Raw genomic sequence first — 122,500 nt, 5'->3', positions numbered from 1 at the left:
CTGAAAAAAATTATTCACTGAATTAGCGTTAAACAAGCATAATATGGCTATAAAAAAGTTCAGAAAGCACGTAAACCGGAAATTGATTGATATTATACTGATACTAAAAGAAAAACAAAGCCGTGCCAATAATTTTGAACAAGGGTTTTTTGCAATTATGTTTGTTGTTCCTTTGTTATTTATTTTTTCTAAAATCCGATTGCTGCATCGGAAAGGCCAGTTAAAAATACATAATATACTTTGTTATTTTCTTTAATTTAATCCCTTTTTTAGAATTTATTAGACAAAATTTAACTTTTATTTTACCGTGCCAATAAATATGATCATCACTGTATGTATGTATGTGTATATGTATATGTGTGTGTATGTGTGTGTGCGCGCGCACGCGCAGTTCTTAATAATCGCCGTAAATAACGCCGCTGTGTCCATTCTCCTCGTAAGAATTGTGAATCTTATTTTGGCGCTAATGTCAAAGGACAATAATTATTTAGGGGAGGGGATAACTGGCAATTGACTAAGCAAAAATAATCATGCTTTTTGAAAAGATAATTTAAGACTAAAATAATCGAACAATGAAATCATTTTAAGTGAAAAAAATTTTTTAAAAAAATGTCTCCACAAAGGCCAAATAAAATTAGTTTCGGAAATTATCAAAGCAGTTTACGAAAAAAAAAGCACCATTTCATTATTATTTTTAGTAGTAATTTTTACAGTGATGAGAATAACCAAAGACCCCTCTCCTTCCCGATTCTATTGTTTTGTTGTACTTTTCAAGAAAATTTTAAAAAACGACAAAAATATGTAACAAAAGTATGTAACTCAAACCAGTATCTCATCTGACGCAAGTTCCTTATATTTGTGACACGCATGCGCATTAATACTTTCCTGTTGAAAAAAAAATACGTCCAATTAAAACATAATTGATTACATTGGATAATAAGTCTTAATATCCAGAACTACCAGTCTGCTCAAAATTTAAATGTGATATTCGTATTCAGCATACCTCTAAAAGTCGTCATTTTAAAGGTGAGTGATGAAGTGGAAAAAAAGAAGGAAAAAATACATTCTATATTTTAATTGATTACTTTTTTTTTTTTTTTTTTTGTAACTGTGACTTTATCAATCTTAAATGTCGGACAGATAAAAAAATAAAAAGAATAAACAAAATAAATAAATAAAAAAACAGTTCAAAGAATTTTCGGGAAACATGGTTAAGAAACAAATATGTGTTCCCCAAATCTGGCTCATGCTGGTTATATGCATTTTAATTCAATGCTGTCATTTGATTATTATGTACTTGCGTGTCAGGTCGAAATTAGTATAAATTCCAAAAATTACGAAAAAAAAAAAGACCTAGTAGAAGGTGTGCGGGATGTATTTTTAACAAACAAACAAAAAATCATTCACGATTATGTTCTGACATTTTGTTTAAAAATAGCGGATCCTTTATTTAAGTTAATCTTAATTTTTTTTTTTTTTTTTATTTTACGTAGGAGTCACCACCTACCAAGGTCCGGATGCCACTCGAGGATTGGGGTTAATGAGTGTACAGTAGTCGATGTGATAATATCTTAGTAATCGTTAGTAGTGGAAATTTGGTAAATTGGAATACTTAAGGGATCGGTTCAACAAGAATTTGTTTATGCTGGACTTGAAGACGGCCAAATTGTAGTCATCTGCAAGCAAGGAAGACGGAAGAGAGTTCCACAGTTCTCAGAAAGAAGCTTTGTTCGTGGAATCTACGAATAGGTTTAGGCGCAGATAGAGTGGGGGGGGGGGGTTTATTGATAGTGGTTTCAGGTCCGCGAGTGTTTTTGCGTGAAAGTTTGGCGAGCGGGAGAGCCATAGATTGGAGCTCAGACGAGCGCTTGCGATGAAAATAACGATAAAGCAGAGACAGGCTTGCTCAAAGGAGATACATCAGTTTGTCACACTAAATTGGTCGCACAACTCTTCAGATGAAAACGCGATAAAACTCGATAATTCGACTTCCATGAGAAAGATCTGTTCGTCTAAGGGACATAACTACATTTACCAAGAACATGAGAAAAATCTTAGTAAAAGAGTTAGGCCCCTTAGACGAACAGGTCTTTTTTCATAAATGATAATTCAAAAAATTCCATTATTTTACTTGTAGTTATTTTTCAGCTGGACCATTTTTCGTAATTTTTGGAATTTATACCAATTTTAACATGACATGTAAGTACGTAATAATGTTTTCACCTGAAATGCGTTGATTTATCACTAATCTGCACAAAAACCTGATCTCAAGCACGTGGTTTAGTGGGGGAAGACGTGGCTGGTTACCTTTAATGCATCTAAAACCAAACTCCTATCCTTACATCATCAACGCTCTGATCCCCATCTGGCATCAATTGGGATGGATGGCTCTCGTCTGGGAGAGGCCCCGTGTTTTGACAAGCTTCTGGGTTTGACCTTTACTCCTGATCTAAAATGGAACACGTACATCAAGTCTGTTGCCAAGGTCGCTGGAAAGATGGTGGGATCCTTCTACCGCTCCAGAAGATATCTCACTACTGATGCAATTCTCTATCTATATAAAAGCCAAGTACGTCCAATGATGGAATACTGCTGCCATATCTGGGCAGGAGCTACTAAAAACAGCCTATCCTGACTTGACAGAGTACAAAATAGACTTCGTGGCTTAGTGGGGGATGCCCTTTTCTCTTCCCTGCAACCTCTCTCCCACAGAAGAGACGTTGCGAACCTATCCTTGCTTTATCGTTATTTCCATAGCAGGTGCTCGTCTGAACTCCAATCTCTGGTCCCCCCCTCGCCAATCTTTCACGAAAAACACCCGTCTAGCTGAATCCACTGTGAAAAATTTCCCCCACTCTTTATCTGTGCCTAAATCAAAACGTGGATTCCATGGACAAAGCTTCTTTCTTAGAACTGCACGCCTGTGGAACTCTGTTCCGTCTGCCTGCTTCCCACCTGACTACAACTTGGATGTGTTCAAGTCCAACGTTAACAAATTCCTAATGAACCGCCCCCTTAAGTAAACACTTCATCAAATCTCTACACTAACGTAATGTACTTGCAATAACCCTTATCCCTGAGTGGCTTCCGGGCCTTAATATGTGGTGATCACCGTGTAAAAAAAAAAGTCTTCATTTTAAACAATTTATTGTAAGATTTAATAGTCTACATTTTTAATTATATTTGACTCAGAAACAAACTCGGTCGGAGCTTACCTGGCCATAGTGCTGAGATCACAGTGTAGTATCTGTTCTTCAGATGCTGCACTTCAATTTCTTGTTCTCTGTCAGTGGAGGAGAAGTCCTTCACGACTGAAACAATTTTTAATTTTTGTTCCTTTTCTCCACGTTAAAAAACGACCCTGGTGTCTAACAGAACTCTGTCCCGTGGGGAGGCATTGTAAATAATAGGTACGGATAAAAATAGGGGGACTTAGTTTTGAAAGCCGATTTATCATAATTTTTTTGTAAGTTTCCGACTACTTTTTGATTGTATTTGAAAAATTAAAGACTAAAGTTAATTTCGAAAAGGAAAAAATTATTTGTACACGCGAAAAAAAAGTTATGAAAATGTTTTCACGGCGAGCTAACCAATTCAGCTAAATTTTGAAGTTAAATAAATTCATTGTAAAAATCCTTTTAGAAATAAATATTAGTTTTCTGTGTCTATTTCAAAGATAATTAGTAAAGTCCTAAGATATTGAATTAAATTTAAAAAAAAAAAAAACACGTTTGTACAAAACATAAATTAATTATCCCAAAACCGAATGATTCTGGCGTTCGCAAAACGCAACAAACTAAAATTTTGTAAACACGAAAATTACGAAGGCTCAAAATTTCAGCCAACCGAAAGACTGTGAAAATGACGTCATGTAAGGGAGGAAGTTCTCCCCCCCCCCCAGTCGCGCATCCGTACATTTCTTTTCTGAACGTTTGTATTAATTGTTGCATTTTTTTAATTTAATTATTTTTCTATGTCCCTGTTTTTAAATTAATTTTTTTTAAATTATTGTTCAATATTATATAAAAAAATATGTTACGCCGAAAGTTTCACAGTCTTGCGAGCAAGGAAAGTATTAAAATCTTGCTTATAAAAATTATGCGAAACCCGTAATTTAAAAAAAAAAGTAGAAATATTTTTTGCATTTTTTTGTGTGAAAATATTAAATAAGCAATGCTTAATTCAATGGTAATATCGGTAGTTTGAGAAATTAATTTTTCTTCGAGTTATATCGAATTTATTAATACGGATGTAGGGGCTTTTTTCGTAATGTTCCTATAAAAATTATTTTATTTTATTTTTATTGTTACAAATTACGATGCTTTATTTATATAAAAAAAAAAAAGCAAAAATAAATTCTTGCGTTTTTTATTTACGGATCAAGTAAAGAACAGATACCCTGTAGCAGACGAATTTTTTAAAATTATGTATTTTTAATAGAAAGGACGTCGATTTTTAATGTTTTGTAATTAATATAGCTAATTCTTTTTATTTATTTTATTATAATTATAATAATTATTATTTTAAGTTTTATTACAAAGTTCTGTAAATATATTAAAAACGCACTCGGAAAGACGCCCATTTATTTAAATATATTACTTTTGGATTTTTTTTTTTTTTTTTTTTTTTGTCATTCAATAAATTGATCACGTGAGGGTATCATTATATTAAATCAAAATTTAATATTTAAAAATATATTAATTGTCGCTAAAGTTAATGTTTTAAAGAATAATTAAATTGAATTGTTAAAAAAGGGGGGGGACGCTGTACACAAAAATCAATCTTGGTCGCAAAAATCCGTGAAACAATCCTGAAACATTCACAAAATCCGAACAAGATTTAGATTTGTTTTTGCCATTAATAAGTTTGACTTAAATGTATTTAGTTATTTATTTTATCATAATTATTATTATTCTAAGTTTTATTTAAAAAGTTCTGTAAATATATTAAAAACGGACTCAGAAAGGCACCCATTTATTTAAATATCTTTTATTTAAATATGTTCGTTTTCTTAAAAAAAAAATGTTTTGTAAATATTTTTTTTTCTTTTAAATCTTCAAAGGTTTTGTAAATATATTTTTTTTAATCTTGCTTGCGAATATTCGCTTATATCTGCTATTTGACGTGTTTACAAACAACTAACGCCATGTGCTTGTGTCAATGTCAAGGTCGAATCACCGGTGTCAATTGAAATGTGCGCCAGTTGTCACTAGTCGTCGTCGTCTGCTACAGGGTATCTATTCTTTACCTGATCCTTATTTAATACAGAAAACCATAACTTTAGTAAAGGTATTTTTTGCTTAAACAAAATAATACATTTCCACTAAGATTTAAATAAAAATAATTAGTTCATTATATTCCGCGATCATTATTTGATAAATACTGAAAATTTCATTAAAGTTGGTTAATTTCCTGATTTTTGGTGATTTTTTTAAGTTGTGCGAGCCTTTTCAAGTCTCGTACAAAAACATGCGTTCACATTTCAAGCTATATTACTTGTCGCATGCATACGCGCCCACGTCCACACACGTACATATATTAACGTTCGCGTACATACACTCACATTCACGTGTATATACACACACGCTAACGTACACACATGCACGCGCACACGTACGCACACATGGACGACGTCACTTCCTCTTTCAATGGAAATCCACACATGCACAAAGACCACCAGAAACAAGTATAAAACAAAGAGCAATAAGCGGCTTCTTTCTTTTAGGACCAGCTCTCGACCAGAGAGGTTGGGCTAACCAGCCGCCTCCCTTTCGGGAGGTGCACGCACGCACGCTCGCGTCACGTCCTCTGCGACTATATATGGAGCACGAGCTAACAGACTGTACGTACACATTCTCACTCTTTCTCTCTCTATCTACAACTGGTCCCTGAGAACACCTTCGCGTAGCTGACTACTAACTGATGTCAACTCTCTATCCTCTTCTTTGTCTACACGCTGGACTATCATTCCAATTTCCACTACAACACTCACTTCTCTTCCCATGCGCGACCAAACAAACAATAGTGACCCGAACTTGAGATGAACACACATTTCCTTTTTCTTTCTACAACACTATAACATCTATAAGGCAACCATTCGCCCATGTATGGAGTTTGGAGTACTGTTGTCACATCTGGGCTGGTGCATCTGCTGCTTGTCTCTCGCTCCTGGACAGGGTTCAAAAGAGAGTCGCCTACCTGATAGGTCCTGAACTGTCATCTAGGCTTCAGCCTCTGTCCCATCGACGAGATGTTGCATCCCTCTGCCTATTCTACAAATACTTTAATGGTGAATGCTCTGACGAACTGCAAACACTTGTACCTCCCCGACGTAACTACCCCCGACAAACCCGACAAGCTACTAAGTCTCATCCCTTTACAGTAGAGATTCCTAGATGCAAGAAAGCCTTTTACTCCAATAGTTTCTTCCCCAGAACTGCGGGTCTTTGGAACTCCCTTCCGGGATTCTGCTTTCCCAACTGCAATGATATGCAGAAGTTCAAGTGTAATGTTAACAAACATCTTTCTACTCTTCTCCCTTCATAATGACCCCGCAAATTAAGTCCCTAATAGTAGCCCCCTGCTTCAAAGTGGCACTGTGCCTTGTTTGGGGTGAAAATTGAATAATAAATGAATAAATAAACACCAGTCCCGCAACGAACATTGGTTACACACGCGCGGACATGAACACATGTTATATCTAAAACATTCTTTCAACAGTAAATAAACGACGTTTATCTTATCCATCAATTGAGTCTTTGTTTCCTTCAATTCCATTCGTTTTATTATTTTCTTGTAGCGAGTTAGGGTATTATTATATCCTGGTCCGCTACAAAGTAAAGGGAGGGCTCAAAATGTTTATACATTTTGAGCATCGGCATTCATTTTGCACGTACCTAGTAACTAAGAACTTCTAGGTCGTATCTAAAGGAACATAACCCTTTGTTATCTTACGAGTTACCTCCCTTAACATTGTATCTCGCCCAGGGATTTCCCTTCGGCTCCAAAGCCACAAAACTCGTGCTCAGTGGTTCCCTAGGTGTATCAGAATTTTTGTAGGAATTTTTGACACCCCCTAACACGAAACTGCAAATAATATATAAAAAAAACTCGTAATTTCTCTTTTAAAGGTGGGTTGTTTATTTTCTTTATGGATTATACTTCCAAAATAAACTATTAAAGTTGTATAAAAAGTAATAGAAATATTATTTTAAAAAATAGTAATGAAATTAATTGAATGTTACGAGTTCAGTATTTTTCAATTTTTAAACTTTAAAAATCTATCAAAATTTTTCTATTGATTCTATTTTTACGATATTTTCAGGGTCAATGTGAAATTTTACGCTCTTTCCAATAAACCGAATATAATATTTTAGACAAACGTTTTTATTTTAATTCACGCCCCCCCCCCATTTTCAAATGTCTATTAAAAAGTAAATACTTAATTTATGTACCAAAGTTTTATATATCACAAATTGAAGATAAAAGATCCATAAATAATGTATTCAAATTTAAAACAAAAAAGTAGTGTTTTTTTTTAGAAATTTACCTGTAAAGTCCGAAGTTTAAAACCTTTTTTTTTTTTAAAAAAACACGTTGTTTGTTTTTTGTTTGTTTGTTTTTTTTTTGTTTTTTTTAATGAAACCTTGGTCCTTGCTCCTTTAATTGAAAAAGAATTAGGGCTTGAATTACATTTTTCGAGGAGTTATAAGCTTCGAAAGATAGCGAGTGGAATTATTCAATAGTTTTCACGAAATTTCTGACACTTCCCAACCACCGTGCGACGGCACATCATATCGTCGGGGCTGCCCCAGAATATTTTGCAGGGTCAAAGTGCACCACCTTGGGAGCACCGACTTCTACACCACACTTTCCGACCCTTGGGTTACATTTCTCACTGTGGTAGACATTGGTAAGTATGTGACAACTGTTCATGTACATTTCACTGTTAATCTCCCGACTTTTCAATCACGCTTTCCGACTCTTGTGTCACATTTCTCAATGAATGTTTATGGCAGCACTATCAAGCACATCATCATTAAACTCATCTATAGTCGTTGTAGTCAGGAGTGTTGTCTGAAATTGTACGTCAAGAAAAAAAAAACATCTTAGCTACAGATACAATGTATGTTCGTATTTAAAAAAATCGTTTCTCAAGAGATTACTATATTTTAAAACGCCTAACTTTATAAGAAACAATAATACTAATTATTATTACTGCATATTATAAAGTTAGGCATTTTATTGTTTCATGAATCCGTGATAAATAAGAGAAATTGTCAACGACCTCAGCAAAAATAATATACTCAGTAACAAGCAATTAATTTGGAGCTTATATAAAAAATAAATAAAAAAAGAAAATGGATATAAAAATACAGGCTAACCAAAAAAAACGGGCCCCCAATCTAATTAGGCCCCGTTTCTTAGTGTTTTGTACGAATGAAATGAAACTTTGGTCATAACTAGTTTATTATATTCAAAACATCACATCAAAACACTAGGATCTTTGGCCTTTTTTTTTCTCCGTTCTACAGCGTATGTTCTAGATGGCCTCCAGTCAGCATTTTTTTTTGGGGGGGGGGGGTCACCCTGTATATACCAATATATATCATTTATTCAATAAGAGTGGAAATCAATTAGGGGTCTAGGGTAAGTGGGGACTCTTTATACCATGGTATTTCGAAGGCTACTGCTTCTCATCAGAAGGGGAGAGAAGATGCTAGGTAAGATAATAGAGATGCGATGTCTAGTGATAGTTACATTACGAGCGAAACAAAATATTGATGCCGTTTGATGGGGGACTAAACTGATGTCTGTGATATAGGAGGAGTATAACTTTTATAGGTTTCGAAACACCATGGTATAAAGAGTGTTCACTTACTCTACACCACTAATTGAATATATATATATATATATATATATATATATATATATATATATATATATATATATATACGAGCAAACAGTTAATAAAACATGTTAAAAAACACTTTGAAATGAGTTAAAAACATATTTAATCTAAAAAGGAAACACTAGATAAGTGGATATTCCTTAATCCGTGGAGTTTCGAAGAAATACTTTCCTTCTCATCAGAGGGTAGGAATTGGCAAAATGCGGGGTCGGATTTTGCATGCAAAAGTATTTGATGAAACAACAAGTAAGTCAAAGATCTTAATTGAAAACAAAAAAAGTAAGCTCTATCTCCTATTTGGTTTTATCAAGCTTTTACATCTGGCTGAGATAACTTTATAAATATTAATTCTTTAATATTTATAATATACTTTAATTTTACCATCTTGGATCATTTTGGTAAATTTAATTGTAATTTTCATTTTATATATATATTTTATATATATAAAATGAAAATTACAATTAAATTTACCAAAATGATCCAAGATGATAAAATTAAAGTATATTATAAATATTAAAGAAAATATATATATATATATATATATATATATATATATATATGTTGGATGTGATAACTAATGGCTACACATATGCAAACGTGTTTCAGTGACCACCCTGCCAAGGAAAATCACCTCATCAGGCCAAGAATATCCACGAGAGTATCCGTCAAAAAAATTACCTCTTTTTATAATTAAAACCAATAAATGGGATAATATCATTTCCAAGGTTAAGACAGGGATAACCAGATAAGATAGGTTATCACATTATACAAATCGATGTGGGATATAATTTTATAGTAATGCTTTTTTTTTTTTGATTTTCCCTGGCAGGGTGGTCACTGAAACATGTTTGCATATGTGTAGCCATTAGTTATCACATCCAACATATATATATATATATATTGCTCTGTCTTAACATTGAGCACTCTTTGGTTGACACATTTTGGTTTTGTTTAAATAATACTACCAATAATATAATTATATATAGTTAGTTTAGTAGTAATCCACTTTTTAGAAGCACGGGGAAACGGAATTCGAAATATGAGATTAGAAAGACAACCGCGTGCGTATCTGTATTTTTTTAAATAAACAGTGGATTACTACAGAACTACCCATTCGCGCTTAGACGGTGCTACCCACTGGACTGACAATACACACTCTCTACTTCGACCAACAAACTGCCAAACGACACCATGGCACGTAAGAAAAAAAATATATATATATATACTGTATTGTTTAAAAAGAAAATTCCTGATGAAGGCTTTATAAGCCGAAAATTTGAAACTTTAAATAAATATTTTGTTTATTTAAAAACATACAGATATGCACGCGGTTGTCTAATCTCATATATATATATATATATATGAGTTAATAAATACTTTCCTTCTCATCAGAGGGTAGGAATTAGCAAAATGCGGGATCGGATTTTGCATGCAGAAGTATTTGATGAAACAACAAGTAAGTCAAAGATCTTACTTGAAAACAGAAAAAGTATGGTGAAGAAAAAGGTGATTACACCTGAATGGATAGTCTGCTGGAAGATAAAAAATTACCGTCACTGGATTATTTATCTTCCACCAGATTATCCATTCACGTGTAATCACCTTTTTCTTCACCATATTCCCTCTGCTTCACTTTTTTTGTTTTCAAGTAAGATTTTTTAATTACTTGTTTCATCAAATACTTCTGCATGCAAAATCCGATCCCGCATTTTGCTAATTCCTACCCTCTAATGAGAAGGAAAGTATTTCTTCGAAACTCCGCGGATTAAGGACTATCCACTTATCTAGTGTTTCCTTTTCAGATTAAATGTTTTTAACTCATTTCAAAGTGTTTTTTAACATATTTTATTAACTGTTTGCTCTTATTATAAGCTCTATTTCCTATTTGGTTTTATTGAGCTTTTACATCTGGCTGAGATAACTTTATAAATATTAATTCTTTTATATTTACAATATACTTTAATTTTACCATCTTGGGTCAGTTTGGTAAATTTAATTGTAATTTTTATTTTATATATATATATATATATATATATATATATATATATATGTGTGTGGAAATATTCTTTATTCACTTATATTTCCTTTTTATATATACCCATCCTTATTGAAGAAGCTCAATGTAATTACAGAGCATATAATGAATAAATGTCAAAAGTGTTTTTCCAAAATTCATGATGTTGACGATTTTACAATTTATTCCTTTAATTCAGTTTACACAATTCTTGACAGTATCTGTTTCGTAGCACAAAATCATTCACTTAATAGTTATGTTAATCAGTGAATCTTTTTTCCCTTAACTCATCAGAAGAAATAGCAACAATCACTCCTTCAGAAGGAAATAAAATGCGTTTGGACATGATAAAAAAATATCAAAAAATTGGAAGAGAAGTTGCAAATGCCTTATAGTTTTCTTTCATTACACAGATACTGTCAAGAATTGTAAATGTCAACTGAATTAAAGGAATAAATTGTAAGATAGTGAACATCATGAAATTTGGAATATACACTTCTATCATTTATTCATTATATATATATATATATATATATATATATATATATATATATATATAGTGGAAATATATTTTCTTATAATATATACCAATCCTTATTTAAGCACCTCAATGTAATTACAGAGCAATATAGAGAATAAATGACAAAAGACTATATTCCAAAGTGATTGATTTTGCACTACAGAACAGATACTGTAAAGAATTGTAAATGTCAACTGAATTAAAGGAATAAATGATAAGGTCAACATCATTAACTTTGGAATATAATCTTTTGTCACTGAAGGATCGGTCGAAAATTATGTACTTATAAAAAAGTTTTTTAATTTTTTTTCATAATACTATTTTGTATTCCTGCACGTCAACAATTGAAAACGAATAAAGAAAATTTATAAGCTTTTATACTTTTCGTATTCTTTTTTATACACACACATTATATATATATATATATATATATATATATATATATATATATATACACATTTCTGCACAAATATATTCTTTATTCACTTATATTTCCTTTTTATATATACCAATCCTTATTGAAGGAGTTCAATGTAATTACAGAGCATATAATGAATAAATGACAAAAGTGTTTTTCCAAAATTCATGATGTTGACCATCTTATAATTTATTCCTTTAATTCAGTTGATGATTAGAATTCTTTGTAGTATCTGTTTCATAGCACAAAATCATTCACTATTATATCAATCAGTGAATTATACATTAACTGATTGAGATATATATATATATACATATATATACAGTTAGTTTTATATTATCATTTTCTTTCTTTATTGAGATATATATATGTATATATGTTAGTGTTGGGACGATTAATCGGAATTTGGAACATTTATGCCTATTTTCTGATGTCAGAAACGATTCTTTTACTCATTTTGGCTCTGTTAAAAACTTAATTTTCCATTGTTGGTACCAATGATAAAAATCAATATTTATTGATTTTAACCCCCCCCCCCTTCCAAGTGTATTTATACTTTTGCTAAAATATACACACATATTACACAGGGTTTTTTTTTTTTATAACGATAATCCAAAAATTTAAAAACAACTCTTTAGCTCAATATTTAAACAGAGTTGTAATCGACATTTAAGAACAGACTCGGTAATTGGAATCGTCCCATCACTAATACATAAAAGATATATATATATATATATATATATATATATAGATAGATAGATAGATAGATAGATAGATAGAATAAAGATAAATAAAGAGAGGAAGCATTAAGAAATGTTTATCGTCGTGGATTTATTAATCTCTCTTGCATGTTTTTTTTTTGTTTTTGTTTTTTTGTGATGACAGACAAACACAAGGAAGAGAAGAAAAAAACAGACAAAAAAAATATCCAAACAGTTACACAGAAATAAATACAGGTGCACATCAAAGCAAAACAAAAAAATAAAAAACGGTAAAAATATCCAATAAAAGAAACGATGCCTCTTTTATATGACAGGGACGCACAAGAAAAGAAAAAACCCGTTTCTCCTTTTAATTCCATACAAACAAATGAACCATCATACTTGACTTTTGCATTTTAATCGACAGTTTACGTTTGTGCTTTTCGAGGTTATCATATCTTGACGTTTGGTGGCTATTGTGGTAATGTTGTATCAACTTGTATTTTTCACTAAACTACTTTAAAGTTTGATCACTAAAAAATACATGTGCTACAACTGTAACACATTTTATGTTGGGTTTTTTTTTTTCCATTACAAAGGAGTCACAACTTACCAAGGCCCAAAGACCACTCGAGGATAAGGATTAATAAGTGCCCAGTGGTCAATGGGATAATGATGTAATTGTTAGTCGTGGAAATTTAGTAAATTGGATTACTTAAGGGGAACGACTCATCAAGAACTTGTTTACGTTGGACTTGAAAACGACCATATTATTAGTCAGTTGGAAAGGAGGCAAATGGAAGAGAGTTCCACAGGCGTACAGTTCTAAGAAAAAAAGCTTTGTTCATCGAATCTACGTTTAGGTTTAGGCATGGATAAAGAGTGTGAGAAATTATTGACAGTGGTTTCAGCTAGATGCGTGTTCCTCGTGAAAATTTGGCGAGAGGGGGGGGCATAGATTGGAGCTCAGACGAGCACTTGCCATGAAACCCAGTCAAATGCTAAACCATTTTTTCTCTGTGCCTAAACCTAAACGTAGATTCCATGAACAAAGCTTCTTTCTAAGAACTACACACATGCGGAACTCTCTTCTGATTTCCTGCTGACTATAATATGTCCATCTTCAAGTCCAATGTAAACAAGTTCTTGATGAGCCGTTCCCCTTAAGTAATCCAATTTACCAAATTTACACTTTTAATGATTAATATGATATTCTCCTTTTGACCACTGTACATGCTTTAACCCTTATCCTCGAGTGGCATCTGGGCCTTGATAAGTGGTGATTCCTTTGTAAAAAAAAAATTTTTTTAAATAAAAATAAAAAATAAATTAAAAAAAAAAAAATACATCCTTGGAAAAACGGTAACCTGCATACTGAAGAACTATATTTCGCCAAAGGACGAAATATCACAAAAACGTGGATCAATAATTCCAAGAACAACGGTTTCTTTGTGCGAACTGATATCTATGTCTTGTCCAAGAAGGTGTAAACGTGCTACGGATTATATCAGCTTTGCTTGGTCATTTTTTTCTATTCGGAGGGATGTTCATGCGTTATAAAAGCAGATTTATAATGATGATGTATCGCTATGATAATTTTCGGGCAATAACATGAAAATCTTAAATATGATGTGTGGCAGGGTGACTGTCATTCTGTATTATGGCAGTCCGTTGTGTCTGTAAATAGTAGTGTCAGATATTAAATAAATTATTAAAACTAAATAAATTATTAAAACTAAATAAATAAAAAGTACATGAAAAAATAAAATAAAAATACATGAAAAAATAATTAAAAATATAAAAATGACTGAAAATAAAAAATATAAAAAGTAAATTTAAAAATGTAAAAATAAAATAAGAAAAAATAAAGAAAAATAAAAAATAAAAAAAAATAAAATAGAGAAAAAATAAAATAGAGAAAAAATAAAATAGAGAAAAAATAAAATAGAGAAAAAATAAAATAAAGAAAAATAAAATAAAGAAAAAAGAAAAGAAAAAAGAAAAGAAAAGAAAAAAGAAAAGAAAAGAAAAAAGAAAAGAAAAGAAAAAAAAAAGAAAAGAAAAGAAAGAAAAAAAGAAAAGAAAAAAGAAAAGAAAAGAAAAAAGAAAAGAAAAGAAAAAAGAAAAGAAAAGAAAAAAGAAAAGAAAAGAAAAAAGAAAAGAAAAAAGAAAAAAAAAGAAAAGAAAATAAAAAAATAAAATAAAGAAAAAAATAAAATAAAAATAAAATTTTAAATCTGGGTTACGTTTTTCTTTTTCCATATTAAAATGTTTTTTTTGTTTGTTTTTTTATTTCAGTAATTTTTTTGCACTGATTCATAAGAGGGATTCGCAGGAAGGTTTACATTAGAAGCCGATGCCGTTGCTATAGGTAATAGAGCTAGAAATTGTTAAATAAAAAATTAAAAATTTTTTTTAAAAAGCACACGTTATGAAGAAGAAAAAAGATAAACATTATGCATACACTAGATATTGCGAGATTCTTGAAATAGAAACGAATGCAATTTCTGGAAGAATTGAAGTTTAACGCCAAAAGTCAAGTATTCATAGTGCATACAGAAAATATCGATTTTTTTTTCCTGGTGTGTCTCTGTCATATACAAGATCTGTATAAAAAGAATAACAAACACAAAATCAATACAATCCTCTTAAAATTGATGATGATGACAAGTGATATCTATTGGATTCATTATTTAAAAAAAAAAAAAAAAAAAATTTAGGTGACCCCCCCCCCCCATCCCAGCCTTTTTTTTTCTTTTTTTTTTTTTGCAAATTGTCTTTTTTTTTCTAATGTGTTTTTTTTTTTCTTTCTTCACAGACGGATTTGTTGATCAAAAAATGTTTTTTTTATTTATTTATATTCACACGAAAAAGTTAAAAAAAAAAAAAGTTAAAAAAAAATCACGCACTCTGAGACAAATTATGCACGCACACAGATACTCACTTAAAAAAAAAAAAAATGTCTATATAGTTATATCTGCAGACGGTTTTTTCTTCTTTTTCATTTTTAAGTACAGAAAAAAAAAAAAAATGGAGGATTTTTTTTTTTTTTTTCTTAAATATACATCTTTTTTTTTTTCTCTTGGAGGGTGAAAGGGTATTTATTTTGGAAGTGAATTCTGCTCTGTGGGTTTTCAATCTTTAAAAAAAAAAAAAATTTTTTTAATAAAATTTTAAAAAATAAAAAAAATAATCACAGCAAATAATTAAAAAAAAAAAAAATTTTTTTTAAATGTACACAGCTGACTCAACCATTTTTGTATATCTTCCATGAAATTATATAAAAACCAATTAGCATTCATGAAGTTTGTCCCACCAAAGAAATTAGCCACCACAGTTTAATAGTGGAGACAAATATTTGACATGCACGTTCAAGAAACATTTGCCTTTCAGGCGAAACGTCAGGCGTCCTCGGTCTCGATATTTCACAATTTATACAAGATATTATACAAGCGAGAGTCACGTGCAGAAACGAGCCCCATGAGATCACTTGGATGGTACAGGTAGGTAGAAGAGTAACTTATCTTGCCTTTGGTAACATTTATTTGTTGACCACTTTTTCAAGCTTTGTTGTCTATAATAAAACATGCTCCATTTTATTTTTAATGGAGAAATATTTTTTGAATGTCCGAAATAATATTTTCTGCCAACTTAAAAAATTTCGGAGATTTCAAGACTAATTTCATTTTGCTTGCACATATAACGTTTTTGCGAATGTAACCTCTTTTCAACTATTGAAACGTTCTAGTCAAATAAGAGTAGGTGTACGTCCACCTGGGCAGATTGTTCTCATTCTCTAGGCCATGTCTGAGTTGAGGTGCGGGTTAGGGTTATTTTTACTTATTGCCTTTCACCTCCAGAAGACCCGACGGTCACGAACGTTTTTAGCATTTGGCGATTATCGTCGCAATTGAAACTCGACAACTAATTTGAATATGAGAACCATTTGCTGGAGGGATTTTTTTTTTTTTTTTTTTTGTAATTTCACAAGAATTATTTGAGTCAGTAGTAGCAAAAACAAAAAGGGGAAAGGGGAGGAGAAAGAGGAAAAGGGGAAGGAGAGGAGGAGAGAATGAAGGAAGGAGAGTGAAGGAAAGAAGAGGAAAAGAGGAGGGAGAGAATAGGGAGGAGCGAGAGGAGGAGATGGAAGGGGGTAGAAAGAAGAGGGAGAAGGTGAAGGAGGAGAGGGAAGGGGAGGGAGGAGGAGGGAGAGGGAAGGAAGAAGGCGGAAAAAGAAAGAAGGAAGGTGAAAGAGGAAAAAAGGAGGGAGGAGGTGAAAGAGGAAAAAAGGAGGGAGGAGGTGAAAGAGGAAAAAAGGAGGGAGGAGGTGAAAGAGGAAAAAAGGAGGGAGGAGGAGAAAGAGGAAAAAAGGAGGGAGGAGGAAAAAAGGAGGGAGGAGGAGAAAAGGAGGGAGGAGGAGAAAAGGAGGGAGGAGGAGAAAAGGAGGGAGGAGGAGAAAAGGAAGGAGGAGGAGAAAAGGAGGGAGGAGGAGAAAAGGAGGGAGGAGGAAAAAAGGAGGGAGGAGGAAAAAAGGAGGGAGGAGGAAAAAAGGAGGGAGGAGGAGAAAGAGGAAAAAAGGAGAGGGGGAGAGGGGAGAAAGAATTAGGAAGGAAAATGAGGAGAGAAGAAGGCGACAGGAAGAGGAAAGAAAAAGAGTGCAGATAAACAGAGGAAAAAAGTTTGTAAAAGAAAAAAATGTAAAAAAAATTTCTTGAAAAAAAAAAAAAAAAAAAAAAAATGGTGGATGGATGCAAGAAGGAAACATTAAGGGAGGGTTTTTTTTATCAAACACTTATTCCAGCCATTAGTATTCAGACGATTATCTTCATTCTTGTTGTTTTTGATCACGTTTTTAAGCAACAAGTATAAATGGAAAAGAACAGTCTAAAAACAAACGGGGGGAGGGGGGATTTCTTTACAAATTTCTTTCCTCACCATAAACTTTGCTAACGATAGCATTTATGATTCTATTTTTTTTTAATGAAATTTTGTTAGTGTGTAGAAAAAAAAATATTTACACTTGCAGTGAAAATGAACAAGTCCCCCAACCCTCAATTTTTTTCATCCTTCAGATAATAGTCTGTGAACAACTGCTGTTTTTGAGTGTTTATGTAAGCAAGACAAAATTTATCAGCAAGAGAAGATAACTATCCAATACGAATAGAGTTATCTCCTCTTGCTAACAGCTACTAAATTTGGATTTGTCTGCCTCCATTTACAAACTTTTCTGAAGTATGAAAAAAACATTTCAATTAAAAAATAAAAAAATACAGAAAAATCTTTGATGTACATACGCGTCACAGAATGAAAATGCCATATTCCAAAAATCATAGAAATTAATCAAATATTTTTTTTATGATGTTTGTATATTTTTGAGATGAGGATAGATAATTATTTTTTGCATCATTTGGATTGTTAGGACAATTGTTCTCATCTTGGTTGTTTTTTTTTTTTTTTTTTCATAACGTTTCAGCCGATGTAACGTACGACCATCTTCAGGTGCATTCACACTGGATGTTATAGGTGAATGGTGAAAAATGTGTTGTTTTTTTTTTGTTTTGTTTCCAATGGCTATCTTCGACTGAAACGTGAAAAACAAAAAAAATAAATAAATAAACACAATGAGAGCAAAGCCCACACAATCCAAATAGAAAATTTTTGTTTTTTAATATATATCATTATTTTACGATTTTTAGTGATTTTAATAGTAAACTGTAGCCATTACAAGGCTGAGTATGATCTTGGTTGTTCGATTTGAGTTGTCACACTTTATTATTATACTTTCTCATAAAATTTTATTTTCTTAGTAAAAAAAAAAAAGCCTGCTTGATCAATTCACATGATTTTTGGAATATAACATTTTCAATCCTTGATGGATATATACATCATAAAGGTTCTTCTGTATCTTTCTCCTTTTTATTTATTTTTTTTTAATAAAGTTGAATTCTAAACAAAAACCAAATCTTTTGAATAAAAGAAATAAACTTGTCCATTTGCACTAAAAGTTGAAATACGACTTGCCCACAATGATTAACATCAGAAATTTACTTGTGAACATTGTTACGAAGAAGCGCCATTAACTTTGATTGCAAAACCATCAGAGACTGGTTGCACTGTTGACCAGCATAAAAGGTCACTATTTGGACGTAGCAAATTCTAACAACCACTAGATGCAATGTAACCTCCCCCCCACCTATTTTTAGACATGTTTTCGTACTTCTATGAGAGGATTTTTTTCCCCCCTCTTGGTCAGTCGATCAGTCTATCATGTTTCAGTTTGATCTGATATGATTTAGTATTCTTTTTTTTTTCTTATTCAATAAATTTTAATATTTAAAAAAGTACATTGTCAAGCTTGTTGAAAACCAGTGTGGGTTGACTGTTATAAGAGCCCTGGATATGTGATTACAATTTCGGTTAGATTGGCTCAAAGATTGTGAAGATAGTTGAAATGCTGATTGGATTTGGGCTTTTATTTCTGTACATTTCTCAGATTTTGGCCAAGAGTAGTGTTCTCATTGACCAGCCACGTTTCTTCTTGAAACAGCGTTTGCATCAGCCAGCCACACTTTGCCTTGAAACAGCGTTCACTTCAGCTGGCTATGCTTCGCCTTGAAACAGCGCTCATGTCAGCCAGCGATGATTTGCCTTGAAACAGTGTTCATGTCAGCCGGCGATAATTCTCCTTGAAACAGCGTTTGCATCAGCCAGCCACATTTAGCCTTGAAACAGCGTTCACGTCAGCTGGCTATGCTTCGCCTTGAAACAGCGTTCATGTCAGCCGGCGATAATTTGCCTTGAAACAGTGTTCACTTCAGCTGGCCACATTTCGCCTTGAAACAGTGTTCACGTTGTCCGGCTACGTTTCATCTTAAAACTGTGTTCTGATCATAAATCACCTTGAAACAACATTTTTCTCTATCAGTCAGCTCGAAATAGCATTTTCGTCACTAAAAATCATAGGACGAATATATGCATCAGAAGTATGAATCTATTGTTGCCTTTTTTTTTTTCTTTTTTTTTTGGCAGAATTGAATTGTTGCAATGAAAAAGTTGCTCATTGAAGAAAAAAAAAATGAAAATCGAACGAAGATAACGGTCAAAAGAATAATGTCATTATCTTTTAAGAAAACGATAAAAACTGCTTGTGCATTAGGATTGGATATCTAAAGAACTTTAAGCAAAATGCTATTACTTAATTACGTGTTATGTCGAAATTTGTAAAAAAAAATTTTTTTAAAAACGTGTAAAATGATAGAGTAAAATATCTGCTAGAACTACTTTTTATTAAAAAAAAAAAAAATTGTATATACTTGATCCATCATTTTCCAATTTGAAACAGAAAACGTTAACTAAAAACAAGGGAGATAAATCAGTTTGTCATATGGATTAAACAGTTAAAACTGCATTATGTAATAATTATTTTTCTGCCTGATCATTTTTCATAATTTTTTAATTTTTACTAATTTTGACATGACACGCAAGTGTTTTATTTATTTTTTTTTAAATCTAAAATACATTTTTTAGATATCCAATTATAATACAGAGGCACAAAAAAAAAATTTTTTTTTATTCATATTTTTTTTTTTTTTTTGGAGGGGGAACCCTACAATAATAATAATGTTCATGCCATGATAGGATTTCGCTAGATTAGCAATATGGAGGTGGTAGCGATGGTGGTGGTGGTGGATCACAATGGGTGCAGCCATTACAGTTTTTATAAACTCAAACCATATCATTCACGTACATATACTTAAAAGATACACACAGACGGAGAGAGAGATAGATAATTGGTTGTATATTTGTGCATACACAAAAAAAAAAAAATGTATGTGCGTGTTTGTTTATTTTTCTTGTTTTTCTTTTTCTCCTTTATTCACATAAGCAACTTTATCCCCTCGTCCCCTTTTATGTCGAGACAATTTGCTTAGACTGCTTATATTCCGTAAAAGTCAATTCCCTTCCAAAACCGAATAACGCACACCAAATTTCAGGTCATATAATATCATTCTTCCACTAGTTAAACATGACCTTCATTTTGCAAATATGAAAGTTCTAAAAGGGAGAGAACTCTTCAAAATTCAACCCAATAATAATAGTATAAATACAGCTTTATAAATACAAACAGGAAGCAGACGATAACTTGTTTTTTTTTCTAGTTAATGACAAAAGTTTTTGCTAAAATTAAAACATAAAAGTAAGAAATTAAAATTATTAATATTTTAACTTTTTCCTAAATCATGGCGTTTCAATTAATGGACTCTTCCTCAGGGTATATCATAATGAATGGTGCGACTCAGCAGTGCATCGCTGCTTCATCTAGGCTGGTGCACCGACCCTGCTAACCGCCACTTCTTGGACAGAATGCAAAAAAGAGTTTCTAACTTCATAATTCCCGCACCATCTGCGAAGCTCCAGCCCCGGTCACATCACAGTAGTGCTGCATCCATGGAATGTATTCCAATGAACTTACTTCATTTGTGGCCCCTGAATGAAAATACTCTCGAACACCTAATTAGCAGTTAAAGCGCATCCTTTCCCTGTAGCAGTGCCTTAATGCTGGAAAATTTTCTACTTTAATAGCTTCTTACTTCAGGTCATTTGCCTTTGGAATTCCCTCCCTATTTCCATGCTTAAATTTAAATGTAATGTGAACAAAAGTCTTGCTGCTTAACTTCTCACCCAAGTTGCCCTTCTATGAATTTAACACAACAGACTCCTTTCACTATAGTGATAATATGTCTTGTTTAAAGTGTAAAAATAAATATATTCTATTAAAAATTTTTATAAATTTTTTTTTGTGTGTGTGTGTGAATTGTTATCCTCATCTTCCTAGTTGTTATTTGATGTTTCGACCAACTCGTCCTCTGGCCTTCTCCAGGTGAGTAACTACGATGGAATAAGAGTGCTGAGTCTTGTGATTGTATGCCTTAGATAGAGATGTTCAGTCTCTACAGTTCCAGGTGAGCATTGTCTTAAGGTGGCAGTTTCAATCCTACCCAAACGGTTTCCATCCCATCGTAGTTAATCACCTGAAGATGGTCAGACGATGAGTCGGCCAAAATGTAGTGAAACAACTACTACGAAAATGAGGATAACAGTCGGCAAAAAAAAAAAAAAAAAAAATACACAAATTATAAAGTCTCATCTTAAAAGGATTCCAAAAACAAAAAAAAAAATTATAAAGCATTTTCCGTAATGAAAATGTTTTGTTCGTTTACATATAAAACTAGCTCAGACAACGCATCACAATATACAATGAGGAAGATTGCATCAGCCGAAACACCAAATTATAGATTTAAACCTCATAAAATAATAATGACAAAGCCCATACATGAAAAGCAAGCAAGTCATTACCGAAGTGATAAATTTTACAATGGTCCAAGAGGGAGAAAACAAAAAAAAAACAAAAACACTGACTTTTACATGAACATAAAAGCAGTAATGTTCAATTTATCACAATTTTTTTTTTCAAACAGTAAAATGTGCGTATTTTATAACTGACTTACATTTGTTTTTATTTATTTTTTTTTTTTTAATGTCCACACATTTCTGTTAGAGGTTCTTTCCATGTCGGTCTGTCACAATTTCGCTTGAAATAGCATTTTTATAAGAGGTTTTGTCATAAAGCATTTGGTCTGTCACGCTTAAGCCAGTCTGTCACGCATCTCTAAAAGATTAATCTGCCCATCTATCCATTGGGCTGTCTGTGTTGGGCTTCATTGTCGTCAGTTTATCACATTTTCACTTAAAATAGAATTTTCCTTTATAATTTTGGTGCACGTTGTAAGACATAGACAAGTGAATTATGGCAGTTCAACATAAATTAAGAAAACGTAAAAGTAGACATCTACACACAAAAAAATAAAAAATCAGAAATTTATCCAGTAAAATTTTAATCTTAATAATTAGAAGACACTGTGGCTCAAGATTCCTTGCTTGAATATATATATATATATATATAAGCAAACAATCACCACTTTCTAGTCATAAATGTCCTTTCAATAATCACAAACATAGAAATAGAACATCGCTCACTATGTATTATAAGAATTTAAAAGAGCAAAACCTGACACCAGTTGTGAAATGGGATATGTTGAAGAAAACAAGCACTTGCAAATCTCTCAGCTCACCCTGTTACTTGTGTTTAAGTGAAAAACTTCATTACAAGGTTCAAAGATAGACACAAGCTCCTAAATAAAAAAAATTAAACCTCAATTAACTGTAGACACTACAGATCCCACACCTTGAATACATCTTTATTCTTCCCTTTTGTCTTCTGCCCTTATTTTGAAAGTCTGGAGTATCTATCTCACATGACCCCTCTCCCTCTAAATTTTATAACATTTTATTTTAAGTAAATAGAGTTTTCTTTTTCTTGATTTGAGGACTGGTTTCTTCTGTGGAAAACAACGATTTTTAGGTTGTCTGACGAGGACTTGTGCTTTAACCAACCATCTGTTCAAAACATTAGCATATCTGGTGTTGCAACCATGTAAATTTATATATATATATATATATATATATATATATATATATACACACACACATTGAAACTTAATTTGTCACTATCTCAAATTTTAACATCATAACATCATTTTTAGCAAACTTTCCAACTTAACGACTAAGGTGGAAACGCTATGTTTTGGTTTCGATTCTAGCTGATGGCACCCAAGTCATTTTTTTTTTTTTACTTTTGAAATCACTACCATACATTAAAGACGCAATTTGCATGAATTAAAATATATTTAAGTATATTTTACAACCGAGTCATGCCAGAGAGGGCACTAGTCAATATTGGGTACAATATAATAATCAATACAGAATTTTTTTGTACAATAATACTAAATCTATACACATTAAAATATTATATTTAAGCATATCTTACGACAGGTCGACCGTCTGGTTGAAAATAAAAATCAGTTTTACATTACACATATACTGATTTAGAAGAATTACGTAAAAGGAAGAACAAAGGGAGATAAGTCAATCTATTATTTTAATGAAATGTGCTGATGAACTCATTGCACTTGTGCCCCCTTGGTGTACATAGCCTGGACATAGTGGCCTAGCAACAAAATCTCACCCTTATATTGCTGAGGTTCCTAAATCCAGAAAAGCCTTCTACTCTAATAGTTTCTTCCCTTAGAAATCTAGCCCTTGCAATTCTTACTGCTGCCTGCTTCCCTGACTGTACTAACATGCAGAAGTTTAAATGTAATGTAAACCAACATCTCACCCATCCTTTTTTTTTTTTTTTTACATGAGGGTCACCACTTATCAAGGCCCGAATTGTTTAATTAAGAAACACGGGGACCATGCATGCTTCTCTTAAGTGCACAATGAACGAGACATAAAAAATAACTGTTCAGCATTTGACCCCCTCCCATTAAGCCCCAAAAGTCCCCAGGGGACGTGAAATCCTTGTGAAAATGAATAAACGGTGCAGTTTTAGGCTTTTACATATGTAAATTTGAGTTCTTTTTTTTTTAAATGGAGGTCACCACTTATCAAGGCCCGAAGGCCACTCAGGGATAAGGGTTACTGCGTGTACAGTAATTAATGAGATAGTATTGTAGTAATCATTAGTATTGGGGGTTTTGATAGAGTGTCTTACTTCAGGAGGCGGTTTGTCAGGAGTTTGTTTATGTTGGACTTGAAGACGTCCAAGTTGTAGTCAAGACGAGAGCCATCCATTTCAATTGATGTCAGATGGGGATCAGATCTCCCCTAAATATTGTCCCAAATAGTAGCCCCTTACATCCAAGTGGAGATATCTCTTGTTTGTGAGAGCAAGTAAAAAAAAAACAGAAAATAAAATAAAAAATGAGAATCAAATATTTATGAAAAACTTACTTTTAGTTTAAATTGATATTCTACTAGATAATTTCCCATAACTTTTAGTGTAGATATCTACTTTTGCATAGCACACAAGTGTATCAAAGAATTTTCCTCTCAATTTATTTAGAATTGCCATATTCACTTGAGTATGTCTTGAAACTTGCATCCTTAAATTTTTTTTATCATTCATTTGCATTTCTCCCCAAGAAAAACGACGGCTAAAACTGGGAAGCAAAATTCCCAGCATCAAAGAAACAAGATTTTCTCGGAATCTGTTCTCATGTTTCTAACTTCCGAAATCTTCTGCCTTGCTTTGTCCGCCCCCCCCCCCCGCCCCCATATTCATGGAAAATCAACCTGTTTATTTTTAGAGCTGTTTTATCTATAGATGGTGGTGATGGGGATATTAGCGGTTCATACCTTTGGTTCTTTAAAAAAAAATTTTATGATCTATGTACACGTAATGGAACAGAGGTGTCATATTCCAAAAATTGTGTAAATTAATTAAGTCGTTTTTTTTTTTTTTTCTTAAATAAGAAAATCAGATTTTATGACAAGCAAGACAGAGGCAGGGAGCTGCCATGTTGCTTTAGAATGTGTTAAAATTTAACTCAATTCGACTACCGAGATTTAGTTTTTATTCCAAACTTTAATAACTAAAACTGTAAATTTTGATTTTCTTAATAAAAAAAACAAACATTTGAAGTGTTTGGAATATGAAATCTTCGTTCCATGACACGTACATACATGATAGAGATTTTTCTGTATCTCTATTTACATAGAATCTACATCTCTACAATAAATTAATCAAGTAGTTTTGTTTTTTGTTTCTCAACTAAGAAAACCAAATTGTCAGTGCATAAACGATTTAATAGAATTTGAACATGTCGACGACAGAATTCATTATGCCAATCAGACAATCATACATCACTGTCTTCCCAATATTTGGGAGAAGATAAAAAAGGGAAGAGGATCCATGCAATTTTTTTTTCTGACTCTGAAATAGCAGACAAACAATATCAAATTCCAATAAGTCTATAAAAAAAAGAAATTCACAGAATTATCTCCCTTTTAAATGAACAACCGATTAAACACAAAAAAAATTGTTGCTTGTTTACGTTGGTTATCTTTTCAATGCATTTCAGGTAAAAAAAAAATTACGGCAATCATGAAAAAAGACCTGTTCATCTAAGGGGCGTAACTCTAGGTGTGTCAGAAACTTTGTGAAAAATATTGAATAATTCGACCCCCTGTCTTTCCAAGCTTATAACTACTCGAAAAATGTAATTCAAACCCTAATTTTTTTTTTTTAATTAAAGGAGTAAGGACCAAGGTTTCATTTAAAAGAAAAAAAAAAAAAAACGTCATAAAAAAAAAAAAAAAAAGGTTTTAAACTTCGGACTTTACAGGTAAATTCCTAAAAAACACTTTTTTGTTTTAAATTTGAATATATTTTTTATTGATCTTTTATCTTCAATTTGTGATATATAAAACTTTGGTGAGTAAATTAATTATTTACTTTTTAATAAACATTTCAAAATGGGGGGGGGCGTGAATTTAAAAAAAAATGTTTGTCTAAAATATTATATTCAGTTTATTGGAAAGAGCATAAAATTTCACATTGACCCTGAAAATATCGTAAAAATAGAATCAATAGAAAAATTTTGATAGATTTTAAAATTTTAAAAATTGAAAAATACTGAACTCATAAAATTCAATTAATTTCATTACTGTTTTTTAAAAAAAAATTTTAAAATAATATTTCTATTACTTTTTATACAACTTTAATAGTTTATTTTGGAAGTATAACCCATAAAGAAAATAAACAACCCACTTTTAAAAGAGAAATTACCAGTTTTTTATATTTTATTTGAAGTTTCGTGTTAGGGGGTGTCAAAAATTCCTACAAAAATTCTGATACACCTAGCGTAACTCTACTTTTACTAAGAACATTCACGTAAATGTAAAAACAATGTTAAAACAAAAATTATATAAACTATTTACGTTTTAAAAATTTTTTGTTACATAAAATAACGTAGTTGAAAAACTTTTTTGTTTGAAATAGATATAAAAGAAAATTCTTTTTTACGTTTTTTCTTACATTTACTCGAAAATTCTTTAAAATTTTTGCAAAAGTAGAGTTACGTCTCTTTAGACGGACAGGTCTTTCTCCATAATTACCTACTTAATGTGTTATGTTGAAAATAGTATAAATTGCAAGAATTCACAAAAAATGATCCAGCCGAAAAATAATTACAAGTAAAAGTAAGTTTTATTGAGTTTTATCGTATGTTTTTCAGGTGGAATCAAGTCAGAATCAAGACAAACAAGGGAGATAACCCTCGACTTCAATTAATAAATTAAGGATCCGCCATTTTAAAACAAACACATTTCAGAATGTAATTGCAGCTGATTTTTTTTTATTAATAGAGCTCATCTACTGGATCAATTTTTCATAGTTTACACTAATTTTGCTATGATAAGCATGTAATAAAGTTTTAACCTAAAATCGATGTAAACAAGCCCTATTTTTTTTTTTAGCCCATCTGAGATATGTCCATACAACTCTATAAGAGTGTCCGTCCAGTAAATCATGCTTAAGTTTAAAACTGCATTTGTATGGCAAAATGAACAGACTAAATGAAATCACTCAGACACAACTAAGCAGTTCCTTTGATGTGTCCACGCATCATACCCGTCTGTAATGCTTGTAATTTTTTTAAGGTGTGTGTTTACTCGTCTCTGTATGAGTAACTCGGTCTGTCAAGCTAAAGTTTGAAATCACATCTCTATTAAACTATCTTTTTGTCCGTCTGTTCGACCAGTTGATCAGCTGTTACATACAAGTACGAAGTCATTTCTGTCACTAAATATGCGGAATGAGCGGACACCTCTTAAGACAGGGGATCCATTTCGCATTTATCGCTCTCAGGGAATTTTAGTGCATGCAATTCGACTTTATATTGTTCCGCTAGATTGTTAACTTGCATGATATTATTTGGCAGCAGAGTTTCCTCAACGTTTTATGACCCGATGCATTCATTAGAAAAAAAAAAAAAATGTGCACAAAACCTATTTGCACTGATGCTTGCAGTGTAAAATAATGCAAATAGAAACGTAATATTGAGATTGAAGTTCATACAAAGAAGACTGACAAAACTAATAAAAGGTAGATTGTAATTAGAATTAACAATCGTTCTTGTCCAGAAGTTCTCCAATATTAAAAACAACTAAGAAAAATCTGTATGATGCATGAAAGCGTGATGAAACCAAAACACCGTATTCCAAAAATCACATAAATTAATCAAGTAGCTTTATTGTTATATAGAAAACTATTTCTAAGCGACTGACGGATATCCGTAGGCTTTGAACATAAACTTAGCATGAATTGTCGAGTTATCTCCCTTTGTTTCTTGAAATTCATTTCAAAACAATGGGATATTCATAAAATTTGATTTTCTTGTATAAAAATAAAACTACTCAATCAATTTATGCGCTTTTTAGAATATATTTGTTTCTTTATGTGTATGTACATCAAATTTTTATTCATTTTCGTTTTTTATATAAGGTAAATTTTGGACAAGAACATTTGTGTTTAAAAATGCAAATAGGAATGTAATGTTAAGACTAGTCAATATGACAAAACTAATTGTCGCCTAACAAAATTTACATTTTCTTTAAATTTAGTATTATTAATCTAACTAGACTTTTAGCTCATTAAAAATGGGCAAAAGCTATAGCCTGTTGACTTAGAATGATTACTTTATATCAAATTAATGATTAAATTTGTAGTCATTTTAACATTCAGCGACTGTGCATCAAACGGATATCATAACACTCAGTTCATTGTACCTTATCATAACAAAAGTCCATACAAAATTTCAGCCAGTTTCAGTTTCTGAGAAACAATGGAACAGAGAAACAGACTAAGAGAAATATAATTGATCTGATATTTTCAATTCTGAATTTTTGAGATGAGATGTGAATGCTTGTGTTATGTTGATTAATCTGACTATTATCTCATCTTGGGCGTTATAAGCACAACGTTTCGGTCGCTGCAACCTACAACCTTCTTCGGGTACTGAAAATATGCTTCTTTTTCTCTACTAAGGAAAAGAGAGTTGGCTCTGCATTACAAGAATTCGAACCGTGGGTTTGAGGGTGGGTCATGAAGAAGGTTCAATCTTCAGGGGTCACTAAGATATTTTTTAAAGGATTTCCTATGACTCAATTTTTTGAGATATCTATACTAATTGTTAATATTAATGAAAAAATGTTTTACGAAACAGAGGCTCGATACCCATGCATATTTTTTTTTTTTTATAAAACACAAAGCAGGGAGGGAGGGGGAGGCAACTCTAAGGAAAAAATAGTTTGTTTTTTTTTGTCTTTGTGATTTAATATTTATTTAGATAAACAAACCAGAAAGAATAAAATTTTAATTTCTAATTACTGAAATTTTGGCAACGCCAAATACATAGAGCTCATTAAATAAAAACACTTGTTTGTTTTCACAAATATCACTTTTCTATATGGAATAATAAGTCTGTATGGCATAAAATTAGAGTCATATCTACTGCAGTTACTGAGGATTGTTATGCTGAAGAGAAGTTGCTTGATTTTACATGGAAAAAATTTATTTAACAGAAAAAAAAAAAAAAAAAATTAAATTCTAGCAAAAAAGAATTTTAACTTTCGAAGTTGCCTCCCTTAGTATTAGAATATTTACAGTTAGTATTGAAATAATATTTACTTTAGAACTAAATGCAAGATTTGCAAATTTTATTATAAAGAACATATTTTTTATAATAGAATTTAAATATCTATATATTTTTATAATAGAATTTAAATATCTATATATTTTTTATAATAGAATTCAAATATCTATATATTTTTTATAATAGAATTCAAATATCTATATTTTTTATAATAGCATTTAAATATCTATATTTTTTTATAATAGAATTTAAATATCTGTATTTTTTTTATAATAGAATTTAAATATCTATATATTTTTTATAATAGAATTTAAATATCTGTATTTTTTTTATAATAGAATTTAAATATCTGTATTTTTTTTATAATAGAATTTAAATATCTATATATTTTTTATAATAGAATTTAAATATCTATATATTTTTTATAATAGAATTTAAATATCTATATATTTTTTATAATGCAAGTTAAATATCTATATTTTTTATAATAGAATTTAAATATTTATTTATCTAACCTTAACACTTTTCTAAACAGTCCAACAGGTTTTTATCTTTATATCCAATCTCGTGCATGTATGCGTGCGAGCACAGTTCAAAGAGCTAGAAGATAATTTTGGCACAGCGAAAAATATTTTTGGAAACTATTGCAACGTTAAGATTTGCTCGAATGATGAGAGGGCCTGTGCTCACACGCGCACGCACACGTTTTTCTTGGTGGGTGAAGAAGAAAAAGAACACATCTACACTGCATCAGACTTCTGTGCACATCGGCAACTCTTAAAATGAGAGGGAACACTGTTCACCAGCTTTGACCCCCCCCCCCCGCCACTCCCTACATACACACACATACAAAAAATTTTTTGGACAAGGTCCCCCTCCCCCAAAGAAAATAAAAAAACAAAGCTGATGAGTATAGACATCTGGTAGGTGCTTTTTTTAATCACCTGTATGCAAGAATGAGAGTTGGTACCTGCACGGTTGAAAGGTCATTCTTAACTCGACACAACTTTTTTTTTTTTTTTAATATGAAATTTGGTAAATATGTTTTAACTATATTTTAGTGAATGAAATTGGATTAATGCGTGAGTGTGTGTGTGTGTGTGTGTGCTTATTAAATTTGCCAAAAGGCCAAAGCCAGTCGTATTAATGTATATACATTTGTCTCTGATGAGATGTTTAAAGGTATTCCGCTATTCAAAGGAACATGTGTAAGACATACTTCATAAAAAATAAATATAAAGAGTAAATTAAATACATCTGGTTTTGGAATGATGATTATATATATATATATATATATATATATATATATATATAATATTTAAGCAGTATTCTTTCTTTTAAGCGTATTTACTAAAATAACACAAACTATTCCCGTCTACAAATTCTGGTTTGGATCCTTTCCAACTTTCGAATTAATTTTCTTGCTTCAGGAAAAAACTGGCTGATATAGTTGCCATAGTGTAGGTGCAAGTAATTTCTGATCTGTCTGGATTCATCATCAGGAATAATTAACCAAACTGATTAGGGATTATTTATAGAATACGTTAAATTATCCTTTTGTCAGTATTACAAGCATTCATTTTAAGATGTTACCGAAGCAAGAAAATTAGAAAGTTGGAAAGAATCTAAACCAGACTAGGTAGACATGAACTGTCAGTGTTAAGAAATAATGGTCCATAATCAGAAGCCCCTAAAAAAAAAAAAAACAATGGATATAACTAAAATTCACTTAATTTGATAGAGTAGTTTTTTTTTTTACAGCTGAAAAATACGTTTTTATGACAGCACATTGAAGGTACCCATCTTTGAATTTTTTTAATTTTTTTTTTTAGACCACATCACGGGGAGATAATTTACTCCCTCCCCATTTTTAATACTAGCTTTTCTTCCTAAAAATCGAACCTTTTGCTCGGTATCATAAATAGTTTTTTCGCTGTAAAAAAAAACAAAAAAACTACTTGATGAAATTAAGTAAAATTTTTTTCGGAGAACTTCATTCCATAACGGATTCGTACACTTTAAACTTTTTCGATATTTTAATTTTTTTATGTCTTGATTAAACTGTACAAGTACCGTATTATGTATTAGAAATGTTAAAGTTATGAAAATAAAAGTGGAAAAATTTAGAAAATTTATTAAATCGTCAAATGTCCAAAGAAAAATTTAAAAAAAAAAAAAGGTTCTTAATCCATGAATTTTCAAAGCTAAGCTTTTCTAATCAGAGGAAGAAAGGGACAGTTTTATTTTCCTTGCTTGAAGATTTGATGATTTAATAAATTAAAACTTTTTATATCACATACAAATCTTAATATCTCACAGTTAACAACGAAGCTCGCCTGTCTATTTAATTTGCTCGATTTCGGGAAGATAAATATTCAATATTTGTCGCTCACCGCATGTGGGTTAGTCTTTTTCCTATAACATCTTGGGGGTGGGAAAAAAAAAAAGCGTTCAGCAGTAAATGAATACCATCCTGCAGTTGACCGCATTAACTCATTAAAACGGGCACCTGCTAAATTCAAGTAATTAAATAAATTCAAACGTGTTTCCGTTAGCATGTCGCGGTGGGGCAATGGTTAACGTCGCAGGTTTTTTTTTTCACACTTTAATTTACAACTTTGCCTCAAGGGTTCGGGTTCGCTCCTCATACTTACTTTTTTTTTTAACCCCCCCCACTCCAAACACCCGGGCAACGCCAGGTATCCCTCGCTAGTAATATATAAATAAAAGCTGGCTTATCTCCCCTTATTGAACTGATGATATAATAAAGTTCTATGTAACTTTTATTCCTTATTTTTTATTTTACATATTAACTGCTCCTCTTAACCATGTAGAGTTTTTACTATCTTGATAGCTTTGCTTTTTTAAAGTGAAATTCTTTTTTAGGTTCTTTTATTATATATACTTATTAATATAAACAAATTTACAAGGTCACAACACTGGACATGTTAATTTTTCGGATAAATGGTCGGTTAAAACCAGATGTTCTCGTCAACAGGCAACTTAATAAATGGTTGCTTCCCACAGAAGAAACCAGTCTTCAAATCTTTATTAAGTCGCCTGATGAGGACTTGTGATTTTCACCGACAATCTGTGGCAACTACGTAAATTTGTTTCTATTAATAAAAATATACTTTGCTCTTCTTTTATTGAGCACTCTTAATAACCTCGTTAAATTCATTAGTTATTACTCTTGAATACCTATAATCTGGTATATATATATATAAAGACAGATAGAGAGAGGGAGATATATAAAAAGGAACAAACCAAGTTATATGTCCAACAACATTTTGTCTTTATTGTAAGACTTCTTCACCCAGAAGTCTTACAATAAAGATGAAACATTGATGGACATGTAACTTGGTTTGGTCCCTTTTATCCAGTCAGAATACTATTTCCATTATTCTCACATTTTATATATATATATATATATATATATATATATATATATGAGAGAGAGAGAGAAAGAGATGGGTATTCAGCTGTGCCATTAGCTATATAAAATATATAAAATATCAAAATATCATAAAGGCAATTAATAAGATTTCTCAATCGGATCTGTATTGAAGAGTGCCATCATCATTTCTGGCGATTCGTACACGACAAGAAATTCATGAAGATAGGGAAAAATATTTCTCTTGCACGATTATTGTTTTTGGTTGCCCATTAAGAATGTCCAGGTATCCATAGATTTCTTGCGCCATCCATAAATGAACGGACATTAGAATAGATTTTTCTATACTTTGCTCTGTTGAGTCACATATTCGTTTCAATAGGCCATGGTACAATTTGTACGTTCTTTTGAGGTTTGATTTAGTTGTTTTACGTCATATCAAGCCCTCATGGGTTATTTAATGCCAAATCCAGTAATTTTGATAAAAGGTTTTATGCCTCCAGTCCTTATATCTTCAAATATTTAGTCATGGTGTTTGGTTTGGTTTGGTTTGGTTTGGTTATTTAGTCATGGTGTTTGGTTTGGTTTGGTTATTTTGTCGGAAAAATTGTTGTTTTTATTTTTGCAGAACATGATTGAGTTTTGCAAAGGAAACAAGAAAAAAAAAAAAAAAGCAATATGAATGTTTAGTGCATTTACATTTTAGACCAGAAACCAGTGTCGTCAGACAGCTTGATTTGGTACGCCTTCTCTAGTCCCCATTTCTTAGAAGTTTATTCAAAAATATAACTACTTCATGAATAGGATGCCGGAAACACAAAAATGCAATCAAATTGAAAACGTTTAAAATCCTCATATACAACAGAGCATATTTGATTCAGAGATTTTATCAATTGCCATTATAATTATTTTTTTTTTTAATAATAAAAAAACTTTGTAATAATTTCTTTTTTAATTATAAAGAGACTTTATAATAATTGGGGTTTTTTAATTATAAAAAGACTTTATAATAGTTTTTTATTTAATTATAAAGAGACTTTACAATTGTTTTTTTTTTAATTATAAAGATATTTTTATAATTGTTTTTTTTTAATTATAAAGAGATTTTATAATAATTGTTTTTTTTTAATTATAAAGAGATTTTATAATAATTGTTTTTTTTTTAATGATAAAGAGACTTTATAATTTTTTTTTTTAATTATAAAATCTCTTTATAATAATTTTTTTTTTTAAATTATAAAGAGACTTTATGATCAAACAATTATTACTAAAACAGTTTCATATAGCTATTATCTGTAATTTAAATAACAATTATATTATATGCAATGGAACTGGCCAAGCTTAGCCTAACAATACTTCGAATTTGAGTGAACCTCGTTGCGGTTGAATTTTTTGTTTTGTCGATATATTTAATCTTCAATCTCAAGCAATTATTACTAAAATAGCTTCATACAGATATCTGTAATTTAAATAACAGCTATATTATATGCAACTGAACTGACAAATTTATAAGTACATAATTTAATATCAAACATTATTTCCATTCAGATCGAAATCGAAAATCTTGTATTTATTTTCAAATTAATATTTTAGGTTTATATCCTCTCAGGATACAAATGTCTCGCAACTAAAACTAATCCTGGTGTTATCCGTCATATCGCTTGGCAACAATGTTTGATCTGTAATGACGGATGAGCAATGTGACATATAACAGTCAGCAAATATTACGTTAGGCTTTGTGAAACGTTTGTATCAGGAGATGAGCTAAACTTTTGTAAAAATCAAATATTATGCTCTTATAGAATAATTGAGCACTGTGTTTCTTTCCACCTAATAGAACTATATAAAAATTATTTTGCTTACCCAGAACATGTTTGGACATTATATAGCAGAACGCATTAGTCCAAAGTGTGCTTACACATTTTTACACATCTTATTGACAGAATGAATTGATTGATTGTACATGTGTAAAACTGTGCGCGTGTGTAAAATGAGTACACTATATATGTGTATAGATGTTTATATTTAGGGGGGGGGGAATAAAAACCATCCCAAAAATGATTATCCAAAAAATAACAAAAAAGCCTCATCCTTTTGGCATATTTATTTTGGGACAAACACCCAAAATGCACTTAACTATAAATGTGTGTGTGTAGGTGTATGTGTGAGGAGGAGATAGAAAGAGAGAGAGAGAGAAAGAAACTGTTAGTAGACAATGCATGTTTATATGTAGACATCCATAAAAAAAAAAAATTAAATAAAAATGGATACTGTCCCAAAAAGGATTATCCAAAAAATAACAAAAGAGCCCCATCCTTTTGGCATACTTATTTTGGGACAAACATCCAAAATGCACTTAACTATGTATGCATGTATATATATATATATGTGTGTATGTGTGTATATTTGTCTATTTCTCACACCGCTCTAGTCTGCCCAGTTCTTTTATTTATTTTAGCCATTTTTTTTTTTTATTTGTCGCCCTGCCCACCCTGTGATTTCTATTGGAGACTACAATGGCAACTGGGCCCTGCATCATCGCTGCCACCCCCTGCCCCGCCCGAGGAGCGATGATGTCGGTGGTGACAGTGATGATGATGACAGTGAGGATGATGATGGTGATGGTGGTGGTGGTGGGGGTGGTGAGGATGGGGGTGTCGCCGGTTCGCTTTCCGGCCGTCCACCGCAACAACAGCAGCAGCGTCACTGCGTTCATCATCACCGGTCCCCGAACTGTGCAACGACTCCTTGCTGCACAGGCACGCCTTGTTCGTGCCGTGTCGTCCGCGGAACATCTGCTGGCAACGGATGACATAGTCCTCATACTGTTGGTCCAGCTTGGTGGCGGCCGCGATCTGTTCTTTACGGGCCGGCACTTCCAGGGCCTCAGCACAGTCCACGGAACACGCCCAGTGTTGGAATGGAACGCAAGTATTTCCGAGATACGGATTTTTGAAGGTTATCACTTTATAACCTGAAATGAAAAGAGAACATTTTATTTGAAATAAATTAAAAACTCAAGTCAGATGTGTTTTCCGTGATATAAGCGTTGTTCAACTTTTAAAATAAAATATGTATAAAATGTCCTTTTTTGTTTTTGTTTTTTTCTTTTAGAAAGGTTATCAAGACCTAGAAGCCATTCGAGGATAAGGGTTAATGTGTCTACAGTAGTCAATGGGAAAATGTAGTAATCATTTGTAGTGAAAATTTGGTAAATTGAATTACTTAAAGGGATGGTTCATCACAAATTTGTTTACGTTGGACTTGAAGACGACCACATTGTAGTCAGTTGAAAAGCAGAAGGGTTCCACAGGCGTGCAGTTCTAAGAAAGAAGCTTTGTTCATGGAATTGATGTTTAGGTTTAGGCACAGATAAAGAGTGGGGGAAAAAGTGTTTTTCGTGAAAGTAAGGCTGGGGGGGGGGCATAGATTGTAGCTCAGACTTTATAAGCCAAATTAAAACGCAATATTATGAAAGATAAACAAATATTTGTTTAAAATTAATATTTTGGTGATAGACACCATCCTCAGAATTTTGGTTTTCACAGAAATATGAATTTTAAACAAATAAATATTTGAAATTCTGAATTTTTGAGATGAGGGCTGATTGTTTATATTGTATCGATTGGACTGGAGTGTGATTCGTGCAGCATTTCGATCAGTTTGGCCTTCAACCGTCTTCAGGAATGTTGGTTGTTGGTTCAGCGATGGAAGGGAGATAATCCCCTGTTGATCTTTATTAGAGTTGCATCGTTTTTGTCAACCAATTTTTTCACACATGAACCCATTACTATAAAACAGAGACTAACTCCAATACGAAAATATCTATGAGTCAGTAAATTTTCTCCGTTTTTTTTTGTTTTTTTTTTTTCCAAACAACCAACATGCAGCAGATGATCAAAGATCAAACTGACCGAAACCTTGCACAAATAACACTAAAGATGAGAATAATAGTACAATCGATATAAATAGTTTATTTTACATATTGCATTGTAATTTGGTTTATAAACAAATTTTATAAGTATTTTATTTAAAAAAAATTAAGATTTAGATAATTTCAGAAGCATTGCTTGATTTGAAAAATATGGAAGCATAAAAACTTTTCTTTTAAAAGTTTAGGGACTTACGCAGAGAACGACAAGTTTTTCTGTGAATGTTGTGCCAACATATTGCGATAGTTTACGTAAACTACCGAAATACACCAAGCGGTGATCAAATTTTAAAACATTTTTTAAAAAATGATAGAAAACATTTATTATATAGTAATTTCAATGAAGAAAAATGGAAATACAATTAAAAGAAAATAAACCGACAGTAAAGAAAACAAAGACAGCAGAAAAAAAAAGAAAGAAAAAAAATATATATATACATATATATATATATCTCGGAATCCCGAGATGAATAAGAACACAGATTAATTAATCATGTGGTCTCGAGTTTTATGGAATATTTTTTGCAGGTAATATATATATATATATATATATATATATATATATATATATGAGAATCCTGAGGCAAATAGGAGCACAGATTAATGAATCGTGTGCTGTCAAGTTTTACCAAATATTTTTAGGAGGTAATATTATATAAGATAATCCCAGCCAAAAAGAGAATAGCTCAATATACTTGATAGAGCAAATGGAATTTATAGTTTTTTGGTTTACATTTCATTCAGAAAAAAAAACCATCAATTTTCAGAGTAGAAATTTATTGTTTGAATAAAGAATACATTTTATATTTTTTTTTTCATGGATTTTCGATGTAGGCTCATCTTCTCAGAAGAGAAGTCATCTAATTCGAAATAATATTGTTATTTAGCACATACAAAGACGCATCACGTTAACAAGGCCCAAGTGAAACGCATATGATAGATTTTATAGTCTTACCTGATTATAATTTAAACTTTATCTTATTGTATCCATATTTCAAGTCCACCCTAAAAATAGCTAATTTGAAAAATTCTAAGCTAAAAATGTTAAGCTAAATTAGGTCTTTTAAGGATGGATTTGTAACATGCCTACAATATACCATTCTATACAAGGATTACCACGTCATCTGGATAGCAAATTCATATTTTTTTATTGTATCTACTCTCATTTCACCTATTTTCTTAATCTATGCTCCCCCTCCAAATTAATTTTTAAATATATTTTCTTTGTATGTGCTAAATAACAATATTAAATATTATTTCAAATTAGATCAAATTTGCTAATGACTTTTCCTCTTTTTCAAAAATCCATGGGTTAAAAAAAAAAAAATATATAAAATGTATTCTTTATTCAAACAATAAATTTCTGTTTTTTTATTTAATTGTTTGAACTATAATCCCCATCTTCTAGGTGTTGTTTTCTACAACGTTTCGGCAAATTATTCCTCTGGCCTTCGTCAGGTAAACCGCAATGGGATAGGCATGTTGAATACTCCAACTACGTCCACAGCAATTACTGCTTTTAGTAGTTGTAGCTATCTCACCACGGTTTGGTCAAGTAATACTCTGACCGACTTTGGGTGAGATTGAAACAGCTACCTCCAGACAATATTCACTTGGAATCTTGAATATTCCTGCATCTCTATCCACTACGCTATGGGCCGCAAAGGGCAATCAAGGTTGGATTTTTTTGATCTTAGAAATCCACAATCTTCCAATTGTCGGGTCCGTACAAATTGTTTTATTGAATTAATTTTTTGGAATTATTTTGTAGAAAACAACTAGAAGATGAGAAAAATAGTCCAAATAATTGAATAAAAAAAAAATTTCTTTTTTTTTAAATTTACTCGTCTCCAAAATATTTCCAAAAAATTAATTCTAATAAATTTCTACTCTGAAAATTAATGTTTTTTTTTCTGAATGAAATTTAAAGAAACTATATAGATATATATCTGAAGATAGAATTTCACTACTGGATTCAAATTTAAAAAAAAAAATGCATTATAACAGCTTCTAGGTTTCCTTATTTTTCAAATATATATATTAAAAAAAAAATGAGAAATTAAAGTTACATATAACTTTCATATCATCATTAATTTAAAAAAAAAAAAAAAATTTTTTCAATTTAAAATATTTTTTTCAATTATAAAAAAAAACGAAATTTTTTTAATTCAAAAAAGAAATTTTTTTAGATTTACAAAAAACAAAATTTTTTTAATTAAAAAAAAACTTTTTTAATTCAAAAAAAAAAAAAATTTTAAGCTAAATGCTTCTCATCAGAAGAGAAAGAAAAGCCAGGTTTATATAAAATATAAATAAAAGCTGGACATTTAGAAAACACAAAAATATTAAAATAAAATATATCTATAAAGAAGGAAGGTTAATAGGAGGAAAAATAAAAAATGAAAAAAGAACATGACAGAAAACATTTGTGCATTCATTTTTTTTTGTTTTTTTTTGCAGACTGTTATCCTAAACTTCATAGTTGTTACTGTGTGAAAAAAAAAAAATGAATACGCAAATTATGGAGCTTCATCTCAAAGAATTCTAAAAAATAAAACAAAATTATGGAGCTTCAATAAAAACAAATGAAGCATGTATGTATTTGCCCCCTACCCCTATTAAGCCCCAAAAGTCCCCCAGGGGACGTCAAATTCTGATGAAAATGAACGGTGCAGTTTTAAGCCTTATCATATGTAAATTTGAAAAAAAAAGAAATGACAAAGTCCATCATTTGCCCCCTCCCCATTTAGCCCCCAAGGCCTTAACATATTTAAATTTGAGCTCAGCACCATGCAAAACTGCTAAATAAACATACACAGCCCTAAAAGAGCCCTTGGGGAACACCCAAGAGTTATCGTGAAGTATAGACAAACAAAATTATATAGAAATCAGTTAGTTACAATTTTTCAGAAAGTTTTATCCAAGGCAACAATTTTTTTTAATAAGCACAAAAAAATGTCAATTTTAGCCATTTTAACCCACTCTGTTACATTTTTACTCATATCATGTTTAATGTTTGTGTAAAATTTCAAAAAATTCCTAGGCGCAGTTATTGAGAAAAGTTCGGACAGACATACGGACAAGGGTGAATTTACAGGCCCACCTTCCTTTTGTTGGGCGATCAGAAAATGGAAATACAATAAAAAAAATTAAATAAATAAAAAATAAAAATAATTTATGATCAGTTTCATTCAATTTCAATTCCTGGCAATGTCTTTACTAAAATGATTTATTTATAATGATTTTAATTTTTGGAGGATTAAATATTTTCTTCCAATTTATTTACTGTCGGTTTACGTAAGCTGTCCGAACATATCAAGACAACCTTCATGGAAAAACAGCTCGTTCTCTGCATGAGTATCAAAAAATGAACAGTCTTCTTTCTTACTAGCATTTCAGTCCGGCGTTGCTCGGGTGTTTGGAGGTGTATGTTAAGCAAAAAAAATTTAAAAAAAAAAAAAAAAAAAAAAAAAAGGCGGTCAATTTTTTAAACTTTGACCCCTATTATGACCCCTTAACATTTATTGTTTTATGCTCAAATCAAGTTATTAAGTTAGATCCATGTCCAAGGAACCTACATTTAAAACTTCAAGTATTTAGACCCAAAATTGGCAGAGGAGTTTCGTAGAGTTTTCAAAGGTCAAATCGTTGAACTTTGACCCCCTTAACAGCCAAATTTCTGGCCGATTACAAAGATTTTCCCAAATCTCAGTACTCTGTATATCAAATTTCGAGTCTGTAGACTGAAAATTGACAGAGTTATTGCGTAGGGAAATGTACACAGACACACACACACGGTTTCTGAGAGAAATAAACATTATACCGGTTGTGATAGGAGGCTTAATAAAAAAGAACCTTCAGAAATACTTAGAAGCAATCCCTGGAAGACCAAGCTGTAACGAGATACAAATAGCAGCCATAAAGGGAACAGCATCTATTCTTAAAAGAGCCCTCGGATATAAATTTAAATCATAACAGAATCAAGTATTAGCTCCAGAAGGGATTAGTCCCTTGATATCTTACTGAAGTTAAATAAAAAAAAAAAAAAAAAAACAAGAGAACGCAGACGCTTTCACTTTTATAGATATAAAAAAAAGTGGTAGTAGGAAGGTAGGCTCGAACCCATTCCGCAAAGAAGGAAAAGAACGGAAAAAAACATGATGTCTTTGCTGTTACGACCACCGCCAAACCGGAAGTGACGTAGATTTAAATTAAGGCTAGATAATCGAAAGGAGAGGATGACTCAAAAATATCAGCAAAAAAAGCGCCCCCTCCCCTGTAGAACACTACCCAGTTCAAGGTGAAGATATTAATGTTTTTAGGCAATTTTTCGATATACTGATCTTGGTAAAATCCGGCGCCTCTGATATAAATGTATGTATGTATGTATGTATGTCTGCCTAAAACTTTTGACAGAGGCGACGGATTTTCACAAGATCAGTATCGTTTTGAAGCTCAACCCTTCAGACAACAAATACTGAAAAATTGACTAAAAACATTAATTCCTTCACCCTTAACTGGGCACTTTTTAATAGGGAGGGGTTGCTTTTTTCGAAAGTCATCCCTTCTTTTTGATTGTCTACGTCACTTCCGGTTTGGTGGTGGTCGGAACAGCAAAGATATCATGTTTTTTCCCCGTTCTTTTCCTCCTTCGCGGTACGGGTTCGAGCCTGCCTTTCTACTACAACTTTTTTTTTTTTTTGCTCAAGACACACCTCCAAACACCTGGGCAATGCCAGGCATCCATGCTAGTTAAGTATATAAGTAAATAATAGCAATAAAAATAATAGAATAACTAAAATATAAGAAAAAAAGAAAAGACAGCTAAGAAAGAAGAGATGGTAAAGAAAAAATGAAGAATGGGAATAAGAAATATGGAAATGCTAAAAATTTATAAGAAAATGGACAAAGTGAAGCCCGATGAAAAAGTGGAAACTATTCAAAGGGTAATGTGAGATGACAGTAAAATCCAGGATTTAAAATTTCTAAAAAAATGTATTAAATTAAAAAAAAATAGTCTTTAAAATTAAAATTGTTTTAAAAATTTTTTTAAAAAGTCCAAATTTTTTAAAAATTAGTTGTTTTAAGTTTCAAAAAAGAAAAATCTGTTTTTTCCTTTTACAAAGAAAAAATTTTGTTCAAATTTTAAAAATGGAAAAAAAAATTTTTTAATTTCAAAAAAAAAAAAATTCTTTTTATATAAAAGAACTTGTTTATAATTTTAAAAAATTTTTTTAATTTTCAAAAAGAATTTTTTGTTTCAATTTAAAAAAAAAAAAAATTAAAAAAAAAAACCTTAATTATGAAAATAACAAACAAAACAATGAAAAAAAAAACAAATGTATCCATAAGCCTCTACTCCTGCACAATTGCAAGTCGAGAGGGTGTAGTTACTTACCTGGGAGGTGACGAAGAATGGCCTGGTCACAATGATGACACAAATAAAATTTAGAATAAAGTTCGGAGAGATAATTCTTCAAAATATCAGCAATACTACTGTCGTTATAAAAGTCTAACTTAAGACCAATCACAGATTTTGCGGCCCAAAATTGGAGACTCGCAGGAACTTTGGACGTTGCAACCCCGAAGCCCCCAACAGGGATGATTCGGTAGTTGACATCAGTGTGATACCACATGAATGTGGCCTTGAAATAGTTGTGGTTGCCATGACGATAGACAGTCTCGATGGAGGACATAGAAAGAAGAAAGCCTGGCAGGGCGTCAAGCAGGTTATTGTCGAGGAGAATAGTTTTCAGTTTCGTACAGAATGTCAGCGTGTACGGAATGGCGTTGACCTGCAATTTATTATTGGTCAGCGCTAGATACTCCAGTTTCTTCATGCGACCGATGTCTGCTGGCAAGTGGTCCAAACTGTTATATTTCAAAGATAAGTGCGTTACATTGGCGCATTTGAAGATCTGAAAGAACAAAACACAAGAATATTAGTTTTATTACATATGGGAGGGGGTACCCAGCGTTGCCTGGGTATGTGGAGTTGTAGTAAGGACCCCCCCTCTCCGGGGGGGGGGGGGATAAAAAGTGATGATAGTGGGGGGGGGGAATCAAAGCAATAGTAGGCAATTTCGGTGAAGAGAGGTGTTAAAAAAAATGTAGTAGTAGGCAGAAAACTGCCCAGTTGAGGGTGAATGAATTAATGTTTTTGGCCAATTTTTCGATATTTGTCATCCGAAAGTTTCACATTTAAAACGATACTGGTTTTGTTACGTTCCATGTTTTTGGCAGACATACAAACACAGATTTTTGCCTTTTATATTATAGACTAGCAGGGGGTACCCAGCGTTGCCTGGGTGTTTAGAGGTGTGTGTGCTCGGGCGGGGGGGGGTAATCAAAACAAAAGAATAAGTGAAGTAAATATTTTTAAATATTAAATATTTTTTTATTTGTTTAAATATTATATATAAAAAAAATGTTAAAACTTTAAAAAAATCGAAAAAAACTCAAAAAAAAAAGCTAACGTAATGCAAACAAATGATGTTAAAATTTCTTAAAATCGGAAAAACAAAAACAAAAAAGAAAATGCGAATGTGATGGAAAAAAAAAGAAAAACGAACATCAAAACTTTCTTTAAAAAATCGGAAAAATAAAAACAAAAAAAAAATAGAACGTGAAAAATGGCTTAAATAACCCTGTTTCAATATTAAAATTAAAAAAAAAAAATCGAAAAAAAGAAAAGAAAAAAGACATCTCATACCACGCTTCGAACTTACAACTTTTAGATAATGACGCTGACCTCTAATCAAGTGAGCTAAGACAACGTTGACCAAATTGGGTCGTTTTTTTTTTTAAATATTTAAACTAAATCATGTTCCAACGTCATTTGCGCATGAGTAGAAGCCAACTTGTCATGAGAGGACGGGTTTTGCTACACCCTCCCTGATGATTTTAGGGTGAAGGAATTAATGTTTTTGGCCAATTTTTCGATATTTGTCGGGCGAAAGTTCGAGCTTTAAAATGATACCTATTTGGCGAAAATCTGTGGCCCGTGTTGAAAGTTTTTACAAGACATACAAACACACACACATTTTCGCTTTTATATATATAGACTAGTGGGGGTGCCTGGTGTTGCCAGGCGTGTGTGTGTGTGTAGGGAAAAAAAACAAAGTTTTGGTAGGCAGGTAGGCTCAAATCCGAAGCCTGGAGGCAAAGACGGAAAAAAAATCGTGACATCTTACCGTGACGCTAAGAGGGCAGTAAATTGAGAATGGTTGAAATTAAACACTTAAAAAACACTGGTGGTGAAACGAACGTCTCGTTTTCTAGGTCAAACATTACGTCATAGAGAAATGAAATCACATAGAGCCAGTTAAGCTTTCTGCGTATTTGCTTGTTTCCCCAAGACGTTGAGGAAAGCCAGTTCCCCCATAAAAAGGTGAGTGTCCAAATGAATAGCAATTGTCTGATATGACGGGTTTTCTCACATTGATCAAAGCTCATTGCTTTCTGGACGTCCCTGGCAGGAAAGCCAAGGAACTGACTTCGTTTCACTTTATTTATACTAAAAAGCCAAACATGCGAGAAGACAGAATAATGCGAATTTCATAACATAAAAGTCGCTCAAATAAAAGACAGACACAACCTCCTTTTGTAAAATCGTAAAATATTATAATCTAGGGAGTATATAAAAAGAATTAGTGATCCCTCCCCCGAGCTCTACCCCCAACCCCCACCAAAAAAGTTTTTGCCAGAAAGTGCACACACACACATACATTTTCACGTTTATATAATAGACTAGCAGGGTGCCCAGGTGTAAAAGAAAAAAAAAATTGGGTAGGGAGGTAGGCTCGAACCAGAAGCCTTGAGATGAATAGCCTGACAACTTAGCATGACGCTACACAAGCAGAGAAGTGAGGAGGGGTGAAAGTACACGTTCAAAAAAGCAGCTGATTAAACGAAGGTGAACGTGTGGTTTTCTAGGTCAAACATCACGCCACAGTAGTAGAGAAAATGAAATCACAGCACAAATTGTTTGGTAAATCGGACATATTATAATCTAGACAGTATATAAAAAGTTGTAAAATTTAGTGACCCCCCTCTTCGAGTACCCCGCCTCCACAAATTTATATAATAGATGGGAGGGGGTGATGCTTGGGAGGATTATATCACGACCACAAAACTACCCCCCCCTCCCCAGCAAATTTGAAGATCTGAAAAAAAGTAAAAAAGATAATACTAGTTTTATTATATACTAGCAGGGAGACCCGACATTACCCGAGATTGAATGATGATCACCGAATGTCCCATGCTCACATATTTTTATTGCCATCGAAATCGGGGAAATTGATTGACTGTCTACTCTAGTTGGGGACCCATTGCAGTGCACCAAGATGAAGTTTCACATGTATCTCCACAGTGACAGTCCACAATACATTGTAGTCTACATTGCCCTGTTGAGAACATACTTATTTTTTTATATAATAGTTTAAAATGCAAAAGTCAAGTATTATGATTCAATTGTGCTCTAAATAGAAACATTCATTTTGAACGCGATTCTGTCATATCAAAGAACCTATTGTTGATTTTATAAGTTGGGCCTTTCGGTTTCTGTGATAAAAAACTTCTCAAATGCACTTGTGATGTTAGATTGTGTAAGGTGTTAGTGTAACCCCACACTGATGAAGCTCGGCTAGGACCCCTTTTTGTCTGGAAACTTTTGGCTTGTATCGTCTGGTTCTTCTCTGAGGGTTGTTACATTGAATCCTGTATGCTGAAAGCGAATATCGAAGCCACAGGCAGGAAGAAAAACAGACTCGTGAAATTCTATTCTACAGAATTAATTTCACAAACTTATGCACAAATAATTTTACAAATATCATTCAGTTCTTAGTAAGTTTTTTTTTCAAAGTCTCAATCTCTTCACAGACAGCATCGGGCGGCGGGGGAGGAGGAAGAGTCATGTCTCCATCGAACGGCGGGTTACCTCGAGTTTTGCGCACAACTCTTTCGGAAACTCTTCGAAACTCAATTCGAAACTTCTATACTCGAAAAACTCTAATTTTCGTACGACAGTAGTATATATAGTGAGGTATGTGGATGGGGTGGAAGTTCCCTAGCCAATCAGATCTCGCCATGAAATCGGAAAACCCCAGATTTTTGCGTGTGTGCAATTCCCGAATCTTGGATCTGAGACATACTAATTCCCATGACCTTAAGGTCTTCATGTCAACACTGACATCTGACTTTGAGTTCACCAAGGCCAAACAATATTATGCTCCAAGTTTCTTGTCATCAATTTTAACTGCAAAATATCTTTCTCTGGTTTCAAACAATATCTATTTTGACATTAAATAAAATATATATATTTATATTCTCTATTTTAAATCCTCGGGTTATTCGTCATCACCCAGGAACGATTAGCTATTTAGCATAGTTATTTGGCCCTCCTCGGGCCCCTGGGGGGAATCTAAAGCTCCCCAATGATTGATTACGTCACATTAGCTTTTGTCAAAATCGCATGTTCCTTCTTTCAACGGATCATTTTGATTATTGATACTTATCGAGAACGAGTTATATATACCAGTGTTCCACAAACTCTCCTCTACATGTCTGGCATGGGAAAGTGCTGACCTTCCAAGTTTCGCTTTAGTGATATACTCTTGCTGCTCAAATACCCAACACCACCTCTGCTAAAAAAAAGACAAGCTGGTTGACGTGGAGGTTCTACTCACTTTTATACCTATACTGCATACACCCTTTATCTCCCTGATTAACAAAAAGCACCTCGTCAAGACATGGGACGTCACAGATAACTGTCGCTGTCAGTGAAATAATCTGATGACAGTGATGATCGCAATATGTTCATGGAATATGCTGACAGCAACAATGTAAGTGCAGTAAAACGGTCTTTAACATTATTAAACATTATTAATATGTTTACAGGCAATAATAATAATACATTCCATTGTTACTAAAAAAAAATAATAATCATCCTTACATCACAGCTATCAACATTGTTCAAATGAACATGACACCTTAAAAACAAATGAACCCCTAAACGAATATCAATTAGTTCCTGAGGTACAAGAGTTCCTATTTACAATGCCTCCCCACAGGACAGAGTTAGACACCAGGGTCGTTTTTTAATGTGGAGAAAAGGAACAAAAATAAAAATTGTCTCAGTCCTGAAGGATTTCACCTCCACTGACAGAGAACAAGAAATTGAAGTGCAGCATCTGAAGAACAGATACTACACTTTGATCTTGTCCCGAAGGCCAAGTTACAAAGATGCAAAACTTTGAACACGTTTTCTGATGTTATTTTTTTAATGGTGCTTAATACCGTATGATTCTGGGGATCTCATATATAACGTTAGATATGTTTACATATATGTGCAGGATTAAATCTAACCTAATTAACCAACTATTAAGAATATTCAAAACACAGCTGCTCAGCGTAAAAATTCAAATATTTCAGATTTGCATTAATTTGATCCATAGTCATTAGACACCAATTAAGCAAGATTTTTGTATTAGATGTTATTTTCACAATGTTTCAGCTGATGCAACCTTCGACAACTTTGTTGAACTCTGGAATCTGTATGTAATTTCGAATGGAAGAATTTGAAATTGCATGCAGATTCTTAAGTTTAACAAAATGTTCATAAAAATTTGAATAGCAGCCGAAATAGTCAAGAACAGGTTGGAATAAATTAAAAATAATAAATTTATTTGAATTTAATGAGAGTTCACTTTATAACTTTAACATAAAAGCGATTACTCATTTCTTCATTAAAATGCATTCTTGACCATATAATCTTTGACAGAACAGGTAATTATTTTTGCAAACTTTCTTTTTCGGGAGTGCTACAGATCCCAAGTTTCTATTTCGTATTTACACCCCAGACTGAGGTTTAGTATTAAAAAAAAAAAATTACGAGCTTGGAGACTGCACTTAGATGATGAATGATATCAAACAAGATTATTAAATCACAGAAAAGTTTGGGAGCAGAGAGTTAAACGAGTTTTAATGTACCCTGCTCCTCTAACAATGTCTGGCGAGTGAGGTCACCGAATTTAGCTTTTTTGATCCCAGATGATCTCCTTATGTTCAGTGGGCACGCCTGCGAAGGTCATGAATGCTGAAGGGTCTTGTCTAGCAAATTACCACTTCCCCACATTATCAAAGATCGAAAGGGCAAATTATCCGGCATCAGCAACCAAGGGCTGTATCACTGAGGAGCAAAGGTCATTTAAGCAAGAAAAAAAAAAAAAGAACACTTCAACAATTTTTTTTTTTTTTTTATTACGTTTTCACCCCAAACAAGGCACATTGCCACTTTGGTGTAGGGGGCTACTATCAGGGGCAACAACTACTGAGGTACTATGTAGGGATTTGGGCAGCAAGATGTCAGTTCACGTTGCACTTGAACTTCTGCACGTCAGTACAGTTGGGGAAGCAGGGACCTGGAATGGAATTCTAAAGTCTAGCGGTTCTGGGGAAGAAACTACTGGAATAGAAAGATTTTTTACATCTCGGGATCTCTACAATGTGGGGGTGTGATTTAGCAGCCTGTCGGGTTTGTCGAGGGTATCTATGTCGTGGGGGCACAATTGGTCTTTTTGGATAACGTAACAATAATTATTCGTAAAAAATGTTTGTGTCTGGACAATATCGCTTTGAAAAGTCTGGGCGATTTTCAAGTTCAACTACCAACCCTAAGTCAACAACATGCAATTCAGAAAGCAAAATCAGTTTGAATGATTTCAAAGTTCAGTCACCAGCTCTAATTCAGCAAGTCAAACTTTCAACAACAGACCAGTGGCCAGCAAAGTGGAGTCTCTCAATCCAGTTCAGTCGGGTCTGACTATTTTTGCTTCTCTGACTCTTCTGTTTTACTGTGTCATAACTCTGATCCTCTTACCAATAAATTTTTCCTTTAATTCTCAACATATTATCAGTAATATTTTCCAATTCCCATTTCTGGGGAACACATTATCAGACCATGAACAGCCAACAGACCTTTGTGTCACCTCTTTTTCTTCTGCTACATCAATTTTTTTTCTGCCTCTTCCTGCTACTATGAATAGTTATTTTGTAACGCAATCCCCCATTGAGAAGTGTTAGAACTACGCTGAGGTAGCTTTGTATTCCCGGGTGACGCCAGATAACCCAAGGATTTAAGATAGAGAAGATAAATATACATATTTTATTACATGTCAAAATAGATATTGTTTGAAAATCAGAGAAATGTATTTTTACGGCTAAAAATTGACAACAGGAAATTTCACTTAGAACCTTGTCTGGCCTTGGATGAACCCCAGGGTCGGAGGTCAGAATTGACATCTGTCCTTGAAAATCATACTTAGATTTCAGTGTGGGAATTGTACCCACGCAAAATCCTGGAGATTCATGGCGAAATCTTACTACCCCATCCACTTACCTTACTATAAATACGACTGTCGTGCGAAAATTAATCAGAAGAGTTTCAGAGAAGAGCGAGAAGAGTTGAGTCGAACAGAGTTCAGATCAGAGTAAAGAAGAGACGTGACCCCTCCCCACCTTATCCATCCGTCAGTCGCTGTCTGTGAAGAGAGTTGAGACTTTGAAAAGAACTTACAAAATCTGAATGAGAATTGTAAAAACATTTGTACATATTTTTATAAGAATTAAGCTTTTATAGATAGACTACAATCGTTGTCTTTCTTCCTGCCTGCCGCTTCGATATTCGCTTTCAGCATATCAGATTATGTAACAACCTCCGAGGAGCCTAGACAACCACGTGCCAAGAATCTAGAGTCTTAACCACCTCCTCGAACAAGGAGTTACATTTTCTCCTCCCCTTCTGTTGGCTGGTCCCCAAAACTACAAATGCGCTTTCTGTTTAATCCCTTATAAAAGTTTCATCTAGAGAAAAAAAAGTGGGGGGGGGGGTAATAGCAGCATTTTAATGAACAATTAATGCCAAGGCTTGTGGTGTGTGGTCTTTTCAGCTTTCTTAATAAGCCATTTATCTACTTGACTTGCTTAAGAATTTGGTTAGCCCCAAACCTTGTTCTGCCGATAATCATTTTTTTAATGTTCCTTGTCTGGAAATAGCTCTTGTGACAAGACCACCTTGCCTGAACAAGAGTTATCATTGGTTGTCACAGACCCTTGAAAAGGGATTTTATTATCAAATAATCAACTTTCCCAAATCTTTGGAAAGGGCACGCTATGGCCAAATTCCATTTCCCAAATCTTTGAAAAGTGAATTTATCACTGAATCAATCTTTCTTGTTCTTTTTATTTAATGGGCTTGAATAATAAACAAGGTCACATTGGGAAAGAAACAGGATATCTTGCTAGAAATCTGGGATTTTTATGACTTCTATAAGCAGTTAACACACTTTAAACCCTTTTCTCCCCTTCTTTCTTTCTGCCTTTCACTTTTCTTTCCACTGGTCTGAATTTCAACAGCATATCAACCTTAGTTGTTCTTTTTATTTTTTAACCTGCCATTAAAACGGATGCTTAAATCAGAAATAGTAAGCATTTCATCCATTTCCCAACCCCATCACTGTATCTGTTGTATATAAAACTGCTAATGTCTGCTGAAGGGGGTGTGTAGTTGTTCATGTATATAAAAAAAAAAAAATAATAATCCAAACACAAACTATAACACATTCCATAAGTATCAGTTGGGCTTTGGGTGTGTGTGTGACACCATTACGGAAAACGACCCTCTTAAATGCTGACATCTACATTTTAGTCTTTGTTTGAACCTCTTTGTCGTCAGTTGACAACCTACCATTCAATGTTCCAAACTGGAAACTGTCTCCAATCAATCATCCTTCTTCACGTGTATCTTGTCGAACTCGGGAATATTTCTATCAAACTCGGGAATCTGCACAGAATTTCAAGCAAAACTATTTAATCCACAGAGGCAATATGTTCTCGTTCCATCAGCCATGACTGGGTAGAAGTCGTAAGTAATTCATAACTGTATTTTTGGGTGTCACTCCGCACTGAAGATTAAACCTTCAATTTCCAGAAGATTAACTTTACAACTGAATTTTAGCAAGTACATTATCCACTATGCCATGTGTTCTTGCATAGTAGATAAACTACTTAAACTTCTGGTAATATTTAGTTGTAAAGTTACTCTTCTTGAGGTTGAGGGTTCAATCATAGTTGCTGTAATGATAGCATGCTACCCCTGTAGATTAAATAAAGTGTCCCATTCGAAATTCCATGCAGATTCCAGAGTTCGACAAGAAGATAAGATAAAGCTGAAGATAAACCTGTTCTACAAATATTTTAATGGTGAATGCTCTGACGAACTACAAGCACTTGCATTCCGTCAACGTAAATACCTCCAACAAACCTGACAAGTAGCTAAATCCCACTCCTACGCAGTAGAGATCCCTTGGCGTAAGAAAGCCTTCTACTCCAATAGTTTCTTCCCCAGAACTGCTAGACTTTAGAACACCCTTCTGGGATTCTTCTTTTCCAACTCTACTGACATGCAGAAGTTCAAGTGTAATGTGAACAGACATCTTGATGATTATCTCCCTTCATAATATCCCTGCAATTTATGTCCCCGATAGTAGCCCCCTACTTCAAAGTGGCACTGTGCCTTGTTTGCGGTGAAAATTGAATATATATATAAATATAAAAAATAATATATATAAAAGGTTGCATCAAGCAAAACGTTATGAAAATAATACTCAAGACAAGAAAAGAATATTACGAATAATCAATCCTCATCAAAAAATTCAGAAACGCATCTGCCAATCAATCAGCCATAAAATGCATGTTTCCCCCTCTTACCAAACTTTAACAAAAAACACTCGACTAGCTACAATCACTGAACTTCAATCTATGGTCTCCCTATCAAACTTTCACAAACAGAGCACTCATCTAGCTACAACCACTATCAACAATTTTCCCCACTCCCTGTGCCTAAATCTAAACACAGATTCCATAAACAAAGCTTCTCTCCTAGAACTGCCAGCCGGTGGAACTGTTCTGTTGATTTGCTTTCCAGCTGACTACAACATGGTCGTCTTTAAGTCCAATGTAAACAAATTCTTGCTGAGTCATCCCCTTAAATAATCAAATTATACCCAATTTCGTCCCCTAACAATTACTACGTTGTTGTCCTGGGAGGAACCACCGTACATTCACTGACCCTTAGGACCTTGATAATTGGTAACTCCTCTGTGGAAAAAAAAAAAAAAAAAAGCATCAAGAAGAATAGAAGTTTTATTATGTTTGTTATCTTACCTCTTTTGGTAAGCGGTTGTCATCTCCATACTTGAAAATACTGTCCAAATGAAACTCTGTGAACTGATGATAACTTAGATACAATGAAAGTAGAGTTTCTGAAAATAAAAAGAAAAATAATTCAATCATATTTAACATAAAAAAGTTATCTGGTTGGATTTTCAAATAGAATTTAAGTTGAAAAAGCAATCTTTGATTCTGGCTAACCAATTTTCATTTATTACTGTTGTTAACACAATTTATATACGGCAAAATCATGTTGAGAAACCGGTTCCCGCTAGATCACTAAAGTTAAGCAACGTTGAACCTGGTCAAGTACTAAATGGGTGACCATTTGGGACTCCCATGGTTGGGGATTGTACAACCCTTGCCTTACAATTACACGCACAGTTGCCCCCTACAGGTGGAGTATCATTTGTCTTTCGAAACTGAACAAAGGCGTTGAATGATATGATTTAATGGCAACAGGATAACTTTGCTACAATTTATGTTTTTAAATTATGTATCAGATAACTCGTAAGGGTTTTACTATTTATTTATGACCGAATTAGGCACGACTAATGTACGCCTGGGTATGACAACTGCTCCTACTGCTTCTCAAGGCACGTCATTCGAGTGAACGGTGATGACAGATAACCACTGATTTTAAAAATCTCAAATAAACTCGATTTTTTTTTTTAACTCTGTGAAAAAAAAAAGTTTGTTTTTATAACAATAAAAAATCTGTATAAAATAAACTCGATTTTAATTCAAAACAAACTGACATGATGTTTTCCTTTGTTAAAATCTACAAACATTTTTAAAGATTTTAGCGAAAAAAAAAAACAAAAAAAAACATAACAGACTGTTTAAAAAAAATTTCTTGTTTTCTTTTCACATAAAATAAAATCGATTTTATTTTAGGCAAACTATGTTTTTTTTTATTAAAATCTACAAAGATTATAACGAAAAAAAATAGCAAACATTACATCAGACCATTTTAAAAATATAAACAGTTTTTTTATTTTATTTTTTAGATTTAAGAGGGGAAAAAATATAAATCAAATGTAAGAAAAAAAAATGTTTAATTTTTTTTTAATACTGTTGATTTGATTTGTTTGTTTTAATAGTAAATGTTTGATTTGTTTGTTTTAATAGTAAATGTTTGATTTGTTTGTTTTAATAGTAAATGTTTGATTTGTTTGTTTTAATAGTAAATGTTTGATTTGTTTGTTTTAATAGTAAATGTTTGATTTGTTTGTTTTAATAGTAAATGTTTGATTTGTTTGTTTTAATAGTAAATGTTTGATTTGTTTGTTTTAATAGTAAATGTTTGATTTGTTTGTTTTAATAGTAAATGTTTGATTTGTTTGTTTTAATAGTAAATGTTTGATTTGTTTGTTTTAATAGTAAATGTTTGATTTGTTTGTTTTAATAGTAAATGTTTGATTTGTTTGTTTTAATAGTAAATGTTTGATTTGTTTGTTTTAATAGTAAATGTTTGATTTGTTTGTTTTAATAGTAAATGTTTGATTTGTTTGTTTTAATAGTAAATGTTTGATTTGTTTGTTTTAATAGTAAATGTTTGATTTGTTTGTTTTAATAGTAAATGTTTGATTTGTTTGTTTTAATAGTAAATGTTTGATTTGTTTGTTTTAATAGTAAATGTTTGATTTGTTTGTTTTAATAGTAAATGTTTGATTTGTTTGTTTTAATAGTAAATGTTTGATTTGTTTGTTTTAATAGTAAATGTTTGATTTGTTTGTTTTAATAGTAAATGTTTGATTTGTTTGTTTTAATAGTAAATGTTTGATTTGTTTGTTTTAATAGTAAATGTTTGATTTGTTTGTTTTAATAGTAAATGTTTGATTTGTTTGTTTTAATAGTAAATGTTTGATTTGTTTGTTTTAATAGTAAATGTTTGATTTGTTTGTTTTAATAGTAAATGTTTGATTTGTTTGTTTTAATAGTAAATGTTTGATTTGTTTGTTTTAATAGTAAATGTTTGATTTGTTTGTTTTAATAGTAAATGTTTACAAAAAACAAAAATGTCAATTTACCATGACACAGGTCTACTCTCTCAAGATTTACCTTCCTTCTAAAAAGGATTAGTTTATTGCTAATCACCTAAGGAGCCCCTAATGGGAAAATGCTGACTGGACCGTTCAGGTGTATTTTGTAGGCCAGCATCCTTTTAAATAGAATTTTTTTTACTTTAAAATTTGTCAATTTTAGCAGTTAACAAAACAACAAAAAATCATGCAGCTTTATTATGTTTATATATATATATATATATATATATATATATATATATATTAACATAATAAAGCTGCATGATTTTTTGTTGTTGTTTTGTTAACTGCTAAAATTGACAAATTTTAAAGTAAAAAAATCATGCAGCTTTATTATGTTAATATATATATATATATATATATATATATATATATATATATATAATATAAAGCTGAATGTGTGTGTGTGTGTGTGTGTGTCTGGTCACGAATAGGCTCCTATATGGTTGACTATTTTAAAAAACTGATTACATATAATGATAGAAGATGTATCGAGACACAGGAATGGGTATGTTTGATCTGGCAGAACAGTGGTTCATAAAAATTGTGGCATCTGCGTTCGCGCCTGGGCCATAAAGTATGGAAATAAAAAATTTAAAAATTAAAAAAAAAAAACGTTTACAAGTGTTTTGATATAGATGTACATAAGAATACGTTGATAAGTATGTTTTAACTTAAATAGGGATGGTATAATAAAATTGTGAGGTCTGCGTTCGCGCCTGGCCTCCATAGACTGGAAATAGGCACAAACTTTAATAAAGACTTTTCATATCTATCTGCGTAAGTATATTTTCATAATTATGTTTCAGTTTGAAGAAATATGGTATAAAAAAATTATGGGGTGTTCGTTTGCGCCTGACCTCCATAGGATGGAAATATGTCACAAAGTTTAACAAGGTTTTTTTTAATATAGATCCACAGAATATTGTGATAAGTGTTTCAGTGGAAACAGGTATGGTATAATAAATTATGGGGTTTATCTATTTTATTTTTACTTTCATCATATTTTGCTTTGGTTTTGATACCCCCAAATTCAACCCAAATTTACAAACCTTCCTTTTCATAAATCAGAATCCATTTTCTGTAGGCTGTTTTTGAACCCAGTCAATGACGGGTCCTTTGCTAGTATATATATATATATATATATATATATATATATATATATATATATATATGGAGAGAGGGAGAGAGTTTATCTTGATAATTATAGAACCCTGTAGACCATACCTAGTCTGCATAAACTCTTTCTTTTGACTCTTCTTTTTTTTGAACCCCTGAAATAAAATTTTTTTTAGAATTTTTTTTACTTTAAAATTTTTAACGAAACAAAAAATCATGCAGATTTATTATGCTAAAAAAATTCCATGAACACAGCTTCTTTCTTAGAACAGCACGCCAGTGGAACTCTGTTCTATCTGCCTGTTTCCCACCTGACTACAACTTGGATGTCTTCAAATCCAACGTAAACAAATTCCTGATGAACCGCCCCCTTAAGTAGACACTTTATGAAATCTCAACACTAACGTAAAACGTACTGTACATGCAATAACCCTTATCCCTGAGTGGCTTCCGGGCCTTGATAAGTGGTGACCTCCTTGTAAAAAAAAAAAAATTATATATATATATATATATATATATATATATATATATATATATAGAGAGAGAGAGAGAGAGAGAGAGTTTATCTTAATAATTATAGAACCCTTTAGACCATCCAGACTTGTTTCAATCTTGTCTTCAAGGATCATACAATTCCATCTTTTTAAAAAGGAATGACAAGTGAATATATATATGTGTATATGTGTGTGTATATGTGTGTATATGTGTGTGTGCGTGTGTGTGTGTATGTGTGTGTATGTGTGCATGTGTATATATGTGTGTGTGCATGTGTATATATGTGTGTGTGCATATGTGTGTGTGCATATGTGTGTGTGCATATGTGTGTGTGCATATGTGTGTGTGCACGTGTGTGCATGTGTATATATGTGTGTGTGTGTGTGTGTGTGCGTGTATGTGTGTATTTGTGTGTGTGTATGTGTGTATGTGTGTGTATGTGCGTATGTGTGTGTATATTGTCGTGTCTCAGAGACTAAAGAATGAAGGTGAAGAGTCGTATATTTTGATTGCAATTCTAGCTGATGATAACCAAGTCATATTTTTTTTAGTTTTGATCTCACTACTATATATTAGGTTTAATATAATAATCGATAGAGAATTGTCCCTATAATAATCAAGGCGTAACCATGTCCCTATAATAAGAGCATTACAAACATATGCTGTATTTTCGTGGACATAGGCAATATTACATACCTAATGTGCTTCAACAAGTCATATCTTTTTTATTTGTGGGTCAATTTTTAAAAGAATTATATTGATGAAAAAAGAATAGAATAAGCATTCCAATGATGTTTATTTTTCTTTTATGCGTTCAATATTTTTATGCTTTAAATTAAAATCGAAAACACGATAAAAAATGACGACAGCAAAAAGGGAAACTGTTTTTTCAATGTTTACAGTTTATACGTTATGTTTGGATACATATGCGAGGGGTTAAATTTAATTGGATATGGCCAAAATTTTACAGGCTATATAAAAAAAGAATTCCATCTCTACTGGTGTTTGATTTTTATTTTTACGAGACAGGAAGCAAAGTTACGACCGAGCAAAGTTGACGAAGAATATTTCAAAATTGATAAGAGAAATTGGCATGTATCATCCATTTTCATATAGATAATAGTTTCAGAATTATTTTCATATATAATATGTAAATATTTGATAATTATTAAGTGCACAGAATTTTATTTTAAATGTTATCTTTTATAGAAATCAAATCCGCTTACAGAAAAATGGTCGCTAAGTGCATCATGCGCTGAGCTGACTAAAGCATTCTCTTAAAAATAGAAAACCGTGTTTCTGCTTTCGTCTTATTAGACTAGTCATTTTTTATTCTGAGTTCGTCAATTTAAAAAAATTATTTTCAAATTTGATTTCCAAACAATACTATTTTGTGGGTTTTAACGCTTTTAGTACACATGCACTAAAAGCGTTAACAAACAACAAAATGTACTAAGTATATGCGTTTAACTTCTTATTTGTACTTAAGGTAGAATTGTGTTTTTTAGTGGTCAAAAAAAAACAAAAAAAACAAATACATCTCTATATAAATAAAATTAACTCATTTTTTCCCCTCCAACTTTGACCTTAATAGGATTAAAAATCATGATATTACATGCAAATGTAATGCATACAGGCTGTAGCACATTATCTGAGGTTTGCTATAGGCCTATTACCTCTACAGTTCCTCGACAATGGTACATTCCTATATTTTTTCTGGTGAGAGTCCACTGCCAAAATCGCTTACATTCCATGGAACTTGCAACATCTTTTCTCTCTATTAGATTCGTCCTTTCCCCTCTCCCCATTTACACCGCAGCGGATGCGTTCACAAGGAACACGAGGAAACACACCGGTTTGGAATCGTACAAGGTTACTTATGCCGTTTCTTTTTTTTATTTTTAATCTTTTTTCTCTGATTTATGCTTTCTGTTTTTTCCATAATAAAATAGAAATAAAAAAAAAAAAATTTTAAATCGCGAAAATGCGATTACTATTATTGTTTTCTTTTTGCTTTTTTTTTTGTTAGTGTAAGATGCAATCTGCGAGACTAACCGGATTTTACTTCCGGTTTTAACGACTAACCGTGAAATCTAACTATGACCTTTATTAATACTTTCAGCTCAACATTTATTTTTACACAAAGATTACAACACAACGATATTGTGAATTCACTTGCATTACACGTAAATTAAAATTAAAACAAATTAATTCATTCAGAATTCGAGAAAACAAAAACATTCATTTAGAATTCGAGTGTGATGTGACTACTGAAACTAAACCAAAACAAACTTCACTACGGAATTAATATTTGAGCTAATTCACTTTTTAGTTAATTCATCACGGTTTTTGTTTTTGGTTTTTTTTTTGGCGCTTTCACCTCAATGATTCAAGTTCATGAGAATAGCTTGGATAATAAATAAATGGTGGTGAAATTACCGAATTTCTTGAAATGTTGAGGTCCGTAATTTAGCCCACTTTTTCTAAAGAAAAATGTCCAAGGAAAAGCCTAAATTTTGGCACTTAAAATTCTCATAACTTTTGAACTACTGATGGTATTTGTATAATTCAAACGGTTTTAAGCATCTTTTACATGGTTCTTTTCATAAAAGTTGATAAAATAACAATTATCTAAAAAGAAAAAAAAATCAACTTGTAATGCTAATAATAAAGCATAATAATCTACAGAAATATATATATATATATATATATATATATATATATATATATATAGAGAGACAATCAGAATTGATTCTTATTAACACGAGAAACAGGAGTCTGATAAACAGGGATTGAATAGGTAGCTCATGGTTTGAAGTAAATCGAGATCAGCTGATGTCCACCAACTACAAAGAGGTTTCAACAGACTCCAGCTGACAAAAATATGGCCGTCTTCAAGTCCAATGTAAACAAATTCTTGTTGAGCCGCCCCCTTAAATAATCCATTTCTACTCTATTTCCACCACTAACTGTTAATGCGCTGTTGTCTCAGTGACTACTGTACACTCAGAAACCCTTTTCCTCGAGTGGCTTTTAAGCCTTGACAAGTGGTGCCTCATGGAGTAAAAAAAAAAATTACCTTCATTCCTCTAATATGAAGATGAAGATGTCATGTGGTCTTGTCCTTCAGAGTTTGACTACAAATAGTAAAATAATTTTATTTTTCGAAATACTACCTGAAATTATCCTTGAGTGGCTTTGAAGCACTCCAATGTAGTAAAAAAAATAAAAAATTTATCTCCCTTTCTCTACTATGAAGGTGTCATGCAGTCTTGTCCTTCAGAGTCTGACTTCAAATAGTAAAATAATTTTATTTTTCGAAATTCTACTTTGTTGTACACAAATATATCAAATAATGTTCATGGTATTTGATTTTGAATAGCCACATTTAACTTGTGTATTAATCGAAACCACTAAAATTTGTTTTTGTATGCATGTACATTGTAGCTCTAATGATTGCATACGAGGATGAAATGCGGAGCCTCTGTATAGATTAATTGCCATAAAAATAAATGCTTGGTTTATGAAATCACCAACTGTCACTAGTATATATGGGGCTTCATGATGCGATTGAAACGGTCAAAATTTCCGAGTGATTTTTTCAAGTGGTGACTAGAAATAATAAAAAGGTTATTTTTTGGTTGAGAGTGTTTTTTTCCACCAACAATCTTCCAAAGTTCATTACTGAGTGAAAAATGTTTTTTCAACAATTATTTTCTTTTTTAATTAAATGAGCAAAATCACATTAATCTATATACATCTATAAAAGTGAACGTACGTGTGTGTGTGTGTGTGTGTGTGTGTGTGTGTGTGTGTGTGTGTACGTACGTACACACATTTCCCTACACAATAACTGTCAATTTTAAGTCTACAGACTCGAAATTTGATATACAGGGTATAGATATTTGGGAAAATCTTTGCAATTCATTTCCGCCCAGAAATCTGGCTGTTAAGGGGTCAAAGTTCAACAATTTGATCTTTGAAAACTCTACCAATTTTGGACCTAAACACTTGAAATTTTAGATATAGATTCCTTGGACATGGATCTAACTTAACTTGATTTGAGCCCAAAACAATACATGTTAAGGAGTCATAATAGGGGTCAAAGTTAAAAAAATTGACCACTTTTTTTTTGCTCAACATACACCTCCGAACACCCGGGCAATGCCGGGCTGAAATGCTAGTTAAACAATAAAAGATTAATAGAACAATATACTCCATTTTTTTTTTAACGAAGGCTGTTTAAAAACGTCTGAAAAAATTTAAATGTTTATAACTTCAAGTATCATCATAAAATTTAGTGTATATTTAGAATTACACTTCAAAAAAAAAATTAAATCTTTACGTCATGGAACAAAGATGCATATTCCAAAAATCATGTGAGTTTGGCTAGTGACTTCTCTATTTGGCTAGTAAATGAAAATATTTAGTTGTCAAAGGTCAGCTAAAGATAATTTTGTCCGTAGAGTCCTGGTATAACGCAGAAGTCTTTGTGTAAACACAGGGAGCTTTCGGCATTTGACAATGTTTATCATTTTATGGTTTCGCTTACTGTCAGCAACAGTCAGTTGATGGTCAAGTGGTTAACAGTACTGACTGTGCGGCTAGATGGTAGAGTTTCGATTCTGACTTGAAGTGATGATGATGATGCCTCCACTCAGTTTCCAGAGACAGGATACATCCCTGTAAGGGTAACTGCACGAGTAATTGTGAGATAAGGGTTGCGCAATCTCAACCACCCTACTACTGAATCGGCACTAGTTGAGTCCAGTGGCAAGGAGAAGTGCTAGACAACTGAAAACAATGCTGAGATAAGCGGAGAGCACATACAGCACCTGGAAGTCCCAAATGGTCACCCATTTTAGTACTGACGAGGCTCAACACTGCTTAACTTTTGTGATCTAACAGGAACTGGTGTGTAAACTTGATTATGCTTGAGGCAGTTGCTTGTCTAACCACACTGAAGAGTAGTGATACAGTAAAAGAGAGAGATATATAACCTTTTGCTCCAATCCGGAATATCTTACCTCCTGTTTTTCGGAAACCTCCCCGTTTTTCTGCCTGTACCTCTTCTTTTATCAGCTGCATAATATAACGCTGCCGTTTGATGAGGGCGAACGATAAATACCATAGGCTCTGTGGAATTTCCTGAAATAAAAAGAAAAACCAATGTAAAAACAACCTTATCGAATAGTAATGATAAAAAAAATTTTAATTAAAAAAAATAATTAAATTTTTTCTTAATTTTTTTTTTTAACCATAGATATTTAGTAAAAAATATTGGAAATTTGTATTAACAGAATTTGAACATATCACAAGAAAACAAAACTATAGAATTTCCTTTTTGAAGAAAAAACACACACACACACACACACAATTATATAAATGCAACTTTGTGTGTGTGTGTGTGTGTGTGCTCCTTATAGACTCCAAAACGGCTGAACAGATTTTCTTTAAAATTTACAGAACTTTAGTGTATAAGTCTGGGAATGATCTTAGTTAAGTTTTGTTTCAGAACATCCACGATAATTATAAAGGATCGATAATCAAAATCGTTATTTTAATTTATCTACCATTGGTAAAGCCATTTTTTTATGTTGTTGCTTAGCAACAATGATAGAACAACGGGCTGTGAAAATTATACTGTGGGTAAGTTGATAGCATGTTTTTTTTTTTGCATGACGTGGTCTGTAGGTTCAAACTCTGCACGTAAATTCTTAATGTTTTTTTTTCATTAACTGGAAAAAAGTTTATATAAAATAATTTTATAAAAGAAACAGTAGGTTCTCTAGAATGCAATGTAGAATAACATTTAGGACTAAGTTACTTCATGGAGGCAGATGAAGCTTGCTCTTGGGCAATTTCATGGATTTTGATGACAATAAAAATATAGGAGTGTGAAATATTCGTTGTCATCATTCAATCCCGGGCAACATCGGGTCTCACTGTTAGTATATATATATATATATATTTTTATTTTTTTATTTTTTTTAGAATGTGAGAGATTATATACGTAATGATAATTATAATTTGCAACCATACAAATATAACAAATTCTCCCTAAGGATAACCTCTATATAGTGCTTAAAGCAAATCCTCTGACCTGGTGTGTTAATTATCTAATATGTAAACAGCTATATGTCTGTCTGTCTGTCTCTTTTCAGACTATCTCCTCCAAAACTTTTATGGGTCTTTAAGCCAGTTAAAACTGTTTTTCAGAAGTTAAAAATATGTCAAAATTGAAAAAAAAAAATCATTAAAAATTTTGTACATTCATCTTCGTTTATTTTTAATCAGTTCATATGCACGTCACGTTGGTACAGTGGTAACGTCACCAGCTTTGAATGCTACAATTTTGGTTCTAGCTGATGGCACCTAAATATATATTTTTTTTTTTTTACTTTTGAAATCACAACTATAATAATATATACAAAATCTGGACAAAAAAAACGGGCGCCCCTCCCCACTAGTATATATAATTCCAGGCTAATATTTTCCAGAGGTGAAGCAACCAGTGAAGTTCTAAGTAGGTTAATGCAAGTGCTCGATACTTAAGTAGGGCAAGATATGCTTCTTATTTGTTTTACATAACCGTGTACAGGTCGCTACACATTCATGAGCATGTTTCAGTCAGGCAGTTACAAGTAACTAGAGACCTCTTCAGGCAATATTGCTTATACAAAAGTAGAGTCTGTAATGAAAATTTCACAGGAGTTTCAAGCAAAAAATTTCTCAGGACATATTCAAAATTCTTTTTTATTTATTTCTTCTCTCCTCTCTTTTAACTCACTATGCATAAATTAGAATCGAGCGTAAGAGTGAAATGAAACCAATCATCCAATAAGAAACCATAAAAAATAAGTAATGAATGCGTGTTTATAAAAATAATATGCAAACTTTTTTATAAATATGCAAATTAGTCCACGTTCATGTAGTCGCTGACATATGCATAACTGAGTATATTAATAAGTTTGTTTTAAGAATGTCTAAATAGAAAAAGTAGACTTTTAATATCAATGCCAGGGCGAAACAAGAACTCAGCTTAATAGGTATGTAGATTTAAAGTTTCCTTGCATTGCCCTCTGCCTGTTTTATTTCTTTGTTTACTTTGTTGAATTTTCAGTAAAACAGCAGAATAGAAATGACAAAAATTATGATCAACTGGTGAATATATAGTTGTTGCTTATCAGGATTCCTGGTACTGTGAAAGCTACATCAAGGATCCACATAGAGTATGATTTATGGTTGCATCTCAGAAAATAGGGGGTATATTTTGGGCCAGATAGAGAAGATTTACAAAATTGAAAATTGGACTGGTCCCAAAATGCATAAGTTCTGGTCGACTGTGGGAATTTCCATCTTTTACAGAAATTCAAAATCTACATGAAAAATTTTCTTTGATTTATTTCCGAGATTAATTCATATCTACTCAATTTTTTTTTTTTTTTCTTTGAGGAGAGTAGTAAATACTGGCCACAAATGCTCTTTAGGCATTCAATGGCTACACCACAGATTAAGCTCTCCTTTGGTGAGGAGGCAGGAAAATGCCTGCTATCAATAAAGCTATATTTAAATACCACCATAATACTTAGTTTTGTTCCTGAATAGACACCCACTGTTATGATATCATGCGCCAGTTTTAAAAAAATTGAAATTTCTACATCCGAATTTATAATTCATGGTTTATGGTAAAGAGATACATAAGATTTGACTGCATAATCAAAAAGAGCACACAATTTTAGATAAGAATGCAAAGTTTCATGAGAATAGCTTGAAAAATAAATAAATGGTGGCGAAATTACCAGATTTCTTGAAATGCTGAGGTCTGTAAGCCCACTTTTTCAAAAGAAAAATGTTCATGGAAAAGCATAAATTTTGAACTACTGATAGTATTTGCATAATTCAAACAGTTTTAAACATCTTTTACATAGTTCTTTTCATGCAAGTTGATAAAATAACAATTCTCTAAAAAGAAAAACATCAACTTGTAATGCTAGTCTAAGCTGTAGATAGATGCACCAGCTCAGATGTGATTACAGAGGGAAAAGGAGAGAAAGCGAGAGAGAAGGGAAGGAGAAAAAGAGAAAAATAAGAGTAAGAGAAAGCAAAATAAAATCCAAATTATGATAATAAAATACGGATTTAAATTTCTAACGATTTCAAAGAAATCTTTTTCATATTAAAAAAAAAAAACAAAAAAAAAAAACAAAAAAAAAAAACGTGTATATCAACCAAAACAGAGAAATCGCATCTATAGGAGATTGTCTCTTTCCACTTATCTGTCTATCCTCTCTTTTTTAACGTAAAAAATTCATTGACAACTTACTATACATAATGACTTAACATTTTAATGTTGTAATTTAAGATGTTTTTCATATTGAAACTAAATCAAAGAGATATATACTAGTGATGGGACGATTCCAATATTTTTCTCCGATTCCGATATAATTACTGATTCTGTGCTAAATTCCAGATTCCGATACAATTACCGATTCTGATTCTTTATAAATCTCTAATCATTTAACTATAAGACTTATTTCCCCCGATTTTCGTAAAAACACGTGTTAAATATGCAGATATTTTCCTAAACGTCAAAATACACTTCTTGAAGAATGATCTATCGATTTTAGCTTTACTGGTATTTTAAAATCAATGAATGTTTATTATCTTATTATTATTACCAGCGACGGAAGATTTTGATTTGAAAATAATCAAATAAAAAAGACAATTAAAAGAATCGTTTTGGCATCGGAAAATAGGCATCAATTTTTCCGATTCACCCAAATTTTCCGATTCCAATTAATTGTCCTAATGCTAATATATACACAGGATTTTTTTAGAACTTTAAATTGACAATTTTCTTTAATTGCAGACTAGCAGAGTGGCGACCGACCATGCCGGCTGCAAAATATGCTTAATGTATTTTAATTAATGCAGATTTTGGATTTATTATTACAGAGCCAATTCTCTATATATATATATATATATATATATATATATATATATATATATATATATATATATATATATTCAGCTATGTTCGGAACCATTTGAGCTAACCTGACAGATAAGAAAATTATAAAATAAAATCACTTTTAGCTATAATTAATTTACACATGCACAAACTGATGAAAATATGTTGGCAAGTTGAAATGAACATTTCGCATTTCAACTGGACGCGTTGTTCATCCATCCAAACAAAGATTTTACTCATTATAAACCATTCTTGGTGTATGATTACCGTTTCCTGTTGACCAGTAGTTTCAGAGTTTATCGGTTAAATATTTAGACAGACAGACACACGCATACATCTGTTTTATTTATATAAATTTGGGAACTATCGTTTATTTTGAATTCAGCTTGGTTTGGCAATTAGTTATGAAGAGACTGATATCCAAGCAGGGTTTACAACTTGTGCAAATGATCTTCTTGGAGGAGTCTACACTGATAAACCAGACACAATAGATCACTTGAAAGACAACATTTGGCACGTTATGGTCAAAATACAGCCAAATTCAATGCATAGAGGTTGTGAAAATTAGACCTCTAGATTATGCCATATGTCCGAAATTGTATTTATAAATGCCAAAAAATTATTTGTATGATAAAAATAGATTTTTTATTTTCATATAAAGAGGAAGTTTCACGGGAATATCAATTTCACAAGCAGTACACAGTTTCTTGTCTATTCTTGTTAGAGGAGATGACGTCAGGTTTTTCCAGTTTCTTGCAAGGAGGTGTCAATGTCCTATATGCAACTCCTTGTGTTCCCAAATGGTCACCCATCCAGTCCTAGCCAGACTCAACATTGCTTAACTTTTGAGATCAATGAAACCCAGTGTGTCAATGTGATTTTGTATAAGATTTCTGATTTGGTCCGAATATAAAGTTAGACATTTTAAATTACAATATGAAGATTTTTTTTTTTTTTTTGATATATGGAAATTAGGATCCTGGGCGACGCCGTTACCTTTCTAATTTAAGATATTTATTGCAGATATCCCCCGCTTCCACTTTTCTGCTTCGCAAAACAACCTTGTCTGGAATGGAGAAGAATATAATCCTTATTTAGAGAGGGCGGGGAGAAGATTCATGCTTAAAAGTAGATTTGTCTTCTGCCGAATCTCCTTGTTGGGATTAACAAATATTTATCAACTGAATAAACTGAAGGGATTATCCTTTTATTATAAATTCCCAATGTTTTGCTACAAGTCTTTAATCCCTTATTTTTCTCGCAAACGTTTTAAATAGTGGGGTTTATAGACAGATTTTTTTTTTTTTTTTTTTTTTTTTTTTACATTTTAATATTTCAGACATTTGTGTTCACCAGATGTTGTCATATTCAACTTTTCTACTCTCAAGGATGAGTTCTCCATTTTCTTTTTTTTCTTTTTTTTAGCAGGATTTTGCTCTCCAGAAAAAGCAGATTTCTACTTAAATTACTGTTTTTTTTTTTGTTGTTGTTTTTTTTAATATTCGTTATTTTAGAGGTCAATAGGAGCAGGATTATAATTCAGCTGGAGAGGGAGGGGTCAACATTTAGAATCATTTAAAAATATGACAGGAAAAAAAAAAAGACTAGAAAAAAAAAACTGCAGGAAAAAAAAACTGTAGAAGAAAAAAAAACTATTCAAAAATTTAAAAAAAAAAAAATTTCAATTTAATTTTAATAAATAGATATGTTTATTAAAATTAATTTTGCATTTGTCAGTTTCTTTTTTTTCAACAGTTAAATTTTAAATTCTTAATATCGAGTGTTTCTCAAACAGTGGCTTTCCTACTATTATTTTGGCCCATACACATGACCAATATTCACACTGCCATCGGACATTTAAATCTCATTCAGCCACAATTTCCAACCTCTGAAACTATGCCAGGATTTACCTCTTCCACTATGGCACGAAAAAAATTAAAAAAAAAAGAATTGTCTGTATTTTCCTGAAGAAGAATATTTTACTATTTGAAAAGTTGAAAAAAAAATTTTAATTTAATTTTAATAAATATATGTTTATTAAAATTTATTTTGCACTTGTTTGGTCTTTTCAACCATTAAATTTTAGATATAAAACAGTGTTTTTATTTTTATTTTTTTAGTTAAACAATGGATGGACAGATGAACGAATAAATCTCTCTCTCTCTCTCTGTCTTTCTCTGGAAAGGGAACAAAAGATAGAATACGCCATAATGAGCAAATAAAAATTTTCTTGCCTTCTTTTTCATTGGTGAAAAGAAACAAAAATAAAAATTGTTTCAGTCGTGAAGGATTTCTCCTCCACTGACAGAGAACAAGAAATTGAAGTGCAGCATCTGAAGAACAGATACTACACTTTGATCTTGTTTATATATTTTATTGCTTTTTTAAAATTTTTGAAAATACAATTAAGTAAAAAACAAAAGATTTTTGAACAACAAAATTAGGCACAAGGCCCTACAAGAAATTGGGGAGGGGGAAGGGTTCAGGGTCTTTGTGACTAAAGTGATTAAAAAGTAATAAATGTAGACTTTGGAGTCTTACTCTTGACTGGCAACATTTACCAAAATACCTCATTCACTCTATGGATCTTAAACTAACTAATAAATCCCCAGCGTTTAAGAATCAAAACCATATTTACAATTAATAAACAGTTGTCTGTGTGTTTGTGTATGCATTTTTTTTTTTTTTTTTTTTTTAAGCAACTTTTTCATTGGTGAAGATTTTTTAAATTATTAAATTAGTACCTGGTGATTTGGGTAGCAGTATTAGGGCATTTGACAGTGAGGGGAAGAACTCCTCCACCATGCACATATGGCAAAATTTCTCAACCAAACTTTTGTATTTACGTTTGTTGTATACATATAAAGATCAAGGAAATAATTCTGGTCTAGAAATAATCCCCCACCCCGAAGGGAAATGTCTCCATTCTCTACATATATAATCAAAACTAGAAATATTAATTGAAAGGATCGCACTGTTAAATATGTCATGAGGTAACGTGTTATTTTAATGGGATCTCTAACTTTCGTGGTTCATAAACTAGAGGTTTAATAATAATATTACTAATACGCTAAAGTATCTGTTCCTACCTTGAAAGAGTTCAAAACAGGTTCCATAACCTAGGTGACACCCTTTTCTCTTCTCTGCAACCTCTTTCTCATAGAAGAGACGTTGCGTGCCTGTTGCTGCTCGTTATTTTCACGGCAAGTACTCGTCTGAGCTCCAACCTATGGTCCCCCTTGCCAAACTTTCACTGAAAACACTCACCTAGCTACAACCACTATCAACAATTTCAACCACTCTCAATATATGCCTAAATCTACATGCAGATTCTATGAACAAAGCTTCTTTCCTAGAACTACCCACTCGTGGAACTCTGTTCTGCTGGCCTGCTTCCCAGCTAGCTAGAATATTGTCTTCAAGTCCAATGTAAGCAAGTCCTTACTTAATCAAATAACCCCCAATTTCCGCCACTAATGATTATGTTTTTGTTACAGGGTTTCAGCCGATGTAACTTCCAATTGTAACATAGCATATATGAGAAAATCAGCAGCAGCCATAGGATAGCTGACTAGCAAGAAAATTAACAGCAGCAGCCGTCTTAGCACATATGCAAATTAAGCAAGTGTGCACGTGCTGACATCATAGGAAGGAGGAGAAAAAAGAGCAGTATGTGGTTGAGCAAAAAAAAGAGAAGTTGAATGTCGGGGAAGATGAACATGTGAAAACGAGTGTGAGAACGCACTGGCTATGGCCGGCGTTAGGTGACAGGGAGAGAGACTTTTAAAAAGCACGTTATGACAGATCGTTGTCAAAAAAAAAAAAAAAAATTGGGTGTGCAAAAATATTTTTGAAAGATAATGAAATGTGTTATGTTATTATTTGAAGAACAACAAATATAAATGCTATTCTTTTGCACTTTAAAATAATGCTGAGTCGGATTTTTATTTCTTTTTTTTTCTTTTTTTTTTTTACTAGTGGAAAGAGGGGATGGGCACCTGGCTTTACCCGGGTGTAAAATATGCTTAAATATGATATTTTAACTTGTCCAGATTTCATACATATTATTTTAGTCGTGATTTCAAAAATTTAAAAGAAAAAAATATTTGGATACCATCAGCTAGAATCGAAACGAAAGCATTCGAAGCTAGTGACGTTACCACTGTACCAATGTAACACGCATCTGAACTGATTTTTTTTTTTTTTTTTACATGGGTGTCACCACTTATCAAGGCCCAGAGGCCACTCGAGGATAAGGGTTAATAGGTATACATTAGTCATTGTGATTTTAGCATAGTAAACAGTGGGAATTTTGTAACTTGGATTACTTAGGGGGACGATTCAATTAGAACTTGTTCACATTGGACTTTTTCTTTTTCTTTTTTCATAGGTATCAACACATTATCAAGGCCAAGAGGCCACTCAAGGATAAGGGTTAAAGAGTGTACAGTAGAAATTGGACAATATAATAATCATTAGTAATGAAAATTTGGTAAATTTGATAACTTATATGGAACGGCTCATCAAGAACTTATTTACGTTAGACTTGAGCACAACCATATTGTAGTCAGCCGGAAAGCAGGAAAACGGAAGACAATTCCACAGGCGTGCAGTTCTAAGAAAGAAGCTTTGTTCATGGAATCTACGTTTAGGTTTAGGCACAGATAAAGAGTGGGGGGAATTATTGATAGTGTTTACAGCTAGACGAGTGTTTCTTGTGAAAGTTTTGCGAGGGGGGACCATAGATTGAAGCTCAGTCGAACACTTTCCATGAAAATAACGATACATCAGAGACAATCTCGCAACATCTCTTCTGTGAGATACAGGTTGCAAGGAAGAGAAAAGAACATCTCCTACGAGGCTACGAAGTCTATTTTGAACTCTATCAAGGTAGGCCAAGTCCTTTCTAGCAGCTCCTGCCCAGATAAATTAAAAATAAACTAAGATGAATTTACAAAATGTATAACGATTTTTTCAATTCTGACCCATTTTTGACTCCTTAAAAACTATTTTAACCAGCTAAAGACCCATAAAAGATCGACCAATAAAAAATTTAATCATTTGAGGACGCTAACGTTGCTCTGCAACGTTTAGTTTCGGAAGAGATAGAGTTTGAAAATATGGAGACAGACATATATATTACTAGCGGGGGGGGGGTACCTGGGGTTGCCCGGGTGTTTGGAGGTGTGTGTGGTTTTGGGTAAATCAAAACACCTGGGTGTTTGTGTCAGGGGGTTTTGGTAGCTAAGTATGAAGGATCGAACCCGAACCCTTGAGTCGAAGTTGAAAATTAAAGTGTGAAAACAAACGTACGACGTTAACCACTGGGCCACCATGAAATAGTAATTTAAGTAAGAAAATCTAAGAACACTACCAGGCACAAAGTACTTTATATGAAATTTCATAAAAATTGGACCATCCGTTTTAGAGTCCATAGGGAATAAACCCACACAAAGTTCCTTTTATATAATAGTAGAGATATTACCGGTAGTGAGGATTGAACCTTTCATCTCTAGAAAGTTGGCACTTAAAACTAATTAACATCTTACCTGTTGTGCCATGAGTTAGTTACCATTATATAGGAAACTGATCCCCGACTTTAAATTCTGAATTATTTTGAGTATTTTTTTGTTTGTTTTTCTGCCAGGAAAGAAATAAATAAAAAGACAATACATTTCGATACTGAAGAAGGAATAAAGAGGCAACATTAAGAATAATCTGTATTTTGTGAATTTAGAGAAAACTTTTCATAGAGGGTCATTTAGTTAAGGGTCATAGCTGACATAACAAGACCAATTTGCCCCGCGAATTAAATTAAGTGCTCCATTTGAAATTCTGTGAAAATTCCAGAATTCAACAAGACACACCCGAAGAAAGTCAAATATCACAAAACATGAACATCCAAGATGAAAACAAAGCAAAAATAATCAAAATTTTTATGTTAGAATTTCTGCAGTTAGGGTACAGATTTCCACATATTCCCAGGCATGTTGCCTTTCGCGGACATTGTTATAGCCAACGTTACAACCATTGCAGGAAGGAACAATTTAATTTTTGAAAGGGCGCTCTAGGTTTGAAAGCTAATTTTTCAGGATGTTTTCAATTAGCTATAAAAAATAAATTTAAAAAAAACTTGAGCATTTTCTATCTTAAATGCCTTACGTGCCAGCCATCGTGGACAACTAATATCAACCTTTGACCTTAAAACGGACAAAACAAAAAGTAGGTCATTTTGAGGGGGCCCTGGGAACGCTAAAAGTTATTTTTTTTCATTTACTTTTTTGAGATGTGTGTGTGTATCTCTCCGTCCGTGAACTGCTTTTAGTCAATAAGACCTAGGAACTTGACATTTTTGTAGGAATCATAAATTACTTTTCTAAAGAGTTTTTTCCAAGTAGTTCATATTCACTTGTTTTTTGTTGTTGCTTTTTTTTTTTCGGTGGGGGGGGGTACTTATACAGAGAAGGTACCATGCTGAAATAACGTTATTTAGAAACCCATTCTTAACATGAGGAGAGGAGGGTGTTTTGCAACTATCATGTACTTTCACCTAACAATTTAATAAGCAATAGAATTAATTATTTATTTGTTTTAAAGACTTGGGTTTGTATTACTGTACACATAGATTCGAAAAAGTTGTCAAAAAACAAATATATAACAAATAAATGTCATCAAAGGCAAGATAAGTTACTTTTCTACCAAACTGGATATATTTTTCGTGTTTTTATTCAATGTAACATGTTTATTCAGCTCGAAAAACATACAGTGTCTACCGATGTATTGGAAAATTCAAGATGGCGTCTGACTCCCTCTTTAACATGGTAAGTTTGGGAAAAGGTGTTATAAATAAAAAACTGGATAAAATACTGTTAAAAACTCGCTCAATATATGTTACTGCGACATAGCTTGACAAATATTCCGCGGGTTTTTAATAGTATTTTTTCTAGTTTTTTTTTATTTATAACACCTTTTCCCAAACTTACCATGTTAAAAACGGAGTGAGGCGCCATCTTGAATTTTCCAATACATCGGTAAACACTATGTTTTTCGAGCTGAATAAACATGTTACATTGAATAAAAACACAAAAAATATATCCAGTTTGGTAGAAAAGTAACTTATCTTGCCTTTGATAACATTTATTTGTTATATATTTGTTTTTTGACAACTTTTTCGAATCTATGTGTACAGTAATACAAACCCAAAGACTTTATGCTAGGGGTCTCTGAACTACTGCTCAATAGTCTTTAATCTGGCCCACAGTGTTCTTATTAAAAATGGAAACAATATTCAGGAAAAGTTTTTTAAAAATGGAAATGTGTGGTAATAGTGCGATTTTTTTTTTTCTTCTTTTTGTTCAGAAAATGATTAAAAGAATGAGGTTTTGGCGAACCCAAAAAAACAAAGTTACTGAGCAAAACAGATTAAAATACGTCCACGTCATTTTTTGTTTTTTTTGGGGGGGGGTCATGTAGCTCTAAAAAGTGAGCAATATGCCCCCCCCCCCTCTCCATTCGAAAACTTTGGAGTCCCTCGCTTTATACAATTGCATTTCTTTTTTTTTATTTCACTAATCACTAAATAATTGCTTAATAGTAAAAAAAAATAATAATAACAAATGAAAGTGATATAGAGGTGAAAAACACAGACATGTTAGAAGTATTCAAACAATTTTATTAATATTACTGTTTTTGATGTCATAAAATTGCCAATTTAGTCTGCAAAAATGGAAAAATTTGATTTCAACTTGCTCTAATTCATTTATTCTTTGGGTTTTTTTTTTGTTTCTTTTTTTTTCCTCTTGTTAATCCCAAACACAGAATATTGTCACTTGAATGCAAAGAGCTACTATTTGGGACCATATTTACTGGGACAGTAAGGGATTGAAAAGCAAAATGCCTGTTCACAATTTAAATTTCTGCATCTCAGTACAGTTAGGGAAACTGGAAACGAGAAAGGAGGGTTGGTTCCAAAGTTTAGCAGTTCAAGAGAAGAAACTATTAGAGCACCCAGCATCTAGGGTCCTTTACAGTGAAGGGGTGAGATTTTGCTGCTTGTTAGGTAAGTCGAAGGGTTGAGGGGGGGCTTGTATTTACATGTAATTCATTTATATTTTGTTTGTTTTTACTCTTGTTCAACCCCAAACAAGGCATACTGCCACTTAGACGCAATGTGACACAAGGTCATTTTAAATGTGGGGAGAAAAAACCAGCTCCCAAAAAAAGGGGCACTCTGGTAGTAGGCAAAAATAAAAATCGCCTTAAGAGTTTTCACAACATTGACTAAGTACAAAATAAAATAAGTGTAGCATCAGAAAAGGCTATATGCCATCTAGAGTCCTCTGCAGTGAAGAGGTGAGATTTTGCTGCTTGCCAGGTAAGTCGGCAGGATACTTACATCAAGGGGTCACAAGTTTGTCAGAGTACATTCCAATTAAGTACTTATAAAACAGGCACAGGGATGCAACATTGCAGTGATGGGACAGAGGTTGTAGCTTGGTTGATTGTGTGGAACCAATTAGAGTGGAGATTCTTTTTTGGACCCTAAGAGGGAGAGACTAATAGAAAATGATCCAACCCAGATGTAGCAAAAATACTCCATGCATAGGCGGATGGTAGCTTTGTAGAGATACAGGACACTCTCAACTGCGAGTAGTAGCCAAAACAACAAGACACTACCAAACAAAGTTGGGGACCACATTGGACAAGACAATGCGAAAAGTGTGCATTAAAATATCTAAACAAATATTGGGTGTAAAATCTAGCGAAGTTTTGCAAAGGATTTAGAAGCAAATTTAAACGTTTTTTTTTTTCATCCACCACAGCTTCATTACACGACTTTACATTAAGAGTGATTTTCTTTTCAAATAGCAACTAACGCTTATCTTTTGACAATTGTTTTTTTGTTGTTGTTTTTTTTTTTTCCGGCGTTGCCCAGGTGTTTGAAGGTGTAGGTTGAGCAAAAAAAAAAAAAAAAAAAAAAGTAATTTTTTAAACTTTGACCCCTATTATGACCCCTTAACATTTGTTTTGGGCTGAAATCAAGTTATAAAGCTAAATCCATGTCCAAGGAACCTATATCTAAAATTTCAAGTGTTTAGACCAAAAATTGGCGGAGGAGTTTGGTAGAGTTTTCAAAGGTCAAATCGTTGAACTTTGACCCCTTAAAAGCGACATTTCTGGCCAAAAACTGATTACAAAGATTTTCCCAAATCTCAGTACCCTGTATATCAAATTTCGAGTCTGTAGACTGAAAATTGACAGAGTTATTGCATAGGGACACAGACACACACGGACACGTTCACTTTTATAGATATAATAGATTTTTGCACCAAACAAGTCATAGTGCCACTTTGATGTAGGGAGGTACTATCTGGGACATAATTTGCAGCGATACTCTGAAGGGAGTTGAGCAGCAAGATATCTATATTAGTACAGTCAGGGAAGCAGTGACCCGGAAGGGAATTCCAAAGTCTGAGTGAAGAAACTATTAGAGTAGAAGACTTTCTGGCATCTAGACATCTCTGCTTCCCCAACTGTACTGACATGCAGAAGTTCAAGAGTAACGTGAACCAACATTTTGCTGTCCAACTCCTAACACAGTACCCCTGATGCTTATGTCCCTGATAGTACCTCTTTACTATGCCTCCCCACGGGACAGAGTTAGACACCAGGGTCGTTTTTTAACGTGGAGAAAAGGTACAAAAATAAAAATTGTCTCAGTCGTGAAGGATTTCTCCTCCACTGAAAGAGAACAAGAAATAGAAGTGCAGCATCTGAAGAACAGATGGTATTTATTTGCTCCCCCACCGAGCAAATTAGGCACAAGGCCAATTTTTAATGTGAGGAGTGAAGGGAGGGGGAAGGGAAAAAGGGGACCAGCTCCCGAGAGGTGGGAAATGGGAGCTGGTTAATGGTCAAGCATGTGGGGTTGCCCCCACATCTGGTCTTTGCTAGTCATAGCTAGTCATAGCTTGCAGCATCTGAAGAACAGATACTACACTTTGATCTTGCCCAAAAGGCCAAGTAGGTAAAACCTTGTAGCCCCCTACAACAAAGTGGCAATGTGCCTTGTTTGGGGTGAAAATGTAATAAAAAAAATAAAATAAAAAAAAAAAGGAGTGGTATTTTGCTGTTTGTTGGCGGTACAACAGCTTGTAGTTCGGAGCAACTCCCATTAAAATGCTTTTAAAACAGGTATAAGGATGCAACATTTCGTCGATGGGACAGAGGTTGAAGCCTAGTTGACAGTGCGGGACCTATTAGGTTGGCAACTCTCTTTTGAACCCTGTCTAAGAGTGAGACGTATAACAAAACTGTCAGTTTAGTTTGTGGAAAATGAAATTCCTTTCAATTTCAATTACTTGTAGCTCATTTATTTTGGGGATCATTTTGAGAAAATTTAATCTTTAATTTTAGAAACAAAAATACAGGAGGAAGCATTCATAAATAATAATACCTTGCTAAGATCATTTTAAATTATCTTCCAAAAAAAAAAATTAAAAAAATAAATAAAAATCCAACTTGAAATCGTTTAGAAATGTAAGATAAAAACATTTAATTTACTCAGATGATGACTGGTTATTGATATTATTTGGATTCTTCAGACTACTGTTCTCATCTTGAGAAATATTTTCCCAACGTTTCGGTCGATGTAACCTCCGACCTTCTTCAGCTGTAACTTGTCCAACTCTGGAAATCTTTCCGTCGAACGTTCGAAATTCTGTGCAGATTCCCAAGTTCAACAGAAAAATTCTGTACCATTGTCGTTAACATGAAGATTCTATCGCAGAAAAAAGAAAGAGGAATTCTTGCTGTTACAGTTTTTAACAAAAGACCTTTATTCCTCCTTCTCCTGCCACGTGTGACTTCGCATTTCGGCTGTGACGTCACCTACGTGTCTTGAACACATGCTTTCACAGCTAATATGAACAGGAATCAATACATTGAGTACATTGCAAAGGCTGCTGCAAAGAAGGTGGGTTCCCTCTATCAAGCTAGAAAACTACTCGTGCATGAAGTACTGTTGTCACATCTTGGACAGGGTCCATAAAAGAGCTTCCAATCTAATAGGTCTGACTTTGTTAACTAAGCTCCAACTCCTGCCCCATTGCTGCAATGATGTCACTTTGCACAGCCGGCTTGGTCATTTGCATATGTCATACACTACTCCTGCTGCTAACTTCTTGGCTTGACCATTACTCCTGATCTTAAATGGAACACGTACATCAAATCTGTTGCCAAGGCCGCTGGAAAAATGGTGGGATCTTTCTATCGATCCGGTAGATATCTCACTGCTGATGCTATTCTCTATCTATATAAGAGCCAGGTATGTCCAAGGATGGAATACTGTTGCCACATCTGGGCAGGAGCTGCTAGAAAGGACTTGTCCTGCCTTGATAGAGTTCAAAATAGATTTCGTAGCCTCGTAGGAGATGTCCTTTTCTCTTCCTTGCAACCTCTATCTCACAGAAGAGATGTTGCGAGTTTGTCTCTCATGTATCGTTATTTTCATGGAAAGTGTTCGACTGAGCTTCAATCTATGGTCCCCCCTCGCCAAACTTTCACAAGAAACACTCGTCTAGCTGTAAACACTATCAATAATGTGGAATTGTCTTCCGTTTTCCTGCTTTCCGGCTGACTACAATATGGTTGTCTTCAAGTCTAACGTAAATAAGTTCTTGAGCCGTTCCATATAAGTTATCAAATTAACCAACTTTTCATTACTAATGATTACTATATTGTCCAATTTCTACTGTACACTCTTTAACTCTTATCCTTGAGTGGCCTCTTGGCCTTGATAATGTGGTGATGCCTATGTAAAAAAAAAAAAAAAAAAAAAAAACAGCACTAATGGCTCCGTCACAATTCCCCAATTACAGTAAACTAATTCTGAAGAAGGTCAGAGGTTACATCAACCCAAACTTGAAAATAACACTCAAAATTAAAACAGTAATCCAAATTTTGACCAAGATCAAAGTGTAGTATCTGTTCTTCAGATGCTGCACTTCCATTTCTCGTTCTCTTTCGGTGGAGGAGAAACCCTTCAGGACTGAGACAATTTTTATCTTTGTACCTTTCCTCCACGTTAAAAAACGACCCTGGTATCTAACTCTGCACCGTGGGGAGGCATTGTAAATAGGTACAAGGGATGTACTAAAAGTAATGTCTCCTATTTTTTTTATTCCCCCGTACTGATCAGAGGGGGTTTGGAAATTGCATTGTTACGATGACTGAATTTATACATTCATAACCTGAAAATTTTATCTATTGCAGATATTGACGATATGCGATTAAGAAACCAATCTGTCACGAAAATGCATCAGAAGCAGAGATGAGTTATTGAATTTCTCCATGCAGAAAAAAACTGACCTGATTAACAGTTATCGGTACCTATGGAACGTTTACAAAGCCGATGCAGTATTTGTAAACACAGGAGATGGGTTCGTCGATTTCAGAGTGGCGACAGAAATGTGAGTGTACAAAGTGTGCTCTGGATTTTCACGGTTGAAGCATCAAAAGTGGCAAAACTGCATTGAGAATGGTGGTAACTATGTAGAAAAATAAATTCTGTAGCACAAAAGGTCGCTCGTTTTAATGGCACCACTCCAGTCTTCGTAGCTCTTCAACATTCTAGTTTTTTTGAGTTTAAATATAGACCTTACTCTTCGAACAACCCTCATAATATGGATGTTTCTGTCTGCTTTTACATGGCCCAAATTTGCGTCATGTTTATTAATTTACTGTTTAAAAAAAAATAAACAAACAAAAACACAAAAGAAATATTGAAGTCTATTTCTGATTGATTTGATAACATTCATCCAAAATGGGTTGAATCACTGCCTCCCGTCGTACACCCAGTGTCCTGTATGAACACAAGATGTTACATAAGGGCTGTCCCCTTTTCATGTAAGTATAAAAATAGAGAGATTACTTAAAATGAAAATAAAATGAGAGAAAGCAGAAATCGAACCTTGGATATAAGTTTTAAAGAACAATAGGTTTAAATGGAATGTCCAGTAAATTGTTAATTCTGATGAAATAAATAATAAATAAACTATTCAATTGTTAGAAAGAATGTGGATAATAAAATATGGGTTAAATAAATTAGATATGTAGGTTGAATTCCTTTGTAAAAACATCAAAGAAAAAATAGGTTATTGGGAAATCATAATGTCGGAAACGTGCAAAGTCGCGCATGTTGAAACACGTGAATTTTGCTCACGAGGCCGGACATGCATGGATTTCTCAATATAGGAAGTGAGAGTTAGTTAGTTAGGGAGACAGTCAGTGAGAAACTCAGAGAGAGTCTGGAGTTTGAAATTCGAACGTCTAGAAGCGAGACGATCACTTTTAAACTTAATATGTGAAGCTTTGAATTTTTGATGAGAAAACCACGGCCAGTCATGAAGAAATAAACCCATCATGTGTTTTGATACAGCTCGTCTTTGTGTTTGTGATTCTATCAAAAAGGTAAAGTGAAAATTGTATTATATGTCTATATATCTGTGTTATAAAATGTCATTACATACACGTCTCGACATCTCATATCGACAATGTCTAAACACTATCTCCACAATGTCTGAACACTATCTCCTCACTCTAAGAGTTTCCATAGCAACACTTCTAAGTAATGAACTTTAATATATATGAAACTTCATAAAACAAACAATCTCTAAGATAAAACAACATCTCTCTCTCTCTCTCTCTCTCTAGGACTCTCTTTTAATGAAACTCAAAATATAACAAAGCCATCAAAAATTTACAGCTAGCCTCCCAGGCATTATTCTCGACGTTGGAGTGGTTCTAGAGTTATTACTTTGTAAATGAACTCTATGTTGCAATGCACAGCATGACCAAACCAACAAAGTCGCTTCTTTAAACTGGGTTCGGGTGGATGATCCTGCAGCACGTCCTGATTGAAGATAAAATGGTGCCAGCGAACATACAGAATTCGGTTGAGGAAGTATAGGTCGAATTTTTAACCATTTGAGGTCTGTAGATATCCTCGGCAAGGTCCCTTAATCTCTATTCTATGAATCATATTACAAAGATTTAATGTATTAACTGTTGAAATAAATTTATATGAAGTAAAAATTGTGTTTCTGTGACATGTTTGTGTAACAGATCGATTCAAAGCATGCTAGATGATGGAGCTCCATCATCTAGTATGCTTTGAATCGATGTTACGTCCACCATTTGAAAAGGGAGCTTTTCCGAAATTAATAATGGATATTGTCGCAGACATAACAAGTAAGACATTTTACCAATACAATTGAATAAATATATGTATATATAAAATATATGTGTATGTACTTATTGATTTGTAAATCGCCACTTGTTCTCGTCTTCTCTTACCAACAACGACTATATTTCATTCCTTGCACTGTGATAGCCTTCTAAATCTCTACTACATACCTATCCCACACAATACTTCAAGCAAACTACATATCAATCCTATATATATATATATATATATATATATATATATATATATATATATATGTAATTAAATCTAGACATCAAATTGATCTTTCATTGATACCTTCGGTTTCACTGAAACACTAGAAACCCAGCGTGCAAGGCTAAAGATACCGACTGTAACTGATTATAATGTCACTACTTCCCAACTAGGGCACATTTGGACACAAGGTCAGTTTTTAAGGTGAGGAGGGGGGGGGGTCCAGTTCCCCAAAAGAGGGAACTAGATTGAGCCAAAACTAAAATATTTTCTCCTTCATTGACCGAGGTCAAAAAAATTGAAGTGTGGCATCAGAACAGATACTACACTTTGGTTTATATATTTCATTTCACCAAACAAGTTTAACAAAAAATTAGGCACGAGGTCAATCAATAAAGTGGAAAGGGTCTATTACCATCCTTATCATTGTGCCTTTGATTTGTCTATGCTAATCCTATATATTTTTTTTTTATTACATTTTCACTCCAAACAAGGAACATTGCCACTTTGATGTAGAGGGCTATTATTAGAGACATAAGCTACAGGGGTACTATGTAGAGAGTTACGCAGCAAAATGTTGGTTCACGTTTTTTTTTTGTTTTTTTTTACACAGTGATCACCACTTATCAAGGCCCAAAAGCCACTCAGGGATAAGGGTTATTATTGCAAGTGCATTACGTTAGTGTGGAGATTTGATGAAGTGTTTACTTAAGGGGGCGGTTCATTAGGAATTTGTTAACATTGGACTTGAAGACATTCAAGTTGTAGTCCGGTGGGAAGCAGGCAGACGGAACAGAGTTACACTTGAACTTCTGCATGTCAGTACAGTAAGGGAAGCAGGGACCCGGAAGGGAATTCCAAAGTCTAGCAGTTCTGGGGAAGAAACTACTGGAGTAGAAGGCGCTCTTACATCTAGGGATTTCTACTGTGAAGGGGTGGGATTTAGCTGCTTGTTGGGTTTGTCGGGGGTATTTACGTCGAGGTGGTACAAGTGCTATATTTAGTCTATTGAAACTCAAATCAAATACACATTACAATAACGCAAACATTAAAGGAATACAATTTAACATGTAAACTTCTCAGTCACCATAATACCACAAACATACCAGGAGTCATCCTACCTAAGATTCACAAATCAAATAGTTTTTTTGTTTGTTTGTTATTTATTTTATTTTTTTTTTTTTTAATATTACACTTTGGTCTTTCCTATTTACAATGCCTCCCCACGGGACAGAGTTAGACACCAGGGTCGTTTTTTAACATGGAGAAAATGAGCAAAAATAAAAATTGCCTCAGTCGTGAAGGATTTCCCTCCACTGAAAGAACAAGAAATTGAAGTACAGCATCTGAAGAACAGATACTACACTTTGAGTTATATATTTTTTTATTTACTCGGAAATTTCACAACAAAACAGAAATAAACAAAAAATTAGGCACAAGGCCATTCAAAAATTGGTCATCTTCATCACTCTTCCTTTACTTGTCTATGTTTGAGCCTAGTTATATAATTTATTGCATAAAATTTTTTTTACAAAATTATTAAAATCAAAATTGAAAAAACAAATCCAAACAATAAATTTCGGCACAAGGCTCCCTAAGACGTTGGGGAGGGTGAGGGTGCAGGATCTTTGTAACTATCGTAATTTGAACATTTGGAAGATTACTCTTGACTGGCAACATTTACCACAATACCACATTCACTCTGTGGAGGTTGAACCTACTTAATCAGTTCCCAGCGTTTTAATAAAAATATGTACAGTTGTGATATTTTGTGGGTGGGTGTGCATTTGTGTGTGTGTGTGGGGGGGGGAAGAGAAAAGTTCAAAGTCTATGCTTGATCCTAGCTAAATTTCTCATTCGCCACAATACCTCAAGCACTCGGGGGGGGGGGGGTGTCGTCCTACCTAAGATTCCGAAATCATATCGTGCGTGTTTGTTTATTTTTTTTTTATTTTTTTTATAAGCAATAAAATAAATTTGTAAACATAAAATTTTATAAAAAGTCGTTTTTGATCTTGGCCCGAAAGCCAAGAACCTTTGCAAAAAGGCAAAGGATCGTAACCAATGATAGTGTCCACTGAAGTACATGCTTTGATTGGGCTCAGTGTGGGCTTTTCTCTTGTAACACAAAATTTATATATATATATATATATATATATATATATATATATATATATATATATATATACACACACACACACACTACATATATATGTATATATATATATATTTATACACACACACACTACATATATATTTATACACACACTACATATATATATATATATTTATACACACACACTACATATATATATTTATACACACACACACTACATATATATATATTTATACACACACACACTACATATATATATATATATTTATACACACACACATTACATATATATATTTATTTATACACACACACATTACATATATATATTTATTTATACACACACACATTACATATATATATTTATTTATACACACACACATTACATATATATATTTATTTATACACACACACACACTACATATATATATATATTTATATATATATACACACACACACTACATATATATATACACACACACACTACATATATATATATACACACACACACACACTACATATAAATATACACGCACGTACATACGTGCACACAAAGTGTACAGCTTTGGTTTACGATATTAAAAAAAAAAAACATTCTATGACAAATTGTCAAACTTCATTGTTTTATTTAATAAAAACAAATGCATCTTTGTTATTTGAAAAAACGAAAATGCAAAAATATTTTTAATCAGTTAATAAAATTGTGCAATCATTTCTCATGCCATATGCACGTGTGTTTCTCGTATCTACGAGCCTTACATTTTAATTTATTAATTGAATGTGTATTGAAATCACCACCCCCCCCAAAAAAAAAATAAATAAAGTGAATTCTTTGTTTAAAAAGTCCCATTTTAAAAAATTAAATTTACCATAATGCATTTCAATTTTTTTTATAAACAAGTCAACCATTGTAATCATTTGTTAAGTACTTATGCAGAACACGGACCGTGTTGAAATAACGTTTTTATTTAGAAACGTATTCTTAGGGAGGGTAGGGCGTTCTGTACTTTCACCTAACAATAAACAAAAAATACCATAAAAAATTGAATTTAACTTGAAAATCATATATATATATATATATATATATATATATATATATATATATATATATATATATATATATATATATTAGTGTATTTAGGCAGCATTCCTTCATTCAGGCAAACATTATTAAAAACAACAGAGATACCTTGCTTAATGATTCTTTTTTACATTTTTTCGATCTTTCGTAAGATTTTTTTAACTTCAAGATGGAAGGTATTTACAAATGTTCCATGGTTCACAAGAGCGCTTTCGATTCTTTCTTGAATCATCATCAGGTGAAGATAAAATATTAAAAATAGAAGTGAAATATATAGTTACGAATGATAAAAAAGAGTCAATGAAAAGTCGATTAAAATATACATCTACGAGTGAAAAAAAACTCGATTAAAAATTAGGATAAGGCAATGTTAGTAAAACCAGTCGTATACTGGTTATGCTAAACATTTCAGCACATTATTGCTACTTTCAAAATTAATGCTATTTATAGATGAGTGCTGGGTTTTTATATATAGTGCTTCAAGTATTTTTTACAATTACTTTCTCGTTGCAAAATCCTTGTGTTGTCCACGAGGACCTTTCTAAGATTAGAGGGGGGGGGGACAGCTATGTTGATTTGTTAAATGCTGGTATATTGAGCTAGTACTGTTCAAATGCATCGTTAATCGACGGGACAATGTTGTTTTTGTATGTCCAATATATGCGTTTTTATTTTCGGAGTTACACTCTCCAAAGGAGCATTGAAATTTGTACACAATATTGGTTTGCTCCAACATTTTTGCCGCCGGCGAGGAGTTATTTTTAACGATGGGGTTCTGGGTTCGATACTTCTTATAGTATATAATAAATCTAATCTTAGAATTGTTCTCTAGAGGTGCTGTATATCTATGTATGATGCTTTTAATTATTTTTTCTTCCACTCTAAAATTTGGTGTCATTTGGTTTTTATAAAATATGTCTATAGGGTTAGTGTTAGAAGATTGACTAGTATTGCTGTTAAGGTTTTTAGGGGACTGTAACAATAGTTTAATTTGTTGATCAACAATATAATTCGGAAAGTAATTATTTATAAGAACCTGTTTGATATTTTTAATTTCTATTAGAAAGATCGAAAAAATGAAAAAAAGAATCATTAAGCAAGGTATCTCTGTTGTTTTTAATAATGTTTGCCTGAATATATATATATATATATATATATATATATATATATATATATATATATATATATATATATATAGCAAGGTCCAGGTGCATATTCTGCATAAGAACCCTTTGTTCATAGCTGAACAAAGGAACGGATTAGTTCGTAACTGAAATTTTAGTGGAATTTGGAAGCCTTTAAGCTGGCGAATTTAAACAGGCTTCAATATTCCTTTTTTTTTTTTTTTTTTCAATTTAATTAAAAATGTTAAGTTTTGAAAGCTTTTCACAATCATGTTATAGACATTGAAACAACATAAATAATATATACTTAATAATTTGTTAATGTTCTTTGCCCCAAAACAAAGTGTATTGACACTTGGAACGTAATGGGTTACTATTTGGGATTATGTCTGGCAGACTGTGGGGAGTTGAGCAGCAAGATGTCTATTTACATTTAAACGTCTGCAGCTTAGTACACTAGTCGGTTTTATAATTTTATACAATTAATAATTTAAATGAGCAAACGATACAACATAATTAGAATTTAAATCTCAAAATCCTGTAAATAAATATTTGGTAAAAAAAAAATAAACGGGGGGGGGGCAAAATGAAAGTAAAAAAAAGAATCTCAGACAATGCCAGGTAGGTAGGAATTTTTTTTGAAAGTTCATATGAATATTAAAATTTTAAAACTATATAAAAAAAAAAGGGTGGAAGAAAAACAATCTGTTGACACGAGCAGACGAGATTTTGAAATGGATTTCAAATCAATTATTGTCTTCATGGCTTCACAAAAACATGAAAAGAAAAAAAACAGACATTTTTTCCGCCGCTTACGTAAATGAAAAATACTAGTTTTCATTTACGTAAGCGGGAACATCTTATTACACCTGTGAAGAAAGGTGTGCTATTTTATTTATTTATTTTTTTTTTAATAAAAGCTTTCTTTTAAAATAATTTTTTATTATATGCGTGCATATAACAAAAAAAAAATCCTTAAATATTAAATTTTGGACCCTTTTCTAGAATCAAAATCCTAATGGATTTTGGATCAGAATAATGAGTTGAGTCAGTGGCATCTCGTAAGACATAAAAATGGTGCAAAAACAAAATTACTTTTACCCTTCCTGGGACGGGTAATTCAAATTATTATTATTATTATTATTATTATTATTATTATTATTATTATTTAATATTAATCTTTTTAACCTTTTTTTAAATAATTTTTAATTAAATATAAACAACAACGAAAACAATAACCTGTTTAAAATTGGACAGGTTTATATCTATATGAACAGGATTATGGATTCACTATTCAAAACACGATTGCGATGTGTAAAGATGGATAATGTAGGCTATATTTAATTTAATGCAAAGGCGGATAAGGAAGGGTTATAAACACTTCGAAAATTCAAACAATTTCAGTATTTATGGCATTTTGACACTAAATATTCCCCAAATTCCAATTTCTTTAAAGGGATTTAAAAAAAAAATACTCCCGATTTTAAATTAAAATATTTGATTTGCTTAGAATCTATAATCATCAAACGCCAATTAAATAAGATTTCGATACTCCATGCAGTGATCCGTGCTGAAATAACGTTATTATTTAAAAAGCCATTCTTAACATGGGGAGGGAAGGGTGTTTTGTACCTATTCTGTACTTTAACCTTACAATTGAATAAAAAAAAAAACATAGCATAAAACTTTAATTAAACTTGGAAATACGATTTAAAAAAAATAGCGCGGATCATTAAGTGCATTCATTAGCACGAAGATTTCTTTTCCATTTTTCTTAAGACACCTTAAACATTAAATCTTAGACATTTTCTAGAATCAAAATTATGTTTAATGGGTTCTGATAAGAATAATGATTCTAGGCATAAGGTTTCGTGGCATTATACCTCCATTTCAATTTTCATAAGGGGACATAAAAATGGTGCACGACAGATCTGTTCAGAGAATTACTTGTATCCTTCTTCAGACGGGTAATTCTTTTAATTCTAATTTACTTCATCATTTTTGGTACTTAAGTATCAAAAATGATGTGCATATGCACTAATTGAACCGTGCTGAAATAACATTTAGAAAGCCGTTCTTAACATGGGGAAAGGAGGGTGTTTTGTAACTATTCTGTACTTTCACCTAAGAATTTAATAATAAAAAAATGGTGGTGCTTAAGCACTTATTGTACCGTGCTGAAAGATCATTTAGAAAGCCGTTTTTAACATGGGGAAAGGGGGTTGTTTTGTAAATATTCTGTACTTTCACCTAACAATTTAAAAAAGATATCGTAAAACTTTGATTTACCTTGCAATACCTTTTAAAATTAGCGCGATTCAATAACTCCACAACTCCACAAGCACCCATTTTTTTTTCTTTTCTTTTTTAAGAAAGAAACGATGTTTGTGTTTAAGGGTGCGATTGAAAAACAATAAATCAGAGAATACTATTCTCATCTTGTTTATCATATTCGCAACATTTCGGCCAATATAACCTCCGACCTTCTTCGGGTGCATTTTTTTTTTTTTAATTGGAAACCTTACCGAACCCAAAAACCTATCATAAATTTCGAACTGAAGACTTTATTTACTCCACAAAGAAAGATTGTTTTCATTCCGTCAGCCATGACCAAGTAGAAATGTTAATTGTGTTATTTTTAATTATTATCGCCTATAGTAAGAATTGAACGCCCCCCCCCCCGAAGATTCTCACTTAGAACTGATTCTTAACGAACGCTCGTAATCGTTAAGCCATGGGTCCCCGAGGACAATCTCACACCGCAAATTAAATAAAGGATTAACTACAAGATTCAGTTCAGGTTCTCCGCCTTTGCCGTTAAGGTTTCCAGATTCGGAAAAAAAAAAAAAAAAAGTATTTGACAAAGACAGATCACATATCGGTAGAAACGTTGTGAATAAACAACCAAGATAATCCGAATAATACAAATTATGATTCTTATTCGGAAACAAAAAAAAAGTCATATTCCAAAAATTACGTAAACGAATATATATTTATTTTTACACATACAAAATATTTTTTCAAAGACTTTGGTACTCATGCAGAGTGATCCGTGCTGAAATAATAACGATATTGTTTAAAAAGCCATTCTTAACATGGGGAGGGTGTTTTGTATCTATTCTGTACTTTAACCTTACAATTGAATAAAAAAAACATAAAACTTTAATTAAACGTGGAAATACGATTAAAAAAATAGCGCGGATCACTCTCTGCATTAGCACCAAGATTTTTAACGATTTTAATAGCAAATTGTATCCATTACACGGCTGATTTTCATCTCGATAGTTCGGATAGAGTTGTCTCCTCCTTATTTATACATAATGGCGGATCATAAATAACGCCTTGCTTCGTAATAAAATTTGAAAACTACTTGATCAATGTACGTACTTTTTGGAATATGATATCTACGTTCCGAGAGGAGTACGTACATTATTAAAGATTTGTATTTTCTGTTTGTTTTTATCTTTTCAATTAAATCGAATTCTAAATAACCAAATAATTATATTTTAAGTTCCCCCCCCTCCTTTTTTCCTTAATAAAATGAGGGTGGAGGGTGGTTTATTATGGAGATTCGTTTCTTTTAGTTTCCATTCTTATAAATTGTAGTGGGAACAAGAAAGCCCGATAGATTATTCGGAAACTACTATTTCAGGACCTTTTCTATTTGGGGTTTCCAGGAAGACCCATTTCATGGTACTAGACTTGTTTTTAAAATATCAGAATTTTTTTTTTTCTTTTTTAACACACCCAAATACCAGATATCCGCGAATCAACACCATTTTAAATAATCAGTTATTTATTTCTTTTTTTTTTTTAATCTCTTTTCGTGTTTAACAAAAGAGGAAGTTTCCGTGTTCAAGCCCGTCAACAAAATTTGTGCGTCTCGCATCTACGTAACTTTTATAAATACATATTAATTTATATTTTTATATATCAACCTAATATTACAACCGAAAATTTAAAATTAGATTAAATCGAACACTCCAAAAGAAAATCTTCATTTAAAGAGAAGGGTACTTATGCAGAATACGGACCGTGTCGAAATAATGTTATTTAGAAACCAATCGGGAATGGGATTTTATTTATTTTTGGTGCTTATGCTACCGCGCTATTTTTTAAAACAGTATTTTCAAGTTAAATTCAAGTTTCATAATATATTTTTTCTATTAAAAATCATAAATAAAAAAATAGCACGGTCCGTATTCTGCACAAATATTAAGAAAAACATGTAAATATACTTTTCATTATTTTTCTCTAAACTCCCACTCCGAAATACAATTAATATTTAATGTGAAGGTGCTTCTACAGAATTTGAACCGAACCAAACTGGCCCTGTGCTGAACTAAACCTTAAACTTGGTTTAGGGTAAGAATTAAAAAATAAAAATAAAAAAAAAACACTTCGGTTCGGATTCTGTAGAACCAATATTAATACTAATGACTGTAATAATAGCAAACCTTCAAAAGTTAAATAATGAAGAAGAAAAAAAATCACCCCAACCTGAGCATCCAGTATTTGGACAAGGATTAAAGTGTAGAATCTGTTCTGTCTTGGTCAGTGAAAGAAATCCTTCTGGACTGGAGCAACTACCATTATTATTAACTAGCAGTTCAGCCCGGCTTTGCTCGGACCATATGTACTGTTCATATATATATATATATATATATATATATATATATATATATATATATATACACACACATATTAAAAGGTTTGACTCATGTTCAGGTAACCTACATCTAAAATTTCAAGTGTTTAGGCCCAAAATTGGCGGAGGAGTTCGGTAGAGTCTGCAAAGGTCAACTCTTTCAACTCTGACCTCTTGCCAGCTAAATTTTCGGCCAAAAACCGATTAAAAAGCTTGCCCTATGTCTGAATACACTTTATGTAAAATTTCAAATGTTTAAACCAAAAATTGGCAGAGAGGTCAAATTTTTTTTTTTTTTTTACCTTAATTTGACCCCTTAACATCTGTTTTGGGCTCAAATCAAGTTAAAAAGTTTGATCCATGTCCAAGGAACCTACATCTAAAATTTCAAGTGTTTATACCCAAAATTGGCGGAGTAGTTTGGTAGAGTTTTCAAAGGTCAAATCGTTGAACTTTGGCCCCCTTGACAGCCAGATTTCTGGCCGAAAACCCATTAAAAAAGATTTCCCCAAATCTCACCACCCCTTATGTCAAATCTAGAGTCTGTAGACTGATAATTGACAGAGTAATTTGGTAGGGAAATGTACAGACACACAGACAATTTCACTTTCATAGATATAGATATAATGCATTTTTGAGAGGCACCTAGATTTTCCTTAATTTGGGGGAGCTGAATTTTCCTTGCATTGAAAACCTACCAACAAAGTATAGAGTGTAGTATCTGTTTTGATATTACACTTCACCTTTCTGGCCTCATATATATATATATTTTTTTGTTTTTTTTTTATTACATTTTCACCCCAAACAAGGCACATTGCCACTTTGGTGTAGGGGGCTACTATCAGGGGAAACATCTACTGGGGTACTATGTAGGGATTAGGGCAGCGAGATGTTGGTTCACGTTGCACTTGAACTTATGCATGTCAGTACAGTTGGGGAAGCAGTGACCCGGAATGGAATTCCAAAGTCTAGCAGTTCTGGGGAAGAAACTACTGGAGTAGAAGGATCTTTTACATCTAGGGATCTCTACAGTGTGGGGGTGGGATTTTGCAGCTTGTCGGGTCTGTCGAGGGTGTTCACGTCGTGGGGGCACAAGTGCTTGCAGTTCTTCAGAGCATTCACCATTATAGTACTTGTAGAACAGGCAGAGGGATGCAACGTTTCGACGATGGGACAGAGGCTGAATTTTCCTTGCATTGAAAACCTACCAACAAAGTATAGAGTGTAGTATCTGTTTTCACCTTTCTGGCCTCATATATTGGTGAATGAGCATTAAATAATAGTTGTTTAGTTTTTGTTATGATTTGATTGAGGTTGAACCCTCATCAGCTGGCTCATTAACACTGATTTTACAAAATTAACTAATCAAAAGGTATTCAAATTATTTTTATTTTTGGTCAATGTGCGCTAGAGTACCAACTTAAGATCTAACATCAAAAAGTTGGTGTATTCGGCTCTGTGTTAAACGAATACCACATTTAAAATTGTCGCCAAATGACATTAAGACCTTTACTATCTAATTTTCCGTATTGTTTTCACTAGTTGCCATGTTTGTTTTAGCACGGGCGCATTGAATTTTTACTTAGTTGGTACTCTAGCGCACATTGACCAAATTTCGGTATCTTTTTTACGACCCGCCTCAGCGTAGTATAAACACCCCCAACCACCCCATGTTAAGAACGGCTTTCAGAATAAACACCTCCCAACTTCCCCATGTTAAGAACGGTTTTCGGAATAAAAACCGCCCAACTTCCCCATGTTAACGACTTTTCAGGGTGTGGAGTGTTTATTCTGAAAGCTGTTCTTAACATTTGGGGGGAGGGTATTTATAATATGCTGGGGCACGTCGTAAAAATTTACCTAAATTTCTTCTTTTTCTATTTAACCCATAGTTGAGACCCTAACAGGTACTACCACTCTGGATCAAAGTGGACCTGGGAGCAATGACAATTAAGGGGTGGCTCCACACTCCCCAAAGCACGCAAGCTGGGGCCTCATCATCGGATATAGTTTCAGGTCATATCAAGGATCAGTTCTTTTAGGGATGCGGGGAATGATCTTTGGTCAGTACACACAGACTTAGGGTTAGTGGCAAGATTAACGGGTTTTTTCCGCCTAAAAAACACTGAATTGGAGATGGAAGTGACTATAAAATTACTCTTTTCTCAGAAAATAATTGCTAAACTACTTTTTTTTTTTAGTTTTTTATCTAAGAGGAAAGTGTAGTATCTGTTAGTGTTCACTGTTCTGATGCGACAGATCATCTTTAAGGAATCCTTTTAGACTGAGGCAAATAATTTTTGACTTAATTCAGAGTTGCCTCCCATTTTTTTTGGAGGAGCTGGATTTTCCTCGCATAAAAAAACAAAAAAAAAAAAAAAACCCGACTTTGTGCCTCTCACCACGTGTGAAGGCAATTGGCAATTAAAGACACGCTTATTGTTTCCATGGTTAGAAAAGGGGGGGGGTCATTAAAAAAGAAAATAGTAAAAAGATATTTTTCAGGAGAAGGAAAGGTGAAATTAAAAATATATATATATATATATATATATATATATATATATTTAAATAAGGGAGTAGTCACCAACAATGTGTATTTTTTAACATTATTTTATTATTCCGTGTCTTGGTTTTTCATTGAGAATTTATGTTTGGATCATTGTAATAATGTTTTTAAGTCATTGAAATCGTTTACGCGCGTTTCAGACAATTATTACAATGATCCAAACATAAATTCTCAATGAAAAACCAAGACACGGAATGATAAAATAATGTTAAAAAATACACATTGTTGGTGACTACTCCCTTATTTAAATATACATCTTTCTTTCGTTGGAATTTATTAACCCATTTTATATATATATATATATATATATATATATATATATATATATATATATATATATACCTCCAAGCACAGCACTTTCAAAGTATTCATACATTAATTGAAACATTGCTCTTTTAGACCTCTCATCTAATATATATATATTTACTCTAATAACTATTAAATACCTACAGACACTAGTGTTTCATCCTTTCGGGAATCTTCAGTGTAGGGTGTCACGATTAACACTGGTCGATAGATTCGAACCCGGCAACAGAAGCCAACTCTGGCTTCATTAGCAAGGATCTAGTCCATTCGGCCACCGTTAACCGCGAGAAATATTGTTGAATTTTAAACATTTATTTTTAAATGTTTTGTAACTTCTATCAGAGTGATCTAATCATTATACGATGATCTACGTATAAAAGCTAAATTGACCGACTTTATTTCAACTGAAAGTGATGAACGATAAGAAACGAGTTTCTTACAGGAGCTGACATAATATTTACTATAATATATATTTTGTCGGATTTTGGCGCGGTTTGCTTGATCTGTGTTGGTTAATAGGAATTCTTGTGTGCATGGCGTTTGCTCAGTTGGTAGAGTGCTTGACTTGCATGCAGGAGGCTCGGGTTTCGAATCCTGAGTTCGGATGTGTCTAACTGATGAGCTCAAATGAGGGCGAAACTCTAGTCTTTGACTGTCATGGCTCTTGTGGTCTGCGACGTTGTTTGGCTATGGAATTTATTATATATATATATATATATACATCCCAGGAGATCTACCCTCCCAGGCTTTGCCTTCCCTCTTTGAGAAGGGGGTTAATTTATTGCTAATCGCCTGAGATGTCCTTACAGAGGAATACCGACGGGGTTACCCAGGAACTGTTTGCAGGTCAAAGTGTCCCTTCTCGATCCCATCTTCCAACCCTGGTGTCACAGTTCTTGCGATTAGAGAGAACTAAATGATCCACCCTTTCACTGTTGAGATACTTAAGATGGCGGAAGATTTTCTACTTGGTTTATTCCCTCGAACTGCTACACTTTGAAATCCCTTCCCAGTTTCCTGCTTCTGACTGTACTAATCTGCAGAAATTTAAATGTAATGTGAACAGACATCTCGCTGCTCAGCTCCCCAATTTCCCCCACTCTATATCTGTGCCTAAATCAAAACGCGGATTCCATGAACAAAGCTTCTTTCTTAGAACTGCACGCCTGTGGAACTCTGTTCCGTCTGCCTGCTTCCCTCCGGACTACAACTTGGATGTGTTCAAGTCTAACGTTAACAAATTCCTAATGAACCGCCCCCTTAAGTAAACACTTCATCAAATCTCCACACTAACGTAATGTACTTGCAATAACCCTTATCCCTGAGTGGCTTCCGGGCCTTGATAAGTGGTGATCACTGTGTAAAAAAAAAAAAAAAAAAAAAAAGTAGTAGTTCCTTATGTCCAATTGGCAATATGCCTTGTTTGGGATTGAAAACATGTAATTTTCTAAGTTCAAAATGGCGTAATGTAAGCAAATAAGGTAATTACAGCTCCACTTCCAATTTCGGGATTTTTTTAATCATGTCCAAACACATTTTATTTCATTGTGGTGTTTTGATAGTTGCTATTTCTTCTGATGAGTTAAGGGCAAAATAGATTCACTGATTGATATAATTAAGTGATTGATTTTGTGCTACGAAACAGATACTGTCAAGAAGTGTAAATGTCAACTGAATTAAAGGAATAAATTGTAAGATGGTCAACATCATTAAATTTGGAATATAACTTTTGTCATTTATTCATTATATGCTCTGTAATTACATTGAGCTTCTTAAATAAGGAATAGTATATATAAAAAGGAAATATAAGTGAATAAAAAATATTTGCGCAGAAATATATATAGATATAGATAGATAGAGAGAGAGAATACATGACAAAAAGTTATATTCCAAAATTCATGATGTTGACCATCTTATAATTTATTCCTTTATTCCAAATTGTATAAGTCAACTGAATTAAAGGAATAAATTATAAGATGGTCAACATCATGAATTTTGGAATATAACTTTTTGTCATTTATTCTTTATATTGCTCTGTAATTACATTGAACTTCTTAAATAAGGACTGATATATATTATAAGAAAATATATTTCTCCAGAAAAAAAAAAAAAAAAAAAATATATATATATATATATATATTAAATGAATGATTTTGCACTACGAAACAGGTGCTGTGAAGAATTACACATGTCAACTTACTTAAAGGAATAAACAGTAAGATGGTCAACATCTTGAAATTTGGAATATAGACTTTTTTCCTCTCTCTCTCTCTCTATATATATATAGAGAGAGAAGGGGGGAGATAAAGAATAAAAGGACATAAAACTATAGCGCGGATCACTCTCTGCAACTAGCACCAAATAGGCTAAGTATTTCGAATCCCTATTTAGCTTACACCCCTAATTGATGTAATCTCCCTATTGAATAGAATTTTCGGGTTTGTATTGTTGTACACATAGATTCGAAAAAGTTGTCAAAAAACAAATATATAACAAATAAATGTTATCAAAGGCAAGATAAGTTACTTTTCTACCAAACTGGATATATTTTTCGTGTTTTTATTCAATGTAACATGTTTATTCAGCTCGAAAAACATACAGTGTTTACCGATGTATTGGAACATTCAAGATAGCGCCTCCTCACTCCCTCTTTAACACGGTAAGTTTGGAAAAAGGTGTTATAAATAAAAAAAACTGGATAAAATACTGTTAAAAACTCGCTCAATATATGTTACCGTGACATAGGTTGACATATATTCGGCTGGTTTTTAATAGTATGTTGTCTAGTTTTTTTATTTATAACACCTTTTTCAAAACTTACCGTGTTAAAGACGGAGTGAGGCGCCATCTTGAATTTTCCAATACATCGGTAAACACTGTATGTTTTTCGAGCTGAATAAACATGTTACATTGAATAAAAATATGAAAAATATATCCAGTTTGGTAGAAAAGTAACTTATCTTGCCTTTGATAACATTTATTTGTTATATATTTGTTTTCTGACAACTTTTTCGAATCTAATACAAACCCGAATTTTTATATTGTTGTACTTTTATTCATTATCTTTTAAGCTCCACCTCAAGTGTTGATCTTTGCATTATCCCGATAAGTTTCCTTTTAAAAAAAATTTCGCTAATTCTTTTTGGCTGCCCCCCCCCCCCCATACATACAGACGTAAACATAAAGCAGACCTGAACGAGAATCACCCCCCTTAATATTAGTGTTCAATCAATCAATAATGACCCATTGAAAAAATTGCAAGAAACCAAAAGCCATTCTTAACATGGGGAGGTTGGAGAGTGTTTATTTCGAAAGCCGTTCTGGGGGGGGGGGGTGATCTCGTTCAGGTCCGCCAAACATTGTAAGGAGTTCTTACTTAGCATAGAAGTAAAAGGATAGTTGTCGGTGATGGCGGATGAACCCGGAACATGATACAAGTTTAATAATAATAGGGTTAAATTTAAGATTAGTCCCCCGATGTTTACTAAGGTTTTGCTCGTAGCTGTCACCTGCAAAATGAAATTAGTTTTTGGGGATTTTTTTTTTTTTTCAAATTGTTAAAAATTTAAAAAAACAAAACAAAAAAAAAAACAAGTTTCATTTTGCAGCAGACAGCTACGAGCAAAACCTTAGTAAACATCGGGGGATTAATTTAGATGTATATATTGGTTTTTGTGATAGGTTTTAAATAATTCAATTATTTTTACCTAAATGCGAGTTGGGAATAGTTTTCCCTTTTACCAATTTGGTACCCCCAAACGGGGAGCGGCAGCGGCATGTATATTGTTTTTAAAATACAATTATCCACTGACGCGTGTTCCGTCGTCCACGACTCATCAGAGTGGCTGAATCTACCTATTTATATATATACTAGCATGGCCCATGCTAAGCATGGGTGATCGGCGTTGCCCGGGTGTTTGGAGGTGTATACTGAGCAAAAAAATATATGGTCAATATTTTTAACTTTCACCCCTATTATGACCCCTGAAAATTTGTTGTTTTGGGCTCAAATCAAGTTATTAAGTTAGATCCATGTCCAAGGAACCTATATCTAAACTTTCAATTGTTTATACCGAAAATTGGCCGAGGAGTTTGGTAGAGTTCTCAAAGGTAAAATCGTTGAACTTTGACCCCTTAACAGCCAAAATTCTGTCCGAAAACCGATCACATAGATTTTCCCAAATCTTAGTATCCTGTATATCAAATTTCGAGTCTGTAGACTGAAAATTAATAGTTATTGCGAAGGAAAATGTACACAGACACACAGACATATTCACTTATATATATATATATGAGAGAGAGAAATAGAAACATATATATATATATATATATATATATATATATATATATACATATACATATATATATAGTACACACATAAACAAATTAAAAAAAATGTTTTTTGTTTGTTTTTTTTTTATAAATTTTCTACTCACTCCAATGTCCTCCAAATCGATAAGAGCCGACGGATTTGTGGCATCGCGGCTTTTTTCCAGTAGCCTGTTCTTCCATTCGTGCCAAAGAGACGGTTCGGCATGGAACCTTTTGAATAAAAGAAGTTCGAACCCATGGAATATATGTGCCATGGTTTGGGTTGGTGGTTAGAACCTTAGGAGCTGGCATGAGCCCTGGGGGGACGTCCACGTCCGTACTCTTTCACTGGTTTTTGTTTTGTTTCCTTTTTGCATAAACACACTCCTGAGCGATCCTGATGGATGGATGGAGAGAGGCAAGGCGAACACGTATTATGTATATATAAATATACATGTATATATACTTATGTACGTGTGTGTGTGTGTGTGTATGAATCGCTTTCGTCCGAGGGGTTAAAGAAACGGGGGGTACCTTCCCGGTCCAACCACCCCGGATCCTTTGGTCCCTTTCAAACGCGACACCTGACCATTGTTGACCGCTGTCTGGTGCCTAAGGTTTTCGAGGGTCTTCGGGTTTCGTCTGCGACGCGGAATCGGAGAACAATGCCAAGTAGCGAGCCACCATCTTGTCAAGCGGCCGCCATAACTGCGCGGTTATCTGCCCTTGAATGGCGCGTCACTCTCCGCGCACGGGTGAAAAGAAGGAAGAAAAAGCCGCAAACAGAGAATACCCGCACTTTATAATAAGCACCCCCTCTCCTCCCTACCCCTCCGCTCTCTCTTCCTTTATCAATGGCACGTGCACCTTACCATCATTTTTAATTGTACATTTATTGTGTGTATGTGTTTGTTATATGTTGCATATATTATTATTAATTTAATCGTAATTATTTCTTATTGATTTTTTCAATTACTTGCTGCTTTAATTTTATTGTTCTTTTAATTGCGTATTATTGGTATAGAACTCTACCTGAAAGGATATTGATTTCCTTGTATATGCAAAATCTGGCATCTTGATTCGGCTTTGTTCCGATTTCGAGAATCTGATTTTCAAGTTTTATATATATATATATATATATATATATATATATATATATATATATATATATATATATATATATATATATATATACTGCGCACTCGGACACACACACGCACACACACATAAATACACACAAATTCACATATATATCGCTGCAGGTAGAATGTAAATTATGATATTTACGCGCGGGCGCACGCACACACACACACAAATGCATGAGACACTTTAGAAATAATTGGGATGAATCGACTATTTCTTGTCTGTCTTCAGTAACTTCCTTCTATAATTATTTCTTCTCTCTCTCTCTCTCTCTCTCTCTCTCTCTCTCTCTCTCTCTCTGCATCAGATTTGTTGTTGTTCGCAATATATATATATATATATATATATATATATATATATATATATATGTGTGTATGTATGTATGGATACTTTCAAGAAGCGTATACATTAGTTCGATCTTCCATCGATACGGTCGGTTTCTCAGAAGCACTGGAAACACAGCCCTCAGACCTAAAGATACCAAATGTAACCGATTCTCCGATCGATGTATGTATTGATAGTGTGAGCCTTTATGATATTTCCAAGATCAAACTAATGTATCGAATCAATCGAAATTATATAATTAAATATATATATATATATATATATATATATATATATAAATATATATATATATATGAAAATTATTGTGTATGCTTAAATAATATTAAAAATAAAAAATAAAAGAACAAAATAAAAACAAACAAAATTTATGAGTGTGAAGGGAATGAAAACTGATTGCGTGTGCGTGATAGTTCTCTTAAAACACTAAATTTTACTATTATATATATATATATATATATATATATATATATATATATATATATATATATATACATATATACATATATATTTGATTACTTAAATTGATATACGAAGATATAATTTTATGCGTAAATTTTTCAGTATTTACTTCAACAGTGCTCAATACGTAGGTAGAGCTAGGTAGTAAGTTATGAAAATGTATATAGCAATTAAACTACACAGAATATTCCGCATTTTTTCTTGTGAGAATTTGTCAAGCCTGATGAATTCTCACGAGAATGAAACGCGGAATATTCTGTGTAGCTTAATTGTCATATATATTTTCATAACTTACTACTATATATATATATATATATATATATATATATATATATATATATATATATAATCACGTTGACACACCGGTTCTTGCATGATCACATAGGTTAAGCAACAATTAGCTTAACTAGTGCCAGATGGGTGACCATTTGGGAAGGCTAGCCACATAGGCAAGAGGATGTGCACTAACTATAAGTCCCAGTAGCTACACTTTTCGTCTAGTGATAGACCCTTCAAAATACAACCAGATACTGACTGGTCACTGCAAATTATCACTCTGATGCCCAGAGTGCACTAAACATGCATAGCCACAAGTTTGTGTGACAATGCCTTTAACAAATTGGCTGGTCGTTCTTCTCTCAGCTGCAGGACGGGTATGAGGACAGATCTTGAACAACTGAGTTACTCTCAAAATCAACAGACAAGCAATAATTAATGAAAACTTGCCTTGACAGAGTACAAAATAGACTTCGTGGCTTAGTGGGGGATGCCCTTTTCTCTACCCTGCAACCTCTCTCCCACAGAAGAGACTTTGCGAGCATGTCCTTGTTTTATCGTTATTTCCATGGCAGATGCTCGTCTGAACTCCAATCTCTGGTCCCCCCTCGCCAATCTTTCACGAAAAACACCCATCTAGCTGAATCCACTGTGAAAAATTTCCCCCACTCTATATCTGTGCCTAAATCAAAATGCGGATTCCATGAACAAAGCTTCTTTCTTAGAACTGCACGCCTGTGGAACTCTGTTCCGTCTGCCTGCTTCCCTCTGGACTACAACTTGGATGTTTTCAAGTCCAATGTTAACAAATTCCTAATGAACCGCCCTCTTAAGTAAACACTTCATCAAATCTCCTCACTAACGTAATGTACTTGCAATAACCCTTATCCCTGAGTGGTTTCCAGGCCTTGATAAGTGGTGATCACTATGTAAAAAAAAAAATTAAAAAAAAACTTCGGAGATCATTTTCTTATAAACAAAAATAATTACTTGCACAAGACAGTTCCATGCAAGAAAAGGTTTTCAGCCAGATCATCCAGTAGTATCTGAGAAAATTTGAAACTGACAGACAAACAAACAGACAAACAAACAGACAAACAAACAGACAAGCAAAGGAAAATATAATGCAGATATGGCGGATGATTTTTAATTTTGTTTTTTGATTTTTGTAACGTATTTAACTGGTTTTGCAAACTCTTTTTTTTTTTCCCTGATTCAATCAAGTTAGCCAGAACTCAATTGCTGACCCAACGGGTCATATTTTTTTCTATTTTGGCATATGAGTTAGTACTTACCAAAGTTTAAAAGCCAATTACTTGCACAAGACAATTCATGCAAGAAAAGTTAAACTATTTTGAGTTACCAAGTATCAAGGCCAGGAAGCCACTTGAGGATAAGGGTTAATGAGTGTACAGTAGTCAATGGGATGATATGGTAGTAATCGTTAGTAGTGGAAATTTGGTAAATTGGATTACTTAACGAGAACGGCTCGCCATGAACTTGTTTACATTGGACTTGAAGACGACCAAATTGTAGTCAGTTGGAAAGCAGTAAAACAGAACAGTGTTTCACAGGTGTGCAGTTCTAAGAAAGAAGCTTTGTTCATGGAATCCACATTCAGGTTTAGGCACAGATAAAGAGTGGCGGAAATTATTGATAGTAGTTTCAACTAGACGAGTGTTTTCAAGTAAGTTTAGCGAGAGGGGGGGCATAGATTGGAGCTGAAATGAGCACTTGCTTTGAGGGGATACAAGTGTTTGGAGTTTGTCGGAGTACTTTCCATTAAAATGCTTGTAAAAAAGTCACGTGGATGCAACATTTTGTCGATTGGACAGAAGTTGGAGTTTGGTTGAGAGTGCGGCACTGTTTAAATGAGAGTCTTCTGGAGGTTGAGGGTTCAATCCTTACCACAGGTGATGATAACTAAGCATAAAAATTAACACTTCTATCCGTTCATGATTAAAGGTGATCCTTGATGTTTGACTATTGGTATAAGGCATATTTCATCCTTGAAATGAAAGGGCGGTAAAGTCATTTTATAATTGTTACGTTGTAAATGTTGAAAGGAATAACAAGAAGATTCCGAAACAGTGAAATGAATAATATATTAACAGAAAAACAGAAAAGTTGAGTGGAAACTCCGCTCAATTGAAATACAATTAATGTTACAACTCTCTCCCTCTGAGTCTTGGGTCCAGACTGACTAGAAAGCAGAACTTGCTTACCGGAAATGACGTCAGGAATAGTCTATCGCCAAAATCTAAAAGCCAATTACCAGTACAAGCCTATTCATGCAAGAAAATTTAAACGATTTTGAGCCCCTCTGTATTTAAGTAAACAGATTATTTTCTGGGTGTCGAACCTTCTAACTGAAAACAAATAGCTTTCTTGGGGATTTCAAAGCTAATTTTCGAATTCTTCAAATTCACACTGTGGGAATATGTATCTTCTATCGTTGCTATCGTTAATAGGTGAGGGACTTGTGTGAGCCTTTTCAAGTCTCACACAAAAACATTTCAAGCTATATTACTTGTCATATACATACGCACACACAAACATACGCGCCCACGTCTACACACATACATATATTCACGTTTGCGTACATACACTCACATTCACGTGTATATACACACACGCTAACATACACACATGTACTCACACATGCGCACACGAACGCACACATGGACGACGTCACTTCCGCTTTCTAAGGAAATACACACATGCGCAAAAGACCACCGGAAACGAGTATAAAAGAGAGAGCAACAAGCGGCTCCTCCTTTTAGGCCCAGCTTTCGAGCTGGTCGGTCTTCGGACTGACCGCGGGAGTCACGGCCACTTACTACTATGTATGGGGCACGAGCTAACAGACTGTACGTACACCTTCTCACTCTTTCTCTCTCTATCTACTACTGGTCCCTGAGAACACCTTCGCGTAGCTGACTACTAACTGATGTCAACTCTCTATCCTCTTCTTTGTCTACACGCTGGACTATCATTCCAATTTCCACTACAACACTCATTTCTCTTCCCATGCGCGAACAAACGATAGTGACCCGAACTTGAGATGAACACACAATTCCTTTTCTTTCTACAACACCAGTCCCGCAACGAACATTGGTTACACACGTGCGGACATGAACACATGTTATATCTAAAACATTCTTTCAACAGTATATAAATGATGTTTATCTTATCCATCAATTGAGTCTTTGTTTCCTTCAATTCCATTTGTTTCATTATTTTCTTGTAGCGAGCTAGGGTATTATATCCTGGTCCGCAACAGACTTCATTGCACCTCGTCTATCCATCCACATCTGTCCGGCAGATCTATCTGCATCTGCCCAAGATGGTTGATTTATGTCCAAGTTCTTTGGCTTACTCGCAAGTTTGACATCCGCTTGACAATTCTCTGTGACTCCTCCCCTCTATCAGCGGTCCGGACCTACCTAGCACCCTACATATAAAAGTTACCTTGTCTGTCTGTGTGCAGAATGGTCTCTGCCAAACTACTCTGTCAATTTTTAGTTTATAGACTTGAAAATTGATATCTAAGAGATTCGGACCTATGAATGGTTTTGGTATAAATGTTGAAAGGAATAATGAGAAGACTCGGAAACAGTGAAATGAATAATATATAAACAGATATACAGACAAGAATGATAGTTGAGTGGGAACTCTTCTCAATTGAAGGACAAGTAATGTTACAACTCTCTCCCTCTTACTTAATTACTGCTAATATTAACAAATAAATTGGGTGCTTATTTAGATCTTTTTTTTTTAAATGCAGAAAAAGTCATAGATGTTATATTTCAAAAATGATGTAAATTGATCAAATTTTTATTTTTTAACTAAGAAAATCAAAATTTATGATTTTTAGCAATTCAAATACTAAATGTATTCGTTATAAGGCTGAATTTGATCTTAATCCTTTGAATTGAGTTGTCTCCCGCTTATTTATGCTGGATCAAACACATGGCCGACCAAAATTAACTATGTATCGCTAGTAATAAAATTCGATTTTATTACTAAAAAGAAAAAAAATTACTTGATCATTTCACATGATTCTTGGAATATAACATCTTTTTTTCATGACAAGTATGTACATCATAAAGATTTTTCCGTATTTTTTTTTTTATATAATTTGTTGTGGTGTAAACGTTGAAAGGAATAACGAGAAAACTCAGAAACAGTGAAATGAATAATATATTAACAGGAATACAGACAAGAACTCCACTCAACATCTTGGTCACTGCCCACCCGGCCCTCTGGGGCCACAGGCAGATGCTGCAAGCAAAGACTAGCTATGACTAGCAAAGACCATATGTGGGGGTAACCCCACATATCTGAACTTGGTCAAGGTAGGGATCACCCTACGACCACAGTTACTATCCGGCTCCCATTTCCCACCTCTCGGGAGCTGGATCCCCCTTTCCCTCCCCCCCTCCCTCTCTCTCCACATTAAAAAACGGCCTTGTGCCTAATTTGCTCAGTGGGGAAGCAAATAAATACAGAGATCAAAGTGTAGTATCCGACAGATGCTGCAAAGCTAAGACTAGCAAAGACCAGCTATGACTAGCAAAGACCATATGTGGGGCTAACCCCACATATCTAAACTTGGTCACTGAAGGGGCAACCCTTCATACCAACAGTTTCTAATCCAGCTCCCATTTCCCACCTCTCGGGAGCTGGTGCCCCCCTTCCCTCCCCCCTTCCCTCCATCTCCACATTAAAAAACGGCCTTGTGCCTAATTTGCTACGTGGGGAAGCAAATCAATAAACACTGCCCACCCGGCCCTCAGTGGCCACGGGCGACAAAATCAAAGTGTAGTATCTATTCCGACAGATGCTGCAAGCTATGACTAGCAAAGACCAGATGTGGGGGCAACCCCACATGCCTGACCTTTAACCAGCTCCCATTTCCCACCTCTCGGGAGCTGGTCCCCTTTTTCCCTTCCCCCTCCCTTTACTCCTCACATTAAAAATCGGCCTTGTGCCTAATTTGCTCGGTGGGGGAGCAAATAAATACCCAGATGCTGCAAGCTATGACTAGCAAAGACCATATGTGGGGGTTACCCCACATATCTGAACTTGGTCACTGAAGGGGCAACCCTTCATACCAACAGTTACTAATCCAGCTCCCATTTCCCACCTCTCGGGAGCTGGTGCCCCCCTTCCCTCCATCTCCACATTAAAAAACGGCCTTGTGTCTAATTTGCTACGTGGGGAAGCAAATAAATACAAAAACCCCACATATCTAAACCTGGTCACTGAAGGGGCAACCCTTCATACCAACAGTTTCTAATCCAGTTCCCATTTCCCACCTTTCGGGAGCTGGTACCCCCTTTCCCTCCCCCCTTCCCTCCATCTCCACATTAAAAAACGGCCTTGTGCCTAATTTGCTACGTGGGGAAGCAAATAAATACAACAAGATCAAAGTGTAGTATCTGTTCCGGCAGATGCTGCAAGCAAAGACTAGCTATGACTAGCAAAGACCATATGTTGGGGTAACACCACATATTTGAACTTGGTCAATGTAGGGATCACCCTATGACCACAGTTACTATCCCGCTCCCATTTCCCACCTCTCGGGAGCTGGATCCCCCTTCCCCTCCCCCTCCCTCACTCTCCACATTAAAAAACGGCCTTGTGTCTAATTTGCTCAGTGGGGAAGCAAATAAACAAACACTCAACTACTTGGCCTTTGGGAGAAGATCAAAGTGTAGCATCTGTTCTTCAGATACTACACTTCGATTTCTTGTTCTCTGTCAGTGGAGGAGAAATCCTTCACGACTGAGACAATTTTTATTTTTGTTCCTTTTCTCCACGTTAAAAAATGACCCTGGTGTCTAACTCTGTCCTCGTGGGGAGGCATTGTAAATAGGAACTAAATGACAAATACTGTTATTGCTCTCTCGCTCTAAGTCTTGAGTCCAGACTGACTGGAAAAAAGAATCTGCTTACCGGAAATAACGTCTGGAATAGCCCATCTTCAGAATCTGTAGGGGTGTCAACAGAAACAAATTCGATTTGTTTTTTTAAAATAGCTGCTAAAGGGTCAAAAGTGAAAAAAAATTGGAACTTGATGGGCATAAGTCAACTAAACATGTTGCTTTAACACATGTGAAGATATACATTTATGCATTTAACAATGTTATTTTATATACGTATGGACTTAGATCAGATGGTAATGAATAATGCTGAAGAGATATATATTTTGGTTTCGATTCTAGCTAACAGCATCCGAGTCATATATATATATATATATATATATATATATATATACAGTGATGATCATATTTATTGGCACGGTAAAATAAAAGTTAAATTTTGTCTAATAAATTCTAAAAAAGGGATTAAATTAAAGAAAATAACAAAGTATATTATGTATTTTTAACTGGCCTTTCCGATGCAGCAATCGGATTTTAGAAAAAATAAATAACAAAGGAACAACAAACATAATTGCAAAAAACCCTTGTTCAAAATTATTGGCACGATTTATTTAATAATCAATTGTATAGCCTTTGGCCTTGATTACCTTCCTCAGTCGCTTTTCATAGTTTACAACCAAGTTGTTGCACTCTTCAGTAGTAATTTTAGCCCACTCTTCCTGACAATAATCCTCCAATTGAATAAGATTCTTAGGCTTCCTTTGCATTACCCTCAATTTTAATGTTCTCCATAAATTTTCAATTGGATTAAGGTCTGGGCTTTGTGATGGCCACTCCAAAACATTAATATGATTGTCCTCAAGCCATTTCTTAGTCAGTTTAGCCGAATGCTTTGGGTCATTATCTTGCATGAACCACCAACGACGACCAAGTGAGAGCTCTTTGGCAGAGTCTTTCAGGTTTTCATCCAATATTTTAACATAATCTTCCTTTTTTATGCTACCTGTGACCTTAACAAGTCGCCCTGGTCCAGAGGCAGCAAAGGATCCCCAAAACATCAAACTGCCTCCACCGTGCTTCACTGTGGGTATGGTGTTCTTAGGCAGGAAAGCTTCGCCAGATTTTCTGTAAATATAAGACACTTTATTATGGCCAAATAACTCTATTTTCGTTTCGTCAGTCCATAGAACACGTTTCCAGAATGCAACATCTTTATCAATATGACGTTTTGCAAAGGCTAGCCTTGCTTTCAGGTGCATAGGCTTCAATAAGGGAGTCTTTCTCGGACGACATGCTTTTAAACCAGCTCTCTTCAAAACTCTACCAACTGTATGTCGAGATACATTCACTCCAGAGGTGCTCTGTTCATCAACAATCTCCCCAACAGAGATCCTTGGGTTTTGTTTTACTTGTCGAACAATTTTCCGTTCATCTCTTGGGGAAAGAATCCTTTTTCTCCCTCTACCCTCTAAACTCATAACGTGGCCTTGCGATTTGAACTTGTTTATTATGGCTCTAACAGTGGATTTGGGAAGGTTTAGCTTCTTTGAAATCTTATCATAGCCCTCCCCATTGGTATGGCATGCTACAACAAGCTTCCTGACGTCTTCGCTGTGTTCCTTAGTTTTAACCATGGCGATTGAAAATTATAATTTAGTCACTTATAATAGTTTAAATAAATCGCTATCTAAAAATTATCTGAAAAAAATTATTCACTGAATTAGCGTTAAACAAGCATAATATGGCTATAAAAAAGTTCAGAAAGCACGTAAACCGGAAATTGATTGATATTATACTGATACTAAAAGAAAAACAAAGCCGTGCCAATAATTTTGAACAAGGGTTTTTTGCAATTATGTTTGTTGTTCCTTTGTTATTTATTTTTTCTAAAATCCGATTTTGCTGCATCGGAAAGGCCAGTTAAAAATACATAATATACTTTGTTATTTTCTTTAATTTAATCCCTTTTTTAGAATTTATTAGACAAAATTTAACTTTTATTTTACCGTGCCAATAAATATGATCATCACTGTATATATAAAAGTGTCTGTGTATCTGTGTGTCTGTGTACATTTCCCTACACAATAACTCTGTCAATTTTTAGTCTACAGACTCGAAATTTGACATACAGGTTACTGAGATTTGGGAAAATCGATGTGATCCGTTTTTGGCCAGAAATTTGGCGATTAAGGGGTCAAAGTTCGACGATTTTACCTTTGAGAACTCTACCAAACTCCTCCGACAATTTTGGGTCTACGCACTTGAAAGTTTAGATATAGATTCCTTGGACATGGATCTAACTTAATAACTTGATGTGAGCCCAAAACAATAAATTTTAAGGGGTCATAATAGGGGTCAAAGTTTTAAAAAAAATTGACCTCTGCGGTCTCTTCCAAATTACTCTGACAATTTCTGGTCTAAATATTTGAAATTTTACATAAAGTGTATTCAGAGATAGGGCAAGCTTTTTCATCAGTTTGGGTCGAAAATTTTTAGTTAACAATATATAAATGTCTGTATGTATGTTTGTTTGCATGTCTGCCTTAAACTTTCAATAGAGGCAACGGATTTTACCAAGATCAGTATCGTTTTAAAGTTCGATCTTTCATACGACAAATATCGAAAAATTGGCTAAAAACATTAATATCTTCCCCTTCAACTAGGCACTTTTCTACGGGGGGGTCTCATTTTTTTTGCCGATATTTTTTAAAGGTATCCTCTCCTTTAGATTGTCTAGCCTTAATTTTAAAAAATGTTGCTTCCGGTTTGGCGGTGGTCGTAACAGCATAAACGTTAGGTTTTACTCTGTTCTTTTCCTCCTTTGCGGTACGGGTTCGAGCCTGCCTTCCTACTACCACTTTTTTTTTTTTTTTTGCTCAACATACACATCTAAACAGCCGGGCAACGCCGGGCGCCCATGCTAGTATATATATATATATATATATATATATATATATATATATATATATATATATATATTCTTAACTTTTGCAATCTCTACACTAATCACTAATTGGGTACAATATAATAATTAACAAAATATTGGCTCTATAATAATAAATACGAACCGTGCATGAATTAAAACATTATATTAAATCATATTTTATGATTGGGCAACACATCGCGGCTTGCTAGTATATATTTCATTAAATAAAATAGGAACTGGCTGATGTAATCATCATATTTATCATAAGTCTAAGTACTTTCTAATTTCCTAGGACTTATGATAAATATGGTGATTACATCAGCCAGTTGCTGCCAGAAGTGAAGAATATTATTCAAAAGTTGGAAAGGATCGAAAATAGAATTAATAGACAAAAAAACGCCTATTTCATTTAATGAAATATGTCTTAGAGAAAAATTGCTGCCCACACACACACACACACATATATATGCAAGTGCGTGTGTATAGATAAAGAATCCATACGAAAAATATATAGATGTTTATATCTTTTCTATGTGTTGACGTGTAGGAATACAAAAAGTCTTTCGAAAAAAAAACGAAAATGTTTCTTCCAAAAGCACATTATATATATATATATATATATATATATATATATATATATATATATATATATATATATATATGTATATATATATATATGTGTGTGTGTGTGTGTGTGTGTGTGTGTGTGTGTGTGTGTGTGTGTGTGTGTGTGTAATTAATTTCATACATGATATAATATATATACACGTGTGTGTGTCGTGCATGTGTTATATACATATTAATTAAACAATTTGGGATATATAGATAAAATGAATTTAAAACCAATTTTATTTTTCAAAAGTTTTCAATACAATGTAGAGCTCCTATATTATATCTTTCTTAATCTGTATGTAAGTATGTATGTATGTATGTATGTTCCACTTTTTCTCGGAAACTACTGAATCGATCTGGTTGAAATTATGTATGAACCTTTGCTATGATGCAATCCAATGAACTAAGAGGAACAATTAGGGATTAATAAGGATTTATTGAATCCAAAAATTAACACAAGCTTAATCATATCCAGCCATAAATTTGGCATAAAGCACTTGTTTGAATCAACGGGCTATAACTTTTGCTTATTTTTAACAGGTTTAAATCTAGTTATAAATATTATATGAAAATATATGTAAATAGTTGAAATGGTCTGTACAAATCAATTGGTATTTCATTGCTACAGTGTGCATTCGATAACAAATGACCAGTGCTGAGGATACCAGCCTGGTTCACAAGAATGAACTTGGGGTGAGGGTTTCTAAAGTGTGAGAATTAATAGAAATGGATGTGACATCACATGGCTCAAAGGAAGAGTGAAAAAGACGGTTTATTTAGGAGCACATGGCTATAAAGAATATTGTGATACTATCTATGTTCCTTTCCATCCTTAAGTGCTAGGAAGCAGGGGAGAAAAAAATATAACAAAAAAAAGAGAATAGGTTTATCAGCAAAGCAATGATAGGAAGTTGCTCACCAACACACTCCAAATAAAGCTGAGGCAGAGTTGTTAATCAGGGTGTGGAGGTGAATGAGAACAAAAGGACTGGAGATATATTTAAATTTAGTTTGTGGGCACTAAGTAGTGACAATGAGTTTTACAATAGGAACAGCTTGCAGGGAGTTTTGGGTTTGTGACAGTTGAGGACAGTTACGGCTTTGATAGTTGCGAGTTGGAGGTTAGGTTACGGCAGTCAAGGCAGATTGTGGCTTGGAGGGTATGAGGAAATAAATTCAACACAGCCTCGACAGTAGATGTAGATTTGGACCTTTGTGTTCAGAAGGTTGATGGTGTCACTCATGCACCAAGCAACTAACATTTACAGAATATATCAGAGCTTGTGTTTTGTTTTATTTTCTTTTTTTATACTTTTGAACCCATACATACTCCTTCGATGACGACATGACCAGATGAGAAGATGAACAAAAAGGAGACCATGGGCATAGAATTAGGGTCAACGGCATTTATTAATGGGGGTAGCATATGGTTTTACAATATGATCAATAACTGATTACCAATCCCTTTCTCCCTCACCCCCTCTCCACTGGGTATTGATTTGAAACAAAGATCAAGTTGAATAAACCTGCTTTGTTTTCCAACGTTCAAATTCGCTGATCTAACATTCACAAGTAACATGGATTGGAACAAATTCATAAAAGATACTGCCAAGGAAAATGCAAGGAAAATGGGCTCCCTTTATCATTCTAGAAAAATTCTCACACTTGCCAGTATCCTATATCTCTACAAGGCAACTGTAGGCTCATGAATGGAGTACTGTCATCACATCTGGGCTGGTGCACCCACCACTAGTCTTTCCCTCTTACACAGGGTTTAAAAAGGAGCCCCTAATCTGATAGATCCCACACTGTCTACCAAGTTTCAGCCCCTGTCTCATCACTGTTGAAATGTAGCATCTCTCTGCTTGTTTTACAAGTACTTTAATGAAGAGAGAACTGTTGCCACGTCTGGACTGCAGCTGCTCGGAGCACTCTATCCTGTCTTGATAAAGTTCAAAACTGACTTCAAAACCTTTTCTCTTCCCTAAAACCTCTTTACTGCAGAAGAGACGTTTTTGCTCTTGTGTTATTTTCATGACAAGTTCTCGTCTGAGCTCCAATCTATGATCCACTCTTGCTAAAGTTTCACAAAAATCACTCATCTATCTACAACATCTATCAACAATTTCCCCCACTCTCTATTTGTGCCTAAATCTAAATGTCGATTCCATGAACAAAGCTTCTTTCCTAAAACTGCTTATTTCTGGAACTCTGTTCCACTGGCATGCCTTCCGGCTAACTACAGTATGTGCATCTTCAAGTCCAATGTAAACAAGTTGTTGTTGAGCCGTCCTCTTAAATGATCAAATTACACCAAATTTGCAGTACTAACAATTACTACGCTGTTGTCCTGAAGACTACCATACACTCATTAGCCCTTATCCTCAAGTGGCTTTTGGGCATTGATAAGTGATCACTTCTTTTGAAAAAAAAGGATACCACCAGCGTATGCACGGCTTATTGTCATCACATCTGGACTACTGCACCAAACATTAGTCTCTCCCTCTTAGGTCGCATACTACCCACCATACTACCCAATAGGTCCCATACTATCCACCAAGCTCCAGCCCCTGTTCTATTTGTTGAATATAAAGACATGACGATGCACATATGAAAGCAGAGGTGTTCCCACATGCACATTCCAGATAGATTTTGATCTACATTCTTGTGTCCAATATAAATGACCGAAATTGTAATTAAATGAAAACAAAGAACTGTTTACATTCCAAGGTCAGAATTGCGCACTGCAAAATAGAAAAGAAGAATGCAATATTTTAATATTTATATATTCAGGGATGTGATTGATTTCTATATACGAGAAAAAATAAACAACAGAAAACAGAAGAGAGAAAAGACAGCAGCGAACGTGATTGACATCTCTCTGTTGTTGAGTCACACACCAACCAACCCCACCCAACTAACATCGCTCTCTTTCTCGTTGTCAATGAACAAAAACCTTAATTGTAAATAGAACTTATGTTGATAAATTCGTCCCTGTGTTGATTTTAGGAACAGCAACAAAGGAAGTGTCAGCGTATATATATGATTTTAGCAAGCAATTAGAGAATTATATATACATTCAACAACAAAACATATTGTCGCAATGTTGCATCTCTGTGCTTGTTTTGCAAACACTTCAATGGAATGTGCCATCTTTGCCGTTGCATCCATCGCCAAACCGGAAGTGGCGAAGGTTTAGATTAAGGCTAGTCAATCGAAAAGTGGGGATGACTTTCGAAAATATCGTCGAAAAAAAGCAACCCCTCCTTGTAGAAAAGTGCCCAGTTAAGGTGAAGGAATTAATGTTTTTAGCCAATTTTTCAATATTTGTCATCCAAAGGGACAAGCTTCAAAACGATACTAATCTTGTGAAAATTCGTCGCCTCTGTCGAAAGTTTTAGGCAGATATGATGATGATTGATGATTGCAACGTCTTGTCAGACGAGTGCCACTCCCTCAGACATTTAAAACTCATGAGCCCAAATGGCTGAGAGAGTATCTATACAAAGATGATGTTACAGAGTCTTAGCTTTGTACGACAGCTAAGTCTCTCAGTTCAAAATGTTGAGATCCAGCAACAAGCAAGAGCAAGATAGCCAGCAACAAATTTAACTGCAGACCAGCTAAATGCGGGTACTGGTCTTCCGCTTTATGGTTTTTTAAATCAGAGATTTGCTTCTCCTAGAAAGGTTGCCTTCACCACGGCTTACGGGAGCCCTCTCCACCCCAATACACATATACACACACACACAAATATACACGGTGCTAGTTGGCCGTTGACCCAGAAAAATAGTTCATTCGCCCTTTGGAAGGTCTTGTTTTTAATCGTTCAGGGAGACTAGCCACCCTCCTCACCAAACAAGTCTGGTGGGGGAACCAGTTTAGTCGCCGGTGACTCGACCATGAGGCAGGTAGTACTGGGTTACATGGTACCAGTAGCATATGACATGACCTGACACATCAGGCAGATATACATACATACATACATACATACATAATATAGTTTTAGTTTCAGACAGACAGATACCAAATCTTTATGAGGAATATATTTACTTTAAAAACAATTACAAGAAATAAAACAAAATTTATCGGCATGAAGAAACAGAAACTCTTCACCACACTTGTTGGGTAAGTAGGAGGAGGAGGAGGAGGAGGAGGAGGAGGAGGAGGAAGATGGTGTGATGCTGGATTGGTCCCACATCATGAGTCATCTTTTGCTCAATTCACATCAAAGATGATTATAGATTTATTCTCATTTATTGACCAAGTGTTTTTCGAAAAACCTGTTTACTTTGCTCTCAGCACTCAGGTGATCCATGAAATCAAAAACTATCCTATACGTATACTAGAAGATGTACCCGCCGTTGCCCGGTATTAAACGTAATGTTAAATTCCTTCAAAAAAATAATAAAGTAAAAAAAAAAAGAAAAATGCGGAAAGAAACTGAAATATGTGCATGCGAGTATTATGTTTTGTTTTTTTTTTCTAAATTCCCTAAAGACGTTTTATAACTATAATATTTTCAAGATAAATGATAAAATTATTTTTTATACCTACACACACTAATTTTTCATGCTTACGTAATCATCAGTGTAGGAGGCAATAATTACTACTGGTCAGGAGATCCAAACCCAGTCACAAAGTCACTCTTGACCTCATAGGCGAACATCTCTATCTTTACTGTTATATAAAAGGAACTTTGTCTGTGTGTTTGTTCCCTATGGACTCGAAAATGGTTGGGCCTATTTTTATGAAATTTTACTCAAAGGTATTTATGTACCTGGGAGTATTCTTAAATAGGTTTTGCATTGGGATGTCTTCAATAAGTATCGATAATCGATACTCGAAATAATCCGATGAAAGAAGGAATAAGCAATTTTGACCAAAGTTAACACCTTATACAGCCTAACATCGCAAATTCATTTGAGAAGTTTTATTACCACACAAGCCGAAGGGCCCAGCATATCAAATCAACAGTAGGTCCCTTATAATGCAGGGGCGTATTAAAGCATAATTTCACAATGATACTTGACTTTTTCATTTTAAACTTAAATTCAACCATTATCGGCGCACAATCAATATCAAGAATTTACTGATTTTTTTCTGCCAAGTTGATTTTAAATATAGCATAAATAGACCCGACAATTCTATTCTCTTCAGCCCCCCCCTCCACTCTGCACCTCGTATCCCTATAAAACGACATACTAGTCCAACTGTTGAATTATGGCACGTAATGACGTTTTGTTTTTTAAAAATTGTGAACGCTGAGATTTATTTCAAGCTAAGACGATCCTTAATAGTTTGCATTGAAGACGGACTTGAAGTTATAAATTTGCGATATTTTCTTTTTTATTAGATGCAAATGTTAATATTAATTATATTTATTTTAGTTTTTAATTTATATTTTTTTTATTTGATTTTTTTTTATTAAATGTATAATAGGTTTTAATATAACTATAAATAATCCGACAATTCTATTTATTTTACGTTAGTGAGAGAGGAATCTATCGCCATACTTCCCCTAAACATGTCAATTGAACTTATATCAAGAAAAATACTTAATATTATCATTTTTTTAATAGAGAGTAGACAATGCATTGTGGATGCATTATCGGCAGCTCCCGTAACTCTCACTTCTCCTAATTTGTCCCTCAGTCCTCATTTAAAATGAGTAATTTTTCTGACAAAGGGAGAAGAAAAAGCTGTATTTTAGGTCGGCAGTATTTTTGCTTGAACAGTAGCCTGAGATGTCGGAAATTTTCTGTTTCTATGTCTATCCTTGTGGCCATGTCACTAATAAGGGTGCTGGAGAAACGTTTTATCTGGGCTGACATTATCCACCTGATAGTCAGGGACCCAAACCTTGGATTAACCACTAAGGAGGCTGTTCTATGCTAAGTACTGAGGCTGCTGTATTGCCAGTTGGTTAATGGATTCTGAACCATGCAGTAACTTCTGGTGGGGCCTCTTGGTGCCACATTAGTGAGTAATTGTTACAGTTTTACCTTATTATGTGCTACAAAAAAAAAAAAAAATATTTCTTCATTTCTTTTTCTTTCTTACTTTCTCTCTCTGTGCTGCTCCATGTCTGTTGACCTATTCCACAAATCCCAAAACTTCATCATGAAAAGTCTCCAGAACAAATACAAGATTAAACTCAGAACTCCAACTTCCAACGAAGAGCCTCCACTAGCATGTTTCCTTCTCCAACATGAGGAGTCTATGTTCCAATCTTCCAGAGGTTGAAATCCACTTACAGAAGACTAAACCAGACTTATTATTCCTAAGTAAAACTGGCATTGGACAGAATATTTTCCTAAATGAGTTTGCAATTAAAGCATACTCTAACAACATCCAAATCTGACCTCCAAGATCGCCATGGACATGGAATATGTGCCTACATTAAAGATAGCTTTCCATGTGGTACGGACATCTCCATCAAGGCTGAAAGATGCTAGAGCATCTTAATATTAATTTACTTGTCCATACATCCGGTGTCACAAAAAAAAAAAAAAATAGCATCATCACCGCAAACATTAATTAATGAGAAATGAATTATCTCCCTTTATCACTTATAAATCGTTAAAACCATTTCCTCTCCAAAAATTAAAAAAGAAAAAACAAAAACATGGCTGTCTGTTTACAGTTTCAAATTGGCTATTATATTTTATAATTTAAAAAAAAAAAAAACAACAAAGAAGACTGTAAGTTTGTTTTTTTTAATATAGTTTCTTTTTAAAATTAAAAAAAAATATGCCACTGAATTAATATCCGTTCCTTTTTAGAGAGAAGAGGGAAGAGGGATCGACCGGTCTCTGAATTCATGACGAAGATGAGATTATGGGTCGAAACTCTTTTCTTTAACAAGAGAGGAAAAAAAAAAAAAAACATCAGCAAATAGCGATGACCAGAGAACAATTACAAACATTTAAAATAACAATTTTTATTAAACCAGAAAAGAATAATTTTTTGTGTGCTATTTATGCCAGTTACAGTACTTCCTGAATGTGCACTGTCTCCCCATGTGGATGAAATTAAAAAGATTGGGGTCCATTAATAATGCAGTGATATGTGTAGTTTTTATACAACAAGAATTCTGGATCATCATTCAAGTGGAAAAAAAATATTCCATAGATGTAAATGTACTGCTGGAAACTTATAGTAACTGAAGAAATCCTCTGAGACTAAGGAAGTTATTAATGTCAACGTAATTTTTATGAAGAAAATTTTACGCATGCAAAATACTAGGGATAAAAAGTTTGCAAGTAGAGAATATTCATCCATTGTTGCCTGAAACTAAACTGACGTGACTTAGTTTAGATGCGTCATAGGTTTCTTTTCAGAGGCGATGTCCGTTGGTGGGCATGCGTACGGCATAATCATATTCACACAACGTTCATGTTTGATCACTGAAGTTAAGCAACGTTGTGCCTGGTTAGTACTAAAATGGGCGACAATTTTATCATTCCAGGTGCTATATGTGCTTCGCATATCACGGTATCATTTCCAGTCGTCCTGGACATCTCTTTGTGTTACAAGAAAGGTTGCCATTTTCTTGTAAGAAAAACATTAGACAAGTGAAAATGAGATGAGGATAGACCGAGATTTGAACTTTGTAAGCAAGGTTCAGAAATGGAATTTAGCATTGTTCAGTTTCACATAAAATAGTTTAGATATGTTGTTGTAAAAAGGAATTTTGATTGTTCAATTGTTCTTATGAAAACTGAATTAAAATAAGGTCAGCTAGAGAAGAACGAACAATAGCAATTTAAATATGTTGAAAAATAAGTTAGTCGAAAAAAATAGGAGTGAGAATTCTTTGTCTGCAGAAATGGTTTGGAAACGAGCCGAACCACGCATGTTTAGGCCACGTGGGTCGATCACGTTGACAGACACATGTATGACATCATGCCAGAAATGAATTCTCAATATAGGAGCTAGTTCAGTCGAAGAAGAACGAAGTCAGGCAGTCGGGCAGAGAGAGCAGTCATCAAAGGAAGTCAGAGGAGGGTCCCTTTAGAAGCAAAGGGTTATAACATTAAACATGTAGACTGCTGCCATATCTGGGCAGGAGCTGCTAAAAACAGCCTATCCTGCTTTGACAGAGTACAAAATAGACTTTGTGGCTTAGTGGGGATGCCCTTTTCTCTACCCTGAAACCTCTCTTCCACAGAAGAGACGTTGCGAGCCTATCCTTGTTTTATCGTTATTTCCATGGCAGGTGCTCGTCTGAACTCCAATCTCTGGTCCCCCCTTGCCAATCTTTCACGAAAAACACCCGTCTAGCTGAATCCACTGTGAAAAATTTCCCCCACTCTTTATCTGTGCCTAAATCAAAATGTGGATTCCATGAACAAAGATTCTTTCTTAGAACTGCACGCCTGTGGAACTCTGTTCCGTCTGCCTGCTTCCCACCTGACTACAACTTGGATGTCTTCAAGTCCAACGTTAACAAATTCCTAATGAACCGCACCCTTAAGTAAACACTTCATCAAATCTCCACACTAATGTACTATACTTGCAATAACCCTTATCCCTGAGTGGCTTCCGGGCCTTGATAAGTGGTGACCACCGTGTAAAAAAAAAAAAACGACTTTGAATTCCTGGATGTGATCATCATTTCGACCGGTCAAATGGAATAAAAGAACATCTCATATTTTTGTAACTGCCGTCTTCGTGTCGTCATTCTACCAAATTGAAGGTAATGTGAAATCATCGATATTAATGAACTTTGCATATTAATGAACTTTGTATATTAATGAACTTTGTATAACGCATCCTAAATAATGTGTCCCCCTCTCCATCCAAGTAATGTGTCCCTTCTCATGTATTATAAGAACTGATCACCCCCTCTCTCCTCCTATGATATATGTTATAAGAAACATCACAGAACTGTATAAATGTCTCTTCTCTCCCTCATCAGCACCGTCTCTCTAATATGAATGTCCGCATCATATATCCTTTAAATATGAACACCCAACTATACAACATAGATAGAGTATTTCGTCCATTTACAGTTTTTTTTTATAACACTTTTACTCGTGCCGTTTTTTTTATGTAGGCAGTTGAAGTCAGCATGGTGATAATTTTGAGCAACAGCAATTCAGTGGTGATAATTTGGACGGAGTTAGATGTGAGCGGCATCACGGGCGGCAACGATGGTGACTTTGCGGAAAAACTGTTGAGTTTGTTTTACTGTACCCATAGATTCGAAAAATTTGTAACAAAACAAATATATAGCAAATAAATGTTATCAAAAGCAAGATAACTTACTTTTCTACCTAACTGAATAATTTTTTAGTGTTTTTACTTAATGTAACATGTTTATTCGGCTCAAAAAACATACAGTGTTTACCAATGTATCTGAAAAATGCAAATGACGACGGACTCTGTGTTGAATATGTAAGTTTGGGAAAATGAGTTAAAACTAAAAAACTATGCAAAATACCGTTAGAAATCCACTCAATATATGTTACTTTAACATAGGCTGATCGATATATGATTTGATGCATCTATTACTACTCTCTCATTCTTACACAGGGTCCAAAAAAGCGTCTCAAATCTAATAGATCCCAAACTATCAGCCAAGCTCCAACCTCTGTCTCATCACCACAATGTCACATCCATGTACTTGTTTTACAATCACTTTAATAGAATGTGCTCTGATTAACTTATAGCACTTGTGTCCCCTTGACGTACATATACCCGACTATTCCGACAGGCAGCAAAATCCCACGCCTTCAGTGTTGAGATTGCTAGATGTCAGAAAATCTTCAACTCTTAATAGATAAATAATAATAATAATAATAATAATAATTTATTCTCCCGGACTGCTAGGCTTTGGAATTCCCTTCCCTGTTTTCTGCTTCCCTGCCTGTACTAACCTGCAGAAGTTTAAATGAAATGTGAACAGACATCTCGCTGCTCAACTCCCCACAGTCTCCTATTAGATATGACCCCAAATAGTAGCCCCTGGTGTTTCAAATGGCAATATGTCTTGTTTGGAGTGAAAAAAGAAAAAGAAAAAAATAAACAAGAAAAAATAGTAACGTTTAAATTATTTATTTTTAATTTTTTTAAGTGAGGAGTTTTGATGTTCCCAAAAATCTGTAAGCATATTCTTGAGGCTTGAGTCTAAAAATAAATCTATGACTAGCTACAATACAATTTACCTGCACATACTTGCAAAACATTGCCGGTAATTCTAGATACGTTTTTGGGATACTATTGTCATGATGACTTTTTTTTTTTATTTTTTTTTTTTATTTGTTTGAATAATCTCAGCTGGCATGGAAGCCCAGTTCTGAGGCAAACCCCAATTACTACCCCCCCACCACCACCATCACGCACACACAAAGAATCGGGTTCCTCTTTGTATGCAATATATATCTCCCACAGAAACTGCTGCCCCATAAAAGGTTGTCTCCCCTTGGTGTAAACTGAGATGAACGGAAAAAAAGCATAAACGCTTGAATGACCAGGATTACTGAATCCTCTCTCTACTCTGTATCATTATGGAAAACGCTTGACTGAGCTCCAATCTCTGATCCCCCCTCCCCATTATAAGACATTCACAGCAAGAACGCATCTTCCTACCACAACTGAAATATACTTTCCTCTCTTCTTCTTGCACATTAACTGAATTTCCACAATCAGTTTCTTTCAAAAAGATATCCATCTGTGGAACAAATTATCACGGACTGCTATCCTGCAGGCTACAACCTTGTCTTCTAATCCAATGTCAATAAATACTTGTCCTAAACTGTGCTATGTTGCTTGTTTTTTTTGTTTTTTTTGCTAAGGAACAAAGTGTAGTATCTGTTCTGTCCTCACTTGGTGAATGAGAAATGCTTCTAGACTGAAACAATTTTTATTTGTGTCACAAGAGTTCGTTGGGGGGGGGGGGGTTGGATTTTTCCCATATTAGCGACAGTTTGTGTCAAACTCTACCCTCGTGGGGAAGACGAATTTTGATCATCCAATTCATTTTAAATCTCTTTGTGATATTCTTCATGACTTAATAGATCATATATCTCTATCTATTAATGTGAGAATGTGTGTGTGTGTGTGTGTGTGTGTGAGGACACTTCTCAACCTATATACTCAACGGATTTTTGATTTACAGACTTGAAATTTGGTAAATAGGGTATTCAGACACGTGGATAACTTTTTAATTGGTTTCCATGGAGTCAAAATTGAAACATTGGTACTTGGGTGGGGGCATCGGATTTTTATATGTTTGTCAACTGTTTCATGAGGTTTGGAAACACTTTTTAAAGACGTGGCAAGCTGACCTAATGGTTATTGTACTTGATTCACTGTCTTTAGGTGTTGGTTCTGATCTCAGTTCGAGCATTTTTTTTTTTTTTACTTACAAGAACTGAACTGATTAGAAAAAAACATAATACTCACATGCACATGTCCCAGTTTCTTTCCATTTTTTTTTTTTTACTTCATTTTTTTAAAGGAATCTAATGTTACATTTAATACCGGCCAACACCAGGTACATCTTGTATTTTATAAACCTTTATCAATGAATTATTTTTAACTTTGATATGTAATGTTGCATTAATAAAAAAGATAATTGGCCACAGCAACAACAACAATTGCTTCAATGCGACAACAAGTTCCGGGAACTGGATTTCTTCTCTTTCTTCTTCTCTTCTGGTCGTGTCATCGTCTTTTTTTTTTTTTTTTTTTTTTTTTACATAGTGGTCACCACTTATCAAGGCCCAGGAGCCACTCGGGGATAAGGGTTATTGTGTGTACAGTAATCAATGGGATAGTATCATAGTAATAGTTAGTATTGGAGATTTGATAATGTGTCTTTACTTAAGGGGTCGGTTCAACAGGAATTTATTTGTGTTGGACCTGAAGACATCCAAGTTGAAGTCGGGGTGGGGGAACAGGCAAGCGGCAGAGAGTTCCACAGGCGTGCACTTCTAGGAAAGCTCACACAAACTCAGAAAAGATCGAAGTTAAGCGTTCATGTTGTGAAGTACAGTTTAACTGAAGAGTAGTTCAGTCCGCTTTCCTATCAGGATTACAGAGTTAGTGAAGAGTGTGTGGTCCTTCTGCTTGATAACGGTCGCTGACCCCAACATTGTCTGCTGTGGATTTCTTCTTCTCTTCTGGCTGTATCATCGTCTCTCACATCAAGGGGGTCCGCACAGGTTCACAAGCATAAAAATAAATCAAAACACAAAAAAACATTGTGCAGATATCAGTTGCCCTCTCTGGGTGTGTGTGTGCTAACATCATCGACATGGTCAGCATGTTAGTAGCACCATACCCTTCGGCACATCCAGATACACTTTGGTGTTGGCTTTCAAGCCGACTTCAAAGATGTGAGGCGGCATGATGTGGCCCTCACTTAAAACTACACCAAAGGCCATAACCATCGCCGGAAACTTTGTTAAGCAGGGTCCTCAAATGTTGAACCGTCTAGATTTGCATTTTGAGGGTGATGGCAATGGTCCTGTTGTCATAATTTGGATCGGTAGAGAGCATGAATTGTACAGCAGTTCATCTCTGTTGTTGAACATTGTGTCACTTTGGGATTTATACAAAACTGGCCAACTAATAGATGGTCTGCAACAAAGAAAACCAGTTTTCATCAAGCGGAAATGGAATCATGTCGTCTTTTTAGGGCAACAATTTTATCGTTCTACCCTGAACATAATCTATATATATATATATATATATATAAAAAGTAGGTGGACAGTAAAAACGTTTATTTAGAGATCACGTATACATACAACTATATGTAATAAGACAATTATATATAATTTTCATTAATTTTCTTATTACCTATATGTATGTGACTTCTAAATAAATGTATTTCTACTGTCCACCTACTTTTGGCTTACCCTATATATATATATATATATATATATATATATATATATATATGTATATATATATTTAGTAATGTGATTGATAATTTAAAAATCAAATTATAATTAAATTTAAAATCCGTTTCCTAAGAAGGAACAATAACAAAATCAATTATTTGTACGATCGTTTCGGAAAACAGTGTTTTTATTGTGGTAGACATCAAGTTACGGGCAATAATTATTACATATAGTGTTTTTAACAAACAAGGTTTCCTCATCAGCAAATATTGGGAAGGGTTTTTATTATATGTAAAAGTAACCATAAATAAACCTAGCATTAAAAGTAAGGCAGATGTATCTTTTAATTTTTCGCCTTTTGAAATCAGGAACTATGGTCAAAGTACTCATATAGATGCTTGCTATTTTCATAAGTACAAAGTATACATGTGTGAAATTGGAATAAATAACTAACTGTAGCATAATTTAACCCCAACTTTTCCATTTTGCTTATGGTTTGAGGAGAGGGAAATTTCCATAATTGGCCTTCCCTAAAACTCATACATCGGCAACATGTCATTCCTCAATTCAGAGAAATTAGCCGCCAATTTGACAATTTGATTCATTAGATCCCTGATCACAGAATTCAATCTGTCAACCCACAATATGCTATCATTCACCAAAAATGGCACAAAATGATATGAATCCAAAAATGCCACAAAATGATATGAATCCAAAAATGCCACAAAATGATATGAATCCAAAAATGGCACAAAATGATATGAATCCAAAAATGCCACAAAATGATATGAATCCAAAAATCTCACTCCAAGGTTTATTTCCTATCAAGAGTTTTATTTCTTTCCCCAAAAAGGTTTTGATGAGGAACTTACGATCTCTCATGAGAACATTAAGATTTGAAAATCTATGTAACATTTCACAAGATTAATAAGATTGTTCACTGCCAGTATCAATTAGACACACTTTTACCAGATCCAGTGTTGACTGTAACCTTCGATTACAGGAAGTAGTGATGAGCTGTTCCAATGCCAACAATCATTAGAAATCGTCTGGGAGCCGACAAAGAATGGGCATAGCACCTTGCAGTGTCCTGTCCCCTCCCCTTTGTTACACAGCCAACACAGATCAAATTCTTTGTTTTCTTCACGAAATATGCTCGTGCATTAACTACATAACCCAATCTCCTTTCACCTTTTCTGCAGGAAAGGAAAGGATTTACACAAATAATCTTTGTGGTTATTGTTTCTGCAGAAAATTACAATTATAACCAACCTTAGAAGATTTGATATAGAACTTTTCCAGAGTGGAACGTTTCTCAACTTCAGAAAAATACTTAAACTTAGAAGAAAATGGTTTCTTGGGAATGCTTACCGCTTTTCAAGGGTAAGTTTCATTATTTTTACAGAACTCTATCGTTCGAGATATTTCCGGACAATTCCGCTAAAATATCTTCAAGACTAGGATCATGATTCTCTACTTTATGGACCAATTCACACCTGAAAAAGGAGGGGGGTAATTTACTGAAGATAATATGAACCAGTAACTTGTTTCCAGAAAGATTCATCTCCAAACTAAAAAATTCAGCCCCAAAAGATTCATCTCCAAAAAATTCAGCCAAAAAAATTCATCTCCAAAAATTCAGCCCAAAGGAATTTTTTTAATTCATATACTTGGGCTTTAAAAGGATTTAAAAATTTCTTAGTAGCTAAGTTATTACCTTGCTTATCAGTGTCCTATATAGAGGAGAAAACAAAATTCACTATCTTTTTCTTATCCAAAATTTCTGATGAATATCAGAAGCTACATGATAATTCTCATCAGATACTAAGAGATATCTTATCAGCTGGAAGGCATAACCTGTCAAGCTGTTTTTTAATACAACTAACCTGAAAGCGTCATTTTCCACATCAACTACACAATTCTTAAACTCCAGCCTGAAATTTTAAAAGGCCGATTTATCCTTTTCTAGATCTTTCTCACAAAATTTAGGACAATTTTAGGGATCAGCTCAAGACATTTGTTTCTCAACTGGTGACTACTCATAATTAGCAGAATCACCTTCCCTTCGACGAAGGCTCAAGTCTAGATGATTTTTCCAAGACTTCTATCCGGAAAATAGCACAATCCTTACTAAAGGACCCAATTGGACATGAATCAAACTTTTTCATTTGATTTGAGCCCAAAACAATAAATGTTAACAGGTCAAAATTGGGGTCAAACTTAAAAAAAAAATTGACCTCTGTGGTCTCTTCCAAATTACTCAACTAATTTTTAGTCTAAACATTTGAAATTTTACAAAAAAGAATATTCAGACACAGGGCAAGCTTTTTAATCAGTTTTTGGTCGAGAATTTGGTTACCAAGGGGTTAAAGTTCAAAAGATTTGACCTTTACAATCTCAAGCAAACTATTCAGCCAATTCTGGGTCGAAACATTTGAAATTTTACATAAAGGACATTCAGACATACTGCAAGCTTTTTATCCAGTTTTTGGGCAAATATTTGGCTGCCAAGAGGTCAAAGTTGAAAGAGTTGCAAACTCGACCAAACTCCTCCACCAATTTTGGGTCTAAGCACTTGAAATTTTAGATGTAGGTTACCTGAACATAAGTCAAACTTTTTCACACACACACACACACATATATATATATATATATAATATACACATAAAGTTATGAACAGTACTTAGAGCCCGAGCAAAATGGGCTAAACTGCTAGTATATATATATATATAGTTTTGGTGAAATATATATATTTCTCCAAAACCTCTGGCCTTGATGGAGCGGAATCTCTTTTGGAAATAGGGTATAAGGACGAAACTACATGAAAATTTGCAGGCTTTTTGAAGATCATAATATTATTTTATGGTTAAAATTTTATCACAATTGGTAAAAAAGAACCTATATTTTCAAACCAATAAATTATGCTCAAATTTGCTTACATTTGTATATATATATATATATATATAGTGTCCTGTAAACCAGCTTCAGTTTTGTTGCCTTTGTTGTCTCTCTTGTAGCCTTGCCAGGCCACTAATATGAACAACGATGTTACTATATATTCCAAAGTCCAAGGTTTTATTC

The 122,500-nt window shown here is 33.5% G+C and overlaps 1 protein-coding gene across 1 annotated transcript; it reads right to left on the bottom strand.

Annotated features, from left to right (window-relative positions):
• Positions 1-34,606: 34,606 nt before the first annotated feature.
• Positions 34,607-95,663, bottom strand: LOC145256476 (uncharacterized). The gene is made up of 5 exons (XM_080115418.1): positions 95,042-95,663; positions 60,363-60,483; positions 51,671-51,768; positions 41,847-42,366; positions 34,607-35,491 (listed from the first exon to the last, which is right to left on the bottom strand). The coding sequence occupies exons 1-5, from the start codon at positions 95,189-95,191 to the stop codon at positions 35,019-35,021; spliced, it is 1,362 nt and encodes a 453-aa protein (XP_079971544.1). The 5' UTR covers positions 95,192-95,663; the 3' UTR covers positions 34,607-35,018.
• Between the last annotated feature and the right edge of the window lie 26,837 nt (positions 95,664-122,500).

The sequence above is a fragment of the Euprymna scolopes genome, chromosome 32 (genome assembly GCF_053919585.1).
Source record: "Euprymna scolopes isolate OS-2025 chromosome 32, ASM5391958v1, whole genome shotgun sequence".
NCBI classification, from domain to species: Eukaryota; Metazoa; Mollusca; class Cephalopoda; order Sepiida; family Sepiolidae; genus Euprymna; species Euprymna scolopes.
This window is presented reverse-complemented; position numbering and strand designations above follow the sequence as displayed.

What these genes read in the sequence shown, in the direction of transcription:
- LOC145256476 (XM_080115418.1), bottom strand. Translation starts at nt 95,191, where the DNA reads ATGGCACATATATTCCATGGGTTCGAACTTCTTTTATTCAAAAGGTTC. An exon ending in AGGTTTCCGAAAAACAGGAG is followed by an intron (nt 51,769 to 60,362) that starts GTAAGATATTCC and finishes TTTTATTTTCAG; the next exon opens with AAACTCTACTTTCATTGTAT. An exon ending in CATTCTTCGTCACCTCCCAG is followed by an intron (nt 35,492 to 41,846) that starts GTAAGTAACTAC and finishes TTTTCATTTCAG; the next exon opens with GTTATAAAGTGATAACCTTC.